The following is a 121,896-nucleotide window of genomic DNA, read 5'->3' on the forward strand; positions in this document are numbered from 1 at the left end:
TTGTCAAAAGCTTTCTCTAAGTCTACAAATGCTAGAAATGTAGATTTGCCTTTTCTTAATCTTTCTTCTAAGATAAGTCGTAAGGTCAGTATTGCCTCACGTGTTCCAACATTTCTATGGAATCCAAACTGATCTTCCCCGAGGTCGGCTTCTACCAGTTTTTCCATTCGTCTGTAAAGAATTAGCGTTAGTATTTTGCAGCTGTGACTTATTAAACTGATAGTTCGGTAATTTTCACATCTGTCAACACCTGCTTTCTTTGGGATTGGAATTATTATATTCTTCTTGAAGTCTGAGGGTATTTCGCCTGTCTCATACATCGTGCTCACCAGATGGTAGAGTTTTGTCAGGACTGGCTCTCCCAAGGCTGTCAGTAGTTATAATGGAATGTTGTCTACTCCGGGGGCCTTGTTTCGACTCAGGTCTTTCAGTGCTCTGTCATACCCTTCACGCAGTATCATATCCCCCATTTCATCTTCATCTACATCCTCTTCCATTTCCATAATATTGTCCTCAAGTACATCGCCCTTGTATAGATCCTCTATATACTCCTTCCACCTTTCTGCCTTCCCTTCTTTGCTTAGAACTGGGTTGCCATCTGAGCTCTTGATATTCATACAAGTGGTTCTCTTCTCTCCAAAGGTCTCTTTAATTTTCCTGTAGGCAGTATCTATCTTACCCCTAGTGAGACAAGCCTCTACATCCTTACATTTGTCCTCTAGCCATCCCTGCTTAGCCATTTTGCACTTCCTGTCGATATCATTTTTGAGACGTTTGTATTCCTTTCTGCCTGCTTCATTTACTGCATTTTTATATTTTCTCCTTTCATCAATTAAATTCAATATTTCTTCTGTTACCCAAGGATTTCTATTAGCCCTCGTCTTTTTACCTACTTGATCCTCTGCTGCCTTCACTACTTCATCCCTCAGAGCTACCCATTCTTCTTCTACTGTATTTCTTTCCCCCATTCCTGTCAATTGTTCCCTTATGCTCTCCCTGAAACTCTCTACAACCTCTGGTTCTTTCAGTTTATTCAGGTCCCATCTCCTTAAATTCCCACCTTTTTGCAGTTTCTTCAGTTTTAATCTGCAGTTCATAACCAATAGATTGTGGTCAGAATCCACATCTGCCCCAGGAAATGTCTTATAATTTAAAACCTGGTTCCTAAATCTCTGTCTTACCATTATATAATCTATCTGATACCTTTTAGTATCTCCAGGATTCTTCCAGGTATACAACCTTCTTTTATGATTCTTGAACCAAGTGTTGGCTATGATTAAGTTATGCTCTGTGCAAAATTCTACAAGGCGGCTTCCTCTTTCATTCCTTCCCCCCAATCCATATTCACCTACTATGTTTCCTTCTCTCCCTTTTCCTACTGACGAGTTCCAGTCACCCATGACTATTAAATTTTCGTCTCCCTTCACTACCTGAATAATTTCTTTTACCTCGTCATACATTTCATCTATTTCTTCATCATCTGCAGAGGTAGTTGGCATATAAACTTGTACTACTGTAGTAGGCATGGGCTTTGTGTCTATCTTGGCCACAATAATGCGTTCACTATGCTGTTTGTAGTAGCTAACCCGCACTCCTATTTTTTTATTCATTATTAAACCTACTCCTGCATTACCCCTATTTGATTTTGTATTTATAACCCTGTAATCACCTGACCAAAAGTCTTGTTCCTCCTGCCACCGAACTTCACTAATTCCCACTATATCTAACTTTAACCTATCCATTTCCCTTTTTAAATTTTCTAACCTACCTGCCCGAGTAAGGGATCTGACATTCCACGCTCCGATCCGTAGAACGCCAGTTTTCTTTCTCCTGATAACGACGTCCTCCTGAGTAGTCCCCGCCCGGAGATCCGAATGGGGGACTATTTTACCTCCGGAATATTTTACCCAAGAGGACGCCATCATCATTTAATCATACAGTAGAGCTGCATGTCCTCGGGAAAAAATACGGCCGTAGTTTCCCCTTGCTTTCAGCCGTTCGCAGTACCAGCACAGCAAGGCCGTTTTGGTTAATGTTACAAGGCCAGATCAGTCAATCATCCAGACTGTTGCCCCTGCAACTACTGAAAAGGCTGCTGCCTCTCTTCAGGAACCACATGTTTGTCTGGCCTCTCAACAGATACCCCTCCGTTGTGGTTGCACCTACGGTACGGTCATCTGTATCGCTGAGGCACGCAAGCCTCCCCACCAACGGCAAGGTCCATGGTTCATGGGGGGGTCTTTAAGGATACGGTAGTATCTGTTCCCAAATGAACAGTTACCGTGGATGACCATGCAGCTTTGCTAGAAATGAAATGATAATTAAATGGACACCCTAGCTGCAAACAGGCGTTGATGTACTTCATTGGGGACATGTTGAAAATGTGAGCCCCGAACCCGGGATCTGCTGCTTACATGGCAGACGCTCTATCCATCTGAGCCACCGCGGGCACAGAGGATAGTGCGTCTGCAGGGACTTATCCCTTGCACGCTCCCCGTGACAGTTACTCAACGCTTGACTTATTCCGACGTATATATTGGTGCAGATACAACAGTCATTTTCTGTCCCTGCTACACACAATATTCCATCCTTTCCTAGATTGTTTATACACACAGTTTATTTTTAATGCATATCAACTGTTCTTAGCATAATCACTCTCATCTACACTCCTGGAAATTGAAATAAGAACACCGTGAATTCATTGTCCCAGGAAGGGGAAACTTTATTGACACATTCCTGGGGTCAGATACATCACATGATCACACTGACAGAACCACAGTCACATAGACACAGGCAACAGAGCATGCACAATGTCGGCACTAGTACAGTGTATATCCACCTTTCGCAGCAATGCAGGCTGCTATTCTCCCATGGAGACGATCGTAGAGATGCTGGATGTAGTCCTGTGGAACGGCTTGCCATGCCATTTCCACCTGGCGCCTCAGTTGGACCAGCGTTCGTGCTGGACGTGCAGACCGCGTGAGACGACACTTCATCCAGTCCCAAACATGCTCAATGGGGGACAGATCCGGAGATCTTGCTGGCCAGGGTAGTTGACTTACACCTTCTAGAGCACGTTGGGTGTCACGGGATACATGCGGACGTGCATTGTCCTGTTGGAACAGCAAGTTACCTTGCCGGTCTAGGAATGGTAGAACGATGGGTTCGATGACGGTTTGGACGTACCGTGCACTATTCAGTGTCCCCTCGATGATCACCAGTGGTGTACGGCCAGTGTAGGAGATCGCTCCCCACACCATGATGCCGGGTGTTGGCCCTGTGTGCCTCGGTCGTATGCAGTCCTGATTGTGGCGCTCACCTGCACGGCGCCAAACACGCATACGACTATCATTGGCACCAAAGCAGAAGCGACTCTCATCGCTGAAGACGACACGTCTCCATTCGTCCCTCCATTCACGCCTGTCGCGACACCACTGGAGGCGGGCTGCACGATGTTGGGGCGTGAGCGGAAGACGGCCTAACGGTGTGCGGGACCGTAGCCCAGCTTCATGGAGACGGTTGCGAATGGTCCTCGCCGATACCCCAGGAGCAACAGTGTCCCTAATTTGCTGGGAAGTGGCGGTGCGGTACCCTACGGCACTGCGTAGGATCCTACGGTCTTGGCGTGCATCCGTGCGTCGCTGCGGTCCGGTCCCAGGTCGACGGGCACGTGCACCTTCCGCCGACCACTGGTGACAACATCGATGTACTGTGGAGACCTCACGCCCCACGTGTTGAGCAATTCGGCGGTACGTCCACCCGGCCTCCCGCATGCCCACTATACGCCCTCGCTCAAAGTCCGTCAACTGCACATACGGTTCACGTCCACGCTGTCGCGGCATGCTACCAGTGTTAAAGACTGCGATGGAGCTCCGTATGCCACGGCAAACTGGCTGACACTGACGGCGGCGGTGCACAAATGCTGCGCAGCTAGCGCCATTCGACGGCCAACACCGCGGTTCCTGGTGTGTCCGCTGTGCCGTGCGTGTGATCATTGCTTGTACAGCCCTCTCGCAGTGTCCGGAGCAAGTATGGTGGGTCTGACACACCGGTGTCAATGTGTTCTTTTTTCCATTTCCAGGAGTGTATATTGAGTCCATTGGCGAACATCTATCAGGCCCACTACGAATGTAGTGGTGTGGACATGGTGGGAATGTGGATCTCACGGGGAGCGTGCAAGGGATAAGTCTCTGCAGACGCATTATCCTATGTGCCCGCGTTGGCTCAGATCGATAGAGCGTCTGCCATGTAAGCAGCAGATCCCGGGTTCGAGTCCTGGTCGGGGCACACATTTTCAACATGTCCCCAATGAAGTACATCAACGCCTGTTTGCAGCTAGGGTGCCCATTTAATTATCATTTCATTTCTAGTAAAGCTGCTTGGTCATCCGCGGTAACTGTTCTTTCGGGAACCGATTCTACCGTCATATATAGTTAAAATATGGCTTCCCGGCCATTGACCTTCTTGTGCGAACGCACACGCTATGCCCAAACTCGTACGGGACTTGGTAGATTAATCTGCCACGAGTAATGAGTATGATGGGCAAACATCTATTAGGCGCACTACGAATGTAGTGGTGTGGACATGTTGGGAATGTGGATCTCACGGGGAGCTTGCAGGGGATAAGTCCCTGCAGACGCACTATCCTCCGTGCCCGCGGTGGCTCAGATGGATAGAGCGTATGCCATGTAAGCAGGAGACCCCGGGTTCGAGTCCTGGTAGGGGCACACATTTTCAACATGTCCCCAATGAAGTACATCAACGCCTGTTTGCAGCAAGGGTGTCCATTTAATTATCATTTCATACAGATTATTAGCTGTGGAAGAAAATGCAACTTGGTTAAAAGCGTTTATTGTTCAGTAAGCCGTCGTTTCGCTGGTATGCACAGGATGTTTTGACGTGATAACGGGTTTCTTGTGGCTTCACAAGTGAATCGCATTGTGACACTGGTATTTAGGGTTCGTCACACGCACGTTGTACTACACACTTTCATTTGCTGTCACGGTCGATACGCTGCCAGAGCGTCTCTCAACACGCGAAAATGTTTCGTTTCACACACACTAAATGTTCCCGTCGATCGATGTTTGTTTGAATCGACTCCGAACGGATCACTAACTACCGTTTTTACACACAGTAAATTTACTGTTCGTTGAGCACTGCACTATGACAGTTAGTCACTCAACACCTGACTTATTCCGACATATATACTGGTGCAGATACAACAGTCATTTTCTGTCCCTGCTACACGCAATATTCCGTCCTTTCCTAGATTGTTTATGCACACAGTTTATTTTTAATGCATATCAACTGTTCTTAGCATAATCACTCTCATCTACACTGAGTCCATTGTGTTTACCATGTCATTACACACTTTTAGTGTTGTTACTAGGCATATATGGCTTTTTTTAAATTATTTAAAGGTGTGTGATTTTTGGTACATAGTTTTGTTTTTCTTTTTAGGTGTAGCTTGCCGGGTTATCACCCATCTAGCAAACAGATTTTACCATGTGCATGACAGCTGGACTTGGGCATATTGCTCAATAAATACTTCATCTTGTATTAGTATTTTTTTAATGATCTTTCCTACAGGACTACAGTGTAGTTTCCGCGCAGATTGACTCGATTCGCGTACCGCGTAATTAATATTCGAGGACGCGTACCAAGCACACGGGCTTCAATTGAAGCATCGATACATTCAAAGTGTAGGTTACACGGAACAGGTTTGTCTTTGATTGAATTCTGCTCCAGTGTCGTTCTCAGATCACTATTGGCAATAACGTTATATCACATAATTGTTTATACTATAAAGTTATTTTTTGTCCAGTAGTGATTCTCTCTCAGGGTTCCTTAATTCTAACACAATTATACCTGTTACATTACTATATGAAATCTCATCATTAATTGTACTTACTTACTACAAATGAAAAATGATTCAAGAAATTATTCATTACTTTGTCAACAATAAGATTGTTCATTGCTTGATGATCATATAGTATTTCAATGGCATTAATTGCCTGTAAACAAAATCTTCAGTTTGCCTGCTATTGCTCAGTCTATTGATTCTACTTTCATGCTATGCTTATCTATTAAATGTTTTGCTTTCTCAAAATTTTAAATACACACAAATTCTTTCTTAAAGCTAACATACTTATACTCTAAAACACAATTGAAATCTTCTGCTACTGTTTACATCTGACAGATTATTGAATAAATAATTTTACTATCCCACTCTGAAATCTTTCGAATCTCTTTAGCCACTACTTCCGTCATCGACCAAGGGATGGAGTAAGATGCGCGACAGTATGTTTTGTGGGGCATCACCTCTATGTGACAGTGGTACCCCTTGATTATTCCTGGTCGGTCAGTAAATACCATGGTATATTCCGATAGCAGCTGTGTCAACTGTTGCTTTTGTATGTTGCTTAAACTTTCAGATTCCTGTACTTTGGTTTGAAAAGCATCAACATTTGTTTCAAAATTTCTATCTTCCATACTAGAATAATAGAGATCTGCCACATGGAATAATCATTGAGGTGTAGTACCCAGGGGTTCCTACATTTGATATTAATTCGGTTGCAACATGGCACACGTACCTCCTTCGATTTCATCATAGACAACTCAATCCTTCTACTTTTATTAACTATGCTTAGTTTTCCCGAGGAGAGATCGATCACTGCGTCCCTCTCACGGAGAAAATCTACTTCCTGAATGCAGGCCACCTTTAACCCTTTAACAATGAGGAACGAGCTCACTATGGCTTCGCCCTCCTTACAAATCTCCACCTGCACCTGGTACTTAACTAATTGGCTCTGTGCACTTATAGCTCCAGACACCTTGCAATTATGAACCGGGAAAGTCGGTATGCTACGTCCCTTCCCCAGCGCTTTAAACAATTCTGTACTCATTACACTCACTGAGGCACATGTGTCGATGATTATATTCACTGCAACATCATTGATTTTCGCTTCTATTATGGCTTGCACAGTTTCGTTGCTATCTTTCTTACATTCATGCGGTTCGGTCAGTAGATCTTTATCCATACTGATACCGTGGTTGTATCGCAGCATATGTATTCCAGGCATATTATTTTCATTCGTGTTGCTCTCACTCCACCCCTCGGCCAGCGATGGAGAGCATATCGTGGCCGATTCTAGTTTGTTAGATGGCTTTTTTGCAAGGTACTTGGACGGCTACTGCCCGCGACCTCTACTATGTGTAAGTTTTGATTTGTAGGCCGCCACGGCTGCGCAATAGGCGCGTTTTGCAGTGGTGGTCTGTTGTTATCGTACCGGTCATTACCTTGCCGTTCTGGACTAGGTCGCTGATTCTGATTCCAATTGCGATTACTGTCGCTGTAATTGCTATGCCACTGACCTCGCGCATTTTTCCAGCGGTTGGTCCCGGGCGGTCCGGAATCGTACCGGTCGTCAAATCGACGCTTTTTATTATGGGACGGCTGCCCATATCGTTCTGACTTCTACCATTATTACAATTTTGCGAGTGCTCTTGCCGCTTGTTACCACCCCCACAATTTCCATGGTTGTGGTTTTGTGCACTATTATTTCTGTCATGTTTACACCCTGATCCATTGTTCCGTGAGTAATCACACGCTGCTTTTGCGTCTTCCTGGAGTAAGTCTATTGAATCCAGAACAGACAGGAAATGTTCCATGTCGTTCTCTGGTACGTGTATTTGTTTCTCTTTGATATGAATGGGTAAATGTGATTTTAGGAGTCTTATTATGTCTCTTGGTGAGATAGTCTCATCCCAGTAGCGCGTCTTGTTTATATACTTCTCGAAATACCGTCTCAGATTCCCAAGACGGGATGAGTACGGTTCGGGATTGTATACTTCTTTTCTTAGCCGCTCTTGTATACAAGGCGACCAGTATTTCGACAAAAACGCCCTTTCGAACTGTTCATACGTCATGCAGCTGTCTGCTACTTCCGTAGCCCACAACTCTGCATCACCCTGAATGTATGACATTTCGTATTGAATTTTCTGTGCTTCGTTCCACACACTAGGCAAGATATTTTTAAAGCTTTTTATGAATACTACTGGGTGTACTGACTTCCGTTCAGTAGTAAACGTTTGGAATTGCCTATTTTTGATCAAACTTTCTTCAACCAATATTTTTGGACTATACTGGTTTGCTCCTGGGACATGGCTGTGTGCTCTGAACCGAAGCTACAGCTCTTCGCATTATCGCCTAAAGATTCACCATTGTTGCGTCGCGTATAAGTTTGTGCGTTGCCAAAAACAATGGCTGTTGGCGACATGGTTTCATGTTCAAGATGTTTGCTGCTCCGTGCTAAACCCTTCTCCAAGTCGGATATCCGTTTGGTAATATTCACTTGCTACTGCGGAATATCCTCACTGAGTATTTGTTTGATGGTTTGCACGTCGTTCTGTAATTGACTATTTACTGCGGTACTGAACGATTCGCAATCTCTATCTGCCATGGCTACTTGTACCTTAGAATTAATATTTTTGTCGATCTCGCTCTCCTTTGCTTCTAGCCATGAGTTGAATTCGGTTTCAAGTTTAGTCGCTTGTTCGTTCCACTTCTGCTCTACAAGCTGTGTGGAATCTATTTCTAGCTTTTCTAATCGGTTGGCCAAGACACCTATCTCGTCTACAATGTTAGTGTTTGCTACTTGCAGGTTGTTGACCTGTACAGTCAACTCCTGCACGGCCTTAGGTATCGACTCATAATTCTGTTTCATACAGGCAATCTCTTTTTTCATAATTTCTAACGATTGCACAAGTTGCTGGTCCCGCTCAGCTTGCTGGCGATCCCGCTCAGCCTGCTGGGCAAGAAACTTTTCCTCTAGCTGGCGATCCCGCTCAGCATGCTGGGCAAGGAAATTTTCTGTTAACTGGCGATCTCGCTCAGCTTGCTGTGCGAGAAAGATCTCAATTTTTTCGTCCTTTTCACCTTGTTGTTGCGCAAATTTTGACTGGTAATCCAGCACGCGCTCTAATATTGCCTGAAGTGAATACCCACCAGGCAGATTACCGCTCTCTGGTTCCTGCTTTTCTGGGGGTGGCGCAATTTCTTTATCTACATCTCCTTGAGCACTGGTGGGCGGTGGCACCACTTCCTGTGCCCCTGCCCCCACATTTTCGCATGGTATATCCTCAAAGAGAGTACTTGTACTGCTTAATGCACCCGTTTCTACGTTTCCTGCACTAACTAATGGCTGTCCCTCAGTATCCATATTGCTCGGACGTTGACTACGCAATTTAACCATATTCACAAATTACCTACTCGAACACAGGATCTGACAGTTTTACCACATGCACATAAAATATGGTAATTTATATACAATACACTGCACATGAAAAAATTACTATCTACACTCAACTTTGCCCTGTCATAAATACTAACGTCAATCTACGCACACCACTAGCGATACGAGATCACTTCACTGGAGTTAAGCTTCTACAAACAGGACAACTACACTGTAGTCTTACCTTTAGTTTATCTGATTTCGGGGTTCGGCTGCCCCCGGATTATGTAGTCGTTACACTTTCTCAGTACTATCAGGATCGTTTCCTCTGACTCGCTTGCAGTGGTGCGTTTTTTCATGAAAGAATTTCTGTACATTCATTAATACATGGCATTAGTCATGAGACACATACATACATTTATCACTAAATACATATATATAGTTATATAACAATAGACAATGAAAGAAAACACATAAAACAGTTATTATTTTCGTGGCCACTGCAAATTCGGGCCCCACGCTTTAGGGCGACAGTTTCGCTGGCTCTTTACTATTTGCTTTGTTTTACTATTACTCGCGTAACAACTAATATATGAGATAAAATATGTTGCTACGAAAAGAGCCTCGAAATACCTTTTAGTGATGCTGTGCTATGACTTTCTTTGGATCATTAATTTTCAACAAAACAAAATATATTATGTTCTTATTATTCTAGATCTGGCTTTCTATTAAAGGAACATTTTTTCGTTACTGTAACTCGCCATAAAGTTCAACATATCTTCCTTACTTTATAGTTATTGAAAAGGTTAAAGAAAATTACTTCGTTATCAATACTGATGTTACAGTACGCAATGATTGTTCAACATCAAAATGTTGCAGTGGATTTTTGTTAACAGTAAAACACCAATAATTACCACGACTAACACGAGAACATGAGACTATTGTCATAGAAAAAGATGTTTTTACTATAAGGTTTGCCAGACCAGAACTACGCACAGCAAGATTTCTTTTATGTTATGGAGGTAAATTATCTTTTTGCACTGTTAATAATATATTATCAGCAGCCCGCGTCAACCTGTAAAACACATCGTAAAATCTGCTGCTCTGCTCTGCAATTCCGGAAGCTGAAAGAAATAATTTTAGTTCACTATTACCTGCCCGCTTCTTTGCGGTATGATTGATTTCATTTAATGCAGTTTGAATGCGCCGCGGCAGCGGCTCGTTCGTTCGTAGCGCCGCTCTGCACCACGAATAATATTTAAATAACTGAAAATGTCTTAAAGGGATGGGATAAAATAACAGGCAAGCTTATTACAAATCATAATGTAAGGTTTCACTAAGTAACTCTATTCAAAACATTTAAACAATTCAAGTTATTACACACCTTTCCAAGGCTATGTCTAATGGCGTCCCTCTCACAATCTTGACAAAAGAATGCTACGCAAGCGTACAGTATAACGTCACAGGCTCTTCCTACTCACGTAACTACAAGAAGACGACAGAGAAATTAATTTTCGTTCTGTACTATTTATACTAGTCACATATTCTCATCTTTGTTTGATATTTAATAAATATCGTCTGTGGCGGTTTCAGTACTCGCCGACACAGGTATTATCTAAATAAAAAAAAACAGTACATAATTCTATACAAGAACAAAGCATGACACATAATGCTTTCTCTTTATTACATAATATGCCTTTTGCTAAGAGATGTTACAGTATCCACATCGGACAATTACAATGAACTAATCTTTATGCAATACGGGGCGCCGTCTCACTTCGTGTGTCCTGTCTTTGCGTGTCTCGACACTAATTTTGCAGAACGCTAGGTGAGACGTCGTGGCCCCCTTGAAAGGCCAGGGAGGAGTTCTGATCTAATGTCCTGCGCTTTCTCCCTCTCGATGTGGGCGAAAGGGGAAGTTTATTGCACAAAATCAAATTCTCCCGTACCGCTGGATTATCTGCAGAAGTCTGTCTCAAACTTTCACATCCGTTCACCGTAACTGGCAGATGATAGTGGTTTATATGTTGAATTTTAGCAATTCCACATTGTAAGGAACAAAATGTTTTTTTGTTTCATGAAAACTGGTTAACAGTTGCAAAAATTATAAACAATTACTAGTATAGACTTAATTCATGCCCACCTCGTATAACACGCTATTGTCTGCCGCCACCAGTTTAATGAAGGAAAGTCTGCTATTTTCGATTCATTCACTCGCAAACTGCCTATGATTCTCTATAAAAATGCAATATTCTTTGGAAACTTCAAAGCTATGTCCATCTCGGAAACAGCGACCGCCTTATTGCGTACGTTGTGCCGAACCTTTAACACTCGCAGCCATCGTGATGCAGATATCGCACCGTCTCCGCTACTGTATATTACTTACACGTAGTTCGAATCTAAATTATTTCTAATCTGCCTGCCGTAGTTAAGTGACAGCAGTTTGTTAGTAGCCCTCATAACTACCTCCCAACAGTCCCTCCAGCTACGCCCCAAACAAATTACCTGCTAGTGCAACCAGTGGGTACTGGTAGACATAAACCGACCAAAACGCAGACGGTAACTATAGGAAGAACTAGATACAGTTTCTCCCTCCTTGGTTTTCACCCAGTCATTTACTACTCTCGTGTCCTGGTAACTAACTCAGTGTACTTCTAATACCCATAATAAATTAGCATGGCACAAACACCTGCCACTCATCCTCCACCAATCAAGAAATAAACTAATAACTGACGTAATATAGCGATCCCCCATCTACAGTTTAATCTAGCAAAGTCTTAATCCCAACTTTCTAATGTATTCCAATGTTCATTGGAATTCAACTCCACCAAAAGTATCACTCCCTCCAAAACTACGAATATCATCCACTTTCTCTCGTTTTCCCCATCTGTTTATTATCCTGAGCATAAATTGTTTATCACGACTTCAATTTTTCCTCGTGTTTATCCTTTCTGAACAATTATACGCTTATGTATATTTTATGCACCACACAGACCCGTTCCCCTAGCGTATTTTGAAATTTCCTCAATTAAAATATTTTTTTCCTGTTCTCAGTGTGTTCTCAGACACAAAAATAAAATCTAATTAGTGCTGCGTCGAGAATGATTTTTGTGCTGTAATTTTTATTTTGTTGCAAAAAGCTTCACACAGAAAGAAAACTCACAAAATATAATGAGAACGACTACACATTAACAATTGCACTAGGCACTCAGCCGGTGTCAAGTCAATATTATCCCTAAATGTGGTTCAGGCTGTCTGTTCTCTTGATTTGAATAACTGATTTGAGGTAACTAGTAGCAACCATATTTGTTGACTGCGTAGAAATATGTATGTTGTTCGATAAGATGTCGTCAGCAGTGTCCACCATGAACTTTTGACCTGAAACAGTGTGTTTCACAACCGGTAAGAGTACTTCATATCAAACAGGCATGTTTTATTAAGAATGTCTTTCAACATGGTACAAATGTATTTTTTTGACAATTACATCGTCATACCGTTCTATCATTATTGGTGCAAGAAACAAAATAGCCCCTCGTTACAGCATTGAGAGTATTTCATATTCCGTGTGTTCCGTAGCCGAGGAGGGGAGTTTTCAACGTTAATGAGACTAACTTGTCTCATATAAAATAACGGGAAGCATGGCAGACTCCTCTCCTTTTGTGACTCTGTGCAGAGGGGACGCAGCAGCAGGAAGACAGGCAAACGCTGCCACCACAGGTAGATGCACGTATGGGCTGTGGGTAGTCCAAATAACTAGAGGTCTGCGCGGAAGCGGGACATCGTTTCCAAAATTTTAATAACTGCGGATATGGATAAAAGACTTGTGAAACCCGGATTTCACTTCTCCTATCCATGCAGATCTCTAAAATAATATAATATTTTGTTAATCAATGTATTATTTCTGGTCTCACCATACACTTTTTTAAGTTTTAAACAATTTTCTAGGGTTTTAAACTAATCAAATTTATTTTTATATGTTTTACTTTAATTTACTTTGAAGCCCCGCTCAGTGGCAGAACCGCATAGAGCAGATCACTACAGAATGTTCTACAAAGAGAAATTTGAATTTTCTACGAAAGTATGAAGTTCACAAGTGATTATAACCTTTCAGCTGATACTAATTATTATTATTATTATTATTATTATTATTATTATTATTATTATTATTATTGACAGACAATGCAGGCTGTTCAAGATCTCGTCTCATTGTAGACTCGAGATCTTTACAGCTAGATACCAGCGAGCTGGAATTGGGACAAGGGATTCCCAATAGAGAATACTTGGAAACAGACTACCAGGATTTGCCTTTCAATCAAGGAAAACCTCCGGAAATATTGGTTTGGAGCAGGGTACTGAAGCTATAATTAATTTGTTCCTGGTTCTACACGTCTTAAGCAAAAATATGAACATGTAGTGTATGGATGTATATTTGTTATAGTTGTGGTTTGCGAGTAGAAATCGTTTTACTATTTGCCTTAATTGTTTTCGGGAGACAATTTAAAAACCAACTCTGGTATAGATGCCTCATGTCTCGTAATATGATCAATTTCTTACATTTTTCCACTGATTTCTTTAATGCCAGTTTGATAACACAATAGGCTGCTACACATATATCTCATTAGCACTGATAACATTGAGGTCTTTACTACCAGAGTACAATTTTCATAAAAAATATTTTTTTAATTTTTTCTGGAAGTTATATAACACTATTTACACAAGAAATTAAGATTTCAGAAAATGAGGATTATGATAGTACTCTAGTACGAATTGTTTTTGATTTAATTATATTCATGGAGGAAAGTGGCAGAAATCGGACCTCTGTTTTGTTTTTTGATTTAAAGTCATCTAATATTTCCTTTATAATATGATTCACAATTTACATTTTACTATTAGAAAATAACATTAAAATCTATTATGAAAAAAAATATTTTCAGAAACCCTACACATAGGTAGTCTCAAAAGTAATTTCCAAAATCCGACATCTCCTAAAAATAAGACAAGTATCACCAAACAAAACTGGAAAAAGTTGTTGAATTAGGGAAAACACAATGTAGTTTCAAAGTAGGTATAATATAGCATCTTCCAGAAGTTATAAATTTTCTCTGTGTTTCCTTTGCTGAACCCAAGATCCCTGCTATAAGAGGTTTCTGTAGGCTTTCTTTCTGACAGTTTGGTTCTGTGATGTTTAAGAAAAAGACTAACCCACTTTTCCCCAGAAATTTCGCCTTTGAAAGAGTGTTCATTGATGTTTCTCTCTGCCAGTTGCGCGGCTATTCTTCGCAAGTCATTAAGAGGAAGCCCAAAAAAAGAAGATTCCATGGCAAGACAACAGTAAACCAGCTCTTCTTCGAGAACTATACCCAGAATAGTAGGTCTGTCTATTTTTCTTTTGCTGCTTCATCTGGTGTAGCGTAGTTCATGTCATAAGCGTTGCAACATTAATCTGCTCGCTGACCATCCTCCAACATTTTCTTTTCCTGGATTCCATCAATAACTTTAATCATACAAGGACTACACTTTCTTTGATCAACCTTCCCCATGATCCTCTTTGAATCTGAAATGAAATTCCAACACAATAAGTGTTTGCATTGACGCAGGCAGTCTTTATACGTGAAAAAGTAAGGTGTCCAGTTTACGGAAAAACTGCTACATTTTGTTAAGCAAAAAGATTTTTAATCAAACATATAAATGAAACAATTTAACAAAAAGCATTAACGTTAACCCTCGCTGTTGAAGAACACTTATATTTTGAAAGGCTCACCGGCCAGTGTCTCGGAGAAATAATGAAAAAAAACTTGCACAACGTAAAAACTTTTCCACTATGAAAAAATGTAACGTGTCAAGCAGGCGACTTGCGCACTCCGCTACAGTGCGGTAGAAACCTAATCTACTATTTATACTTGGTTCCCTACAGTTGGAGAGAATGCAGAACCAAGAATCAGGAGGGGTACTTTAGGTAGGAGAGTCCAGTTCCCTCTGTCCTTCTATCAGTAAATTACATTGAGAAAACAAGAATGGAAAGAAAATATTGCTACAAGTAAGGAAGGATTTTGGTGATAATAAAGTCAACAACCTTGGTCTGAAAAGTGGCATTAACGGGGGTAGCACGTCAAACGGGCCGACTTGGAGCAGAAGAGGCACCATAGGACATTTTAATTTCCACTGTGTATATTTTTACAAATAAATCCACAAAATGCATGGCCAGGAAGGTTTCAGGATTCATACTCATAGCAGTGGACGTTCAAAGACATAACGAAATAATTGTTTTAACATGTGGAATTTTTATCATTTTTTCACTTACTACTGGGTGCATTTGTTGTTGTAGGTACACTTTTCTTCATAAGTAAGAGAGATTATTGGATGAATTTTTACAGGTGTATGAAACTGTAGAATTCTCCAAATCTATTAAAAACTGTGATAAAAATAGAGATAATTAAGTATAAGATTTCAGTTTTTTCTAGACATGAAGTTTAAAATGTAAGATCTCATTCATTTTTTCATAACTTAAATAAATTCTAGAGTTTCATACACCTGTAAGTACGCTTTGTATGCTGTGCAAAATTAATCGAATAATCTATCTTACTTATAAAGAAAAGTGTACCTACTGCAAAAAATGCAGCCAGTAGTAAGTGAAAAAAACGATGAAATGTCACATGTAAAAGAAAGTTATTTTGTTTGTTTTTGTATTTTCACTGCTACGAATGTGAATCCTGTGTCCTTCCTGGTCATGCTGACAAAGTTTTATGAATTTATTTGTAAAAGTATAGACAGTGGTAATTAAAATGTCCTGTGGTGCCTCTCCTGCTCCAAGTCGGCCCGTTTGCCGTCCTACCCCCCTTAAGAGCCTTTAGGTATGTGCAAGGTTATTGAAAGAGTGTGTGTTGCAAACTGTTTTGAACAATGATTAAATGGATTTCCTAACATAAATAAGATCATAGCTTCTTTGGTTTATTATATATTTAAATACGTTAATGGCGTCGACTACCACCCACAGAAAGAAAATTAGTTTAACACTTTGACTGCCTCCCGCTTAGTGATGGATGTTTCGCCGGCAGCCCAAGACAGACACACGGCGTTAGGCGTGAGACTGCTGTGACCGCCGGCTGCCACTCGAGACTCCGTGTGTTAAGGTTTATGTAATACCCTGTCATGTAAATGGCTAACCTATGGCCTAATCCTTCTCCTGAGAAAAGGTATTACATTTCTAAGCTGCCGTTCATCATCATCATAGCAATAGATCGGAATTACTGCCTTTAGGACATTCATATAATTCATTTATTCTTATTGTCTCAGTGTATGCAGCTACATCCTGGTAACTGCATGCAATTTTTGACTCAAGGCTCACTTTTCGGCTGTAGTTGTATTCTGCTCTAGCCTTGTGTTACAATGTAAGATATTCTTTCTCTGTTTTTAAACTAAGAAATTTAACTGTCTTAAGTATTATTTCTACTCCATTTTCAGTTGCGTATCCATTATTATTTACGTAGCCTGCTTTCAGTGTGTACGTCCCACACTTCCCTTCGCATAGTTCAGTCTGATTTTAAACATTCAGTTAAGAAATACATAAACAAAGAAATGGGTAATTCCGTGATCATTGGAATCAGACGGAAACCGTATATATGCAGGTTTCCACATGTGAAAAGATATTTCGCATGCATAACAGTAAAATTCCACTTGTTAAACAGGCTTTCGATTGTACACTGTACCAGTATATTTTGCATAATTCATTCTTCGAGATGAAGAGTTACACAACGTTTCACTGATGGATTCAAAGATTCACTTTGCCTTTACCACCCTCAATCAACTATTGTCTTTTTTTCCTGCAAACGAACGATGAAATAGTGAAAACGTCCAGAAAATGGATGCGGAGAAAAAGGATTAAAAATCCAGTTTCCAGCAATTAATTAGATTTGTTAGTAAATGGTTGCACTTTACTATAGTGCCTCATCTGGTATCATAATTTGACTTTTTGTTACAAAATAGCAATATTTTACATCGTTAAACGGTGTTTCTGTCAGTATTAATGAACGTGAGACACGTTCACTAAAGAGGCAGTCCAGTGATCGCATCATAGGGAAATAAAAAATAAAACTTAAGAAATCCAATAACATCATTACATCTCAATTTTTAAACTGAAGCTATCAAACTGGTGTTCTTGAAGATTTTTATCTTTAAAAAATGATAGAATTTGAAGTAAATTTGTGCATGCGCAATTGTACATTATTCAGCTATCGAGTATTTTCCTCACTTTCTCAGAAAAAAGATTGAACCATTTGACAGAGAAACCAGTGTATCTTAGCCTGACGCAAATTCTGCCAGCAAGTTCATCTTCTGATACTAGTGATTTATAATTTTACTTTTCACTCCGATTATTTCGGCAAAAGTTCAGCTGCTTTGTTTGCTGTTAAGATGAAGTAAATGGCAATCACATCACGTGTCTTTTATTTCAATACAGCTGAAGCGGAGTGGGTAGTTACCACATATATATCAGCATCTTCTATGTTGCCCAGTGAGAGGATTTCGTTAACCAGTCATACGGTACATGATTTCTGCACTTTACATCAGAAACTTCTACGAAATATAGTCAGTAAACTTGTATCAATTAACATCACTTGTATCTGCAGCACAATAATCCGCCTTGGTACGATTTACTTTTATAAATGTCGTACACCTTCACGCGTTTCGGCCACCGTGATTGTCAGGATTTTCAGATAAGAAATAGTACCTTTAAGTAGTTTTTCTACAAGTGTTGCAAAAATACATACCACGCACGACATTTAGGATACCGGTGCACTATACCTCGTAAATTCTCATGTACACTTGTACCATAAATTGGTGCTGTTTCGTCAGGTAGTCTACTTTAAATTACAATCTGTGACTGTTAGGTGCTATTAAAAGCATATAGACTTTTCACGTTAGAATTTAAATTAACATTGCAATTTTTTTCCTTAGTATTAAGCATACAGTCATTTCATAAAAGTAATCTGTAAAAGTAATAAAATGGACAGATGTTACGATGAAAACAATTTCAATTACAGATCAAAATTATACAGAGTAAAGCTTATGTAGCTTTTCCCTCTACTGTAAAGTATGTGAAATCTATATTGCAACTCATTTTTGTTTTTGTAATACGGAAATACAAAACTTGATGATTTATTATTGAAATAGAGAAAAAGAACGTTAAATTATTAACATAAAAATTTGTAAATGTGGACGTTGGTGTCGTGACCATCTCGCGGCCTTTGTGTTTACTCCTGATGTCGACTCTGCAAACACGGCCATATCCTCGACCGACGCACACAGACAATGAATGATAGGCACTCACCATCCTCCTCTCAGACCTCTCCACTCGCCACACTGCTACACTAGAAAGTCTGTGAAGATATCAAGATAGCAATTTAATCTGAAATCATTTTGTTTAAGATATATATATATATATATATATATATATATATATATATATATATATTAATGTCGACTTTAAAGTTTATTAGAGTACCGTGTAAAAATTTGAAGTAAATCGGTCATAAACTTTTCGAGATTTTTGGTAACAACGTAAAAACATTAACTATCTTTACATTGTAGAGTAGATTTTAAACATATATTTATACACAGAGTGGTACAGATAAAACTACCCCTTGTAAGTATGAAGAAAATACAGTACAACTGCAAAAATTAAGAGCTGAAATGGACTTCCCACTTATTTACAATGAAAAATGCGGTGAAAACTACATTTACAGAAAATTCTGAAAGTGACCCTGTGCAACATCAATACACAGTTGTGCACGTCTAAGTGTACTCACATACAACCGGCGTAAAGTTCAGATATCGATGGTGGCAGGCTGACGTTGTCTTTCAGTCTGCATTGTGTGTGGGTTTGATTCGTAGACCTTGCTCTTCATTTGTCCCCACAGGAAAGAATCACATATTGTTACATCTGGAGAACGTGGTCGCCATAAATATTTGTTGAGAGTTTTTTGCTACCATGAATCCATTCCAGGGCACCCTAGACGTGTTTCATGTTGCTCCATCTTGCTGGAAGAAGCAGTATTGTCTTTTATATTGAGTGAATTGAGCACAAAATTTATCAAAAATATCCATATATGCAGCCGTGTCAAGGGTAGTGTCAAAAAATGTCGGTCCAATGATGCGCTTGCATGCCGAGTACGTGGCTGCGCCGGGGCTCGAGCATCCACAAACATAATCTTGTATGTGCGCCGCACTCACAGAATTTTTAGTTTGCAAAAAATGAAACAAAATAAATATTTCTCACCTGCGTGTATCAAAAAGTAATGAGCAATTAAAACACTCAGACGGAAGTTAAAATTTCTGACCTCTAAAACGTATCTGTTTGTTTCAGATGTCTTTGTGCAAACGCAACCAAGCAACAGACGCCCCCGTTCCTTGCCTTTCTTTGGCCAAGTCAAATGCACTCCTCAGAATAACAGTCGCGCTATACTGTGAATGCAATCCTACCTTTTCGGCTTGTTTTCATTTTTCCTTACAAGTAACACGCTAAAATACGCCCACTCCATTCGACAACAGTTATTTTAAAATATCTGCTTGCCAATATTGAGCAATAATAAAGAATAATCGGAGATACAAGGAAGCCAATTGTTGTAGATTACCTCAGTAGATTTTTTTTCCGCATACATGACAGCGGCGTGGTTCAAGATTTCAGTGAAATAGTTTTCACGTAAACTGGATTGTTATCGTTTTGCTTGTTGAGACAAAGGCTTTAAAGGATACGGGGGTTGATATTGTAGACTGAAGGAGTGATACCGCATTAATAGCTAGTACAAAGAAGAGGTCTACTGACGGGATGCGTGGAGCGAAACCTCTTCGCCGAGCAAATGTTTTCGCAGTTTTCAAATGTTGGGCGATTACTAGACGGTTGTGGAAAGCTGAAACACAATTTTGGGTATTGCTTTTATACTTAATTTCGAATTAGAACAGTTTCCTAGTAGCTGCGGGTAAATTCGTCATACGTTTGTCGTCATCATCACAGGTGGATATTACTAACCGATAATAGTGAAAAGCATGTTCAGCCAAAAAACAAGGTATCCGAGAATCTGTCTTCTACCAGCTGCTCCAGCACATCAGCAAGAAGTGTCAAGAAACTGTCAGCCACATCATACCGTGAAAGATGAAAAAACACAATTCCTTGGATTTATTACGACAAAGAATTGGGAAAAGTGTTCTCTAGTGTACGCAAAACGCTTTTGATTCCAGTATGGTGGTTCCGTCAGCAACTGCTATTTCTGCAGACAGGGATTTGTGTAAAGAACTTGTTCGAAATGGATTTTCCCAGTGGCAAAGCGCAACTGAACGTTCAGAGTTCGGAAAAAATGTACACTTCGCAGTTATTGTCCGCCGCTCGTGGTCTCGCGGTAGCGTTCTCGCTTCCCGAGCACGGGGTCCCGGGTTCGATTCCCGGCGGGGTCAGGGATTTTCACCTGCCTCGAGATGACTGGGTGTTTGTGTTGTCCTCATCATTTCATCATCATCCAGGAAAGTAGCGAAATTGGACTGAGCAAAGATTGGGTAATTGTACGGGCGCTGATAACCACGCAGTTGAGCGCCCCACAAACCAAACATCATCATCATCATCACTTCGCAGTTCGTCCGTGACGGCTCTGGCAAGTACGAAACGAGGTACCAATGTGTCATCCCTTATCTCGACACGTAACTTACAAGACATGAAAAATGCTCACAAGACGATTCTAAAAATAATAACGACCCTCCGTTTTTTATGTCAGCAGACAATAGTAGTTCGTGGCCACACCGATGAAGCATCAAATATCCATCAGTTGCTGCTGTTTAGAGCAGAAGATCGTCCAATTAACACTCATCTCCAAGAGAATTGTGCTTTATGTAACGCTTCTGAATTAACATAAATTAAGAAAATTCAGAAAATTCACCAACGAAGGAAAAACTATAACTTCATCCTTTCCTGGCGATGAATATGAGTTGAAGGTCACGTATGTATTCCTTGTACATAATTCGACAATTTTTCAGTAGTTATGTGTGCTGAGAGAGTTAAGCACCGGCAGCGTAACCAAAATTCATTAATAGAATATTAACCGGTACTTGTCAATGCCAGTGTGAGGCACGTGCGAGATAAACTGCGGATAAACGTGTGGATAAACTTCGAATTAAAAAGAAGATCTAGCAAAAAACCCCTAAATTTAGTTATGTTTCATTAAAAAATCAAATGTGTCTGTTAATCTGTAGAGGCTTTACAGCGCTTTGTGAGCTGGAAAATGTTGTTTCGAGATAAACTCGTTTAAAGTTTAGAGTAAAATAAAAAAGTTTCAAAATTTACGGTTAATCTGCTCTCACAGGAGCATAAAGGTATCCTTCTTTTTCCTCAGACGTGCTCTGATTCTGAATTTGGTGCTGTATTTTTTCAGTCCGTCCTCTTTAACGAACTGAAACATTGCTTGCTCCGCGGCGGTCACGCGTTTCCTGTCAGACAAGTACGAGAAGATTTTAAGATTTTGCTGTTCGTCCATATGACGACTCCTAACGCGTTCTTGTTCTTTAGAATAGATAAACAACCTTCGTTGAACACACCTGCAGCTATATATATATATATATATATATATATATATATATATATATATGCTGCTGTTTCAACAGTTTTTGCCCCACAATCCAGATGTTTCGGTAATACACCTGCAGCTATATATATATATATATATATATATATATATATGCTGCTGTTTCAACAGTTTTTGCCCCACAATCCAGATGTTTCGGTACCAGTTTCCAAATGTACGCGGTGAGCCCTCATTGTCATTTTATGTATTGGCAGTGGTGCATATTTTAAGCAAATCTTCATTAGACATAAATACGAGTACATACATTGGTCGAATCATTTCTTGAACTAATATTCGTCGAACGCCTGTAACTGCCTATATTGCGGTCGGTGCACGGTTCCATTCAACAAACGGTAATTTATAACATACTTTCAGCATCAAAAAATCGTTTTTCGGTCATAATCTATGTACACGATTCAAAAAATGTTCTCATGATTTTAAATGTATGTAATTTTCAAAATTATAGCTTTTTACAAAAATAAACTTTCTTTACAATATTGCCGCATCGTCTCAAATTGAAATGAATACATCTAGAATTGTAAAAGTACCTTAGGCTATCGAAGACTACCATAAGTAAGCGTAGACTACAGGAGGTTCCCTAGTACAGGTTAATGTCGTACCTGCATTATCTGTATGTTAGGTGTGCTGCATATTTGTTGGGTGTTAGTTCATAATGATCGCTTTCTTTACGTATGCGATCATTGTCGTACTATAGTCCCCATAAAACCGGAAATGAGGGATTGTCTAGAGCCTGAGGGAGGACATGGAAAGGGCAGGGTAATCAACGGAACATTTTTGTTCTACGTATTTATCCTCCTGTCTGTTACTTAAGAAAAAACAGTATTTATAACAAAATTGCATTCGCCAATGTTTAATATAGATTTTATTCGAAAATTGTTGATTTTTAGCGTGAAACAGACAGATGTTCTAGTAAAATTAAAGAAAAAAATAGAAATTTATCATAGAGCGCTTGAAAATGCAGTTTCCTAGCAAAAAGGTAAAATAAAGAACTACAGAACAAAAATATATCTAACATCGCTTCAATACTTTATCGAACTTATATAAAACATGTTCTTGTTACTCATAAAGTAACTTTCACGTTTATCAATCACAACATGAAACTTTTGCCTTTGATCATGGTGAAGAACTTCTACTGAATACAAAATAATAACAATAATTACATTTTTTATGTTTGTGCGTGTAGACTGTAGTTACGTCAAGAGTAATTGCTTTGGTTACATAGAAGCACTAAAATTACGTGAGCAAATAATTTAATTTTTATTACTTATAAAATGGAATTTATTTTCTGTAAGGATATGAAATACGTAATAAAGTAACACTGAATGATTATTGAATGATGTGCGGTTCTAATTACGTGCGAAGAGAAGTCCTTAGCACCTAGTGTCCCTCTTACACATTCATTTATGTTTCTTTCCTTTCCAATGCTACCAGTACTACTGGTAATCCTTCCACTTACTACGTCATCTATGTAGTACCAAAACTACCGAACTGTAGTTTTAGTAGTGTGCAAGTATAGGTACAAACCTCCGAAGGAACCATAAAAAACTGCAAAGAAGCACAAAACTGAGTTGATTTTGTTTCACATAAGAAATTAAGTTTTCTTACATTTGTTGCACATCAGTAGCCCGTGTTGCCCCCTCTTGCTTCAAAAACGGCAGCACAGCTTCTCGACATACCTCGAATCGGCTTTCGAATGAAATCCTGTGGTATTTCTTGGCATTCTTCTAGTAAGGCTCCCTGTAGTGACTACACACTGGCCACTGAAGAACGTTAATACTGTGTCGCCGAGGAAAATTTTGCGCTGTGGCTTCAACATGGGCACGAGCATTACCGTGCATCAGAAGAAATTCTTCCCCAAGATCTTGTGCCAGCGGTCGAATATTAGGATCAAGTATTCCACCGATGTGCTTTCCCCCGGATAGGCCTCTGCTATTCCTTCTGTGGATCACAACCACGCTGTCTTCTAGTGTCCGCTGTAATTCGTCCTCACTATATTATAATCTCTGCTCCAAAAGAGATGCTGGGGACACTGTAGTGTCCATATTACATTCTCCATGAGTTCTCCATACCATATAAGACCATCGGCTCCATGTAAGTTCACTCTAGTTTCGTCGCAGAATGGCACTTTCCTCCAACACCATAACTGACGATGTCTGTGATCTTCCGGCAAAACGTAGTCTCCTTTGTTTATGTAATCTGGCTAAACTAAACCCTTTATTCTGTCATCCGTACCCAAATTGATTCTAGTCTATTATGGATTGTTTGATCACTTAACAGTAGCCCAGTAACTTGGCGAAAGCCTTCTCGTAATTCACGTGCCGTTTTTGTGCTGTTACTCGATACAAGAATTCGAAGCTAGCGAACCTCAAAAGCTTTTGTTATCATTCTACGACCCGAGCGTTACTGTCTAGCAATAGTTTCACTTTCATCCTTGCTAGACACCGCTGTGAGTGATTCTCATGCAAAAGAGTTACTCCACGATTGGCTTCCTCAGCTGTTAACTGTCTGTATACCTTGTTACTGACTGCCACGTCGCTCCATGACTATACAATTTTATATAATGTGTTTACAAAATCTAACATGCTGCACGCTCACTTCGTTTTGAGCACCTGGAAATATTATATGTTCGGAGTTGGGGCGGCCGCACAGGACGCTCGTCAAAGCCGCGGCCCGGCAGCAACCATGTGGTCCCGAACTGTAGCTTAGCAACTGCGTGATGCCGCACAACGGTCGGTCCAGCCGCGTGACTAGGAATTCCATCGTGACGCAGTGTTGATGAAGGAGACACGCAGGGTGTGCCAAAGATGGCGCACTTTGTGAAACCCTAATAGCAAACATTTCACAGTTCGTATAGAAATTAATAGTAACCAGATGAATCATAATACCTCAAAAAGAAACGTGTACATTTCTATTATTTGCACTACGATTCTGATGGTTCAAATGGTTCTGAGCACTATGGGACTTAACTGCTGAGGTCATCAGTCCCCTAGAACTTAGAACTACTTAAACCTAACTAACCTAAGGACGTCACACACATCCATGCCCGAGGCAGGATTCGAACCTGCGACCGTAGCAAAATGGTTCAAATAGCTCTGAGCACTATGGGACTTAACAGCTGTGGTCATCAGTCCCCTAGAACTTAGAACTACTTAAACCTAACTAACCTAAGGACGTCACACACGTCCATGCCCGAGGCAGGATTCGAACCTGCGACCGTAGCAGTCGCGCGGTTCCAGACTCTAGTGCCTAGAACCGCTCGGCCACCCCGGCCGGCCTCTGATGGTGTAATAAGATATTCAATATATTTATTAGTTTAAAGTTTAGTACCTGACGACAAATTATAAAAGTAACACCCAGCAACGAATTTCCAAAATATGAACGCTTCATCCGATTTTGTCGATCGCCATGACTTTGGAAAGCTAATAGTGTAAACCTAAATTGTTGTAAATTACAGGCATGTAACTTAAATAGTGCATGAGTTACTGGAGGTCAAAGTGGCCGATTACTATTGATCTTGCCAAGCCATAAGTACTCCACAGTTACACGAAGAAACGGTAGCAGCATTCTTATAAATATATTTATTCATCTATGTCTTTGTTTATATCCGGTATACATACTATTTGTGAAGAAATTGGTTAGATATCTACTGTGTTTCAGAAAGCACAGAGACATTAGGCTACTGGCCTACCTTTTGTTCTATTCCTTTGATATAAGTGTATTTAATTTGTTTATGCATCTAATAATGTATGTTAGAGCGTATTTTGGTCCAGCCGTAGAAATATTTATTTAATTTCGAGTATTTAAATATATAGCCAGTAATTCGAATGTTCTTAAATACGTTTGTGAGTGTACGTTCGCTTGGAGACATGGAGGGCGCGATCTAGCCAATCACAGTGCTCGTTAATGGTGAGACTGTACGGAAGTGGGGGAGGAGGATCGTTTCGAGAGAGGACACGAGGGCAGTTCTGGGAGTACGGCCCAGGACGTTGTGGTTCTTGTGAGTGCGGCGCCAAGTGGAGTACGGGACAGGACACGGGAAGAGCCTGGACGGTACAGCGCGAAGCACGGAGTGTGCGCGTGACCGCGAGACATAGAAATACTTCGGAGTGCGCACTTGTGAGATTTCCGAAGTTTCTACAGTGAAGAGGTAGTGTGCGTTTGGAAGTGAATATCTCGCGAGCTATGTTGTTATTAATAACTAGTTACCTGTAGTAGGACTCTTTGGTTTCCCTGTTATTCAGCTTATATTTTATTTAATTGCTGGACCATCGACACCAATAAGTGTTTTGCAGAAATATACCGTATTCTCAAAAGTACTTCTACTATCGTAGTCATCATTTAAAGTCGTTAAGATAGTACCTGCAGATTTATTTAATTGCAATCTTTCATTTATAAATTTGTATGTTACATTCATAATTCGCAATTGCCGAGTGATAGAAACCTTCGACCATTCGATTGATGTGTGTATTCTTACGGCTTACTGTAGACTCAGCAGTACTGGGCCTGTAATGCGGCTACTACGTATCCCAGCTCCTAGACAACGAAACCAGCCAAAACTTTTAGTATTGCAACGTTGAGTTGGAGTGTACGGAGTTGAGGGCCACCACACCACCATCATTTTTGGAAGCCCGGAAGCTTCATCTGTTGTCATGATGAGTACATTAACAATGCCAAGACTCGTATAAGTGTGAGGATAATGCGGTGTATTTGTCACTGATCATGGAAGAACTACAATGTGCATTGTTTACCCTTAAGCATTGTTTACTCGTAAGCATTGTTTACTAGTGACAGCAATGTTTGCGTAGTGAACTTCATGCATACCAATTAGGTTAACAAAATCCATTTTTTGGTTTCCTGTCTCAAACGGAAAAAACAAAACCATTACAGGATCACGTTGTTGTCTGTCTATCTGACTGTAACCCTTTTTCTTAGGAACGGATAGACGAATCATCTTCAAATGTACTTCACATAGAAAGGTCAACAGTCCCTTGGCGGTGTGAAATACGGAATTTTCTAAACCAATGCAGTCAAAAGACACGGCCACTTATGTCATATATTTTGATCCTCGAAAATTCACTTATCAAAACCTGTAGGGTGCTTCCCGTTCACCTCAAATCATACAATTTTGCTAGAAGTAAAGTTTCACAGTAGAGCCGTAGGAAAAAATCCAACAATTGTTAATTTGTGTTTATATCACATGAATAATATTTTTTGCCATTTGGCCGTCTGTTAAGGGACGTTTTTCTCAGGAAGGGGTAGAAGTATTAAGTTGAAAAGTATATCACAAATTTTGAAAGTCGAAAACTCGCTCATTATGTGGCGAGAAGCGAGATTTCAAAGTACAATTACAGGGAAAAAAATCAGTAAATCGGCGATTTCTAATTATACGACACGAAAAAAAGTTTCTTTTGTCATGTATTGTCCGTCGTCAAACTTCAAATTAGAACATTCTCGAAAGTCTTGGAATCCCTGGGACAGATATGTTCCCAATATCATTGTCGATAACAGGCAAAAATTGTCGAAATCCTCGATTCCCGGAATAGACGAACCGTCTATATACGTAACTGAGTTTCAAGGGATCTATCCATACACGAGTCCTACCCGAACCTGGACAAAAAAAATTTTTATCGGTCTCGACCGGAAACTCCCTTTAACCTGCCATTCAATTTATGTGTCACTTTCATAAGTTATAAAAGCTGTGGAACCGAAAAAAGTTTTTATATTTTTCTGCTGATAATTCTGTTCTCTTTGTTAACTGATGATGGTCGATATAAAATGTAGACTGGCAATGGCAACGAAAGGGTTTCTGAAGAAGAGAAATTTGTTAACATCGAGTATAGATTTAAGTGTCAGGAAGTTGTTTCAGGAAGTATTTGTATGGAGTGTAGCCATCTATGGAAGTGAAACACGGACGATATTTAGTTTGGACAAGAAGAGAATAGAAGCTTTCGAAATGTGGTGCTACAGAAGAATGCTGAAGATTAGATGGGTAGATCATATAACTACTGAGGAGGTATTGAATAGAATTGGGGAAAGGGGAGTTAGTGGCACAACTTGACTAGAAGAAGGGATCGGTTGGTAGGACATGTTCTGAGGCATCAAGGGATCACCAATTTAGTATTGGAGGGCAGCGTGGAAGGTAAAAATCGTAGAGGGAGACCAAGAGATGAATACACTAAGCAAATTCAGAAGGATGTAGGCTGCAGTACATACTGGAAGATGAAGCAGCTTGCACAGGATAGAGTAGCATGGACAGCTGCATCAAACCAGTATCAGGACTGAAGACCACAACAACAACATTGTTAAGTGTCCTCGATTTCAGCTGACATGTTTTTCTTTTCTTTATTCTCAGTTTACACCTTACACAAGGTGGGCTGGCAGCGGCAGCCTAACGACGCTCTTCGGCCACAGGTAGTGTAAAGAGAAAACAATGAAGACACAGAATTAACATGACATGACGGAGGACAAAAAACAGTAGACACAGTAATCCAAAAACACGAAGCTGTTCGCACACGAAGAAGAACAAAAAAAACTGTCAGCACTGTACACGAACATTGATGATGGAGATGACACACGTGAACTATGGATCGTGGGCGGCGAAAATCACTGAAACACGAACACGACGGCACACACACAAAACCGATGTCGATGATCTCCGGCGCGCTAATGTTCACGTGACGTGTGCGAGTCCGGGGGCCTGCCAAAACGGGAAAAAGGTGGGGGAGGAGGGAGAGGGAAGAGTGGAGATGCCAGTGGCAGAGGAGATGGGGGGGAGGGAAGAAGGTATGGGGGGTAGGGGAAGCCCGGGGGTGGGGGGAGGAAGGAAGGAGGGATAGAGGGGAGAGGGGATGCCCTAAGGAAAAAAACACAGGAAGTGGAAGAGGAGGATCAAAGTTGATAGGAGGGGTAGATGGAGGGGGTGAGGGCATCATCAGCGAGGGCGAGCTGGTGGAAGCCACCTTGGGAGAGTGTATGGAGACTGGAGAGATGGAGAGCAGGCGGGACATGGGAATACAGGTGCGGCAGCGGATGGGGGTGGGGGAGGATGGGAGAGACAAGTGGGTGAGGGGGATCAAGTTTACGGGAGGTGTAGAGGAGCTGTATCTGTTTGAGGAAAAGGAGGAGGTGTGGGAACGGAATAAGATTGTACAGGATCCATGTGGGGGAGGGGAGACAGATGTGATAGGTGAGGCAGAGAGCATAGAATTCTAGGATTTGAAGGGATTTGTAAAAGGTAGGAGGGGCGGAGATCCAGGCAGGGTGGGTGTAGCAGAGGATAGGGCGGATGAGGGATTTATATGTGTGGAGGATGGTGGAGGGGTCCAGACCCCGTGTGCAACCAGAAAGGAGCTTGAGGAGACAGAGTCGGGAGCGTGCCTTGGCTTGGATTATCCGGAGATGGGGGTCCAGGAGAGGCGACGGTCAAGAGTGACGCCAAGGCACTTAAGGGTGGGGGCGAGGGCGATAGGACGGCCATAAATGGTGACATAGAAGTCGAGGAGACCGAAGGAAGGGGTGGTTTTGCCTACAATGATCGCCTGGGTCAGAAGGATTGACCTTGAGCAAGCACTTGTTGCACCAAGGGGTGAACCAGTCAAGATGGGATTGGACAAGTTGTTGGGAGCGTTGCAGGTTGGGGGCGAGAGCAAGGAAGGTGGTGTCATCGGCGTACTGGAGAAGGTGGCGGCATGTCCGCCTTATACAAAAGGTATAGAAGAGGGGAGAGGACGGAACCTTGGGGCACACCAGCGGAGGGGTAGAAGCTGTAGGAATCCATGTTATGGATGGTCAGCTGACATGCCGCAGCCGACTAGGTCACGGTAGGGTCTGCCGGGTAGAATCCGAGTACAACGCGCTCTGTAGCCACTGATGTGTTCCAGAAGTGCAGCAGCTGGGGTGACGTGGAGCGCTGCGCTGTACTTCACTGCATGGAGAGCCGCGGCCCAGACGTGGGGGCGGTGCTGGGCCACAGCGCCACGATGCTGCGATTGCAAGGCCTCTGGACCCCACCAGGGGGCGGCCGCACCGCTGCCACCGCCCTCGCTGCCGCTGTCTCGCTGGCACTCGCGTGCGGGCTGGTCACCATGTCCCTCCTCAAGCTACTGATGGATCGTCCACGAGAACTCGAGGAGCTAGTCGCATGCATCTTCAATGTGACAATGCACGGCGAAATGTTGATCAAGGTAAGCAATTCCGATCCTCTTCTAACAACCTTCGTTAACTTATTCACTTTCCCCAAAAGGTTTTCTTGTTTACGAGCGTACAGTTTTGTTATCAGAATACCGAGGGATTGTCATTAATTTTTAATCATCACCACGAAAAAATGATTCTAGATAATTTTTTTAAATTGAATTCACAGTATTAACGTTCCACAATAAATAAATAAATATTACTATGGAACATTAATACATTGTATTCAAGTTTTTAATATGTTTCCGTTCCTCCAAAAACCAACGGAATATTTCACGAATATTATCAAATGTGCTAATGTAGCTCAATTATCAGTCACAGGCAGCCGACGATGGCCTAAGAAGCCGGACGCCAGTTCATAGCGAACTGTTAATTAATTATTATTGTGGAACATTAATACTGTATATTCAGTTTTTTATTATGTGTATGTTCCTCTAAGAACAGGCGCATTATTCCATAAAAATTTTTCTCTTTAGCACTAGGCTATTATAAATGATTTAAGCGAGTTCACAGATCTGCTGTAGCTACTTTATTTGACATATTGTCAGAGAGCTTTTCACACATACAAAAACACTAAAAGTTTTTTTGACATATCACAACTGCTCTATATGTACTCCCCCCGCTGGCCTACTGGTTCTGCAGATATATAGTCAATAATGGACTTCCTCTCACGGTTGTCGCAGAATGTCCCTATCAATCTGTACAAAAGCACTGTTGATGTGAGTTCGCAGTTAGAGAAGCTCGCAGATAGAGAAGGAGTAAACACTGAATCTTTCACATAACTTCACACAAAAAAAGAAAACAGTGTGTTAGAGCACAGAGCCCATGTTTTGAATCGCTGAGTGTCCATCCGTTCAGGACCGACCATTTGTTTCTCATTTTCGTGTTTAAGAATTCACAAACATCATGATGGAAGAGGGTGGTTGATGAAATCCACACTGCCCCTCTCCAGTTGTGGCATGAGCCAATTTTTGCAGTACATCCAGATACGTGTGTCCCGTAATAGTCTGTCTCAGAAGAGAAAGCAACCATAAACTTTAAATCGTGAGACTGCACAGAACACATTAACTTTTAATGACTCTCGAATGTCCTGCAGGATAGCGTGGAGATTTTCTGTCCTCCAGATTCGCACATTGTCCTTATTCACGGTGCCAAAAAAATGGTTCAAATGGCTCTGAGCGCTATGGAAATTAACATCTGAGGTCATCAGTCCCCTAGAACTTAGAGCCACTTAAACTTAACTAACCAAAGGACATCACACACATCCATGCCCGAGGCAGGATTCGAATCTGCGACCGTAGCGGTCGCGCGGTTCCAGACTGACGTCACGGTGCCATTCACAAACAGTGTTGCTTCATTACTGAAGATGAGTTTCTCACAAAATCCATCCTCTACCATTAGCTGTTTCAACTGTGTCGAAAGTTCAAAGTGTCTGACTATGCTTTCGGGAGTTAGGGCTCATAACAACAGCAAGTGGTGAGGCTTCAGTTACAGTCGTTCCCTTACTATCTTCGAAATAGTCGGTTGGGGTTTGTTCAGCTCTGTGGTTGGTCTGTTCATCGACTTCTGAGAGCTGCATGCGAAACTCGCCCATACGTAGTCAAAAAAATGTGTGTGAAATCTTATGGGACTTAACTGCTAAGATCATCAGTCCCTAAGCTTACACACTACTTAACCTAAATTATCCTAAGTACAAACACACACACCCATGCCCGAGGGAGGACTCGAACCTCCGCCGGGACCAGCCGCTAATCCCGCGCGGCCCACACGTAGTCAATAGTTTCTTCATTCAGTACAGGCTGACCTGCTGATTTCCCCTTGCAGAGGCATCCTGAGCTTATACTGCGCAAAACCATTGCCGAGTAGATTTGGCAGTTGGTGGACCTTCATTGAACTTTGTACTGAAGTGTCGTTGCACTGTTACAGCAGACTGATCCTAACTGTTCACTGCTGCACTCTCATGGCAGGAATCTGATGTGTGGCTACAACGGTACAAAAACTTGGAGTGTTGAGTTTTGTGTCATTCTGTCAATTAATATAGATATCGTGAATTATAAAATCGCTTCAGTCATCTATAACAACCTTGTATGTGGCTCTCAAGTCTGCCCACAGTATTTCTCGAGGCAACTGACATCGCCTGGTCTTGGCTGGTTGTTACTGCTTGCTACACTCCTGGAAATTGAAATAAGAGCACCGTGAATTCATTGTCCCAGGAAGGGGAAACTTTATTGACACATTCCTGGGGTCAGATACATCACATGATCACACTGACAGAACCACAGGCACATAGACACAGGCAACAGAGCATGCACAATGTCGGCACTAGTACAGTGTATATCCACCTTTCGCAGCAATGCAGGCTGCTATTCTCCCATGGAGACGATCGTAGAGATGCTGGATGTAGTCCTGTGGAACGGCTTGCCATGCCATTTCCACCTGGCGCCTCAGTTGGACCAGCGTTCGTGCTGGACGTGCAGACCGCGTGAGACGACGCTTCATCCAGTCCCAAACATGCTCAATGGGGGACAGATCCGGAGATCTTGCTGGCCAGGGTAGTTGACTTACACCTTCTAGAGCACGTTGGGTGGCACGGGATACATGCGGACGTGCATTGTCCTGTTGGAACAGCAAGTTCCCTTGCCGGTCTAGGAATGGTAAAACGATGGGTTCGATGACGGTTTGGATGTACCGTGCACTATTCAGTGTCCCCTCGACGATCACCAGTGGTGTACGGCCAGTGTAGGAGATCGCTCCCCACACCATGATGCCGGGTGTTGGCCCTGTGTGCCTCGGTCGTCTGCAGTCCTGATTGTGGCGCTCATCTGCACGGCGCCAAACACGCGTACGACCATCATTGGCACCAAGGCAGAAGCGACTCTCATCGCTGAAGACGACACGTCTCCATTCGTCCCTCCATTCACGCCTGTCGCGACACCACTGGAGGCGGGCTGCACGATGTTGGGGCGTGAGCGGAAGACGGCCTAACGGTGTGCGGGACCGTAGCCCAGCTTCATGGAGACGGTTGCGAATGGTCCTCGCCGATACCCCAGGAGCAACAGTGTCCCTAATTTGCTGGGAAGCGGCGTTGCGGTCCCCTACGGCACTGCGTAGGATCCTATGGTCTTGGCGTGCATCCGTGCGTCGCTGCGGTCCGGTCCCAGGTCGACGGGCACGTGCACCTTCCGCCGACCACTGGCGACAACATCGATGTACTGTGGAGACCTCACGCCCCACGTGTTGAGCAATTCGGCGGTACGTCCACCCGGCCTCCCGCATGCCCACTACATGCCCACTATACGCCCTCGCTCAAAGTCCGTCAACTGCACATACGGTTCACGTCCACGCTGTCGCGGCATGCTACCGGTGTTAAAGACTGCGATGGAGCTCCGTATGCCACGGCAAACTGGCTGACACTGACGGCGGCGGTGCACAAATGCTGCGCAGCTAGCGCCATTCGACGGCCAACACCGCGGTTCCTGGTGTGTCCGCTGTGCCGTGCGTGTGATCATTGCTTGTACAGCCCTCTCGAAGTGTCCGGAGCAAGTGTGGTGGGTCTGACACGCCGGTGTCAATGTGTTCTTTTTTCCATTTCCAGGAGTGTATTTAGCACTTACCAGTGTCCGCATTTATGACTGTATGAAGTCATCATTTGAAACTCACACATGCGCGATTGAGTTGCTTGGATGCTTGGAGACAGTGACACTAGCGTGTTGAGAGCCTTCCGCACATGCAACAGGTGACAGGTGCTGCCAACAAATGTTGCTGTGGCTAGGGGCCAAATTAAAATATTTACTACACGGAACCTCCAATATGAGGCGTAGTAACCGCCGTTGAAAATATGCAATGGCTGCAAGCCCAGGGTTGCAAGCTGTACTTAATTGGAATACTGAAGTCCTATTTATTAGGTCATACACTATGCAAATGAGTATTGCCTCCTTTACCACAGAGTCCCAGAAAGACGAAACTACATATAAATTATTTGTTTTTTCGTACATCACGCGGTGTTCTGTACTAAGGCAGTGGTCTGCTGTTGTAGATTTATCCGGTTGGCCCAGATGTGTATGACTATGGTGTTTCTCATATTCGTCTTGCACTGTACAAATCTGGCCAATATACGTCATTCCAAACTTAGAAGCAGTTCTTGTTGCAATAGCGCCAAGAACCATATACTGAACATATTTGCCGGTAACCCTGAAGGATCCGATTTTTCTTTGATACAGGTCCATGTCTGCAGGTCTTACACACACTGAGACCCCATTCCATAGTATCGCAGAATTCTGCTAGATGATCCAAAACAAAATAATGTGGCTCATCTCCATTTTATCGATGGTCTGCACCGTTTTGTTTTGGGTAATCAAATGGTTCAAATGGCTCTGAGCACTATGGGACTCAACATCTGTGGTCATAAGTCCCCTAGAACTTAGAACTAATTAAACCTAACTAACCTAAGGACATCACACACATCCATGCCCGAGGCAGGATTCGAACCTGCGCCCGTAGCGGTCACGCGGTTCCAGACTGAAGCGCCTTTAACCGCACGGCCACACCGGCCGGCTTGGGTAATCTGCCGGCATGTTACGGTATTGTGTCGTGGGGATTTCCGTATGTGTCAGTACTGCAGAAATTCAGTTCCCAATAAACAAAAGATTAATTATATAACTTTAATTTTTCGAAGTTATAGCTAAAACTTTGTACAGACCTCTTTCAAGTACGCCAGACGACATTTTAGGCACACTCAGGAGACACTATGATAGTATAAACACAGCCTCTAGCCTTGATTACCAGGAGAGGAAGAGAGTCCACAAGATCCCCCAGGCATGTCATATCTAGATAATGATTACATATAGTTGAGCTAATAAATTGCAAGGACACTAGTTGCTGCAGTTCACCTGGTGTTTCATATATTTCCATACATTTTTGTGGCATTAAGATCTGGTTGTTCAGCGAGACAGTTGAACTGCAGAAAGTTATCTGAGGAACAAGCAGCTCTGTGAGAGTGGCTATTGTCATCTCAGAATGCGAACTCAGCATGAAGATGTTGAATAAGGGCAACACTTATTCACTGATAATGCTGAAACGAATAAGGTAGTTCCTGTTGTGAGTATATCGATAGAAAAATGAAATTTTCTCTGTAATAATCTCTATATGAGATCAGCAAAAGCAACTGGAGAGAGAAATAAGTCACAAATGATGAAAGGAGAAGCCTGCAATTCAAAATAAATGATACTTACCAAAAAAAGTCTACTATGACAGTGCTCACATACACCTATCCATAACACTACTTCAGGCATTATAGAGATTATTATATATACCTAAAACATTTAACATTAAATAACCTAAAAACTACACTTCTTACCGAGGGCGCATCTCCATCCACTGACTCATATTAATTTTGTTTTTGTAACCATGTTATTGGCTTCACATTGCTAGTTGGGTTTAGATTTAGATGTACTTAGTATTTTTGATATATGTTCTGGCCAATCATGTCGGCCATTGCAGTTATCGTTCCTTGTTTCGCGCTAACCGCGGGGTTTTTCCGAGCACGTGGCCAGAGCCGGCGTCTGCCTCACTTGCGGTCTAAAATTCTCATACTTCAGGAGTCTGCCAACCACAGCACCTCAAAACGTAACGCCATCTATTGATGACTCTGGTGGCTAGCTTTGCTGCCTCTGGATCACGGAGTCCCGGGTTAGATTACCGGCCAGGGTAGGGATTTTCTCTGCCCGGGGACTGGGTGTTTGTGTAGTCCTCATCATTTCATCATCATCATCATCATCAATATCATTCGTGAGAGTGGAAAAATTGGAGTGTGTATAAAATTGGGACTTCGTACGGGCTCTGATGACCGCGCAGTTGAGCGCCCCACACACTGCACTGAACATCATCATCATCATCAGCTATTGATGACAGCGCTAGACTTCGGCTTCTACGACCTGCCTGACTCGGCCTCCTCAGCTGCCAAAACACGCGCCCGGTTCGGGCACGCCTACTCCTAACTTCACAACAGGACGTGCGTGCATGGCTGTTTTTCAAGTTTGTTGTCACCGTTTTTGGCATGTGCTGTCTCAAAGTCTATTGTAACCTGAATGAGAGAGCCCAAATCGTGGTACGAAAAAGTCGCACAAAATATCACCCGACGATCTCTGGACTAAACTACATTCTGCACACGCTGCGAGTTAAGCGTCTGATTGGACTTGTCGTGAAACACGCTAATGTTACCCGCTGAGAGGATTTCGAAGTTTGTTCAAATGTTCAGATGTGTGTGAAATCTTATGGGACTTAACTGCTAAGGTCATCAGTCCCTAAGCTTGCACACTACTTAATCTAAATTATCCTAAGGAGAAACACACACACCCATACCCGAGGGAGGACTCGAACCTCCGCTGAGACCAGCCGCACAGTCATGACTGCAGCGCCCCAGACCGCTCGGCTAATCCCACGCGGCGATTTTGAAGTTTGACCGCACGTACGTCTAATGGACAAAGCTATCGGACTATAATTTTGAATTTGATGAAATTAACAGAAAAACTAAATGAACTTTAACCTTGGGAGTTAATGAAAGGGATAAAATCATAAAAGAATGAAAAAAAATGAACGGTCCCCAGCCCAATTAGGCACATTAATTTGGAAATACGTATTTGAGGAAATTGACTATTGGTTATTGAAGTTACTTTCGTTGAGATTTCCCTTTGAATAGTAAACAGGATACAAACTGACACAGTGCACTCTGAATTGTGCGTAGCAGCAGTTACCAATAACGCTCACACCAGTAAATTATAGGAAGTAAATTTGCACCAAGCTCATACTAATGACAGCTACACTCAAGAGCATTACTTAATCAATTACTGAAATGTTACTGTATGAAGGACAGAACTAAATTTGGGCATGAGGGGCTACTATCTTAACTGAACCGGGCGGGGTAGCCGTGCTGTCAAGGCGTCTTGTCACTGTTCGCGCGGCTCCCCCCCTCGGAGGTTTGAGTCCTCCCTCGGGCACGGGTGTGTGTGTGTGTGTTGTCCTTGGCGTAAGTTAGATTAAGTAGTGCGTAAGCCTAGGGACCGATGACTCTGCAGTTTGGTCCCCTAATCCTTACCACAAATTTCCAACTTAACTGACATGAAAAAGAAAATAAATAAATAAAGATGAATAATATCATAAATACACTGCTTAAGCTCCTGTACATATATCAGTTTTCCTTAGCAACAGTAATATTTCAATTTTTTTCTAATAGTTGTAGAATACGATGGGGACCCATAAACTAGCATAGTTTCACTAGTCAATGCTCTTTGTTTATTACAGTAGATAAGATCAATCCAAAAAACTAATCATTTAGTTCACTTGGCGTAGTTCATAATTTACTTCGTAAGTCAATAATACACAACACTGTGCTTAATCACCTTCAAAAAAGGAACCATTCATGATAGGAATCAAAACCACACTAATTTTGAAAATGAGTTTAACTTACCTTTTTATCACCTGTGAAGCAGGTATTTTAGACAATAATATTTACTCACCCTTGCACTGTAATCCTACAAAACTATATTTTGTAATAAACTAAGGATACTTTAGCAAAATCCTATCGAACTTCGCTTTTATGGTTTTCACTTTAACTTTTACTACTCCTTTTACATTAGACAAAAAAATCACTTTTAAACATTTGAATGCACGAATTGTTCATTTAAATCAGGATACTCGGTTCTAGTAGCACTTAGGTGAGGACCCTGCATAGGTTCGTGATCAGGATAGAAAATATGGTTCCGGACACGAATTTATGTTTTGTGAGTATTATTGAAACACAAAAATTAACTGGACCATGTCCATATACATTACTGAATGTTTGAAATTTGTGAATCAATGGCGAAGATTGGTGGCAAGCGACAATGGCGGCTAACTGTACTCACGGCTCTTTATGTTCAAATGCTCTATAAAATCTCTTATTGGCGTCGGATTTTCAACATATTAGAACCTTTCCTTTATGCTGGGAATACCAAATAATAGCCAGATCTACATCCGAAGCAAATCCTTTATAAAGCAGTCTCCCATTTTCTCTTTTAACACCGTAGAAATGTACGGTGCTACGGCTAGCACACACTGCGTGCCGTTCACACAAAGGGGACGCTCAGTTCGACCGCCAAAACCACCTTTTACTTCGCGCCATGCCACTTCCGTTACGAGGAACTTCCCAACAGCTTTTGCATGTTACAAATACAGGTGCCCTAAGCATGAACCAGCTTTCAATAAACATTTTCTTTTTACGAACATACACATATTACAATAATTTATCATTTTAGCATATCCTTTTGCTTTTTTCATATATGCATTACAAAACTCTAATTTTCTTGCCACAGGTCAAGGAGTTTAAATAACACTGAATACACACTTCATAATTGCAGATGCGGAGTTACATAGTATGAACCTACTTCTAATCGACATAAGTGTTACAGACAGTCGGTGCATTCGATGCCCTGCATCATGTGGAAAGAAGCAAAGCATACTACGCGTCCGCAGACAGTTACCATGTTGTGTGGTCCATTGACGGTGCAGCTTCATGTGCCACTGCAAGACATAGAATTCCTCTCATTGCATTGCGGTTCCTTCCGCATTGTTCACTGTAAAAGTGACACAGTTGCACCTGGGTTGACTAACAGGAGCAATTCCCAGTGGGTGTGAAGCCAGTTGTCATTGGAACACGTGACACTCGTCTCCCTGTTGGTTAGAATGACCTCACAAGCACTGCCATCACAATGTGCGAGGTGAATGCGAGTGATACATCATTCCTAGTACACACCTTAGGCAGTCCACCCTGATATACTAAAAAATCGGGCAAGGTCGTTCACAATATGGTAATGGGCACCTCCAAACACGATAAACTCTATGAGGCATTTTGTAATGGCTCCGCGTCAACGCGTCTTAACTACCTCATTCCACACAACCGACTGGAACAGATCATGTCATTCCCATGTTTGACCTTAGCCGTGAAAGGTCACATGATCACCTGGTACTAGTTCCACACTGTCTACAAAGCTCCGAAGCGACTAGTGGACAGTTATGTGGACAAGTTGCACTTAACTGGAAAATCAGGTGGAAGAGGAATTTTACACTACTGGCCATTAAAATTGCTACACTAAGAAGGAATGCAGATGATGAACGGGTATTCATTGGGCAATATATTATACTAGAACTGACATGTGATTAAATTTTCACGCAATTTGAGTGCATAGATCCTGAGAAATCAGTACCCAGAACAACCACCTCTGGCCTTGATACTCCTGGGCATTGAGACAAACAGAGCTCGGATGGTGTGTACAGGTACAGCTGCCCATGCAGCTTCAACACGATACCACAGTTCATAGAGAGTAGTGACTGGCGTATTGTGACGAGCCAGTTGCTCGGCCACCATTGACTAGACGTTTCTATATGGTGAGAGATCTGGAGAATGTGCTGCAGCAGTCTAAAATTTTCTGTATCCAGAACCTGCAACATGTGGTCGTGCATTATAAACCTGAAATGTACGGTTTCGCAGGGATCGAATGAAGGGTAGAGCCTAGGGTCGTATCACATCTCCAACATAACGTCCACTGTTCGAAGTGCCATCAGCACGAACGGAGACGTGTAACCAATGGCACCCCATACCATCACGCCGGGTGATACGCCACTATGGCGAAGACGAATACACGCTTCCAATGTGCGTTCACCGCGATAATGCCAAACACGGATGCGACCATTATGATGCTGTAAACAGAACCTGGATTCATCCGAAAAAATGACGTGTTGCCAATCGTGCACCCAGGTTCGTCGTTGAGTACACCATCGCAGGCGCTCCTGTCTGTGATTCAGCGTCAAGGGTAACCGCAGCCATGGTCTCCGAGCTGATAGTCCATGCTGCTGCAAACTTCGTTGAACTGATCGTGCAGATGGTTATTGTCTTGCAAACGTCCCCATTTGTTGACTCAGGGATCGAGACGTGGCTGCACGATCCGTTACAGCCATGCGGATAAGATGCCTGTCATCTCGACTGTTAGTGATACGAGGGATCCAGCACGGCGTTCTGTATTACCCTCCTGAACCCACCGATTCCATGTTCTGCTAACAGTCATTGGATCTCGACCAACGCTAGTAGCAATGTCGCGATACGATAAACCGCAATCGCAATAGGCTACAATCCGACCTTTATCAAAGTCGGAAACGTGATGGTACGCATTTCTCCTCCTTACACGAGGCATCACAACAACGTTTTACCAGACAACGCCGGTCAACTGCTGTTTGTGTATGAGAAATCGGTTGGAAACTTTCCTCATGTCAGCGCGTTGTAGGTGTCGCCACCGGTGCCAACCTTGTGTGAATGCTCTGAAAAGCTAATTATTTACATATCACAGCGTGGTTAAATTTCGCGTCTGTAGCACGTCATCTTCATGGTGTAGCAATTTTAATGGGCAGTAGTGTACATCTTTGCCAGAAACTGGAAGAAGAATAAACATGTAACAGCAAACTATGATCCGACTGCTGTGATCGAAGATGATTAAACTGTAAGAAACGCAAAATGTATGTTGAAAAACTAGCCGCGGCTGGTGCAAAATTATAGCAATGTGCTACAAAGTGGTGACCTATAGCCTTTTGATTTACAAGGGTATAAATCGTAACTAAATTAAATAAATTAATTTTGCATCCATGAATTGAGCTGTTTAAATACATTTAAAGCTTATAATTACTCGTTAAACATTACAAGGAATAAAAAAAGATAGTAATTGGAGGAATCGATCCCTAGCTGACAAGCTGCCAGTGAGTTGCACTTGACCATTTTCTTCTTTCTTTTTCGTTTGAGTCATTGCTAAGGAAGAGTCTGGGGCGAAGTAGGTGAAGGCCGCAATCTGAAGTCTGGCCAAGATGTCCCGTTCTCCCCCTCAAAACTAAGAAGGGTGGAGGACATAGGACCCAAGAGGACCAAAAAGCATCAAGAAAAGGATGGAAAGATATTGTTCTATTTTTAGTCAATTGCTTTATTCCTTTGTTATTCAAGTGCTTCATGTGTGGACGAACTCTTTCGTGGTTAGAAAGTCCATTACACCACGCTGTTTCTCATGCACCGACATAGCTACGTTGCACACCGCCATGTGACAAGTTACAATTCGGAGTCCTCTAGCGGCAAATGCTTGCAACTTGCGTCAGCAAAGTGGGGAAAGTCGATCGAGCAATATGGATGACATGCAATCCCTCAAGCGATATTGAGAACAGAATAAAATATTCGGAGACGTTACTTTTCAGCACTTTCTCGTACTTGGCAAACCAATAGCAACCACATCGACTGAAAGAAATACGAGGGTTGCCCAGAAAGTAAGTTCCGATCGGTCGCTAACTGGAAACCACAGTGAAAATCAGAAACATTTTATTTGCAAGAGTTAGCTACACTTTCCAGATACTTCTCTACATAGTCTACGCTCCGGCTTAGACATTTGTCGGAGCGTTATACCGAATTTCCAACACCATCGTCATAGAAGGCAACCGTCTGTGCTTTCCGATAATTCTCTGCGCTGGCCTACAGCGCGTAGTCTGCACCCAAGTGTTGCCTTCGTACCCAGCGTTTCATGTGGACAGAGATGATACTCAGGAGAAGCCAACTAGGGCTGTGTTGTGGGTGATCGAACACTTCCCATCGAAAAGGCTGCAGGACCTTCTTCACTGTCCCCCCTGCAGAGTGTGGCTGAGAACTGTCATGAGGAAGGAAGTGCGTGGCAGCTGTGTCAGGTGGGCTGCATTCATTAAGGCGAAGCCTCTCAATGGGCCCTCCTGCTTGGCGGGAGACATTGTTGTTCTAAGCATCTTTACTCGCCCACAGTGCGCTCACAACTGAAAAGAGCCTCTTGATGCGATCGACGGTCGTGCTAGTGACACTACCCAACACATCTGTGCAATGTTTCATCGGGTTTTCACTGTGGTGTCCATTTCGTGGCTGATTGGAACTTACTTTCTGAACAACCCTTGTACGCCCATGTGTGGATGGCTGACAACCGTCGGTATCCCCTCAAGAATAAAAAGACGCCCATGAGGTCTAGGTCATTGGTTCCTTATATGAAAAGACTATAGAGGTAAAATTAGAAAACTCCAGCACACACGGAGGAATATCAAAAATTGTTCTTCCCGCCCACAGTTCGAGACTATAACAGGAAAGGGGTAGAGGATGGGGGAGAACAGTGGCGCTAGAAGTACTCTGCCAAACATCATAACGGGGCTTAATGGGCTAAATATATAAATACAAATGTAGCCGTAGATTTAGTTCTACAATTATGTTGACAACTATCTAACTGTAAGGAGCTGTCTTTAATACAGCAGGCTCATTAATAAATGGCCGAAGTCACGGCATTAGACTCCACAAGGACATGTAGCAGTGTGTTGGTAAGCGGCTAGCTAACCGCTACCTACAGTGACGTTGCTATAAAAAGTCCACACACGCACAGGTGACGCAGGCACTAACTGTATACAGAGCTAGGAAGAAGGCACCACAGAAGTAACAGCTTCCTCAGCAAGGCGACTCCCCCACCTCTCCCCCTGTCCGAAGAATCTGACTGGAACCTGTGTTTCACCAACACTTTTCTCTGTCCGTACAGTTGCTGTGCTTCGTTGCGCAAGGGCCAACCTTGCGTGAGCTAGTGCAACTGCTGTCCGAAATTTGGAAGAACAACAGCAGCAGTGAACGCAGTGAGGACATTCGGCGACGTTACCGAAGACTCGGAGACCGCCTGTTCCTGGCTCTTGTGGTAAGGAGGACAACGTGTCTAGACGTAACTTACGATTAGCCCTATATGCTGGCTTCCCAAACCCAGTATCCTTGGCTCGATCAGGTCTATTTCATTGATACAAAAACCAGTTTTTTTATGTTGGAAAAGAAGGTCAGAGCCTGATTTCCACTACAGCAGAGATTAGCAGAAAGATAAATTTGTGTCCTTATATTACCGACTGCTCTTCTGAAGAAATAACGTTGGAAAACCATAAAAATGTGTGACTGCAGTTCTGGAGACGAGCTTGGAGTCCACCTGGATACACGATTGGTAGAATTACAAAATATTCTTGATAAATGAAGACCCGCAACAGCTGTTAAGTGATCCTTTATTGAAACGACCGGTTTCGCTCCTTATAGCTGCATCTTCAGGTACACATCTGTTGTAGAAAAATTGAGGAAAAATAAAATACACAGTACTGTCCATACCAAAAGTTAAAAAAAGACTTCGAAAATAACGGATAAAAACATATAAAACTCAGACCAGAGTTCAATGGACGACCCAGCATTCTCGTTCAAATTAAAATAAAGTGTCCGTCGAAGGCACGGCAGTCAGGTCGTAAAATGGAATAGACCATCTCAGATTGCAAGGGATCCTACAGCGAAAAAACTTCAAGACGACTGATAGGGTCTAAGATTCGGCCTCTGAAAAAATGGAATTAAAATATAGTAATTGGAAATGCCGTGTGGCTAGGGCCTCCCGTCGGGTAGACCGTTGGCCTGTTGCAAGTCTTTCGAGTTGACACCACTTCGACGACTTGCGTTTCGATGAGGATATAATGATGATGATAAGGACAACACAACACCCAGTCCCTGAGCGGAGAAAATCTTCGACCCAGCCGGGAATCGAACCCGGGCTGTTTGGTATGACATTCTGTTACGCTGGCCACTCAGCTACCAGGGGCGGACAATACAGTAATTAATAATATGGGAAAATAATTAGAGAAACTAGGCGTTGGGAGAACAACATGATGCGGAGTAGACTCGTGTGGCATTAGCATAAGGTGGTTTGCAGGCAGAAAAACAGATCTGATAAAAACCATGGTACAATAGAAACCCAGAACGTGAAACTCGGTAGATACGCAACCGGAACGAATACATGGGAGAGCTGTTGGAGCACGGAGCGCGCGGGGACAAGGAAATGACCAGGAAGACCTGCGCCCACAGACTAGTTGATAAGCGACACCATGTGAGAACGACAGGTACAGAGGGAGATTAGAGTTTAGCGTACCATCGATAGTGAGGTCATTAGAGACAAAGCAGAAGCTCGGATTACGGAAGGTTGGGAAGGAAATCGGCCTTGCTTTTTTCAAAGGAACCATCCCGGTATTTGCCTGCAGAGATTTAGTAAAATCAAGGAAAACCTAAATCTGAATGGCTGGACGGGGATTTGAACCGTCATCCCCCAGAATGCGGGTCCAGTGTGCAAACCATTGCGCCACTTTGCTCGGTGAACACGACAGACGCAATAAATGCTACGAATGAACGGGACGGAGAAAATTGGGTGGCGTCCTTCCATAGCTGATTAATACAAAGATATAATGAAACCTGGAAAGTAAAATAATCTTGACAGAAAATAAAAGACATTAAATGCAACATATAATCATCGACTTAGAATAGCGATGATAACTTTTACTTAAATAAAGCGAGAAATGCAAAGGTGATCTCAAAAAGAGAGGGGGTGAAGGAAAATAGAAAAGTGATTGGATAATAGGGAAAGAGGAGAGAACCAAATGTAAATGGGGGAAAACAAAAGTAAATAGGAAATGAGGCGAAAACACAACACTGTAATAGTACAAATATGAATAGAAATAAGTAACACTATTAGACAGTCGAAATTTGCAAGAAGATTGCGATGTCTCAGTTCAGTTTGACCATTTAATGTGTGTGACGGATGCCCGGAATACAAAGTGTTTTGAAGAGAATTGCGATGATTAAACGATCATTGAATTTGTATTGTAATTATTTTGCAGTGAGAAAGCACATTCTGCTACAGATTGTGTTGACGAAAGTCACGGGATAATGATATGCACATATATAGATGGCGGTAATATCGCGCACACAAGGTATAAAACGGCAGTGCAGTGGGGGAGCTGTCATTTGTAGTCAGGTGATTCATGTGAATGGGTTTCTGACGTGATTATGGCCGCATGATGGGAATTAACGTACTTTGAATGCACAACGGTTTTGGAGCTAGACGGATGGGATATTCCATTACGCGAATCGTTATGGCATTCAATATTCCGAGATCCAAAGTATCAAGAGTGTGCCAAGAAACCAAATTTCAGACATTTCCTCTCACCACTGGCAACGCAGTCGCCGATGGCCTTCACTTAAGGGGAGCTGGAGGTGCCTATGCTGCCCATGTTAAAATCACTAAGTTTGAGGAACATTTATGAATAAACTACCAAATAGAAAAATTTGAATTTTTTTTTACATATATAGTGGTTTAGTATTGCAGTTATGACAGAGGGATTTTTGAGTATCTTTTCTAGTTTCCTTCCAATTATTTTTTTTATTAATGACCCAAATTTTTTTACAAGTAATTGCTTTATAATTAAACTAAAATGAAATTGCTGAACATATTGCCAAATTACTGTGTTACAATGTAAGTTTGACCGCTAGGAGTGCTGTATAAAAATTTCATCTCTCTAGCTCGAGTGGATTTTGAGAAAATGTTCCTTATATTCGAAAAATTCTAATTTACAGGAAATGGCTATCAAAGTTTCTCAATACATTCCTGCACTATAGGGTGGATTATCAGGGTCTTCTTCTTCATCCTCCAAAAGCTTCCTCTTCTGTCTTCTTTTCTGGCCTGTTGTTTCATCATACTTCATATGCTTTTCTCTTCTTTCTGTTCCTCTTATCCTTTCTCTGTCAATATTTCTTAGTGCTCGTACAGTGTTCACCCCAGCTGAAAATCCTAATGCCTTCAGAATTTCACACTTCACACTGTTCCCTTGGTTGTAGGTTGCTATTGCATCACAAATGCCAAAGTGCAGTGTTTTTATGCTTACGAACACCCTTATAGGAATCACTTTCCAAATCAAATTGTTTACCCTCTCATTAGGATTCTGCGTCTTTCCGTGTAGACATTTGTGTAACAATTCTGGCTGTGCTAAGTCATGAAAAATTGGTTTTATTGCATTTATCACAGCTGCTGGCAAACCATGTTTGTGATCATAGTCCTTTTTTGCATTATATTTGCACCAGGAATCTTTTGGGCACAGGCTGTGTTGAGGGTATTCATTGGAAGAGGCAGTATGAAGTAACAATGCCCACACTGCTTTTCGCATGTCACTCACATTACTAGTATTTTGCCTTATAGCATACCCATAGTATCTCTGTAGACGTTCAATCACCTCATCAGTAAGCCTGCCTCTCCCTCCTATTGTCTTTCCATCACTGAGCTTACTTGAACCCAAAGTTTGTTTGACCCTTCGAAGCCGTGCACCCATACGCTTTTGCACAGGCCCAGTACATTCCAACTTTTCAACTACAAATTCATTTCCATATGGTTTCAGTTCCTCTATAGCCTTTAAACCTTTGGAGTCACCATCCCCAAGGTAGTATTTGCTAGAAGATGTCACAGGGCTATGGCCGGCCATGTGTTGCTTAGCAGAAGAAAGCACTGTTTCAGTAATTGCAGTATTGCAACTTGGTATTAGTGTTAATTTTATTTTCCCTACGTTCTTCCTCTTCTTATATACACGGTTACTAAAACGTGGCATCGTAACCAGAACAACGCTTTACACAAGAAGTATAATACTACCAACAACAGGCGCAACACTGAACTAATTCGAAACGGTAAACAGCAAAGAGACGATGTTCCGCGCTCTTAGCGCTTCATTTGTCACAGAAAACAATGTAGCCAACCCTTCCACACTCGCTGTATGCGTAACATAAGGCACTGTATGCGTAACAGGCCGAGAAAATCACAAGCAGTTCGCCAGGAAGTCACGAGAGGGTGTTAGATGCATTCACCGGCCGCCCATTTCCTCTGCAGGCGTGGGGGAAAATGGTAATAACTCCACTTCTAGGGCGAGTAGAACAATAATTCAAAGTTTACATTAAAGAGGAATGTTCCAATTAATTTTCGGTAGCAAAAAAAAAAACGTAATTTTTTGGATTTGACCACCTCCGGCTCCCCTTAACGACCGAGAGCAGCGGCGTTTGTGTAGAGTTGTCAGTTCTAACAGACAAGCAACACTGAGTGAAATAACCGCCGAAATCAACGTGGGACGTACGACAAACCTATCCGTTAGGACAGTGCGAAGAAATCTGGCACTAATGGGCTATGGTACCAGACGACCGACGCGAGTGCCTGACGACTGAAAAACCGTGGGCTGGTCAGCTGAGTCCCGATTTCAGTTGGTGGTAGGACTCCAGTGTGGCGTAGACCCCACGAAACCATGGTTCCAAGTCGTCAACAAGACAATGCCGGTGGTGGCTCCATAACGGTGTGGACTGTGTTTACATGGAATGGACTGGGACGTGGTTATGTTCGGCTACTTGGAGACCATATGTAGTCATTCATAGACTTCATGTTCCCAAATAACGACGGAATTTTTACGGATGACGACATCTGCTAGCATGTCCATCTAATGGTACAGGTGAATTTAGATGCGGCGTTTCTGAGGACTCAGAATACTGTAGACCTGGTGCAGACGCTATGTCCGTTGCTCACGTCTCTGTGAGCGTCAACGGGTGCAGTGGCCGTGTGCGCGGCTGTGTAGGCTGGCAGCGGCCGAACTCTGTTGCCCCGTGCGCCCGAACTTCAGGCAGTGGAAAAGTCAGCAGTCTGGGGTGCAGCCAACATTTCTAAAAAACGAAAATCTACGGCAGGATCACAATAATCACAAAAGCGAAGGGTGTTTTGATGCCATCGATGGTTGCCTGTTTCGCCGTGTGTGGTGTAATTATGAGATCATCCAGTCGTCTGAATGACAGTGCCGGATTCCCAGGTGTGAGGCTTGTTAGAGACACGATAAAAAAACTTATTCCTTCGTGTGGAACTTCGTTACCACGTTATCGTCTGAAGTAGGATGTCGAGGGTGAAATAGATGCACCAATAAGAGGTGACGATGATCATGATAACAGTTCTCCCGGCGAAGTCTTGAGAAAAGGTAGAGTGCGAAAGGCTCTGAGAAGCAATAACAGTACATTCTACCTCAACTCGGAAGCGCGAAATTTGGTCATCTGAGATTTGAAAGTGCGAACGAAATGTTTGCAATAACAGCGTCAAAATTTTCGAGTCCCAACATCGAACACAGTTTTTACTTTCACTATCACTATATTCTTTAAATGTCTTAAGACTTTCTAAATATGCACTTAGTTTTTATCACTTTTACAGCCTTGTCAATGATCCGTTGCTTGTTTTCATTAATCATACTATCCAGAAATTTCTTTACGTTTTCCATAGTTTATTTCTTCTTCTCTGTCAACAGCACACTTTTAACTGCTGTTGTGTCCACTTTCAGTTTTTAGTTTTATTTAGTATTTAACTTCCTGCACTATCGTCATCGCCGTCGGAAAGGTAGTTGATGTTTCTTAAAATATGTACCACCATTCAAGGAACAAGTACGGGGAGCGGTGAAATTTTGAGTAAATGTTTTTGCAAAACCTTACTTCAGTTTAAGACGGCGTTTACTGTATCGTCCAGAGTCACTAAACTTGCAATAAAATTTTAACTCATCATTTCTAACAAAATTTCTTCTGTCAAACTTGCTGAACCCGCACCGCCCTGGGGAAAAGGTTCACATGGCATCATAATGGACTAGTAGCATAGGAGTACAGCATGAAGAGTACCATACGTGCTCAACCAGAGGATTTCAACAGTTTCGGTTATTTTTAAAACATGTTGGTCTAAGGAATACTGAATTTCATGCTAGTTATTTCCTCGTTTAGAAAAAGCATAAAAACATTTATAAGTAACTTGAGCTCGGACCCAATTGACAGAAGTATTAAAACTACCAGCATCATCGAAAGAGGATGTTACTAATTTCCAATAGAAAGTTTTCGTTTCTTCAGTTCACTGCCAATTGCTGTAAATACAGATTGAGCTGTAGTACTTTTCAGTTAAACCAGGCATAAAAACCGTTCCTTCACTTTAAAAGACGAAAATCGTACAACATAACGAACTAGCAAAGACAGTTCACTTTGGTTAGAAACACTTGTAGTGTCGTCTGCCGCTAAGGAAAACATTTTTATCATTGAGAATTGTTTCATTTTGACTGTCCAGAACTTCGCCAATTCAGTTCAAAAATTCTAAAGCAGTATTTTTGCTGACGTATGTGGACCTTCCACTCCCAAATTTAACCCAGTTTTCAAGATTAATGTCGCTTTTTAGTACTATCTTACGAATTACAGGTTCATTTTTTGCTTTGTGAGGACTTTCTTCCTTGCTAAGGAAATACAGACTTTGAATTAAAGAAGACTCTGCTTTTTCAGTTCCATTTTGTTTAATTATCTGCTCATGAATTGGAGTGTTTAATGTCTGCAGTTTACAATTTTCAAAGGCAGCCACTTTTGCATGTTTTTCTGACTTGACGTGCTTTTCAAGTTTACGAGGCTTCCAGTAGCTTTTACGTCATTAGTTGTTACATTACGCCACCCTAGATGATATTTGAAATTCAAACATTATTTTGAATTTTAATATTATATTATTTTTGAAAACATTATTGGAGAAAGTCACAATTTAATGTTTGAGATAAATTATAGAACAGTCCTGTTGCATGGAGCGAGAACCACTGACTGACGATAGCTGACTGTCGTTTTATAATGTTTTATAATTAATTTTAAAAATTAATGTTGTATGCTGATAGATATGAATTTCTCGGGGAGGGGCGAGAAATTTTTACTTTCCGGGGAGTGAGGAATATCCCCCGGGTCCATCCCCTGAATTCATCACTGAAAGAAGGCGTCCTCTGGTTGTGTCCAAAGCGGCATTTGTAGGAACAGGGTAAGCTTTATAGATAGCTTGGCTCGCGTTGACGCCTGCTGGCATCCTGTCTAAATTTTGCATCTTCTGCGGGAGGTGCGCCATATGCGGTCGACATAGACACAGTCAGTATCGCAATTTCATTGTCTGGATAGATCTGTAGATTAAAATTTTCTAGTTTGTGCGACCTTGTTTTCAACACTGAACACAGTCTATTCCTGCAGTTGGCGAATGGTATGAGTACATGGTGGCTGTTGGGTGTGTCTAACGTTACTGTAATTTCTCGGTATGACCAGAGGACCTGCACGTGTATTTCAGCGCCATCCATCGGACTTCGGGAAAGGCCGAATCATTGACATAAGGCTCGTTGGTGCATCATACCGAGAGACGGCAGAGACACTTGGCTGTAGTGCTACGACCGCAGATAGAGCTGCGACGAGAAGGACTCAGGATGCAGTATGGCAAGAAGTGTAGGAATGGATCCTTCCAAAAGGACAACACCACGATGTGACCGTAGGGTTGTTGAAATGTCTTCGACGAACAGAGGGATACGTACAACTCATCAGTATGGGATCAGTACCAGATATTTATTTATTTAGCGTATGTGAAGTAGAGTCAAGAAGACATGATAAATTCATGAACAGATATAAAATACAGGAAATCCAGTAAAGGCTTGATGTTGTGGCCATGAAAAAGCTGTTTGGCTCACCCAGGTAAGCTCTCAATTCCCACGCCTTGAAAACGTGCCGAATGGTCTGCTACGCCAGCTGAGGTGGGCTTCTTCTCCTATTTGCTCAGGCTATACGCACACACTACGTTTTTTGTTCGGATCCGATTTATATTCTTCCACTCATGCTGCTGAAGTTCAAAGGCCTTTGGTTCTCTGTGGAGGATTAATAAGATATCGCGCTTCAGGTGGAGCATTCGTAGTCCAGATTTAATGTCATTTGCTGTCAAATCATCAAGCTGCTGGGCCAGTCGCAGAGGTGGATTCCTGTAACAAGGTCGATTAATTCTCAACCCAGGAATATCTTTATGGATGGGGAGATGAGGATTGTTCATTATTTAGGAATATTTTTCTCAGCACGGCTTCTTATATTCTCAACAGAGGAGGAGTTATGTGGCTGAGTATTGGAAGCCAGCAGGCCGTTGTGGCCGAGCGGTTCTAGGCGCTTCAGTCCGGAACCGCGATGCTGCTACTGTCGCAGGTTCGAATCCTGCCTCGGGCATGGATGTGTGTAATGTGCTTAGGTTAGTTAGGTTTAGGTAGTTCTATGTCTAGGGGACTGATGACCTCAGATGTTAAGTCTCATAGTGCTTAGAGCCATTAGAACCATTTTGTGTTGCAAGACAGCATAAGAGGTCTTATTACGCCCAGAAATGATTGTCATGATTGTGTTGCTCTGGGCGTCTCTCTTATTTACCCAACGGAGCACAATATTCAACTGTAGAAAACACTAAACTGTGTTCCAAAGTTCGAAGTACATCGGCTGATGCTCCCCGCCTAATACCGCACAACTTCTGGATAACGTAGTTTCGTGTGCTTAACTTCCGAGAAGTTTTCGCTAGATGCTTCCTGAAAGATTGCGTCCTATCAACAGATATTCCAAAGTAGTTTGGGTGACTTCGGTAGAGAAGCACTGCGTCCTTCTTATGGACCTCCATTTTAAAATCTGCCAATTTGTTGTTTAAGTGGAAACTGCTCTCGCGTTTTTGTAAGTGTAAATTCATTCAATCTGTAGCGCAGAAGTTGCTCACTGAACAGCCAGCTATATACGTTCATTAACGCATCAGCGTCCGTTGGCGACACATCAGGAGGGTAGCAAGTCGCATAGCTAGAATTTTATAGTTTACTTCTTCAGTTAGTCTGGCTAGGATGTGTGCATGCTGTGTACGGGCGCAGGAGAAACTGGCTACAGTTCGCGAACAGCTGAATGCGTTTTGGTACGGTCAATCACCTTCAGGCTGCTGCCTCGGCGTCTAGCGGTGGCGGAGAAAGTGGCGCGTCGCAAGGGACACCTCAGATGTCGCTTATTTTGTCCACGGGCTCTGCTTCTGAGGCACCTCCTAGTGTATCCGACGCGGTAGATCCGTCCTCACAGCAAGGTGAGTGGTGGGTGGAAACAGGTTCGCGTCGCTTGAGAGGGAGGACCAATGTGGAGACTGGCCACCTGGTCTCGCCCACTCACCCTGTGAATGGACAGTTGGCGAGCAGGAAAAGGTGGAAGGTATTTTACTAGTTATTGGGAAGTCCAATGTTAGGCGCGTTATGGAGCCCCTTCGGCAGATAGCGTTCAAGGCTGAATAGAAAGCCAAGGTGCGCTCGATATGTTTGCTAGAGGGCCTCATCCGACATGTGGAGGCGGCCTTGCCTGCAGCTGTCCCGTAGTCATCTGCAAGTTGTGGTTCACGTCGGCACCAACGACGCTTGTCGCATAGTTTCTGAGGTGATCCTCAGTTCGTAAAGGCGGGTGGCGGAGGTCGTCAAGACTGCTGGCCTCGCGCGCGGGGTGCAAGCGGGGCTCGCAATTTGCAACATTGTTCCCAGAGTTGATCGGGGTCCTTTGGTTTGGAGCCGAGTGGAGGGTCTCAGGCAAAGGCTTGGTGGACTCTTGCTGCAGATTTCTAGACCTGCGATATCGTGTACGGATTTGTAGGACTCCCTTCCATAGGTCACGGGTGCACTACACAAAGAAAGCAGATATTTGGGTAGCAGAGTATTTGTGGAGTACACGTGCCTTTTAGGCTAGGCAGTAGTTTGAGATGCTCTGATGAACACTAGCCTATCGATATGCAGCAAGGGAAGTCAAACGACGTTCAGAATAAAGACACGTCGACTGCCATAATTTTATCAATAAACTGTTGAAGTATTCGTAATGAAGTTACCAAATTTATTGCCCTCCAGGAAATTCCTCACGCTCAAATTATTCTTGGGACCCGAAGTAGAAAGCTTTAAGATATTTAGCGAGTCGTGGAACGTATATCGGAAAGACAGAATAGAGACCATAGGAGGGGGAGTATTCATAGGCTCTAGTGAGGTCGAAGTTGAGTGCGGCAGTGAAGTTATAACACATATAGGTGAAAGCAAGTTACTTGTTGGTTGTTTTTATCGATCACCCGATTCTGCTGTGACAGTTCTAGAGTCATTCAAAGAAAGTCTAGGGTCAACAGCGCATAAATACCCAGATCATGCAATATTAGTTGGAGGCGACTTCAGTCTACCGAGTATAGACTGGGACGTCTGTGGCTTCATTGAGGGGAGTACAGACAGACAGTCATGCGAAATACTTTTGAACGCGTTTTCTGAGAACTGTCTTGAGCAGTTAGCTCGTGAGCCCACACGTAATGGAAATATCTTAGATTTTGTACCTACAAATAGGCCGGACCTTATAGACAATGTCAGTATATAAATGGGGATTAGCGATCTTGATTTCTTTATAGCAACTATAATTACGAAAGATAATAAGTCACTCAAGAAGGCTAGGAGAGTGTTTCTGCTAGATAGAGCACGTAAGCAGTTATTAGTATCTCACTTAGACAGCGAACTGGCATCACTTAGTTCCAGTAAGATAGATGTAGAGGAATTACTGAGTTTAAGAAGATTGTAAGTCGTGGTCTGGTACCTAGTAAGTGGATAATGGATGGAAAAGACCCACCCTGGTTTAATAACGACATTCGTCGGATGCTGACGAAGCAGAGGCTGTTGCGCTCTCGGTCAAATAAATGACGTCAAACGAAAGTTAGCAGAGATTCATGCGTCCGTGAAAAGATCTATGCGCGAAACATACAACAACTACCACCGTCACATCTTACCAAAAGATCTCGTAGAGAAACAGAGGAAATTTTGGTCTTACGTAAAATCGCTAAGCGGTTCTTAGGCTTCCATTCAGTCCCTTGTTGACCAGTCTGGCGTAGCAGTTGAAGATAGCAAAACGAAAGCCGAAGTTTTAAATTTCACGTTCAAGAAATCGTTCAAAAAGGACAATCGTACAAACATGCTGTCATTTGATCACCGTACAGAATCCAGTATGGAAGATATAGTAATAAGTATCCCCGGCATGGATAAACAACTCGAAGATCTGAAAGTAAATAAATCACCAGATGCGGACGGAGCCCCAGTTCGATTTTACAAAGAGTACTCTATGGTATTCGCCCCTTACCTAGCTTGCATTTATTGTGAATCTCTCGACCAGCAGAAAGTCCAAAGCGACTGAAAAAAAGCGCAGGTGACTCCAGTATATAAGAAGGGTAAAAGAACGGACCCGCATTATTACGGACCAATATACCTAAATTCTGTTTGCTGCAGAATCCTTGAACATATTCTCAGTTCGGATATAATAACCTTTCTTGAGACTGAGAAGCTTATATCCATGGCTTTAGAAAGCATCGTTCGTGAGAAACTAGCAATCAGCTTGCCCTTTTCTCACGTGATATACTGACAAGGGAACCTCCCCATCGCACCCGCCTCAGATTTAGTTCGAAGTTGGCACAGTGGATAGGTCTTGAAAAACTGAACACAAATCAATCGAGAAAACAGGAAGAAGTTGTGTGGAACCGTGAAAAAAATAAGAAAATATACAAACTGAGTAGTTCATGCCCAAGATAGGCAACATCAAGGAGAACGTGAGATCAGGAGCGCTGTGGCCCCGTGGTTAGCGTGAGTAGCTACGGAACGAGAGGTCCTTGGTTCAAGTCTTCCATCGACTGAAAATTTTACTTTCTTTATTTTCGCTAAGTTATGATCTGTCCGTTCGTTCATTGACGTCTCTGTTCACTGCAATAAGTTTAGTGTCTGTGTTTTGCGACCGCACCGCAAAACCGTGCGATTAGTAAACGAAAGGACGTGCCTCTCCAATGGGAACCGAAAACATTTGACCGCAAGGTCATAGGTCAACCGATTCCTCCACGGGAAAACACGTCTGATATATTCTATACGACACTGGTGACGGCATGTGCGTCACATGGCAGGAATGTCTTGTCGACCTACCTAAGTTGTACACTTGGCGAATGGGTAAAAAGATTCTTCTACCTTGCCCGATTTAGGTTTTCTTGTGGATGTGATAATCACTTCCAAAAAGTGATGAAAACATAAGAGTTTGTCACATAAACTGAAAATAAAAAATTAAAGTTTTCACTCGAGAGAATACTTGAACCTAGGGCCTCTCGTTCCGTAGCTACTCTCACTAACCACGGGACCACGGCGCTCCTTGACTCCCAGTGTCCTTGATGTTGCCTATCATCGCATGGACTACTCAGTTTGTATATTTTACTATTTTTTTTTCATAGTTCCACACAACTGCTTCCCGTTTTCTCGATTGATCTGTGTTCAGTTTTTCAAGGCCTATCCACTGTGCCAACTTATAACTAAGTGTGAGAGGGGTGCGATGGGGAGGTTCCCTTGTGAGGACTATGGATGAAGGGGAAGAGGCAGATTCCATATATCTGGATTTCCGGAAAGCATTTGACACGGTGCCCCACTGCAGGCTTTTAACGAAGGTACGAGCATATGGAATAAGTTCACAGATATGTGAGTGACTCGAAAATTTCTTAAACAACAGAGCCCAGGTGTTGTAATCGACGGCGAGTGTTCACCAGAGACAAGGGTATCGTCAGGTGTACTCCAGAGAAGTGTGATAGCACCACTGTTATTCTCTATACACGTAAATGACTTGGCGGACAGGGCGGGTAGCAGTCTGCGGTTGTTTGGTGATGATCCGTGGTGTACGGTAAGGTGGCGAAGTTGAATGACTGTAGGAAGACACAAGACGACTTAGACAAAATTTCCAGTTGGTGTGATTAGTTGCAGCTTGTCCTAAAACTGGAAAAATGTAAGTTAATGCGGATGAGTCGGAAGATCAAACCTTTAACATTCGGATACAGTTTTACTAGTGTCTTGCTTGACACAGTCAAGTCGTTTAAATATCTGGGCGTAACGTTGCAAAGCGATATGAAATGGAAAGAGCATGTGAGAACTCCTGTAGGGAAGGAGAATCGTCGACTTCGGTTTATTAGGAGAATTTTAGTAAAGAGTAATTCGCCTGTATAGGAAACCGCATATATGACGCTGGTGTGACCTGTTCTTGAGTACTGCTCGAGTGTTTGGGATCCGTACCAGGTCAGATTGAAGGAAGACATCGAAGCATTAAGAGGGGGGCTGCAGGGGCTGCAAGATTTGTTATCGGTAGGTTCTGACAACACGAAAGTGTTACGGAGATGCTTCAAGAACTCAAATGGGAATCCCTGGAGGGAAGACGACGTTGTTTTCGGGAAACTCTATTGGGAAAATTTAGAGAACCGAAATTTGAAGCTGACTTCCGAACAATTCTATTGCGGCTAACAACATACATTGGCCATAAGAACCACAAATATAAGATACGAGAGATTAGGACTCATATGGAGGAACATAGGCAGCCCTTTCCCCTCGCTTTTTTTTGCGTATGGAACAATCGCTGATGACCTCGATGTTGAGCGCCCATAAACCCCAGCGTATGGAACAAGAAAGGAAACGACTGGTAGTGGTACAGTGTATTCTCCGCCACGCACCGTACAGTGTCTTAAGAAGTATCTATAGAGATGTAGATGAAGTTTCGTTAGTAAACGTGAAAACGTCACGGACATATCAGCCAAGTTCAGAGAGCGTATATTCCTAGCTAAGTCAACCAGTATATTTCTTCGTCCTTCATATATCTCGCGATAAGTCCAGGAAGATAAAATTAGAGAGATTCGAGCGCACACGGAGGCTTACCATCAATCGTTCTTCGCTCAAAACATACCCAACTGGAACAGGAATTGGAGGAAATGATTTACACAAAAATAAAAATGAAGTGGCCCTCAACTACGTACCCTCAGACTCAGAGTTCAAATATTAAAAGTTTTGGCTGGTTTCGTTGTCTAAGGGCTGGAATACGTAGTTGCTGCATTACAAGCCAAATACTCCTGAGTCTACAGTATGCAATATGAATATACACATGAATCGAATGGTCGAAGGTTCCTATCACTCGGCAATTCCGAATTTTGGATGTAACATAGAAATTTATAAATGAAAGATTGCAATTAAATAAAATCTGCAGGTACTATTTTTAACGACTTTAAATGATGAGTACGATAGCAGAAGTACCTTTAAGAATGCCGTTTATTACTGTAAAATACTTATTGTTGTTGATGGTCCAGCAATTAAATAATATATAAGTTGAATAATAGGGAAACAATAGATTCCTGCTTCACGTAATTAGTTATGAACAACAACATAGCTCGCGAGATATTCACTTCTAAACGCATACTACGTCTTCACTGCAGAAGCCACGAATTTCTCAGAAGTGCACAAACTGCTCCACTCTCGTTGTCTTTCCTGGGACTGTATGTCGCTGCTTCCCGTCCAGCACTCCTCTTGTCCTGTGCGACCCGATGCTCCTCCCCCACTTCCATACAGCCTCCTCATTAACGAGGGCTGTGACTGGCTGGAGCACTCCCGCCGTTTGTCCAATCCAACACACACAAACATATTGAAACTGTTGTGGACTGACAAGACAGCCAGTCCACAGTGACGGGTAACCGAAAGGCACGCGTTTACACACGCCGGCTGGCGTTAGGTCTGAAACAGGATACGTAATGAATGCTATAAAGAAAAGTACGTAGCTGCTGGATTACTTAACTTTAATCCATCATTTGTATACAGCGTTCTTGATGATACAAGTGAGACTCTCTCTAGAAATGGTTAATGGCGCCTTGCTAGGTCGTAGCCATGGACTTAGCTGAAGGCTATTCTAACTGTCTCTCGGCAAATGAGAGAAAGGCTTCGTCAGTGTAGTCGCTAGCAAAGTCGTCGTACAACTGGGGCGAGTGCTAGTCAGTCTCTCTAGACCTGCCATGTGGTGGCGCTCGGTCTGCAATTACTGACAGTGGCGACACGCGGGTCCGACATGTACTAATGGACCGCGGCCGATTTAAAGCTACCACCTAGCAAGTGTGGTGTCTGGCGGTGACACCACAGAAACACATACAAAATACTGGATTTACATTTAAATAATTTGAAATTAAATAAATATTCCTACAGCTAGACCATAAACACGCTCTAACGCACATTATTAAATACATAAACAAATCAAATGAACATACATCAAAGGAATAGAAACAAAAGCAGGCCAGTAGCCTAATACCTCTGTGCTTTCTAAAACACAGTAAATATTTGACCAATTTATTCCTGAATAGTATATAGCGGATATAAACAAAAACACACACGAATAAATATATTTATTGGAATGCTGCTACCGTTTTTCCGTGTAACTGTGGCGTACGTATAGCCCGACGCGATCAACAGTAATCGGCCACTTTGACCTCCAATAACTCATGTACTACTCCAGTTAAATGTCTGTAATTCATACCAATTTAGATTTACACTAATAGATTTCTGAAGATACGTCGATCGACAAAATCAGATGAACCGTTTAGATTTTGCAAATGCGTTGCTGGGTGTTACTTGTATAGTTTACAGTCTTATACTAAACTTTAAACTAATAAAGATATTGAAAATCTGATTAAACAATCAGAATCGTCACGCAAATAATGGTAATGTACGTGTTTCTTTTTTAAGGTATCATGATTCCTCTGGCTATTATTAATTTCTACATGAACTGTGAAATGTCTGTTATTATGGTTTCACAAAGTCCGCCATCTTTGGCACTCCGCGAAATGCAAATCTCCTTCATCGACACAAAGCCCATTCCGCGACACAGCGTCAACGTGGAATTCCCAGACGCGCGGTCGGCCTGGAACACACGCTGGGGCTGCTACCCCTTTTGCTCCAGCCAGTGCCCGGCACCTCGCGGCTGCCGACCAGCCCATTGCCCGCCGTCGGCCCGTGCGGCCACGCCAACTCCGAACTTAGAATATTTTCAGGGCGCCGCAACTCGCCCGTTGCTTCACAGTACCCTCCGCCACACACCATAGGGCTGCTTGTGGAGTACAGGTGTAGTCGACTGGCAGACGGTCACCAGGAACTGACCACCGGAAACCGGATTAGACCTCGGATGGCCATGCGTTCTTTACTTCCGATACTACACCACAGACAACAGTGACTTCCTTGGTGTACAATCAGAGTCAAATGGAACATTAAGTAGTGATCTGTAGTGCTGAAAAATGGGTGTCGCCTCTGTCCGTGGCGGTCAGCTCGACGCCAACTAGTCTGTACATAGTGTGCTGAATAATCAAACGGCACGACGATTCGCGAGACCCATTCCTCTCCAATTTCTGTAATCGCTGTCTGTGGAGCTACTGGATATGGGAAAAGGACTGATGTAATTGTTAAGGAAGGCTGAATGCTTGTCACTACGTGGCAAGGACGGTAAACCTTTCATGAGGAGGGTACTACAGGGCATATTCCAGCAGTATAATGCAAGAACCCAAACTACAGTTGAAACCACAAACGCCTTAGTGAATGAACGGGTGGGTGACTGGCCTCTACGGTTCCCTAATTCAGATACGGTAAGAAATTCTGCAAGATGACTTTCTACTCCTACACCTTACGGTGAGGATACTTTGTGTATCAATGTCGCTTCCTCCTTTTGTTGCTCCGCTCGTGTATGATTCGCGGGAAGAACGATTGCTGGTAAGCATCCGCGTGGACTCGAATCTCTCTAATATTAATCTCACGGTCTTCTCGCGAGATATACGCAGGAGGAAGTAAGATATTGGTTGACACTTCTAGATACGTACGCTCTTGGAACAGTAGATCATAACATGACGCAGAACGACCCTCTGGCAGCATCTGCCACTGGAGTCGGCTGGACACCTCCGTGACGCTTTCGCGCATACGAAATGAATCTTGTCTTCTTCCTCTAGCAGATCTATCTTGCGAGGATCCCATACTGACAAGCAATATCCAAGTACTGGACGAACGAGTCTTTTGTAAGCAACTTCCTTTGCTGGTGGACTAAATTTTCTGATGATTCTTCCAGTTAATCTCAGTCTAACATCTGCCTTAACTTTATGTGACCGTTCCACTACAAATCGTTCCGTACGCATACTTCTAGAGCTTTTACGGAAGTAACTGCTTCTACTGATTGTTCTGCAATTTAGTAATCGTACGATAAACGGTATTTCTGTTTATTATTCGCAATACGTTGCATTTGACTGTGTTAAGGGTCAAATGCCACTCCTTGCAACAAGTTTCGAGCCTCTGATGCTCTTCGTGCATTTCGTTACAATTTCTACCGACGCAACTTCTCTGTATCCAACAGTATCACCCACGAGAATCCTCATGGAACTTCCGAAATTGTCTACCAGACCATTTATACATATTTTGAGTGCTACAACACTCCACTGGGGCAAGACCGGACTTGCTTTTACTTTTCAAGACTTCTCTCCGTCCAAAATGATACACTGCGTTCTGTTTGCTAACGCTTCAGCCCAGTCACACTGTTGGTCTGATAGTTCATATGCCTGTATTTTGTTCAGTGGGTGGCAGTGAGAACCTGTACCAAATACCTTTAGAAACTCAGGGAACAATATGTACTTGGGCGCCTGTATCTACTGCTTTCTGCGTCTAGAGATGAACAGAGTGACTTACGTTTCACACGATCGTTGTTCTTGGAATCCATGTTAGTTCCTACCTTCGGGGGCTCTTTACTCTTATGCCTCAATGAATATAAGATTGTATTTGTGCCCGCAGAACAGATCTCCCACTGATGCTGAGAATGGACTGAGTTGTGAATGGAATGAATGTTTAATCATTTAATATTCGTTATGTGATGAACATCTTCATTGAGTTTCTTAAATGTCGGACTCTTGCTCATAGTGCAACTCTTCCGTTTCCGTCGCCACATATATTATACAGTAAAAACTAAAACTAATTATCTCCATCAGAACAGGCCTCCAAAGGCCCGTCGTTACCGACCGACCGCCGCGTCATCCTCAGCCTAAGGCATCGGTGGATGTGGATATGGAGGGGCTTTTGGTCACCATACTGCTCTCCCTCTTACTGTCAGCTTTCGGGAGCGGAGCCGCTACTCCTCAATCAAATAGCTCATCAATTGGCCTCACAAGGGCTGAGTGCATCCCTCTTGCCAACAGCGTTCGAAAGACCTGAACGGTCACCTATCCAAGTGTTAGGCTGGTCCGACAGCGCTTGACTTAAATGATCTGACGGGAACCGGTGTTACCACTGCGGAAAGGCCATTGGCATATGCATGTAGGATAACTGCTCCATTGTAGACTGTAACACAAGAATGGTGTGACAACAATTTTCACCATGCACATGCCGCTACTTGTAGCAACATATCGTCCCGTAAAGCAGTCGAATAAATATGTTGGAAAACGCATAGCTGATATGCCGGTTTCTAGAGTCAAATGACGATCAAAAGCATTCATATCTAACACAAAGGCTCACCATACTTCACACACATTTCTAAATAATAATCGGGTAACCCTAAGCAAGAGTACCAGTGAGAACGTGAAAGACTTGTCCATTGGCTGCGACAAGATACTGTAAACTAAAGGAGACCATTAACCATCTAGAGTTCTACACACTATGATCACATCTTAAGAAACGTTTGCGAAGTCCTATCTGTTCGACTAGTTTGTGGAAGCCTGGTTTCTCAGTGTGTCGGTTAACTTGTACATGTACTGCATCGCTTATAGGATATGTAGAAGAGTTAGAAATACAGTGGAACGGAAGGGGAATATTGCTGCTCTTCAGGCTGAATTGGGATAGCTTATGAAAGATCCTGGCGGGTTAACGTAAATTCACATAAACACAGTTGAGGGACGAAACTTATTACTTCTTAAAACAGTTATTAATATTTACGCGATCAGTAGCAATTTTGACGAGCTTTTGAATGCAGGAACATATTCAGGATCTTTAACTGAGATGTATTCATCCACATTATCCTCGGATTGCCACAGGTCGTCCCTGGAAAGCATCATCCTAGCATTAACGTCACACACGTTAGTATTAATGGCAGCCACATATTTGGCACTTACCACTGTTTACATGGACACATCCTGACAAAGTTAGTATAAATGAGAAACTGAGTTTGCAGGTAGTGCTGCCATTTCTCAGTTTATCGTGGAACTATTAATTAATATGAATAAAGCACATCAATTACCACGTTTTTTATCTAATAACTCTGTTTCCAGTCGACGATTATTTGGAGAATATGTAGCAGGGTTAGGAAGATAGTGGAACAGGACAGAAAACTGCTGCCCTTCCGGCTGAATTAAACAAGGCTAGAAAAGATCAGGATAGGTTAAGGAGGGAGAAGGATAAAGAGAGGTTGAATTTGATGACATGTAACAGAAGGAAGAATCTGAGAACTTCTTCTGATAGTTTGTGATGAATGTGAAACATAATCTTGATCTTTTACCTCCGTTAGAAACTAAGGAAGGTAGTTCTCGCGCTAAAATTATTGCCTAACTTTTGGATTATCAACTAGGATCAGAACCAGGTCATAAATTATTTTTAAAGCTAGTGTTGATCTGGAATAGGTGTCACAGGAGTTTAGATCACTTTGCAAAGACTTCAGCAAGGAAGACACTGTAGTTGTTTCGGCCAGGTAATAGTTTTGACGGAAATCCTGTGTACAGAAAAAGTGTGATCTGGCAAAGATTGAATCAGCATCAAGAAACACTAATGCTGATTTTGTTTCCGCTGTCAGACGTCATAACCGTCCTCATTTGAGTTCTTCAGTGAGGAGAGTTAATCTGGGGGTCGAACGGCTGCTTACGTTGTGTGCAGGGCCGCTTATTGGCATTGTTGCTGTTAATTCCGTCAGAAGATGGGATTAATTATAACGCGATCTACTGACAGAAGGCATTGCTTTCACCTCAACAGGAGATGGAAGGTTAAATTGCCTGGACTAACGGCAGAAAATTTAAAATGAGGAGCAGAGGGGAGAGCATTATCTTGAGTGGCAAAATATTTCTGCTTACAAGTGTCAGAGCAGTATCTTTCTTAAAATAGAAACAACAGAAAGACAAATATCAACAGAACTTAGGATTGAAACAAACCTTCAGTTTCAGAAAGAAACTAAACAACATAATTCTGGCATATTGCATCTGCACAAACAGTTATTGGTTAAAAATTTTCGGATATCAGAATTTTTTTATTTCTGTGTAAATTCATCTCGTCCTGTATAAAATTACAGTTATCTTTATTGCATCAAAATACTCCAGGACTAAGAAATAAAAATAATTCACTACCTATCTGCATCAATGAATTAGTCATCAAATCCAGCTGATATAATCTTCCTATCTGAACATCACACGGCCTTTGGTATAGAAGTATTGAGTGTTACAGGATTTAGGTTAGCATCTCACTTTTGTAGAACAGAAATTGAAAAAGAAAGAGTTGACTCATTTGTCGATAATTGTCATAAATGTAAGAACACGACATTCATAAAATTTGCCTAAAGAAGCATATGGAAGCACTTCATAATAAATCCTTTATAGTAGTAAGCCTATACTGAGCACCAGCAGGTAATTTCGGGCTGTTCATAAATCACCTTCAAACTCCACTGACCTATTAAACAATAAAAAAACGAAGGAAATGTTATTTCTGGTGATTTTGATGTAGATTTTCGTAAAAAAAACTTCTAGTAAGATTTGATTGCTGTCAGCAACACTATCTTTCAACTTAATTTCAACTGAAAAACTAGAGTAGCTAATCGCTCACAAACATACATTGATAATATCTATATAGGAAGGTCTAACACAGAAAATTATATTGCAAAACCAACAGTCAGTGACCAATCAGGCCATAACCATGCAGTTTGTTTTGTTAAATGTTAGTACTGAACAGGATATAAAATCTACTAAATCTGAGCTCAAGAGGATAGCCAGTAAGCAAAAATTGATTATTTTAGGACATTTGTCGAAGAGATAAACTGGAGTGATGTATACAGTGCTCACAGATTAAACGAAACATACAACACGATTATTAATAAAGTCCTTACCTTACTTGAACCCTGCCCCCCCCCCCCCAAACTAACTCAGATTAGACAAAAATCTACAGAGAAGTCATGGATTACCCATAGAATGAAGGTATCTTGTAAGACAACAAGGAAACTTATCCGTCAGTCCGCAACAGCTGTGACGTTGATGCAATAGCTTGTTACAATACATACTGCAAAATAACAAAAATGGTAATACGGAAATTAAAGCAAATGCATTACAATAAAAAATAACCACATTAGATACTAACATAAAGACAACATGGGATAGAGTGCAGGAGGCGATTGACGGAACCAGACATGAAGAGAAGCAGAGAGCTTTAAGAGTAAATGATGCACTGGTAACAGAAATGTACAGTGTTGCAAAACATCTTAACAAGCATTTCATAGCTGTTACTGAAAAGATGGTGGGATTGTCAGGTTCAGTAGATTCTGTCATGGATTGTGTCAGACCAGTCATTACAAATAACTTCAGCAAAGTGAATATAATTTTCACCACACCAGTATAAGTGTCCACCATAACATCTTTAAAATCAAAAGAATCTAGTGGTTATGATAAAATATCAACAAAATTAATGAAATAGTGTACTTTCATGGTTTAGTAACGTCTTAAATTATCTGTTTAACCAGTCATTTATCAGTGGATCCTTCCCTACATCGTAGAAATATCCTTAAGTTAAGAGTTTTGTTTAAGAAAGGAGTTATCGAACTACTGTCAGATTTCCATCTGATTTCACTATTGCCAGCATTACCGAAAATTTCAGAAAGGTGACTGAGTTACTTAACCATCTGAAAATATATTTTCAGTCACAGTTTCGGATTTGTAAAGGGTTTCGAAATTGGGAAGGCCATCTACACACACAGAGGGGCTGCACTTAATTAACCAGACAATAAATTACAAGCTACTGATGTATTTCGTGATCTGTCAAAAGCATTCGACTGTCTAAATCACAGTATCTTTTTAAATAAAATAGAAGATTAGAATGAAACGCGAAAAGCTGCAAAATGGTTGAAATCCTATGTCTCTGGCACTAAACAAATGGTGTCAATAGGAAAGAAATCTGTATTGAGCAGTCAGGCATCATACAACTGGGAACTAATTGTATGTGGTGTCCCACAAGATCCAGTCTTAGGATCATTACTTTTTCTTGTGTTGACCTACGACCTTTCATCTATAACAATATCAGATGCCAAGTTTGTTTTGTTTGCAGAAGATACAAACAATAAAATAAATAGCGAATCAAATGTAATCTTAGGAACATCTACATCTACATAGATACTCCGCTAGCATCAGTATGGTGCTTGGCGGAGAATACCCTGTATCACTACTAGTCATTTCGTTTTCTGTTCTACTAGCAAAGTGAGCGATGGAAAACAACTGTCTACAAGCTTCTGTACGATCCCTAACCTCTCTAATCTTATCTTCATGGTCCTTACGCGAAATGTTTGTTGACGGCAGTAGAATCGGTCTGCAATCAGCCTCAATTCCCAGTTAATGAAATTTTCGTGGACATTAATAAGTGCTTCTCGCCCAGTTCTTTGTCACACAACTTTGGAAAACACACTACATGCATTTCAAAATTTGTAAAGGGTTTGCCTCTCCAATTGTATGCCTAAAGTCTGACGACAAGAAGACAGATGGAGTTGACAATGTTATAAGCTCTTGGTATCAAAGCTTGATAAAAATTTCAACAGGGGGCGAGGACATACTACAGAACTACTCAAACATCTAGACAAATGTCTATTTGTATTGCGAATGTTGCCAGACGCAGGTGATATAAAAGTAAAAAATCTGGCGTACTGTGCTTGCTTACTTTCACTCCACAGACTCATATGAGATTACTTTTTGGGGGGTGACACATCAAGTCAAGCTAATGTTTGCAGAATCCAAAAACATGTAACAAGAACTAAAAATGGTTCAAATGGCTCTGAGCACTATGGGACTTAACTTCTGAGGTCATCAGACCCCTAGAACTTTGAACTACTTAAACCTAACTAACCTAAGGACATCACACACATCCATGCCCGAGACAGGATTCGAACCAGCGACCATAGCGGTCGCACGGTTCCTGACTGTAGCACCTAGAACCGCTCGGCCACCTCAGCCGGCTAACAAGAAGTAGTTGTGGCATGAACTCAAGAACAACCTGTAGAGGGCTGTTTAGAAAACTGCTTCCTAGTATATTTATTCCGTAAGGAAATTTGTCATTAAAATATATCCATTTTCAAACCAAAAACTCATTTCTTGGAATCAATGCTAGAAATAAGAATAATCTCCATATAAAGTCATTTGTTTTAGTCCAGAAAGGTGACCGTTATTCGGAAACACAGATTTTCAGTAACTTGCCAATAGCCTAAAAAACTATGTACTGGACCAGAACTCGAACTGGGGACATTTGCTGTGGCTAAGCCATGTCTCCACAATATCATTTCTTCCAGGAATGTTGCTCTTACAACTCTTGCAACTTACGCAGGAGAAATTCTGTAAAGTTTGGAAGGTAGGTGACGAGGTACTAGCTCAAGTAAAGCTGTGAGGGCGGGTCATGAACCGCTCAGACGGTAGAGTGCTTTTTCCGCGAATGGCAAATTTCGCAGGTTCGAGCCCGGGACCGGCCTATAGTTTTACTCTGTCAGGAAGTTTCATATCGGCGAACACTCCGCTGCAGAGTGAAAATTCATCCTGGAGCCATAAATAGTTTAACTACTATTAAATATCAGTTTAAGAGGAGCATAAAGGATTGAACTGCTGGCAAACTCTTTCTACTCCATCGATAAATTTCTTAACAGCAACAACAGATGTGTATATGCTCCTAGTAATGTTAAATAATGCGAATATTAGGCACAATCTCACTTCAGTATAAATCCACTGCAGTAATGCGATCATTGCAATTCTTAGTTGATGATGCCGCCCACAGTAGCTTAAGAACTATAGTACGCACTGTAGTGTATTGAAAACTCTCTTGTTTTATGTCATGTTTGCTGTTATCTAGGAAATGAAAATATGTTTAAGATTTTTTACTTGTTTCACATCCATGTAGACTATTTCATTCCCGATCTGCAAAAGGCACATTAACGTATCTGTTTTTCTTTGTAAATATTTATTTTGTGTTCTTGTTTTCTGACACGTTCTGCATCCTGAAGGACCTCTTTACTATGGGTCTATTGAAACGAAAAGTACGTCTAATCTAATCTTATCATTGCTTGTAATGGAGGGTCTCAACTATCAAGATTTTACTGTCTTCCTTCTTGAACAGTGCTATCACTTCAAACAGAATTTTCCAAATATTTGGAAAAAAATAGTGCACCTGGAAAGATGGCATCGATTTTGATCTGATGATGACAAATGCCACTTGGGGGACAGTAGATGTACTGATAATGGTTTCAACGTCGTCCGCCAACAGATAACGTAGTGACGTAGCTAGCAGAGCGCTGTCTGTGTCTATCATTTAATAGGGAATGCTCACAGCCAGATGGCTCAGTGCGGTGCAGACGAGTGAAGCAAGAAGGCAACTATGTCACGGAGATGCACTCGTGCTTCCTACAGCCAACTGAGCGAGTTATAAAAGCTTGAAATTGTGGCCTTCCGAGCGGCGGAATGTCGTTTCTCAGAAATGCGACACAGGTTGGACATGCTGGGTCAGTCGTGCAACGACGTTGGTATCAGTAGTCACGTGAACATTCTCATACCCATGGAGGAGATTCTGGACGTCCACGCTACACACACGTCCGCCAGGATCGTTGTATTCTAAGAGCAGCAGTGGCAGATCGCGCAGCTACCACAGTACAGATAAGAAAGCTTGTGAGCGCAGACGAACAGTTGCGAACTGGTTATCAGCAGGGGGTCTACGGGCACGCTCATCTCTAGTGTCTGCACACATGTTATCGTTGATTGCGCGTACGATGTAGACCTCGTGCGCACTGCCTCGCAGAGTGCGTACGTCCAAGACGCACTGGCCCTACCTGAGGCCTTATGGTCTGAGTGCAATAAGCTACAGCTCTAGTTCACATTTGGTGTTTCTGGAGGGAACGCTAACTAGGGCTGTGTACAGGCGTTCGATACAGTTCCCCACAGTCGTTTAATGAACAAAGTAAGAGCGTATGGACTATCAGACCAATTGTGTGATTGGATTGAGGAGTTCCTAGATAACAGGACGCAGCATGTCATTCTCAATGGAGAGAAGTCTTCCTAAGTAAGAGTGATTTCAGGTGTGCCGCAGGGGAGTGTCATAGGACCGTTGCTATTCACAATATACATAAATGACCTTGTGGATGACATCGGAAGTTCACTGAGGCTTTTTGCAGATAATGCTGTGGTGTATCGAGAGGTTGTAACAATGGAAAATTGTACTGAAATGCAGGAGGATCTGCAGCGAATTGACGCATGGTGCAGGGAATGGCAATTGAATCTCAATGTAGACAAGTGTAATGTGCTGCGAATACACAGAATGATAGATCCTTTATCATTTAGCTACAAAATAGCAGGTCAGCAACTGGAAGCAGTTAATACCATAAATTATCTGGGAGTACGCATTAGGAGTGATTTAAAATGGAATGATCATATAATGTTGATCGTCGGTAAAGCAGATGCCAGACTGAGATTCATTGGAAGAATCCTAAGGAAATGCAATCCGAAAACAAAGGAAGTAGGTTACAGTACGCTTGTTCGCCCACTGCTTGAATACTGCTCAGCAGTGTGGGATCCGTACCAGATAGTGTTGATAGAAGATATAGAGAAGATCCAACGGAGAGCAGCGCGCTTCGTTACAGGATCATTTAGTAATCGCGAAAGCGTTACGGAGATGATAGATAAACTCCAGTAGAAGACTCTGCAGGAGAGACGCTCAGTAGCTCGATACGGGCTTTTGTCAAAGTTTCGAGAACATACCTTCACCGAAGAGTCAAGCATATCCTACGTATATCTCGCGAAGAGACCATGAGGATAAAATCAGAGAGATTAGAGCCCACACAGAGGCATACCGACAATCCTTCTTTCCACGAACAATACGAGACTGGAATAGAAGGGAGAATCGATAGAGGTACTCAAGGTACCCTCCGCCACACACCGTCAGGTGGCTTGCGGAGTATGGATGTAGATGTAGATGTAGATGTAGATGTACATGCAGAATGTTGTTAGATTCATTCTTTTGGCGCTCTTGTAACAGGAAATAGTTGTGTTGTTCTAACAGTATAATGCTCGCCCACACACTGCCCATGAAACTCAATGTGCTCTGCAAGATATGCAGCAGCTTCCCTGGGCGGCACGGCCAGGGACTTACCTGAAATTGAGCACGCGTGGAATATGATAGGACGAGAAGCGACTCATGTGGCTCACCAACGAACGATTCTTGTAGGACCTTGTGAACAGGTCGAGCAGGGATGGCTTATGGTATCCCAGGACAATATTCGATATCAGTACGATCGACTGGATGTCAGAGTTAGCGCATGCACTACCGCCTGTGGTGCCTACACTACATACTAATCTGGGTATTTCAGCATGAGTCGATGCCTGTTGTGCCACCGGTTGTGCTATTGGTCTGTAAATGTAATCGTTTCATGTTATCCATATGCAGGGTTGCAATAATAAATCTTGAGTGAAATGGATACTTCTAAAATGATGCACTAATTTTTTCCATCAGTATAATTCTCTCTCAGTGAGTTCATTGTGGGAAGCTCAACATCACGATGCAGAATGAAATGAGATATATTTGTTGCGTGCAGCAGATATTATGCAGGGTGGCTACCACCAATACAACAAAAATTATGTAACATACAAACATACATGCTGCCATTCGCTTATGCTTTAAACTTAGCTTTATACATGATGACTAACTGAAACCCTCAGCTGCCGACAGGTGTTGTTGATATATCTCGATGTGGACAGCTGAAAATGTGTGCCCCGACCGGGACCCGAACCCGGGACCTCTTGCTTACATTGCAGACGCTCTATCCATCTGAGACACCGAGGACACAGATGAATAGCGCGACTGCAGGGACTTATCCCTTGCACACCTCCCGTGAGACTCACATTCCCAACTGTCCACAATTCTACATATGCCCCGGTCAGGGCACACATTTTCAGCTGTCCACATCGAGGTATATCAACAACACCTGTCGGCAGCTGAGGGTTTCAGTTAATCATCATTTATTCCAGGGAAAAGTTGCACGGTCATCAACAGTATGTGTTCTTTCGAGAACAGTTACTGTCTTTATATATTACCTTGATACTGTTGTTCTGAAGGCTCACACATGCTGTACTTTTCAGGGGATCACGAGCGTAACAGCGGTTATTTGGGTGGCTTCCCCGCTGGTTCATCTGGTCGTCAACATGGACACTGAGGTCTCTTCCGGAAATCCTCGGCCATTGCCGCTGCCTGCCTGGTTACCACTCGACATCTACGCATCTCCCACATATGAGCTACTCTACATGATGCAAGTTCTGTGCCTAATAGTCCCGTCTGTAGCCACTGTATCCTCTGACTGCGTCTTTATTGACCTGATGCTGAGGGTTGCTGCCGAGTTAGAGATTCTGAACGACAACATTTCTGGTTTGCGTAAAATGAAAGTTTCAGCAAAATCCAACGAGTACATGTCAAGCAGTTTGGCCTCCGATTTTGAGGTGCATCTACAGCTTTCGAAGAATGTCAAGCACCACCAGGCAATTCTTAGGTTTGTATAATCCGAAATTTTGTTCAATTTCGTGGTTTTTGTTGGTTAACGTTGTATTGTCATTGGGATGGTGCTCAAGACACAACTAAACTCAATCCAGTGGAAGTTCAGAGCTCACTATAAACTGGTGTTGTAAGACAAAGTATAAGGGGTGATCAAAAAGTTTCCCTTTGAGGTCGTTACTGTAGCATATATGCAAGGCAGCGCGACTCCGATGAGGATATATAACCACCAAAATGTAGTCAAATGACTGGTGTGCGACAAATGCGCGGACGTGAACTGGGACCACATTATTACCAAATGCGTCCAAACTGGACCAACGTATTGCTACCTTTTTCTTGGCTGCCGAAGGACAAACACCAGCAGACATCCATCAGAGAATTAAGAATGTGTACAGTTGGCCAGCATGTCTGTCGAAGACCATCGGTGTGGAATGATGCGCCATGTTCCATGTCGGTCGCAATTCGACACATGACCGTCCCATATCGCAAATGATGTAGCGCATAAGTTACGCCAACTCAAGTGGGTGACGCTCGAGCCCTCGCCCTATAGTCCTGTTCTCTCTCTCTATGATTGACACGCCTTCGGTCCCTTAAAAAAAAGGAATTAAAGGGTCAATGATTCCTGCCGGACGAGGAAGTGCTGTCGACAGTTATGGTATTCTTCACGCAGCAGAACACGGTACTTTACCAAACAGGTATCTTCAACCAGATGCATCAGTAGGATGATTGCCTCAATACTCATAGCAATTCTGCTTGATTGACATACCGGTTATGGACTACGGCCTTCCAATGGAAACTTTTTGGTTGTCCCTTATATGCGATAAGCAGTGTTTTAAAATGTTCTCTTGTTCTCATCTTTGTTTACAAATAAATTTTGTAGATGAGCTAATCTCCATTTCAGCCCAGCGGGCTGATGACAATTTTGTAGTGCGGCTTGTCCCGGCGGAGGTTCGAGTCCTCCCTCGGGCATGGGTGTGTGTGTTTGTCCTTAGGATAATTTAGGTTAAGTAGTGTCTAAGCTTAGGGACTGTTGACCTTAGCAGTTAAGTCCCATAAGATTTCCCACACGTTTGAACGTTTTTTTTAACATTTGTAGACTGTTTTCAAGAGAAGAATAAGTGAGTCTAATGTTTTTCCTATCGATACTGTATTGATGGTATATGTGTTGCAATAGTGGAGAAAATATAATTTTTCAGAAGGACAAAGAGGATGAAAACTGGACAGTGAACACTAGCAAATTGAAGTGGAAGTCGATGGGAACTTCACGTTATTCCTCCGTTATGTGTTAATGACAGAACCAGTGAATGGTGTAACATACCAGCACGGTTAGCGACTACAGTAAGGTTAAAATGATGAGCCTTTCTCTGCATCGCGTCACAGTAATATTCTTGGGAAAGATGAAACCCATTTGATGCAGTCGACCCCTGTACGGATTTAGAGCCTCATAATATAAGTAAATATTTGCGCATAGTGTGTATGAAGTGATAAAAACTCGTTTAGTAATTTCAAAATCGGATGGTTTACAAACTTATGGATACGTAACACGCACAATATTTGTTAAAAGTTATGGGATTACAAAATTTTAGTTCAGATAATCAAAGCAGAACAACAGTTAACTGCACTATGTTCCCAGTCAGTAATGAATGTCGAACCGCACACTCTAAGCAAGACAGGCGTTCCTATGTGTAAAAGTCATTTTGGATTAAAATATATCGATTATTTTGACCGGGAAGAAACTTTCATTCCGCTGCAAAGGTTGGTTGTTTTCAGAATTCTTGGCACTTTTAACCCTTGTTCAGAGCCACTGCTAAAACTCTGAAACTCTCCTTTTGCAAACAGTGCTCTTACCAACTGAGTTTGAGAGAGCATGAATCACTCTCTCACTATTTTCCATATTCAAGGCTTCTCTTTAATGTTGATTTTACATCCAAGACATTATTTTTGTGAGACGACAGGTAGTTAATCAACATGAGCAGACACTGATGGAAGCATGTACGTTGTTAATTTGTTAATGCCTGCGGGATCTTTATGGTGGCTCTCCTTCAAATAGTTTTTCCGGAGTCAGAAGAACATGCAGTTTGGTCATTTGACAATAAATCTTGCCGTGGACGTTGGGGGCTTGGTAGCCACGTGCAGCTATTAGGAAAAGAAACATCTTGAAGCACTTACCAGAAACAGAACGCTGGTCCCAAGAATTTCTTGGACAGGTGTGCAGTCAATGATTTCAGCCAAAGAGATGAAAAAACTGACTGCCTGGGACTACCTCTAGCCTCTAGCCCTGTCAGGTTCAGGGGCGCAGGAGAAATTTAGGTTGCCCAGCCGAGGCGTTTCGACAGTGTCGTAAAAGCGCTTTGTTAACAGGGATGACAGCCATAAAGGGTTCAAATGGCTCTAAGCACTATTGGACTTAGCATCTGAGGTCATCAGTCCCCTAGACTTAGAACTACGTAAACCTAACTAACCCAAGCACACCATACACATCCATGCCCGAGGCAGGATTCGAACCTGCGACCGTTGCAGCCACGTGGTTCCGGACTGAAGTGCCTAGAACCGGTGGGCCACAGGGGCTGGCGATGACAGCCATAAAAATTCACAAGTTTCCATGTTCACTTTGGACTGAACATTATCAAGGGAGCCTTCAAGTGGTGTCATCCCGCAGCCTGCCGAGTTGTTTGGGAACCCTCAGGCCTTCAAACTACTTTTAGAATGGAACACAACATTTATGGCGACTCTGAAATGGTTCCAGTTGGGACACAAAAGCACTTCTCATTGTTTAGCCGAGTCACCGGGTCAGACACACTATAACATTCTGCCAATCCAGTTGTGTTGTTCACTTTAGGGCTAAATGGAAACTGCCTACATGGTCACGACAAAAAAAAAAAAAAACAATTCGGGAGCTCAATGCCATATCCTCTCTGTGCAAAAAACTTACAAATCAGGAATTGGCTGCTTCTCCAGAAAAGAGAAAAACATTGTTAAGTATGATTAGGATTGGCTGATGGGTAGAGCAGATGAATTAGAGAGGAGACATGGAGCTCGTGGAATTTGTGATTGGTACGAAATCATTGTGAGAGCAGTTGTGTGAGTGCTTTTGCGAAGTTTACTGAGGTTTGGTGGAAAAGGAGGAGAGGAAAACCTGGATCTTTTGATTCGGACTCTGGTCTGGAGAGGATTCCGGTCCTGATTCTTGTTACACTTCGGACACTCGTCCTGAGCATGACTTCACTCTGGCATTGCTTTTGAATGGGGAGGCTGTGGTGAGGACTTAGCTGTACTGACAGTTTAGACTTCAGTCATCTCGGACAACTGGCTGTGTTAAGGGCAATCTTATTTGTGTCAGGTCTGCCACCTTGACATTCGATCTCCTTGTGCGAACTGCCCTATAAGTGAGTCAAACTGGTCCATGCTATGAACGGTGAACGGGAGTGTCGCATGCTGCAATCTGCCGAGATTTCAGAGCTCTTTTAGAGAGTAATTGCGGTCCGTCTAACAGGTCGCCAGCCACGACACAGGCGCGCTACTCTGCAGCTGCTTGCACCGTGAACATCACCTGAGTGCCACACATCGAGAAACGGGTTTAGTATTGGAGCTGCAGCTTGTTAGGGCAAACAGACTCACAGTCTCGCCACTTGTTTCAGCTGCACCAATGTAATATAATTCTGTGTAGAATAAATCCATCGAAATCTATTCAGCGTCAGGTAATTTCCATGTGTTGAGTCAGAGCCTTAGTCTTTGCCAACCAGTCGCCATCCAGTGGAGTGCTACTTATTTGTTGCGCCTATCAGTGTTGCCAACAGTTCATAATTTATTTGTCATCAAGCTTAACTTGTATTGTTTGTTCTATTTTATGACCAATAAACTTTTGCCATAATTTTTTTTTTTATAAAAGATCAATCCCACGTTGACATTAATCAACTATCAATAATTGACTATAATAATGACATGGCCATCATTTCATTATATTATTTCAGCATTCAGGTTCATTTAGATTCTGATAAAAATGATAACCTCTAACAGCAACAACCACAGTCAAAGGGCAAAATGAATTTAGCAGATGCCTGTTCCTACTTTCCAAACACAACAGTTGGTCAACAGCAAATCTTGCTACCTAGTACACTTTGAAGGTAGAATTTCGGGGAGAAATGTCTTAGACGCTGACTAGGCGCTGTTTTAATAATGAATCTTTTACTCTGCGCCTTTTGCTATCTCCACCAGACTCATGCATATCAGTTGATATGCTGTTCACAGTCAAGAGTCGGTGTGACCCGTGAGCACATGAGTGTCACATACGTTAGGCAGTGCCTCTTGAGTCTTAATTCTCTTGATTCGACCTCACGGACTCCTCAAGTTAGTCACATGTTGGCGGGAGTCTGGATCTGGTTGACTCAGCCTCCACTCGGTTGCATAAGTTTCATGCTGTTGGGCTCTTACAGTTTCCATGTTTGTGCCTGAGAGTGCCTGAAATGATTGATCTTTTCAGTGAGACATACGGGTAGTACACAAGGATCCTGGTATGGAAAGCTAGTGGGCTGGACTCATCAAATGACGTTAAAGAGTTTTATTTACTAATAACATTTCCACATACGCCACACAATGGTACTTTGAGCACAAAACCAAATACTGTAAACTGACATTTTATGATTAAAATATTCAAGACAGCAACTGCCACTACCTTTTAAAACTTAACCACAAATAAAAAAATTATCTATAAAGGTATAATTTAAAAAACGACTGTCAGCTTCTACACATTTACTGAGTTATAAAATTAGGTTTGAAGAACAGTCAAAGGCTTTTCCGCCACAAAAAGAAAATAGTTACTTACGCAATCTGAACACAGGTGGCAGCAATATGTCTTTAGAGGAATAGATAGTTTATGTAACTAAAGAACTTGAATAAAAGTCCCATCAAAATTTACAAGAAACAAAGGAGATCGGCACGTGTTACTGAATTCTTAGAGTTTACTTGAGCAACGATTGGTGTACCACCCTATGTAATATTCAAGAAGAACAGTACACGGCCACTGGCCTAAATTTCTTTAACTACTCTCAGCCAGATTTTGCTAAACTGTACAACTAAGACGGTAAAAAAGTTATAACAGCAGTCTGTTACAGAAGCACTATAGTCAAAATCTGACTCAAACATAAAAATTTTAATTTAAAATAATTTCTTACACTAGCAGACTTTTAACAACTGGCAAAAGCAAATTGTTTCCCAGCAATTTGTTTGCAATAGCAGCGCCTGCCGGATACAAGATATTCGGGAACAGCAGCTGGTACAAAATCCACTGCACCACGCAGGCCCCTTGCCAGCTTAATTTAGTATACTCAAATAACAACTCAGATACCTATAACAAGTCTAAATACACACGCCGTGGCATGGAAAAGCGACCATGCATGTGATAATTTATCAACTGCATATGAACTTTCAAGTAAATCAGTCGTTAATAAACTACACACATCTGACAGCAGAACGATAAACCATTAACAGAAAACGCGGTCATGTTGGCCTGCCCACACTAAAATACGAACGTGACAGGGCGTACGCCTAGAGTTCAATATTCACAGTACATATACTTAAACCCATACAGCAGTACATTAGAGGAGCAAACAATGACATGTAATTCGGCAAGGCAAAGCCAAAGCTCAAATTCTACAATACTGTGTGTCAGTTAAAGAATAAGCCCCCATGAACAATCGCTCTTAAGCTGATCCAGGATCGATGAGTTCCCACTGAGATCAACATAACGTAGCTCCACTTAAAGCAGCTGGAAGATTGAGAGGATGAAGGCAGCCAGTATGGATGCGCAGCACGATGCGGTATTTGCTCCCTCTCATCAGGACCTTCCAGGCCAACAGCAACACGAGGCGTCCTTCCGTGTAACTTGTGCCCGCATCTCGTCGGTGCCAGACTGTTAGCCTCGCTGTCTGTCCATACCCGTCAACGTCACCATTTGGCGTGGCAGCGCTCACGTGGCTACGGTTGCCCTAAGACAGGGGCGGGCAGGAATCCTGCACGTGTGCGGTGCACATGCACGTGTGCAGTTAACAGGTGTTCTGCGCGCATACAGGGGCAAGCTGGCCACCCGCTTCTCTCCCCTCCCCGCCATACCGTCTCACCGCTTCTTCCTTTGTAATGCGTCTGTTTCCTGGCCTGCTTTATTGAATGAAGGAATAAGGTTAGTAGGAGTGCTTGAAAGTAATCGTGGTTTGAAAGAGTACCTATTACCTACGATATGTTTTATTTAATTATCACAGATGGAGTTTACAATACGTTTAATGTCTGCAACAAAATTTCTACATACAGACAAACGCAAACAGTTACATAAATTTTCATTACTGATGTTTGCTCTTAACCGAGACTTTCATAACAGAAAAAAATCTCTCACAAACGTATGTCGAGCGAAACATTGACATTATCTTCATGGCTTCATGATGGAGACGAGGAAACTCTTGCTGTGAAAAGTCGTGATAAAAATCTATTACACGTCTTGCCAAAAGGAACTTGTCTCTCAAACGAGAATTACGCTGTAGATCTATTAATTCCATTTGTAAACTGGGATGAATATCATCTACAGAAACAGCAGATTGTCTCGAGAACTATTCAAAACCTTGGGATAAGTAAGATATATCCCCAAATCGCTTGAGAAATTCCTCTTTTATTGCACCAAGAACGGCAACATACTGAAATTTATTATAATGGCGTTCAATATTAAACTTCCGCTGACCAGCCAGAATACTGTTACATATTATACATTTCCAATTTTCACGTTTTTGCACAGAGAAAAAAATGATTCTCCCATTCCTTTTTAAAAGATAGCAAATCTCCAATTCTCCGTTTCCTTGATTCACTCTGCATTTTCCGGTTATTGAAATACAACGTTCACTACGTAGTGGTCGCTTCGCTTCAACGTCCGCATCTTAGCCTGGTACTACACTGCCGCAACCTGCTGGCTGTCGCCACTGCCCCTGTCGACGATTGCACGCGAGCAGCACACATGCAGCGCTGTGTGCTCATGAGCCGCGTGCAACGTTTGCCCGCCCCTGCCCTAAGACTTCCTTGCTCAACGTCCTCCAACCGCCAACTGCCTCTGTTGCACATGAGCACCGCCTTCAAATCGTCTATTGCAGCGGCGAGCGCCGAGTCGCACGTTAGCAGGAATCACCACTCCGCACCAGCGATGCAGTGTGGCACCCTATCGATACGAACGTATCAGTGCCTTCAGACTCTCTGCGCGCCGGTTAAGCTGACACCGGTGTTTCCCGTGTGTGTCGCTCATTCTGAACGTTTTTCGTCGATGCTATCATCTCGCTAGTTGAATATAATAACTGGCGACGAGAACTTGCTCCCGCATATACGTTCGGTTTCGTGTTGGTGTATATTGTGCCCATTGTGGACCCAACGTGTTTGAAGTATTGGAGACAACAAATGCAGTTGCAGCAAGAGCAGCTGAAAGAGCAGGAGCAGCAACAACAACAACAACAGGTGCAACAGCAGGAACAGCAGTTGTAACAACAGCAACACCAACATCAGCAGTAGCAAATCCAAGAACTCATCCATTTGTTGGCCATGCAGCCGGTAGCTGAGCACCAGCAACCGCCCCTGATGCTGACCCAGTCTGCGGTTTTGGTGCGACAATGGCAATTTGGTAAAATTGTCTACGCCATTTTAAGCTGTACTAGTAAGTAAGGCGCATCCGTGAGGATGTAGAACAGATCACGTTGTTTCTATTATGAATTTGTAGTTTGTATCGCGTGGTGCAGAAACTGCAGCGCTTTACGGTTCCTGAAAATGCAAAATTAGCAGAATTGTGTACAATATTAACGCAGAACTGGAGGCATTCAATGGTGAGCACAACATGAGCTTACGAAGCGTTGTTGAGTTGCTTAATCGACGAATAACTCACAATAGTAATGCAGTGCTAGTGGTGTTGATACAAATCAGAAAAATGGCAACGATAAACCAAGGAAACATTGCATTGTATCTGCAACAACAATTCCCGAAGTTGACAAGGACAGAGTGAGGAAAGAAGCGGCAGATGAAATATTAGTGGTTATGCAAGATGAGTCAGTGGAATGTGTAGTGTCGTATACGCTCGACTGTGCGGACAAACTATATGAGGGGTATAACGATGACGATACATGTTTAAAAAGCGAAAGTGATATTGAATCAGGTGTCGAGTCATGTAGTTCATCATCCTTGTCGAACAGTGAGCCACAATTCCCGACTCCACTAAAACGTAGTAAGGGACAATCGTTGTCCATGGGGCGGGTACTAAACGTAATTACATATAACAAAGATCCCCAGCAGCACAGTAAAAGAAAATTATGAACAGATTTGGAATAAGCCCGCAGCAATATGAGCGTATGGTGAATAACAAAAACTATGGATATTCAGGAGAGAACATAGAGCACTTGTTGCAAAAATTGGGGTTTGCGAGTTTCAAGGATGCCCGATACAATTTACACGATGTGCATGATAGTGACTTACTACGTCATGCACATCAAATTGCTCCTGACATAGATTACAGTGATTTCAAAGGAAGCAGTAGATGGTTGCATAACTTCAAACAGTGCTACAGCATTGGAAGGTGTAAGATAAATTTCAAACAAAACTTCGACTTGACGATCCACAGCAAACTGCGGGATCGGCCCGAAAATTTGTAGATGAGATAAACTTATCCGATTATTCAATAAGGAATTTGTTTCCTGCTCCGACCAATCTGGATTTCAAGAAGAAATGCATATGAAAGGAACCCTGGATATTAGAGGTACCAAGAGACTTGTATCAAGACTAACTAACTTCAGTACCTTAACGCATTCGTATACCATTATGCCGATTGTTATGGACGGTAAATTGGCTGGGAAGTTATTTATTGTTGGTGGTTCTCTGCCCCCTACGATTCTTTCTCGTGTGCGTGATCTTGCAAGGGATATAGGGAATATTAACTTCAAAGCAAGCAATAGTGGGAAAATGTGCATAAGAGAACTACAACTATGGTATGAGCGCTACTTTTGTCAACAGCTGGTCAAAATAATTACCATTTGTTTGATTCCTGCGCTGCGTGTAAAAATCATACCCCTTCAGAGGAAACTATGCCTCCTGAAAAGTGCGAGACATTGCAGTTCATACCACCTGGAACCACTGGACAAATTCAGCCTCAGGGTGTTTGTTTTTTTCCCGGTCCTATAGAACATATTAGCGCACTATCTGCAGCTTCGCCTTAAAGAGTAGCCAGATTAACGATAAGCTTTATGACAGACTGTTTCGCATTCATTTGCACTTCATGACATTCCATCAGTTCCCATCACCCCATTACATCAATATGATTCTATATGCATTCTTTTTGGGTGGATACTTAGCTGAACTTCGTGCGCGGTTTTGTAACTCCCAAGGAGTTTGCCTTCGATCTTGATGGTGCGAAACTTCTGATCAATGCGACGCACCATTTGTCATTTGGGGTGTTCATGGTGCAAGATAGTGGTTGGTTTTGAACATTTCTTGAATGTTGACGATGTCGACTTTGTGAAGTGTAATACATACATCCCATAGAAGGTTGATCTCTGCACATCCCGGACATTCATTTTCTGTCGCCCTCGTGAAGCACATAGTGGGCCATTAGCAGCTAGTGTTTTCCCTGTCGTAACTGTTAACACAACGCTTTCAAAACAGCCTTGCTAAGTGCCCGCATAGATGTTTCTGTCTTCATTGGAGACAACCCTAAGACGTGCCCTATTGTACTGTATTTAATACACTTTAGATATTATGACACGCCTGCGGAATTCGCAAACATTTACCACTCACCTGTGACCTTCAACGCAACACACTACATACAATAACAAATGAACCGACCAATGCTGTTCTACACTTTGCAGCCAGTGGTCGTGCAATGGAATAACTTGGTCAAAATCACATGGTTACCAAAACTTGTACATCTCCTAATTGAAATCATCCTTTATAAAATCTCTGGGCATAGTAGTATCAGTGACCATCAAAAAGTTACCAATCAGGCAAAACTACCGTGAGAATTGTGGCCTTCATCTTACCGATGCACCAGGTTCAAGATATCCGTTTGGCAACACAGCATGTCCTGCTGCTTGAGGAAATCCTTGGCTGCCTGCTGCACATCCTCCTCCGACAGTAATCGTTGACCCTTCAAGCCCTTCTTTAAGGGACCTAAGCTGTTATAATCGTGTGGGGAGAGATCAGGATTACAGGGCGGGGGTGCTCGAGGGGTTCCCACTTGAGTTTCTGTAAGTGTGTGCCCCCCCCCCCCCCCCCCGAGCGACTAGCGTGTTGTATCGAATCATGACCAGCACGGTACTTGCTGCACCATTCCACAACGATGGTTTTCGACGAACATGCGTCCCCATACACATTCTTCATTCTCCGATGGATGTCTACCGCTCTATCTCCTTCTGTAGCCAAGAAATGAATAACAGCACGTAGTCCTGTTTGGCACCGTCAGGAGAGCCCCAGGGAAGTGTGATAGGGCCGCTGTTGTTCTCTACATACGTATATGATTTGGTGAACAGGGTGGACAGCAAACTGCAGTTGTTTGCTGATGATGCTGTGGTGTCGGGTATGGTGTCGAAGTTGAGTGACTGTAGGAGAATACAAGATGGCTTAGACAAAATTTCTTGATGATGTGATGAATGGCACCTAGCTCTAAATGTAGGAAAATGTAAGTTAATGCGGATGCGTAGGAAAAACAAACCCATATTGTTCGGACAGGGTTAATAGTTTCCTGCTTGATACAGTAACGTCGTTTAAACAGCAGGACGTAACGTTGTAAAGCAATATGAAGTGGAACGAGAATGTGAGGACTGTGGAAGGGAAGGCAAATGGTCGACTTCGGTTTATTTATTTATTTTTTATTTATTTATTTATTTAACCTGATCAGATTAGGGCCATCAGGCCCTCTCTTACATCGGACCAGTGTTCCACACATGCAGCATTTCACACATCAGAGTTACATCATGACAATAGTTTAAATGAGAAAATTAGATTACTCTAGTGACAATATGAATAAAGAGTAGTGACTATGACAAAGTAAATGCAGCAGTAATTTTACAACAGGTGCTATACATACAGATTATGATAAAAGCAATAATAATAAAAGTAAAAGAATCAGATAATAATGATAAACATGACTAAGACCTAATAAAGTAAATGCTGGCAGTATTTTTACAACAGGTGCTATACATACAGATTATGATAAAAGCAATAATAACAATAACAGTAAAAAAATCAAATAATAATGATAAACATGAGAAAAATTGGCAATAGTAATGAAGATTTGTGCAGATGTAAATTAATATCTTGGTGTGTAAAGTAGATGTTTACTAGTATAGCGAGTTTTGGGGAGGGGGATTTTAGGGAGGGGGAAAGAGGGAAGTAATGAGGTAAAGTGCATTCAGGTACAGAGGAAGGCATTACTGTTGCTTAAGTAGATACGTCATTAACTGTTTTTTGAAGCCGGACATGTTTTTAAGTTCTCTAGCAAAACGAGGGAGGTTATTCCAGAGTCGGGTTCCCGCTACTGTAAAGGACTTGTAGAAGGTGACTGAGCGATGCAGTGGAACACAGAGGATTTTATTATAATGGGAACGTGTGTTTCTGTCATGTTGTTCCGACATGAGAGTTAGGGACGAGGAGAGATATGAGGGACAGTGTACATTTATAAGGCAGTAGATGACACAGAGGGTATGGAAATCTCTGCGTTTGTCTGCACGCAGCCAGGACAATTTTGCATATGCTGGTGAAATGTGACCAAAAAGTCGAACGTCACAGATATATCGGACGCAGGCATTCATGACCAGTTCTAGACGTCGCGAATTTTCCTGAGAGAGGCCTTGTAGGATAATATTGCTAAGTCAATGGTTGGGAGTATAAGCGTTTGTACTAATTTCTTTTTCAGATCGAAAGGGAAGAGTTTTTAATATTTTTGTAGGACATGAAGGGATGTTGACGCTTTTTTGCACACTGCAGTTACGTGCTCTGTCCAATTTTCATCAATTATTACTCCCAAACTCTTTGCTGAGGCAGAGAAGTTAATATTTGTTCCATTTAGGATAAGAGATGGTATGGATCCCCGATGTTTTGGGCTAATGAGCTTAGGGTGACCAACAAGTACCGCTTGGGTTTTAGATGGGTTTAGTTTTAGACCTATGTCCTGTGCCCATTTTGACAGTGCATCGAGGTAAGGATTGAAATTTTCAATAACTTTCTTGAGATTGTTTGGTTTCACACTTAGATACAACTGAAGGTCATCAGCATACATATGATATTTGCAATAGGTCAGAACCGATGACACATCATTGACATACAGAGAGAAGAGTATAGGACCTAATACTGAGCCTTGGCGAACCCCTGACATTACCTGCCGCCATTGTGATTTTATATTCCCAGACAGGACGCGTTGCTGACGAGCCCCATGTATGAGCGAAACCATTGCACTGCACTAGGTGAGAAATTTAGACCGTTAAGTTTGGCTAGTAAGATGTCGAAGTCGACAGTATCAAATGCTTTGCTGAAATCTAAGAAGCAAATGATAGTCGCTTCTTGTCTGTCCATGGCAAGTTTCAGGTCATCTGCCACCTTTATCAGTGCGTATGTTGTGCTTTGATGTTTACGGAAACCTAATTGGTATTCGTCTAGTAGGTTGTTAGTAGTTAGGTAGTTGGTGAGCTGGTCATGAACTATATATTCTAAGGCCTTTGATTGTGCAAGAAGAAGGCAGATGGGGCGGTAGTCAGAGGGTGCTGTGGCTATGTCCTTTTTAGGCAGTGGCTTAATTTGTCCCAGTTTCCAGGCCTCAGGGAAAACACTTGTGATTAATGAATCGTTAAAAATGTCTGTTATAGAGGGCAGTAGTTGGTCAATAATAAGTTTTACCATCTGGATAGTGATGCCATCATGTCCAGTAGATGCTGATCGAAGCCGCATTATGGCTTTGTTGACAGTACTGCAAGTGATGTGCTGTAGATAGAATTTTTCTTTGCTACAGTCGTTCATCCCCATGAAGTAATCAATGATTCTCTGTTTTTTGCGGTTCAATTGTGGTTGTAGGTAATGTTAAGAATCGGTTTAGTTCTTCAGCTGGGACCATGGGATTTTCTGCAACTTTTATTTTGCCTAAACCGAGACTACGGAGATTTTTCCACAGGATAGCTGGTCTACATCTATTGTTAGCTAATGTACGGGCATACCTGAGCTTAGCGTTTCTCACCGCTTGACTGACTTTGTTTCGTTTCTGCTTGTATACAGTATGATTTTCAGGTGTAGGGTGTATCTTGTATGCTCGATTTGCAGCGTCTCTGAGATTCATGAACTGTTTTAGTTCATCAGTCAGCCAAGGTGCAGGTTGCCTTTTTACTTTTCTGGTCTTTATTGGAGCATATTTGTCATATAGTTGAGTAATTTTGTTAGTGAAATCCTGGAGTTTGTCGTTTATGTCCATGAGGGGAGTAGAGGTGATTCCCCAAACTATTTCTTGTGCCTCAGTTTCGAGTTCAGGCAAATTTATGGGTTTGAGGTCTCGGTATGTAGACAGTTTTTGTTTCTTTCTAGGACATTCTAGTGAATACGTCATGAAAATGATGTCATGAGCAGACATGCCAGGCGCAGATATTTGAGAGGTGCGGATTATTCTGTTTGGAGATTTTGTTGCGAATATATCTATGAAAGTGTGACTGGTAGTCGTGTGATGAGTAGGTGCCAGCTGAAGTAGCGTCATATTTGAGGAAGAAAGCATCCTCTTAATTTTCCCAGTGGAAGGACTACTGTGCAGAAAATTAATGTTAGTGTCACCTGCTGTAATTATATGTTCATATGACGATTCGAGATTAGAGGGGGCAGTTTCGAAGCAGGCGAACCCACCTATTTTAGGACGTTTGTAAAGGACACATATTAAGCACTATCTGTTAAAGGATTTGATCTCTATGAAATTATATTCCTCTTGTTTATCTACATTGTTGTCAGATGTGTGTAGTACTGTAGGTGACAAATCAGAGCGTACATACGCCCCTACTCCGCCCCCTCATCTGTTGCATATGTCGTGCCTGAGAAAGATATAGCCATCTAGATTTACGGAAGTTGTAGGAATACTTTGTTTGAGCCAAGTCTCTGACAAAAATATTACATGTATATCAGCAGTTTGAAATATGTATTTAAACTCGTCGAAGTGAGCTGGCAGAGACTGGACATATACATGTGCAATATGCAGATTGGTGTGTTCAGGTGTTGATTGCCCGAGGAGGCTGCCGACCGATGTTTGCGGGTCGTGGTTAGCGGTGACAAGAGGGTCTGGCATGAGGAATGCGGAAGGCATATGAAGGAGGGGCAGGGGGGTGATGGAGTGTCCTCCCAGTTTTGTGCAGTGAAAGCAGCTGGGAGGGGGAGGGGGTGGGTCCCTGGGGAGGCAACAGGATCTGCGGCCAAGGTCAGCGAGGTCTGCAACGGTTCTGGAAGTAGCCGTGGGCTGGCAGGGGAAGGAATTTCGCTAAACACAATGGAAGTAATCTGCACGTTACGGCAGAGTGGGATATTAATTGCACTTATGAAATAATTGTAAGAAAGCGTCGCTCATCTGTAAAGTAGACCGCATATAGGGCGCTGGATCGACCTTTTCATGAGTACTGCTCGAGTGTTTGGGATCAGTACAAGGTCAAATTAAAGGAAGACACTTCAGTCCGGAACCGCGCTGCTGCTACAGTCGCAGGTTCGAATCCTGCCTCGGGCATGGATGTGAGCGATGTCCTTAGGTTAGTTAGGTTTACGTAGTTCTATGTCTAGGGGACTGATGACCTCAGATGTTAAGTCCCATAGTGCTTAGAGCCATTTGAACCATTTTTTTAAAAGGAAGACAATGGAGCAATTCAGAGGCGGGCTGTGAGATCTGTTACCACTACGGTCTAACAAAACGTAAGTGTTACGGAGATGCTTCAGGAACTCAAATAGGAATTCCTGGAGAGAGTGATGTTCTTTTTGAGGAACACTATCGAGAAAATCTAGAGAACTGGCATCTGAAGCTGACTCCGAACGATTCTATTGCCACCAACATAAATAGCGCATTAGGGCCACGAAGACAAGACACCAGAAATTAGGGTTTATATGGAGGCATATAGATAGTCGTTTTTCCCTCGCTCTATTTTCGAGTGGAACAGGAAAAGAAACCACTACTAATGGTTCAGCGTATCCCCCACCACGTGCCCTGTGGTGACTTGTGGGATATCTACATAGCTGTAGATGTAGACACAGGCCTCACGTAATGAACAACTGTGCAGTAGATGATTCTAGGTTAGCAAACACATGAGGAGGAGAATAAAGAGTGCAATATTTGGATGTGGCAAAATTCGTTCTCATAATATGTTAAACTGAATGCTGGTGTGTTCTTTGTGTTCTTCAGATTACAACACAGTTCTTCCTACAGTAATGTAATCAGGAACAAGGGAAATCACCACCCAAAATTAACGAAATGTATTTTAAGTTGTGTCTTCAAATAAGGAACGAATTAGCATCATGAATTTCCAGATCATAATATACAGATAACACAACAACACGACCATTGTATTTCCAATTCTACGTACACTTATCTTGAAGGCCTTGGTTTCACACAATAAAATAGCTATAACTTAAGTTACCAGATAAAACATCACTCATATTATAACACCCCCCTGCTTCCCGGGATTTGCGAAATTACAAGTTAATAATGACCGTGAATTATGAATTTTGACCCGTGTCGGGATAAGGCATCCGAATCCGAAGTAAATAATGATTATTCTGCGGGAAACAGGAGACGTTGTAACTTGATCGTTATTTAATGAGTAATTTCATTCAATAACGATCGGTAAATGAAATAATGGAAATAATTTGGAAATAAATTTTGCCAGAGGAAATTTTGCCGAAAGAAATGATTAAGTTGTAAAAGCAATTACAAAATCGGTCGCCAGCTCAACTGATGAGCGACAGTACTGTAAAGTACGTGAATAATTGTGTCAAAAATAAAGTTTACCTCTTTGTAGCGCAGCAGGTGGAACGGGAACTTTTACGTAAGTGCTCAGTAGTCATAGACAGCCAGTAGTCAGTCAGGCTCAGTAGTCACATAAAATAATGTCATAACAATCTAACTACACTTAAACATTAATGGTTAACTTTCAATAGGTATTTTGATAATTATTTCGTTCATAATTTGTCAGCTAGGTGCAATGCTGACAACACAGATAATTATCCATCGAGATTTTGAATAATGGACTGTCATTCTGTTTTTAAAATTACGTACTTTGCACAGTTTAATCTACTGTTAATGAAATACATTGCCAATAATTGATTAACTATGTTTTGAATGATAATAATTCATTAATTGGGCGATTGTCAGGTGGAATAAGATTTATAGTTTCATGAAATAGCCTTGAACTAATTTCAGCTGAATATGCATTGAAATAAATCTTAATAATCAAATTTATTACTTCAGTCTATTATTAAGTTACTACAGGTGGCGTAAGCTTATTAAGTGCAACAATTAACTACGATGACTAATCGTTCAAAACAGTCTGAAATTTACTCTTCACCGTCAATGCAAATAATTTGATGATTAACACATTTTCTCTTGATAATGGCGTGACACACTCGGTTCAATAAGGTAAGGATCGGAAGGAACCTACTTGGTTTTATTGTCGGGTGGAATGTAACTGCAACACTTCGATTATAAAGTGCTTGTTATTAATTGTTCCACTTCTGAGAAAAGCACAGACACTGGAAAGCCTCTACAATTTTATCCTACGAAAATTACGTAGATCTTACTTCCCTCGTTGTCGGCGGATCGACGGAAGTCCACGGCGGCGACACAATGTGGCATCGGGCTTTCACTGTTGCGACTTGGGCCCACAGTGCGCTTCACATTTAAGCCCTCGTTTCTTCAGCACTATGCCCATTAATCCATAATAACTTGCCCGGCCATGCTTCCAGATATGCCGACCATTACTTTCCCGTCGTACTTAGATCCACACACTAGCCTTTAGATGTAACACAGCTAGGAATAGCAGCACTCGACTGTACGGCCTCCTCCGAGCACGGCGTCACTGCTGCTACTGCCAGCGGCACGACAAAACAATGTCTCTGACTTCAATGTTAACTAAATATGCCCTGACTAGCCAGTGTTAAATATTACATAATTTAAACATAGTATTTACAGTTTGGAACCGCACGACCGCTACGGTCGCAGGTTCGAACCCTGCCTCGGGCATGGATGTGTGTGATGTCCTTAGGTTAGTTAGGTTTAAGTAGTTCTAAGTTCTAGGGGACTTATGACCACAGTAGTTGAGTCCCATAGTGCTCAGAGCCATTTGAACCATTTTAATATTTCCAGTTCATATTTACACTAGACAATACATCGTATACAAACAGTGTCATGTGTTAAGTAAGCGAAAAAATTCATAGCAAGGACTGCGTTGTAGCGTCACAATATCATCTACTTCCCATGAATTTTGCTGTTGCTAATTGTCACCAAATAAAACGAAACATTTTGGGCTCTCTAACAACCATATGCTATACAAAAGCGCGGAATTACTAAGAGTTTCTCTTCTGGAAAGTAAACATTGAAAGAAGTCCTACCAACGGCGATTAAAGGAGTAAACTAACGAGCTTAAACACCTGGTTGCACTCTTGTAGCATTGTATGATAATCTTCCGATAGCCCATTAATCTGCCGGACGCGTTCCATGTTTTCTTAACTGTCCTTAGTCGACAGTTTGGTAATTGCGATCATGCTGTTGTGACGTGTAGAGAAGCATAGTTCCTTTGTCTCCAGGTCCGTCGCTTTGCTAGAGGAAGGCATGAGTACAGCAATCTTCGTCCTGTTCCTGGCCATGATGGTCGGAATATGCACTGACATCTTCGCTGCTGCAGTGGTAAGTTCATTTCACATTTCCTACAATATAAGAATACGACCATTATTTTGGGCCGCGCGGGATTAGCCGAGCGGTCTAAAGGCGCTGCAGTCACGAACTGTGCGGCTGGCCCCGGTGGAGGTTCGAGTCCTCCCTCGGGCATGGGTGTCTGTGTTTGTCCTTAGGATAATTTAGGTTAAGTAGTGTGTAAGCTTAGGGACTGATGACCTTAGCAGTTAAGTCCCATAAGATTTCACACACATTTGAACATTTGAACATTATTTTGGGATTTATAATATTACTTGAAAATATAGTTGCACAGGTAAAAATTTCCACCTTTACCTAGGTTTCAACTGCTCTAAGGCAGCCTTCATCAGAAGTAAAAAATTTTTACATTACATACAGTAAATAGTTATGAAATGGTTTAGAGCAACAGTGCTCACGTTAAAGATAAAAATATATTTTTACATGATAAAATATTCCTAGGAATGCAACTTGATTAAGGGTCGCGTGTGCGGCCGGCACTGTAAGCAGCATCAAACTGACATTTTTTTTTTATCGAAAGCTGAACAAAATATTATACTGTAAAACAGAGAGAGAGAGAGAGAGAGAGAACAATATTTAGGGCTACAGTACGGGAAGCATAATAGCAATATATATATAAAATTAACCTCTGCCACCGACCACCTTAAACGATAATCGATGCTAACGTTATGCCTCTGCGAGGAATTTTTGAGAAAGCTAACCGTGAAATAACCTAATTGAGACAGAGCAGTCAAACTGGAATTCGTTTGCGAAGCAGTCCAGCAAAGTATAACCAATAGTAAACGGTGGTTCAGGAAAAGACGCTCTCCCAGCAGAATAGCAATTTATAACATTACATATTAAAGCCGATCGCCAGCCTAATTAGGCATTCTTGTGTCAGGCAAAATGATAAAGCAGAAGGCAGTGCTAAGGCTAACTTAGCTTTCCTTGACACATACGCACACACTAAACTCTTTCCTTATAACTGTTCATACTACAACACAGAAACCTAACCTTGCAGATAAATGTGCTACTAACAAAACAATGGCCAATGAGATAGTAAACAGTAAAATATGTCTCTCAACAACCCATACCTTAAATGAACCAATAGCGGACACACATGAAACTAGTAGCAATACTGAACAGGGAAAAGCTTGAAATGATTCTGATTCCCTTGCAAGAGCTACTGGAGAGAGACGCCAGATTTTCCTGGAACGAGGCGCAAGAAATATGCTTTCTTGTTCCTAAGGAGGTGCACTGTACGCTGAGAATGTCGAGGTAGAACTATATACCAATGTTACCGGTTTTGGTATAAAGGAAGCGCTGACTCCGCGAGTGCGACCGACCTGCTTCAGTCTCCGCAGCGTCGGCTGTCCCCTTTGGGCGCCGAAGGCAAGCACGTCCTCGTGAGTTATGTAAGGATACAGTAAGACATACTATCGACCTCGCGCACTGGCATGTGTCAGTTTACATTCAAGTATAAATAATAATTTGTGATACTCAAATTTAAACAATAATGAACAGCTGGAAAACACTCCTGCAGGAGCACAAAAAGGCGAATGTGTTCCTCTTTAAAAGACTATGACAGAAAGGTGGAGAACCAGCTGCCTCAATCCTCAATCCGCCTTCGTAACCAAAAATTTTGGCGTGCGAACGTGTTAGCACCCGTTTTAACACAGAACATTCTAAATTCTTTCCCGCAATCTCTCTTTGTAGTTAAGCCTCCATTCTCAGCATCTCTATTTCACTGCCACTGTCTATATACGTCTCCCCTTGACTGCCTCCTTTTTCTCCCATTGGCACTTTCTCCTGTCTGTCTCTCCCACTGTCGTCTTCATCCCTTTCTCTCGCTATTCTTACCAATGTTTCCTGCTCTGCCATCATCACTGGCTCTCTGTCCCACTGCCATTCTCTCTCTCCCATTCTTTTTTTCTCCAATTGCCAATGTCTCTTTCTTTCTCTAGACACAAAAGAATGAATGATATTGAAGGACTTAAATCAATTGGGAAAGTTGAAAATTTGTACTGGACCAGGATTCGAACCCAGGTCTCCTTCTTACTAGGCAGATGCGCTGTCCATTGTGCAATTTAGGCATAGTGGCCATCGCAACTACAAGCTTTCTTTCAGACCCCAACTCTCAGCTGTTCCACACACTACTGATGTACCTTTAGTGCCCCTACCCCATTCCCCTCGTTACTCACGGCAGGTCGCTGATTCCCGTAAGAGTTCGAGTGTCGTGTGCATCTGCACTTAAGTGATAAACTAGTCGTCCTCACCTTAATTAGACATATGTAGTATCTGTTCTGTCACTTATGTCCGATATGTCTTTATTTCTTGCTTACATTCTACCGTTTGCCTCTTCAACCACCAGTGTCTCATCTCCACACATGCCCTTCGGGATAATTTGCTCGGGGTTTTGACCCCTAGACCGGGAATCTTTAACACGAGGATCTAGGAGATGGGGGGAAGTAGGCAAATGTTTCCGTGTTAAAGTTTGCAGGTCTAGAGGATGAGGGTGGCAGTGTCCAAACGCTCCAGGCTTATCTATGATCTCAATTCATCTCTCTTTGTCATTTCCACAATTTTCTCTCTACTACCTCCACCTCCCCCTCTCTTTTCTTTTACTGCCACTGCCTCTCTTTGTCCATCACTATCTCTCTTCTCTTTCGTTCCCACTGCTATTGTTTTCATCTCTTTCATTGTCACTTTCTCTCCGCTATCATCACTGTCTCCTCTCTCTTTCTCTCCGACTAGCACTTTCTTTCTTCCATTGTCACTGTCTCTCTTCTACTCTTTCTCAGTACAAAAAAGCGCAAATGTGTTCGTATGCAAAAATTTTTGTGAAGAATGCGGAATAAGGATGAGGCATCTGGTTCCTCACTTTTCCCTCAGAGTATTTTAAAGAAGAACGTATTCGCCTTTTTTGTGCTCCGACAGGTGCATTTTTCAGCTGTTTTCTGTTCAAATAGCTCTGAGCACTATGGGACTTAACATCTGAGGTCATCAGTCCCCTAGAACTTAGAACTACTTAAACCTAACTAACCTAAGGACATCACACACATCCATGCCCGAGGCAGGATTCGAACCTGCGACCGTAGCAGTCGCGCGGTTCCGGACTGAGGCGCCTAGAACCGCTCGGCCAACGCGGCCGGTGCTGGTTTCTGTCTTTTCCTTGTTGCAGCAGGGTGTGCTGAGTATATAAAACGAATTCTTTAGGTCAGTAAAGTTCTGATAGTTAATTTATACACTTAATCAAGTTAACATGCTTTGACAAATAAAACAACAAATGAATACGCATAACATAGCGTTAAAACGAAATCGTCTCCCATCCAATTCAAGTTCACCTTACAGTACTTTATACAAATATGCACAACATTTTTAGGTTGTATCTACAGTACACCAAAAAATGTGGTGTTTGACTTGCAAGTACAAAGAATTTCGTATGACAAAACTATATTTTATAAGCTGCTTAAGTCACCAGGCGACACAATCGAATAATTTCCAGTTCAAGATAGTCTGTATAGACGTGAAGTGCCCATTATACTGAGACGGATCGTCGTAAAGTTTTATTGGTGAAAAATGGCGACTAAAAACATAGTTAGGTGACTTCATAACTCCTGGAATGAGTCCAGAACCCTTGCCATGACTTCACTAGGCTGGTTAAAACTACAGTTATGCTTCAGTCCACATATTACGTGCACATTTTACTTGTATAGGTATGGTAACTTCGAACCTCTAGATCTCAGTAACAGAAAATGATATCGAAAAAAGTTTCAGGATTCCCCGAGAACATCATATTAAGAACACCCAGTAAAAATTTAGATTATGTGGCATGAATAGAAATATTAGATGTAGCCATCCCTCCAATTTATACTTTTTGCACCCAGAAACATAGTTTTTCGTTTGCAACTTGATAATGGATAAATATTTTCGTAAACGGAAAAATCACGTAGTAGATAAATGTCCAAAGAGTCATCTGCAGTCATTAGTTTTTACATAATTGCGTCCCACTGTGCAAAAATGGCTAAAAAGTGGATTTTGTCGTTTTCTACGCAAGTCCTGTAACTTTGAACCTCTGCATCACGTTAATGGATAATGACATCGAAAAAGTTTCGAAATTTCCCGGAAGTATTGTCTTAAAAACATATGACAATAATTTCGATCTGACATGAATAGAAATTATAGGAACGGCCATACCCACAATTTGTACTTTTCGTACCCAGAACTCACGAATTTTCGGCATTTTCTCAGGAACCATCCATGAAAAAATTGTGCTTTTATAAGCCGCCTAAGGACCACCATAGACCTCAACTAACGTAAAATCGATTTGGTCAATTTGCCTGGGCTGGAGGAAGTGAGCAATATTTAAATGTTGTCCATATACTGAAGGATAGCTACACGAACTAGTTCTTCCGATAGGTACATAAATGATAGCTAGGTCAATGGCGATCTAAAACACTTGACCCCTTATCTCTACGACCAATAGGACCAGAAATATAACCCCATCAAAAGTCGCATTTTCGCACGCGGCTTTTTGCAACGTATTGATACCATGCACTATCGTACACGTACCGATAAATACTAATACTTAATCTGAGAGATAGTTGGAATATACTTTGATATTTCCTTAAAGTTCTCGATAGTATATATAGAAATGTGTGTGTGTGTGTATGTGTGTGTGTGTGTGTTTCAGCTCTGCCTTGGAACGCTTGCACTTATTTCAACCCAACTTCGTAGGCCTACGCGTATGTCATAGCATCAGGAGAAATCTACCATTAATAAAGACACATCTAGCGTCCCCATTTGTGGGTGTGGAAAATTAGTAACATGTAAACTTTGGAACACCTAGAGGAATTTAAACCGTACTTGGTACATACACTCATCAAAAAAACTTTTGCATCACCTCGGTTCCGACAGTTCCGGAACCTGTACATAAAATTGGTATGGAGATCAACATAAACATCATTTCCGCCCTTTTTATTGCTCATGAAATCTACACATTGCATGTTGTACCACTATACAGCGAGACCTTCAGAGGAGATGGTCCAGATTGCTGTACACACTGGTACCTCTAATACCCAGTAACACGTCCTCTTGCATTTATGCATGCCTGTATTCGTAGTGGCATACTATCCACAAGTTCATCAAGGCACTGTTGGTCCAGTTTGTCCCACTCCTCAACGACGAATGGTTGGTGGGCCACATCGTCCATAAACACCCTTTTAAATCTATCCCAGGCATGTTCAAATGGTTCAAATGCCTCTAAGCACTATGGGACTTAACATCTGAGGTCATCAGTCCCCTAGTCTTAGAACTACTTAAACCTAACTAACCTACGGACAACACACACATCCATGCCCAAGGCATGATTCGAACCTGCGACCGTAGCAGCCGCATGGTTCCGGACTGAAGCGCCCAGAACCGCTCTGCCACAGCGACCGGCTCAGGCATGTTCGATAGGGTTCATTTCTGTAGAACCTGCTGGCCACTCTGGTCGAGCGATGTCGTTATCCTGAAGGAAATTCACAAGATATGCACGATGGAACGTGAATTGTCGTCCATGAAGACAAATGCCTCTCCAGTATGCTGCCAATATGGTTGCACTATCGGTTGGGGGATGGCATTCACATATCGTACAGTCGCTACGGTGCCTTCCATGGCCACTAGCGGCGTACGTGGGCCCCACATAACGCCACCCCAAAACAGCAAGGAAGCTCCACCTTGCTGTACTCGCTGGACAGTGTGTCTAAGGCGTTCAGCCTGACCTGGCTGTCTCCAAACACGTCTCCGACGATTGTCTGGTTGAAGGCTTATGCGACACTCATCGTTGAAGACAACGTGATGTCAATCCTGAGCGGTCTATTCGGCATGTTGCTGGGCCCATCTGTACCGCGCTACATGGTGTCGTGGTTGCAAAGATGGACCTCGCCATGGAAGTTGGGAGTGAAGTGGCGCATCATGCACTCTATTGCGCACAGTTTGAGTCGTAACACGACGTCCTATGTCTACACGAACAGCATTATTCAACATAGTTGCGTTGCTGTCAGAGTTCCTCTGAGCCATAATCCATAGGCAGAGGTCATCCATTGCAGTATTAGCCCTTGGACGGCCTGAGCGAGGCATGTCATCGACAATTCCTGTCTCTCTGTATCTCCTCCATTTCCGAACAACATTGCTTTTGTTCATTCCGAGACGCCTGGACACTTCCCTTGTCGAGAGCCCTTCCTGGCACCAAGTTCCAATGCGGACGCAATCCAACCGCAGTATCGACCGTCAAGGCCTGGTTGAACTACAGACAATACGAGCCGTGTACCTCCTTCCTGGTGGAATTATTGGAACTGATCGGCTTTCGGACCCTCTTCGTCTAATAGACGCTGCTCGTGCATGGTTATTTACATCTTTGGGAGGGTTCAGTGACATCTCTGAACAGTCAAAGGGACTGTGTCTGCGATATAATATCCACAGTCAACGTCTACCTTCAGGAGTTCTGGGAACTGAGGTGATGCAAAACTTTTTCTCAAGTGTGTATTTTAGTTACTATCTGGGAGGGGGGGGGGGAATAATACTGTGGACCGTGGGTATAAGATACCACTAGCACCCTTAGAGATGGTATGTGAGTGTGAAGTGGACGACGTGGTAGGAATGATCGAAAATGAATTACATTAGTATTGAATATAAACTTTTTCGGCCTAAATAGGGATTATTTGTGACACCCCTGATAGCATTTTAACCCTGGGGTTGAGGATGTGTTAGGGAGGATTGCGATTTAAATCTGTAACGCTTGGAACATTATTATTTATTACGTATAATTTGTGATTGGGATGAGTCAAGAACTAGGCAGACTACCACGATCTTTAACGTAAGCCAGTGTGTCTGTTGCTGGCAGAAATACATTCTAGAGTAATGCTTAAATCGATATTTCATAGTAATAATAAAATCACGTTATAATTTTTGTGCACAAATAGTTTTTACAGACTGTTGGAGGTCAGACAAGAGCACTGAAGTCGATTCTCACATTACCCGTCCTCCTGTATAACGTCGCGATGTACTGCATCTTCGGTCAGATGGTAAATGACCAGGTAAGTCTGCAACTGTTTAACTATCAGCGACCACTCCTACCTTGGCTACCTCAGTCGCAAGCAAAGTCATTCAAATGTGTTGGGGAAACCGCAAACTACTGCCACAGTGAAGAGCCAAGGAAACTGGTACACCTGCCTAATATCGTGTAGTCCCCCCGCGAGCACGCAGAAGTGCCGCAACACGGCGTGGCATGGACTCGACTTATGTCTGGAGTAGTGCTGGAGGTAAGTGACACCATGAATCCTGCAGGGCTGTCCATAAATCCGTAAGAGTACGAGGATGTGGAGATCTCTTCTGAATAGCACGTTGCAAGGCATCCTAGACATGCTCAATAATGTTCATGTCTAGGGAGTTTGGTGGCCAGCGGGTGTTCAGACTCAGAAGAGTAATCCTGGAGCCACTCTGCAGCAATTCTGGACATGTGGTGTGTCGCATTGTCTTGCTGAAATTGCTCAAGTCCGTCGGAATGCACGATGGACATGAATGAATATACTCGTAGGTGATCAGACAGGATGCTTACGTACGTGTCACCTGTCAGGGCCGTATCTAGACGTATCAGGGGTCCCATACCACTCTAACTGCACACGCCCATTACAGAGCCTCCACCAGTTTGAACTGTCCCCTTCTGACATGCAGGTTCCATAAATTCATGAGGTTGTGTCCATACCTATTCACGTCCATCCACTCGACACAATGTGAAACGAGACTCGTCCGACCAGGCAACATCTTTCCAGTCATCATCAGTCCAATGTCGGCGTTGACGGGCCCAGGCGAAGCATAAAGCTTTGTGTCGTGCAGCCATCAAGGGTACACGAGCGGCCCTTCGGTTTCGAAAGCTCATATCGACGATGTTGTGTTGAATGGTTCGCACGCTGACACTTGTTGATGGCCCAGCACTGAAATCTGCAGCAATTTGTGGAAGAGTTGCACTTCTGGCCTTTCCAACGATTCTCTTCAGTTGTTGTTGGTTCGTGGCAGGATCTTTTTCCGGCCATAGCGATGTCGGGAATTTGATGTGTCACAGGATTCCTGATATTCGTGGTACATTCGTGACATAGTCGCACGGGAAAATCCCCACTTCATCACTGCCTCGGAGATGCTGTATCCCATCACTAGTGCGCCGACTATAACTCCACGTTCAAACTCATTTAAATTGTAGCTACAGTAACCGATCTAACAGCGCCAGACACTTGTCTTATAAAGGCTTTGCCGATCGCAGCGCTGTATTCTGCCTGTTTACGTATGTCTGTATTTGGACACGCATGCCTATACCAGTTTCTTTGGCACTTCAGTGTATTATCTTATTAATTTCCGTTTAGTTACTACTGCTAGCCTTTCATCACGAACAAATACGAAAAATAAGAAGTAGAAGTTGCGGCAGAAATAGTTTCATTCATCTGTAAACCTCTTTTACATAGATACTGGACATGACTTGGTATTTATTTAAGAAAAATATAAAAAAAACATGATTCATACGTACAGGCATTTACATACTTATAGGTCTAGTTTGAAATGCATGGAACAGGCAGTTGCTTGACACATTATGGTAGGAAGCATCCCGCCATTTTGTCTGAAGTAATTTACGGAAATAATGGAAAACCTAAATCAGGACGATCAGTTGAAGGTTGGAGCCTTCACCCTTGCAAATATAAGGCCATTCTGCTTTAAAGAAAGTGCTACCTCAATACGTATATCCGTGGTGTAAAATAGTGTTTTGCAAAGTATTTATTAAATAATGTAATGGGCTAATGCTACACTCAAGACAGAAAGGAAGTAATAACTGTTCTTTCGGACACTGTTTAGAAAAACTCTCCGTTACCGCGCACACTGCACACATTATACACATATTGTTTCCTAATGCAACGCTGCACACACTACCAGATGACGACAGGGCCATAGAGACGATGTTTGGTTTCCATTTTGTGTGCCCCAACTTCCCATTTGTTAGCCCGAACAACTGAGTCAGCTTCCATCTTTAATGTGTGGGATTTTGACCAGAAAAATAGGTTAAGGTTAGAAAATAAGTTTCTTTACTTATTTGTTTTATATCTTTTACCAAAACTCTGTTCGCCGGCCGGGGTGGCCGAGCGGTTCTAGGCGTAACAGTCTGGAACCGCGCGACCGCTACGGTCGCAGGTTCGAATCCTGCCTCGGGTATGGATGGTAGGTTAATTAGGTCTAAGTAGTTCTAAGTTCTAGGGGACTGATGACCTCAGAAGTTAAGTGCCATAGTGCTCAGAGCCAAAACCCTGTTCTATGATTTCTAGGTAACCCTGCACTGTATACAATGTATTGCTCAACAGATACACTTTAACTTACTTTTTTAATAAGTTTCATTTAGTAATTATTTAATCTCCTTAGGAAATGTATGGTTTTATTTCTTGGTAGAAAATGTTTTTTTGAGTTTTATGTATTCTTTCTTGGTAAATATAAGTGAAGTCTAGATCTTGTACCATGGTCATGGGTAGAGCTCGAGAACGAAATTTTGATGCTGCAGCGGAGTGTGCTCTGATACGAAACTTCCTGACAAATTAAAATTTCATGCCGGACCGAAACTCGAACTCACGACCTTTGCATTTCGTCGGCAAGTGCTCACCGACTGAGTTATCCAGGCATTGCTGGATTACCATTTCTGGAAAACATGATATTGTGGAGACGGCTTAGCCACAAGCTGGGGGTGTTTCAGTGTGCGCTAATGTGAAGCTTTCTGGTAGGAGTGTTAATTCTGCTAGTCCCGCAGGAGAGCTTCTGTGAAGTTTGGAAGATAGGAGATGAGGTACTGGCGTAAGTAAAGCTGTAAGGATGGGTTATCCTGAGTTCTAGTCTCGCTCCGACATACAGTTTTCAGGTGCCAGGAAGTTTCATTGACAGATCTGTCTGTGCAGTCTGGAGGGTCTGAATCAGAGGCTGAGACGGCTCTGCGACCGTGTGGGCTGCATATTCCTCGACTTGCGCCATAGGGTGGTGGGGTTTCGGGTTCCGCTGGATAGGTCAGGAGTCCACTACACGCAGCAAGCGGCTACACGGGTAGCAGGGGTTGTGTGGCGTGGACTGGGCGGTTTTTTAGGTTAGATGGCCTCGGGCAAGTACAGAAAGGGCAATAGCCTCAAAGGGTGCGGGGCAAAGTCAGGACATGCGGGGACCAAGCAGCAATCGGTATTGTAATTGTAAACTGTAGAAGCTGCATTGGTAAAGTACCGGAACTTCAAGCTTCAAGCGCTGATAGAAGGCACCGAAGCTGAAATCGTTATAGGTACAGAAAGCTGGCTGAAGCCAGAGATAAATTCTGCCGAAATTTTTACAAAGGCACAGATGGTGTTTAGAAAGGATAGATTGCATGCAACCGGTTAGTAGTAGTTTATCCTGTAGTGAAGTAGAAGTGGATAGTTCCTGTGAATTATTATGGGTGGAGGTTACACTCAACAACCGAGCTAGGTTAATAGTTGGCTCCTTTTACCGACCTCCCGACTCAGCAGCATTAGTGGCAGAACAACTGAGAGAAAATTTGGAATACATTTCACATAAATTTTCTCAGCATGTTATAGTCTTAGGTGGAGATTTCAATTTACCAGATATAGACTGGGACACTGAGATGTTTAGGACGGGTGGTAGGGACAGAGCATCGAGTGACATTATACTGAGTGCACTATCCGAAAATTACCTCGAGCAATTAAACAGAGAACCGACTCGTGGAGATAACATCTTGGACCTACTGATAACAAACAGACCCGAACTTTTCGACTCTGTAAGTGCAGAACAGGGAATCAGTGATCATAAGGCCGTTGCAGCATCCCTGAATATGGAAGTTAATAGGAATATAAAAAAAGGGAGGAAGGTTTATCTGTTTAGCAAGAGTAATAGAAGGCAGATTTCAGACTACCTATCAGATCAAAACGAAAATTTCTGTTCCGACACTGACAATGTTGAGTGCTTATGGAAAAGTTCAAGGCAATCGTAAAATGCGTTTTAGACAGGTACGTGCCGAGTAAAACTGTGAGGGACGGGAAAAACCCACCGTGGTTCAACAACAAAGTTAGGAAACTACTGCGAAAGCAAAGAGAGCTTCACTCCAAGTTTAAACGCAGCCAAAACCTCTCAGACAAACAGAAGCTAAACGATGTCAAAGTTAGCGTAAGGAGGGCTATGCGTGAAGCGTTCAGTGAATTCGAAAGTAAAATACTATGTACCGACTTGACAGAAAATCCTAGGAAGTTCTGGTCTTACGTTAAATCAGTAAGTGAATCGAAACAGCATATCCAGACACTCCGGGATGATGATGGCATTGAAACAGAGGATGACACGCGTAAAGCTGAAATCTAAACACCTTTTTCCAAAGCTGTTTCACAGAGGAAGACCGCACTGCAGTTCCTTCTCTAAATCCTCGCACAAACGAAAAAATGGCTGACATCGAAATAAGTGTCCAAGGAATAGGAAAGCAACTGGAATCACTCAACAGAGGAAAGTCTACTGGACCTGACGGAATACCAATTCGATTCTACACAGTACGCGAAAGAACTTGCCCCCCTTCTAACAGCCATGTACCGCAAGTCTCTAGAGGAACGGACGGTTCCAAATGATTGGAAAAGAGCACAGGTAGTCCCAGTCTTCAAGAAGGGTCGTCGAGCAGATGCGCAAAACTATAGACCTATATCTCTGACGTCGATCTGTTGCAGAATTTTAGAACATGTTTTTTGCTCGCGTATCATGTCGTTTTTGGAAACCCAGAACTCTGTAGGAATCAACATGGATTCCGGAAACAGCGATCGTGTGAGACCCAACTCGCTTTATTTGTTCATGAGACCCAGAAAATATTAGATACAGTCTCCCAGGTAGATACTATTTTCCTTGACTTCCGGAAGGCGTTCGATACAGTTTCGCACTGCCGCCTGATAAACAAAGTAAGAGCCTACGGAATATCAGACCAGGTGTGTGGCTGGATTGAAGAGTTTTTTAGCAAACAGAACACAGCATGTTGTTCTCAATGGAGAGACGTCTACAGACGTTAAAGTAACCTCTGGTGTGCCACAGGGGAGCGTTACGGGACCATTGCTTTTCTCAATATATATATATATATATATATATATATATATATATATATATATATATATATATATATATATACTCCTGGAAATTGAAATAAGAACACCGTGAATTCATTGTCCCAGGAAGGGGAAACTTTATTGACACATTCCTGGGGTCAGATACATCACATGATCACACTGACAGAACCACAGGCACATAGACACAGGCAAGAGAGCATGCACAATGTCGGCACTAGTACAGTGTATATCCACCTTTCGCAGCAATGCAGGCTGCTATTCTCCCATGGAGACGATCGTAGAGATGCTGGATGTAGTCCTGTGGAACGGCTTGCCATGCCACTTCCACCTGGCGCCTCAGTTGGACCAGCGTTCGTGCTGAACGTGCAGACCGCGTGAGACGACGCTTCATCCAGTCCCAAACATGCTCAATGGGGGACAGATCCGGAGATCTTGCTGGCGAGGGTAGTTGACTTACACCTTCTAGAGCACGTTGGGTGGCACGGGATACATGCGGACGTGCATTGTCGTGTTGGAACAGCAAGTTCCCTTGCCGGTCTAGGAATGGTAGAACGATGGGTTCGATGACGGTTTGGATGTACCGTGCACTATTCAGTGTCCCCTCGACGATCACCAGTGGTGTACGGCCAGTGTAGGAGATCGCTCCCCACACCATGATGCCGGGTGTTGGCCCTGTGTGCCTCGGTCGTATGCAGTCCTGATTGTGGCGCTCCCCTGCACGGCGCCAAACACGCATACGACCATCATTGGCACCAAGGCAGAAGCGACTCTCATCGCTGAAGACGACACGTCTCCATTCGTCCCGCCATTCACGCCTGTCGCGACACCACTGGAGGCGGGCTGCACGATGTTGGGGCGTGAGCGGAAGACGGCCTAACGGTGTGCGGGACCGTAGCCCAGCTTCATGGAGACGGTTGCGAATGGTCCTCGCCGATACCCCAGGAGCAACAGTGTCCCTAATTTGCTGGGAAGTGGCGGTGCGGTCCCCTACGGCACTGCGTAGGATCCTACGGTCTTGGCGTGCATCCGTGCGTCGCTGCGGTCCGGTCCCAGGTCGACGAGCACGTGCACCTTCCGCCGACCACTGGCGACAACATCGATGTACTGTGGAGACCTCACGCCCCACGTGTTGAGCAATTCGGCGGTACGTCCACCCGGCCTCCCGCATGCCCACTATACGCCCTCGCTCAAAGTCCGTCAACTGCACATACGGTTCACGTCCACGCTGTCGCGGCATGCTACCAGTGTTAAAGACTGCGATGGAGCTCCGCATGCCACGGCAAACTGGCTGACACTGACGGCGGCGGTGTACAAATGCTGCGCAGCTAGCGCCATTCGACGGCCAACACCGCGGTTCTTGGTGTGTCCGCTGTGCCGTGCGTGTGATCATTGCTTGTACAGCCCTCTCGCAGTGTCCGGAGCAAGTATGGTGGGTCTGACACACCGGTGTCAATGTGTTCTTTTTTCTATTTCCAGGAGTGTATATATATATATATATATATATATATATATATATAATGACCTAGTTGATAGTGTCGGAAGTTCCATGCGGCTTTTCGCGGATAATGCTGTAGTATACAGAGAAGTTGTAGCAATAGAAAATTGTAGCGAAATGCAGGAATATCTGCAGCGGATAGGCACTTGGTGCAGGGAGTGGCAACTGACCCTTAACATAGACAAATTTAATGTATTGCGAATACATAGAAAGAAGGATCCTTTATTGTATGATTATATGATAGCGGAACAAACACTGGTAGCAGTTACAGTTACTTCTGTAAAATATCTGGGAGTATACGTGCGGAACGATTTGAAGTGGAATGATCACATAAAATTAATTGTTGGTAAGGCGGGTACCAGGTTGAGATTCCTTGGGAAAGTCCTTAGAAAATGTAGTCCATCAACAAAGGAGGTGGCTTACAAAACACTCGTTCGACCTATACTTGAGTATTGCTCATCAGTGTGGGATCCGTACCAGATCGGGTTGACGGAGGAGATAGAGAAGATCCAAAGAAGAGCGGCGCGTTTCGTCACAGGGTTATTTGGTAACCGTGATAGCGTTACGGAGATGTTTAGCAAACTCAAGTGGCAGACTCTGCAAGAGAGGCGCTCTGCATCGCGGTGTAGCTTGCTCGCCAGGTTTCGAGAGGGTGTGTTTCTGGATGAGGTATCGAATATATTGCTTCCCCCTTCTTATACCTCCCGAGGAGATCACGAATGTAAAATTAGAGAGATTCGAGCGCGCACGGAGGCTTTCAGACAGTCGTTCTTCTCGCGAACCATACGCGACTGGAACAGAAAAGGGAGGTAATGACAGTGGCACGTAAAGTGCCCTCCGCCACACACCGTTGGGTGGCTTGAGAAGTATAAATGTAGATGTAGATGTAGATCTATATTTTTGATGTTAAAAGTTGCCTGTTTGGTCATTTCATCTCTTTCCATTACATGTCACTTTTAGTAGATCGTGACAGCTACCTTCGCAATACTTTTCACGTATCTGCTACACTCACCTTGGACTGATCTATATAAGCTCCTTGAGCAAACTCTTCGCATTATTGCTCAGCCTATTTCGCATCTTTGGTGATACAGTTTGTCTCTCAACCAGTGGGATGGCTCTGTCGTTTAGAAGCCACGAGGTCGTCTTTCTGTGAAATAGCATTCGCCATTCCGTGTTCTGATGATGAGGGTTCTGCTTCCTGTTGCTGCACTTAGAAGAAGTCTGTTTACTGTTCCGATTCTGGAGAAAGACAGGTTTTGTCTGGAGAGGGTTTGTGCTGGTGTGGGGATTCTACAGTGGTTAAAATATTGAATGAGTTCATTTCTCAGTTGTTTGCTATGGTGAATTTTAAACGAAGTGATTAGGTTAATTACATGACTGCCAGCTAAATTTCTGCATCATTTGTGGGCGATTATTCAGCGATTAGGTATACGATAGTATTCCTCCGCAGCGTAAAGTGGAAACTCAAACTTGGTTAAACAGAAGAAGATTATAGATACGTACCTTCTTTTTTCAAACCATCGTGCGATAAGCTTAAAAGTTATCACCCTCTCTACATTCTAAAGGAGTTATTCCTTTGTTTCAAGACGTGTACTAGGAACATAGTATCACCAGTATATAATGTGAAGTTGAATATTATATCTGCTGCTTTGAGGATCCATGTCCGCTTGTAAAACAATTCCTTTCATTTGTTATCAATACACATACTTATTCTTGAATTATTTCGGTCCAAACCGAATCATTCTTCGTTGTTTATGTACGACAGCGGCACGTTGCATGGCCACTATCTTGCTCTCTATCGTGAATTCAGTTTACGATTCATAAATATTCTGTCTCGGAAACCACGTGAGTCGCAGTCACAGCATTAGCGTTAAGTAGTTTATCATTGCATGCTATTAGGTTCCAGATGCACACAAGGTGGGTCGACGAATGCTGATTAGACTTACGCTGCTTGCTACACCTCCTGTGAGATATTCTTCCATATTACTGTACTGTTAGGTGGAAATAATATCTATAATTTATGTGTTTATTCTGATGGATTACTTACTCCTTTGACTTTTACAAAACTGAGAAAACATCCTCTTCAGCATAACCGGACGCTATAATCACAAAGTTTACTCTTGTTCAGTTATTCATCATGTGCAAACCCGTTTTTCGGGAGCACTGTATCATGAAAGTACCTCTTCCTTTCTCTCTCTCTCTCTCTCTCTCTCTCTCTCTCTCTCTCTCTGTGTGTGTGTGTGTGTGTGTGTGTGTGTGTGTGTGTGTGTGTGCGTGTGAGACTGAGTGAGACTATTTCTATTAGACATTATAAGTCAGACTGCGTTTCTAAATTATTTCTGGGTATAAGAATTATACTTATTGCATAGTTTAAAGGTTCTGATAAGAGTAGTTCACTGCTTTTTTAGCACAACACCTTTAAATGAGTACAACTGACTGGTAAATGTACCCACACAGTATGATTAAGGTCTCCAGTGGTTTGAACAGATTTTCACAACGACCTCTACTATTGCTTTGGCTATTTGCACCTGATGACGCTCTATTATACTAAAATGTAGACTTTCACGGCCGGAAATATCATGTCCATTATAATTATCCGCGCTGTTATGCCGTGGTCGGTTGATGAATTCTGTGTCGATTCACATCGTTTCGTCTCCGACTGCGGGAGACATCTTCAAGGGGGTCCGTAGCTCAATGGAAGGTCCAACACATCCACTGGCTCGCTACTGACCCGCAGTCGGAGACGAAACGTTGGGAATCGACACAGAATTCATCAACCGACCACGGCATAACAGCCCGGATAATTATAATGGACATGACGCTCTATTAGCAAGTGTCTCTGTGTATTCTCACTACTTCAGCCAAGAATCGATACTCATTCCAGGAAATTTGGTGTTTGTTACACAGTAAACCCTGATCAGCCAGAACAGTATGACCACCGACTTAATATCGATATAAACCCGTCCAGGTGATAGCAGCGACACCTGGCGACGAATGCCAGAATAGGCACAGTACTTGTAGTATCAGCAACTGTGCTCTCTGTGAGTAGAACGGGAAAGACGCGCGGTCTATTTGAGTTTCATCGAGTGCAGATAATGATGGCGCGGAGGTTTGGTACGAGCACTTCGGAAACTGCACGAACTGTCGGCTATTCGAAAATTTCTGTGGTGAGTCTTCAGCACGTGGCGAAAACAAGTTGAAACCACGTCCAGACTTCGTGGGGTTGGACGGCCACCCCTCACTACAGACGTCGGAAGTCGCTGGGTGGACAGACTGGCAAACAGGACGGGGGGCGAACTATGGCGGAAGTAACAGCAAACAGACTTTAATACTGGGCAGAGTACTAGTGTGTCTGAACACACACTGCACCGAACACTCCTGACGAAGGACCCCCACAGCCGAGTACCCATGTACGTGCCAATGTTAACACCACGGCATCGGCAACTGAGAATGAAATGGGAACGCGACCGTCGGCACTGGCCGTTGACGCGTTGACAGATGAATCCCGATACCTTCTTCATCACGCCGATGTGAGGGCGCGAATCCGTCGTCTTCCAGGGGAACAGCTCCCTGATTCCTGTACTGCGGAACGGAGGCAAGCTGGCGGCGGCTCCATTATGCTATGGGGATCATCACGTGCGCATCCATGGGTCCAGTGGAGCTCATGTAAGACTCCACAATGGCCAAAGAGTATCGTACACTGGTTGCAGATCGTGTACATGCCTTCGTGACGACCGTGTTTCCCTACGGAAGTGGATTTTTCAGCAAGATAATGCGCCATGTCACAAGGCCAGGAGTGTGATGAAGTGGTTCGAGGAAAAAAAGTGGTGAGTTCCAATAAATGTGCTGGCCTCCCAATTCGCCAGATCTGAACACGACTGAAAACGTATGGGATGCGACTGAATGTGGCGTCAAAGCTCATAGCTCCCCTCCCAGGAATTTACGGGAATTTGATGACGTGTGTGCAGATGTGGTGCCATCTGCCTCCAGTGACCTACCAAGGCCTCATTGCCTCCAAGCCATGAAGCGTCGCAACTTTTATCCGTGCCAAAGGTGGACATAGCGGCTAATCGGTAGGTAACTTTTCATAACTGCGATTCACAGTCATGTAAATTTTTTTGAAAGACATCATGTTTACGCCAGTGACAGTTAAACTTTTCATTTCCACTATTGCAATTTCGGCCTTAGGCCATTATCAAGTGCAGATGTTTTGGCTTTAAGCCATGACAACTTTGTACACGCTGAGACATTTATACACTCCTGGAAATTGAAATAAGAACACCGTGAATTCATTGTCCCAGGAAGGGAAAACTTTATTGATACATTCCTGGGGTCAGATACATCACATGATCACACTGACAGAACCACAGGCACATAGACACAGGCAACAGAGCATGCACAATGTCGGCACTAGTACAGTGTATATCCACCTTTCGCAGCAATGCAGGCTGCTATTCTCCCATGGAGACGATCGTAGAGATGCTGGATGTAGTCCTGTGGAACGGCTTGCCATGCCATTTCCACCTGGCGCCTCAGTTGGACCAGCGTTCGTGCTGGACGTGCAGACCGCGTGAGACGACGCTTCATCAAGTCCCAAACATGCTCAATGGGAGACAGATCCGGAGATCTTGCTGGCCAGGGTAGTTGACTTACACCTTCTAGAGCACGTTGGGTGGCACGGGATACATGCGGACGTGCATTGTCCTGTTGGAACAGCAAGTTCCCTTGCCGGTCTAGGAATGGTAGAACGATGGATTCGATGACGGTTTGGATGTACCGTGCACTATTCAGTGTCCCCTCGGCGATCACCAGTGGTGTACGGCCAGTGTAGGAAATCGCTCCCCACACCATGATGCCGGGTGTTGGCCCTGTGTGCCTCGGTCGTATGCAGTCCTGATTGTGGGCTTCACCTGCACGGCGCCAAACACGCATACGACCATCATTGGCACCAAGGCAGAAGCGACTCTCATCGCTGAAGACGACACGTCTCCATTCGTCCCTCCATTCACGCCTGTCGCGACACCACTGGAGGCGGGCTGCACGATGTTGGGGCGTGAGCGGAAGACGGCCTAACGGTGTGCGGGACCGTAGCCCAGCTTCATGGAGACGGTTGCGAATGGTCCTCGCCGATACCCCAGGAGCAACAGTGTCCCTAATTTGCTGGGAAGTGGCGGTGCGGTCCCCTACGGCACTGCGTAGGATCCTACGGTCTTGGCGTGCATCCGTGCGTCGCTGCGGTCCGGTCCCAGGTCGACGGGCACGTGCACCTTCCGCCGACCACTGGCGACAACATCGATGTACGGTGGAGACCTCACGCCCCACGTGTTGAGCAATTCGGCGGTACGTCCACCCGGCCTCCCGCATGCCCACTATACGCCCTCGCTCAAAGTCCGTCAACTGCACATACGGTTCACGTCCACGCTGTCGCGGCATGCTACCAGTGTTAAAGACTGCGATGGAGCTCCGTATGCCACGGCAAACTGACTGACACTGACGGCGGCGGTGCACAAATGCTGCGCAGCTAGCGCCATTCGACGGCCAACACCGCGGTTCCTGGTGTGTCCGCTGTGCCGTTCGTGTGATCATTGCTTGTACAGCCCTCTCGCAGTGTCCGGAGCAAGTATGGTGGGTCTGACACACCGGTGTCAATGTGTTCTTTTTTCCATTTCCAGGAGTGTATGTCGTTGTCATGTATATAACAGTAAATCACAACGACGTATAAATGTGTCAGCGTGTACAAAGTTGACGTGGCTTAAAGCCAAAACATCTGCACTTGATAATGGCTTAAGGCCGAAATTGCAATGGTGGAAATAAAAAGTTTAACTGTCACTGGCGTAAACATGATGTCTTTCCAAAAAAATATTAGGTAGGTGTTCATAATGTTCTGGTCGATCAGTGTATACAGGCGCCATCTACATTTAATGACAGTGTCATTTTCCCTTTTCTAACTGAAATTCATAGAATTTATTTTCTTTATGTTGAATGACATTTTTTTGCGTATTGACCAATTGTAAACTTCTTTGATGGTTTCATTTGCTTTCCCTGCAAGGATTTCTCTCGTTTTCTCAGTGACTATGATACTGGTGTCATCAAAAAGAGGAAAATTGTGCTAAGAGCTATGGGACCAGCAGCCATGCAAATGGGAGAAAAATGAAGCAGTTTTCAAGCAGCAACCATTTCATGACACTATGCATGGAACTCAACGCCTCGCTCTTGACTTTACTACTTATCTTTGTTGCAATCTCGCTCCCTCTTGTTACTCTAAGACATTATCTCTCTGAAATACAACAAATTTCCATTTTCATTCAGTCATCTTTCTGGATTTAAATGGAGGTAATGTCCTGTAATGAGCCCAGTGATCTTGTTAGATATTTAATATTATTTCTATGTAAATCCTTAATCGATTATTTTAACTTTTACGCGAGTTACAGAGCGAGAGGCTGATGGACTCAGCATACAGCAGCGCGTGGGTGGACTTCGACGCTCGATCCAGACGCAGCCTGCTCACCTTTTCAATGGTGGTCGGGCAGCCTCTGAAAATCAAAGTGGGAAAGATGTACACGTTGAACAAACAGACATTTTTGCAGGTGAGCTGAAGTGAGTGTGTAGCTTCCTTCAATGTCTACCAGGAGGAAGGTTAATATTTCGGAAAAGCATATAAGCTCAAATAAGTATTTGCTCTATGCTGATTATAGCCCGAGGCATATCACACTCTATATTCTATAGTTTATTTCGTTCTTGGTTCGCTGCCACTTTCTTTTTTATTAGTTGTATGGAAAATATGTTTGGACAAATATAAGATACTACGTTGGTGAAGGGGAACGCTACGCTCCTCCAGCGAGATTTAATCTCTCCAGATTCTACAGTATATCTGAAGTACCATCTCAACAGCACTTTACCCAATCGGCGTACAGATGACTGGAATCATTGTTATGATCTCAAAGGCACGGCTTGGTTTGCACGCCTCAGTGTCGTACGTTCTTACGTGAATATAGCATACTCATCGATGAACCTAAATGTTCAATTCACATACCTGTTTCCCACCTGTGTAATTCTGTCGTTGCATGATCGCACGCCAAGGAAAGAAACTTAGCCTAGAGGGCCAGCCGCTAGACATAATAATTAGGACGCCCAGACACCCAGGTCATTTTATTTCAGCTTCGAGATGCTAGCCAAAAGTTCCCGAAATCTAACACTAATTTGACATTTGAACAACACTTATATCGAGGCAAGTAACTATGCGGCTACATTTGAATTATTTACAGATAATTTTCTTCAGGAAAGTCTATCCCATACAAATCTGTTCATCTCTACATAAACTATACTATTTAAACCTCCTTACTGTATTCACACCTAGGCCTCCCTTCAAAATTCCCACCCCTCCCCCCACCCCTCTCCGGCCCATACTTCCACCCAGTATTAAACTGACTCATCTTTAATGTCTCAGGATGTGACCTGTCAACCGATCCCTTCTTTATTTAATTGAAAATACGAGGGCTGTTCAGAAAGTAAGCTCCGATTGATCGCGAAATGGAAACGACTATGATAACCCGATAAAGCTTTGCACAGATGTGTTGGGCAGTGTCTCTAGTATGACCCTAGATAGCATCACGTCACTCCTCTCATTTCTGAGCTCACAGTGATCAAGTAAAGTTGTCTAGAGAATAGTGTCTCCCGCCAAGTACGAGGACCTGGTGAGAAATTTCGCCTGAAGCTATACTGCCAACATTACATAACTGTCGTGCAGTTTCTTCTACAAGGCAATATTCTCAGCCGCATTCTGAAGGGGCAATGCATCGTTTTCAATTGGAAATGTTTGACTACCCACAATACAGCCCGTAATTGACTCCCCCTGCGTTTCATTTCTGCTCACATGAACCGCTGGCTATGAATACAACATTTTGGCACAGAAAACGAGCTGTAGGCCAGCGTAGAGAATTGGCGGAAAGCACTGGCGGCTGTCTTTTATGATGAGGGTATTGGAAAGTTGGTACAACGCTACGACAAATGTCTTAGTCAGAACGGCAACTACGTAGAGAAGTAGCTGGATGGTGTAGCTAACTGTTAAAAATAAAACATTTCTAATTTTCACTGTGGTTCCCATTTCGCGATCAATCGGAGCTTACTTTCTGAACAGCCCTCGTATATCGACTTTAATACTCATTGTTTATTTAATTTAAATTCCTACAGCTTTATGACAAACACGAAAATCAGAATCCAGATTATCGTTTGATGATAACAGTTTGTCACACAAGTATGTCCTAAGTTTTTATCAGTCTTCGTCTGAATCCTCGATAGTATCTATACAGCCCAAACATCCATAAAAAGTCTTTTCGCGTCATTTTTAACACACGTCAGATGTGCCCACCACTTACAGCTTGTGCACGGAAATCATTCATCACCTGTATTGCTGTCAGAAAACGGTTTAAGAAACATAACACATAGAGCATCCACACCCACGTCTTTCATCCTGAAGGACCTTCTTTGCAGTGCCTACTTCTTTTTTACACTTTATTTAAGGAGTTTTATCATATGATTAAGCTTCGCCACGGTAATGTTTTTTTAATCGGTTTTTGCAAAGAACATCCTTATTTTCTTTAAAGTGTTTCCTCTCACGTGTGTGGAGGTTTTTTTGTTGTTCGAGCACTAATGCGTCTTTCACTGTAGTGTCTGTCAGTATTACTGAAGTTCTTTTTCGTTTGTTTGGTATCTTTTTCTCTTGGTTGCCATTTCTCAACTAGCCTGACTTCTTCAGGCATCGCGTGGCATGGATGGTCAGGTGATGTGACTTTTAACTTAACAGGCATTGTTACTAAAACCATAGGCCTACCAATGTGTATGTAAGCAGTTGAAGGCCCAGCTTCAGCAGTTAAACGACAGTCAACAAAATAAGGATTAAGTGTGTTCTGCACAAAGGCGTAAAGTCACTAGCGGTGTAAATTGTTCCAGTTTAAGGGTGAGATTCCTATCAGCTTGAATCCAGCCGTTATATTTCTGGGAGTAATTTCCTTCGGTAATTCAGTTTTCACACTGCCCAGGAGGTCGTGTATCATCATTTGTCGTTTGTCTGCTTCGCATCTGAGTTTACAAACTCTTGAGGGGCCGTAAATTCTTCCGTCTGAGGACCCTGGTTTTTCGCTGCACTGAACTGGAAAAGGCAGTCCGCAGCTCGTGGTCCAGTGGCTAGCGTTGGGACTTTGAAGGGGCGCTGATAACCACCCAGTTGAGCGCCCCACAGGTCAAATATCATCATCATCATCATCATCATCATCTGTAAAAGGCAAAACTATGACATCATTTACTTGGCAAAAATCTAAGACTTATGTGATTAAATCGGAATTAAAAGTGTCAGTTAGTACCAAGCAAGGTCATGTGATACGTTGCATCTATTTCAAGGAGTTAGTTTCTGTCGCCCAAACTATTATTGCTCTCAACATGAGCACCTGTGATAAAATGGCCCTCGAAGTCAGCCCTAGGAAATGTAAATAATAGAGACACGCTATTCCCAGTTGCACGAAAAGCTGAAGCCATAGCTATAAGAAATCCTCTTTCAGCAGATGTTACCCACCCCTATTTGATATAACCGCCTTCCAGCGAATATTCTGTCAGACCTTTGGAACGCAGTGATAGCAGCTTCTTCAGCACATGTCCATAGCGTTCAGTTTCATTCTTGTCTAAACAACCTTCAGGCTGTCAAAAAACAAGGCTGTATTGAGTTTGTTGGAGCTAGTACATCGTGCCTAACTATTTACATGAGGAATCGAATGGAGCGTGTTGGGTGGCATTTCAGAAATCCTGAAAACGAATAAATTCCCGCCATTCTAAAGCCACTCCAAGATTGGGATATTTTACGTTGGTAGGCAACTGCGTAGGTGTAAGAAAACGCCTAACTTCTTTTGATGAAAGACGAAAATATGTCACTAACTTTAGCAAGGCACTCTTCAAGCAAGTATTTAAATATTCTTGGAATAAATAGTGCTTTCAGAAAGCTATTAACGAACTTAGTTTTATACAGGTGATTCAGTTGCCCCTACCCATCGGTTTTACGCAATCTGCAACACCTTCAAAAACCATGTGCAAGATTTTCATATTCTCTCGCTCGCTACTTGCATACTATTAGTCTTACTGAAAAAATAAACAACACCTGTTTGTAGGAAATTCAGTGTGGTTAAATTTTTTAGCGGGGTAGGTTTTTCGCAACAGGCCATAGTTTTAGAATTATCCAAGGAAAATGTACCAAAGTGACCTTCAAACACGTTTTCTTTGAGTAACTCGAAAACCGTGACCATCAGCGAAAACGTATCCAAGTACAAAATTTAACTATACTAAATTTCCTACAAAAAGGACTGTTTATGTTTTCTGTAGGACAAATAGTCTGCACGTACATAGCGAGAGAACATGAAAATCTCACATGTGGTTTTTGAAGGCGTTGCAGGTTGCATAAATCCTACAGGTAATGGCATCCGAATCATCCTGTATATTATTTCCATTGTATAATTGGTGTTATTATCAAAATAGCGAAAATGTTAAGTACAACACCACAAAACAAAGAAATATGTTATCAGAAATGTTTTTGTGGGGCCAAATCTACCCAAGAATTCTATTGCCGTTTCAGGAGGTTCTAAGACTTTTTCTTGGAATATTAAACGATTTGCTCATTTCCCTACGTGATGTTTCGCGGCGTGTTGCTTCTATCACCGCTAATGTCATAGTTGCTTAAAAACATTGCCTCTATCAGTTTTCTTTTCATAATTTCCAACCCCTCTACAAACAAAACGTCTGAACGACGTTGAGTAAAACAATGACTACATTCGGAGATACATGTAGATTTGATACTCTGAAATGTGTGTTCTGCCATGTCCCGTAAGTAATAATTCCAAATTTATATTACAATCGTTTTAGTTGAACACTTCAACGTTAAGTTATGGGTTTTGGAAGAAAAAATTCAAGTATCACATTGATGTTACAGTTTTAAAATCAATGCAGGGCAAAATTTTCTTATTGATATGATCCAGATTTTGATTATGTTGTACCTATTAAAATACTTATATAACGCGAAGGAAGAGGTTGCCCCACGGGCCGACGTGCCCCTATTTAGGGCGGCCATTTTGCCCCATCGCCTTGTTGGAATTATTTTAGTTGGTTTGCAAATACGTTTTAAAGATTTATCGCCACATATACTGTTAAATTAATCAATTTATGGACTTCAATCGTTGTACTTACTTGCTTAGTATGAGCGCCTTGGAGTACACAACCAAATATCTTGAGCAGGCAAAAACGCCTGCCCTTCCTGTCTCGAATATTTAACTAGACTGAGAAGTTCGTGGAAAGACGACGGTATCCTTCTCAGCAAGCTCCTTTGTCGGTGGCGTATCTTAAAGGCAGTTTAACGAAATAACAGCAATTGACCATAGTGCCGCTATTGTCAATGTCTACCGGTTCCCCTACTAAATAGCTAAAATGGTCATCCGATCCAGTGGCGGATTGCCTATCTAATTGCTTCTGCAAGCAACAAAACTTTGATTTTCAGTATTTAATATAATTGTTGACCAAATTTAAAAAAAATTAAATTCTGTCATAATCTAATCAATAAAAGACATCGAAGGTTTAACACAGTAACTATAAAGTTAAAAACTGTGTAAATGTGTTGAGGTAGTGGTACTCCAAAAAATTTTACACACAGTTTCAAACATTTTCGAAACTTATTTTCACTGACATCCCCTAAAAATAATAATAGGAAAAAAAATTCACCTACTATATTTTCGTTGTTCATGTACTAAAACCTTAGCATCATGAATGACATTTTAATTTATTACTTCATTGCTACAGTATCCACACGTACCAGTGAGTGTGCCTGCAAAATTATACCACAGTAAGACACATAATTCAAGAGATGCGACGCTATAAACATTAAGATGCGGAAAAAAATGGATTTTCTTAAATCGGAGCGCAAATTATCCAAACAGTACTCATTTTGTATCGGTCCTGACATTTTCATTAGTCTGTGCGTGAAAAATGCGCAACTAGTAATTAGGGCTTTGCATCTTCGACGGCATAAGTTTTAAATGCTTAACGTAAAATATTTAAAACATTAATCTATTTCTAAAGCAATCAGACTTTTGAAGCTATTTTATACATGGGTATTTCGATTCTTTGAAGAACTTCTGATAGGGGATGGCTGTTACTGGTACGTTTAGAAAAGACTAACTAACACTGCAATTTATATTCGACGTTAAAAATCTATTGTTCATAAAACGTTTTTCGCTTTTGCCAGTTGGCATTTTACATCGTCTCTACTTTGGCCATCGTCAGTCATTATACCGCAGAAGCAGGTACTTTACTACAGTTGATGCCTCATTTCCTAATATGTGGCGTCGCACAATGGCGTTTGTGCTGTCTGAACTTAAATAACTCTGAAAAAATAATAAAAACTATGAATTTTTACGTCACATAGATGGTCACGACATTACTGATGACGTTTTTCTGTTGAAGATGTTCAAATTGTCCTCCATCGGCAGCAACATAGCGTGTGCAAAGGTGCGGAGCAGATCGACAAACATGTGTTACAGTTGCCGCTGGAACTAATTCACAGGCAGTCACAATCGCCTCTCTCATGGCGCCCAATGCACGGAGCTTTATGGCGTGGACGGTATCCTCCAGAGTTCCCGACAGATAGAAACCTAACGGAATTGAATCGGGGCTTCCTCGTCGGTCCACCTCTCAACAAATGTCTTATCCACGAACTGCCGCATGTCCGTTGGCAATGTGACGGTGCGCCGTCTTCATCTCGGTACAGTTGGTGAACAGCCGGTACAATTCGATCCTGCAACATTGGAAGGTACTTTACGCCTGCAGTTTCCCTTCAAAAACGAATGGCCTGAATTCCTCTGACAAAAATGCCACACGACGCTGATGACCGAAGAAGATTAACAGCTCGTACTTCCGTAACATGTGGATTATCTCTTGCCCCGTGTACACACTTACGGCGACTGATAGTTCAATTCAGTTTAAACGCAGCCTCATGGGAACAAACAATGACTTCATTCAATAGTTCAGTATCACAAATCCATTCACAAAATTCGATAGGCCTGTCTCGATTTTCCTCATTTATCGCGTGAAGCAAACTGGGAATTTAGGGTTTCCATTTTGCTTGCTTTCAAATGCGGTTAACACTTAATCTGCATACATCTAATCCACGTGCAGCTTGCGTATGGACTTCTTTAGGGAACCTGTGAAAGGTAACATCGCTACGTCCACCCATCTTTTGTCCGCCACTGATTTCTACCTGCCACTCCGTCCCTTCTCTTGATCACGCACACGTCCTTCCGTCTCAAATTTGTTGCCTAATTTCATTATTGTTACACTTGATGACGGCTTAGTATCAAACTCTGTCCGTCATCGTCTCTCCACTACTTTCATGGTTTCACCTTTCCAATAACACTTCAAAATACACTTTCTATGCTGTGAGATCAAGTTTCAAGCCATCTTATTATTTACGTGTAGTTACTAGCAACTTAAAATAAACAAAAGGAAAAACAGATGAATGGCTACACTCATTAGTCATGAGAGAACCAAAATAATCAAGTGCATCAGATTACCATTAATATCTCCTCAGTTATTTAAGTTCAGACAGTTTAAACCCCTTTGTGGGACACATTCTAGAAGTGCCTCAACATCCCCTGAATTTACTCGGCTATTCACCAACGCTCTTTAATTTTGTTGATATTGACCATATAACCTCTTTACAGGACATTATACATTCGGTTAAACTGAACTTCCCAGTCCTTTGTAGTCCCTGGTGGGATTACACTATATCAGTGAACAACAAAAATTTTATTTCTTCCACCTGAACATTTATTTCTTTTCAAATTTCTTCTTTCTGTCCTCTGCTGTTGGTTCAGCGTCCAGATTGAATAACACGCGAGATAGGCTACACCCTGCCTCACTCTCTCCTCAACCACTATTGCCTCCCTTCCACTTACATCGTCTCTTACAACTGCTGCCTGTTTTCGTACAAATTTTATATATCTTTTCGCTCCTTGTATTTTATCCGTTGTAACCTCAGAATTTCAAAGACTATATCCTAGTCAACATGGCCAAAAGCTATTTCTAAATCTAGAAATGCTTCGAATGAGGGTTTGTCTTTCTTCAATGTACTTTCTAAGTTAAATCTCTAGGTCAGTATTGCCTCGCGTGTTCTCACATTTCTCCGACATGAAAACTGGTCCTGTCCTTTATCTGCTTCCATTCTTCTGTAGAAAATTCGTATCAATATTGTGAAACCATGACATGAAAAACTGACGTCTCTGAAGCACTCCCAAAATTCAGCACCTGCTTTCTTTGCTATTGTTATTACGTTTTTCGTGAAGACATTTCACCTGACATGTATTCTACAAACGATCTTCAGTAATTTGGTTATCATTAGTTCTCTCGATAATTTTAACAGCCATGTGGACACTGAGTACTTCATTAGATGCAACTAGTCAATCATAGTAAGAGAAGTGCTCTGAAACAGAAACAGGTTCTGTCTGTATTTGGCTTCATAACAATCGTCTGCGACACATTTTATGAAGATGATAACATTTTATGGCGTGGATTAAATATCTCAGACTTTCACAGATGTGTATTTCATTCTGCTAAGAGGTAAATTAAATTCAGTATCATTTCACATCTGTGAATATTTTGCAGACTGGATTGTCTTACAATACTGCAGGTTGCTTGGATATACATCAGTAGGAATTAAGTGTGTTAGCCCACACATAATGTTAAATATATTCTGCATAATGACTTGGAGTCCAAACGATTTGACCGGTGACTCATATTCAGAAAAACCTCTGTGTAAACGATGTTTGTTATAGAATGAGTGTTGGTGTTGTCAGTAGAGAGTAACCAGTCCCGTAGTACACAATTATCTCAAAACAGCAACCATTGCTGGTTTTTTTTTTTTTTTTTTTTTTTTGACAATGCATCAATCGCATGGTCCAGTCCCATTAATGTGATCACCTGTCAAAAGCCTGAATAACTACCTCTTGGAGCGCCGACGTGCAGTAGGAGAGTCAGTGAGATTCTGGAAGGTACCGGCAGGAATGCGGTGCCATTCCGCCTCCAGCTCCTTGGCCAACTGCGCTACTTTCCACGATTGAGGATCCATTGCGTGAACAGCACAAAGAGGTGGCCCCACGGACACTCGATTGGGTTTAACCCGGGGGGGGGGGGGGGGTTCGGACCATTGGAGTACGTTAAACTCATGCTGCTTCTTTTCTAAACACGCACGTACACTGTGAGCTGTGTGACACGTAGCATAGGTAGCATTGTCCTGCTGGTAGATGTCACTGTGCTGAGGAAGAAAAAACTGCATGTAGGGGTGGAAATGGTCTCCAGAGGTAGAGGCACACTTGTGGTTGATACATTGTGCATTGACGAGATCACCCAGAAAATGCCACGAAAAGATTTCCAGATCCATAACGCTCCCTCCTCCTTCCAAGATACTTCCGACGATCGTTGCAGGCCTGCACACGCCAAACGCGATCTGCCCGATGGGTCATAAAACGTCTGAAAAAGCCACCTGTCACCGATGATAGGCAGTCAGCTTGAGTGAATGAATAAGCGGCCTGTTGCGGAGGCTGAAAGGTCGTTGAGGTCCTTGGTTCATTTGGGCTGTCAGTTGTTCAACAGTAGCACTTCTATTCGCCCTCACATATGTTCGCGGCCGTAGTCCACCTCTGTCATCTATGGCCCGTGGCGCATTACTGTTATCTCAGCACCGGTTTCAGACAGTGTCGTTTTTCCAAGAACTGTTTTCTTTAACCAAGGCGACACGCTAACGGTTTACAATCTTAGCTGTTTCGGAAATGCTTCCAACCTTGGCCCAAAATCCAATGATCATGCCCTTTTTGGCGTCAGATAAATCGCTCCGTTTCTGCATTACAACGACCGCACTGTTTTCAGTGTCCCCCCGATACGATTTTTGTACCCTCCACCGCTGGTGCTGTCGCCTGCCGTCTGTGAGTGTTTATTGCTCGTTGACATCGAATATAGATGGTGATCACATTGATGTGACTGGGCCGTGTAATTACTATTGTATACCATGTATTGATCAATAACAATAGAGAGCTACATTAATTATATGCTTGTACGAGGGTCATTCCAAAAGAAATGCACACTATTTTTGTAAAAATGCAGTTTTCATTCTGCATGTGTGAAAGTCTTACAGCATTCAATGAATTCGAAAGTAAAGTTCTATGTACTGACTTGGCAGAAAATCCTAAGAAATTTTGGTCTTATGTCAAAGCAGTAGGTGGATCAAAACAAAATGTCCAGACACTCTGTGACCAAAATGGTACTGAAACAGAGGATGACAGACTAAAGGCCGAAATACTAAATGTCTTTTTACAAAGCTGTTTCACAGAGGAAGACTGCACTGTAGTTCCTTCTCTAGATTGTCGTACAGATGACAAAATGGTAGATACCGAAATAGACGACAGAGGTATAGAGAAACAATTAAAATCGCTCAAAAGAGGAAAGGCAGCTGGACCTGATGGGATACCAGTTCGATTTTACACAGAGTACGCGAAGGAACTTGCTCCCCTTCTTGCAGCGGTGTACAGTAGGTCTCTAGAAGAGCGTAGCGTTCCAAAGGATTGGAAAAGGGCACAGGTCATCCCCGTTTTCAAGAAGGGACGTCGAACAGATGTGCAGAACTATAGACTATAGACTATCTCTAACGTCGATCAGTTGTAGAATTTTGGAACACGTATTATGTTCGAGTATAATGACTTTTCTGGAGACTAGAAATCTACTCTGTAGGAATCAGCATGGGTTTCGAAAAAGACGGTCGTTTGAAACCCAGCTCGCGCTATTCGTCCACGAGACTCAGAAGGCCATGGACACGGGTTCAGAGGTAGATGCCGTGTTTCTTGACTTCCGCAAGGCGTTCGATACAGTTCCTCACAGTCGTCTAATGAACAAAGTAAGAGCATATGGACTATCAGATCAATTGTGCGATAGTATTGAGGAGTTCCTAGATAACAGAACGCAGCATGTCATTCTCAATGGAGAGAAGTCTTCCGAAGTAAGAGTGATTTGAGGTGTGCTGCAGGGGAGTGTCATAGGACCGTTGCTATTCACAATATACATAAATGACCTTGTGGATGACATCGGAAGTTCACTGAGGCTTTTTGCAGATGATGCTGTGGTGTATCGAGAGGTTGTAACAATGGAAAATTGTACTGAAATGCAGGAGGATCTACAGCGAAATGACGCATGGTGCAGGGAATGGGAATTGAATCTCAATGTAGACAAGTGTAATGTGCTGCGAATACATAGAAAGATAGATCCCTTATCATTTAGCTACAAAATAGCAGGTCGGCAACTGGAAGCAGTTAATTCCATAAATTATCTTGGAGTTCGGATTAGGACTGATTTAAAATGGAATGATCATATAAAGTTGATCGTCGGTAAAGCAGATGCCAGACTGAGATTCATTGGAAGAATCCTAAGGAAATGCAATCCGAAAACAAAGGAAGTAGGTTACAGCACGCTTGTTCGCCCACTGCTTGAATACTGTTCAACAGTGTGGGATCCGCACCAGATATGGTTGATAGAAGAGATAGAGAAGATCCAACAGAGAGCAGCGCGCTTCGTTACAGGATCGTTTAGTTATCGCGAAAGCGTTACGGAGGTGATAGATAAACTCCAGTGGAAGACTCTGCAGGAGAGACGCTCAGTAGCTCGGTACGGGCTTTTGTTAAAGTTTCGAGAACATACCTTCACCGACGAGTCAAGCAGTATATTGCTCCCTCCTATGTATATCTCACGAAGAGACCATGAGGATAAAATCAGAGAGATTAGAGCCCACACAGAAGCATACCGACAATCCTTCTTTCCACGAACAATACGAGACTGGAATAGAAGGGAGAACCGATAGAGGTACTCAGGGTACCCTCCGCCACACACCGTCAGGTGGCTTGCGGCGTATGGATGTAGATGTAGATGTGTGTGGATACATCCTTCCCGCTTGTTTTCAAACTTGGTTCAAACTTTTCCCGTGAGTGGCGCTGTCACACCATGTCTTCAAGATGGCTGCTACACTTGACGTTCGTCAGAAGCAACGTACTGTCATAGATTTCCTGTGGTGTGAAAACGGGACAGTGGGAAACATCCACAAGAGGTTGGAAAAGGTGTATGGAGATGCTGCTGTCGATTGCAGTACAGTTAGTTGGTGGGCAAGCAGGTTACGTGATGAAAGCCGACACGGCAATATTGAGGACTGTTCTCACAGCGGCAGGCCTCATACTGCACACACCCCAGACAATATGCAGAGAGTTAACGAATTGGTGACTGCTGACAGACGCATCACAATGAACGAATTGTCCCGCTACGTTGGGATAGGGGAAGGAAGAGTTTGCAGAATACTGAAAGTGTTGGCGTTAAAAAAGGTTTGTGCCAGGTGGGTTCTCAGGACGCTGACAGTGGCTCACAAAGAAACAAGAAAAACGATATGTAGCGATCTTTTGGAGCAGTACAAGAATGGTGAAGATGAATTTCTTGGATGAATTGTGACAGGTGATGAAACATGGCTCCATCATTTTTCACCAGAGACGAAGAGGCAATCAATGGAGTGGCATCATGCAAATTCACTCAAGAAAAAGAAAAAATTCAAAACCACACCTTCTGCTGGAAAAGTTATGGCTACGGTGTTTTTCGATATCGAAGGACTCTTGCTTGTGGACATCATGCCAAGTGGAACCACCATGAATTCTGATGCATATGTGACGACACTGAAGAAACTTCAAGCTCGACTGAGTCGTGTTTGACCACATCGGCAAAAGCAAGATGTTTTGCTGTTGCACGACAATGCATGGCAACATGTCAGTCAAAAAACCGTGGAAGCGATCACAAAACTCGGATGGACAACAACTGAAACACCCGTCTTACAGTCCTGACCTGGCTCCATGTGGCTATCATCTCTTTGGGAAACTGAAAGACTCTCTTCGTGGAACAAGGTTTGAAGATGATGACACCCTTGTGCATACTGCCAAACAGTGGCTCTAACAGGTTGGTCCAGAATTTTACTGTGCGGGTATACAAGCGCTGGTTCCAAGATGGCATAAGGCAGTTGAGAGGGGTGGAAATTATGTGGAGAAATTAAAATATTGTTCCTAAAGGATGTATCTACACACTGTAAAACTTTCAAACATGTGGAATAAAAGATGGATTTTTAAAAATAAATAATGTGCATTTCTTTTGGAGTGACCCTCGTATTAATGATTTGTCTTTTTTGTTCAGAGTTCCTAATTAGCGACTTACGCTTTCAAATACTGTTATACTATATATTAGCATTAACATGATTAAAAATTCCAAACATTTAAAAATATTTTGATGTGAATATTTTCCACAGGTGTTAAATGGATCGTATGCGATGTTCAACATGCTTTATGGATCCCAAAGTAGCAAATAACGTCCCATTTTTCTACATTGGCATAAAAAACTCAGCCTACATCTCAACGCAAGGATTTCCACCGTTTTGCACAAGTTTGGAAAAAAATGACACACCTGTATAAACAATTAGTCGCTCCAGTCGTCACTTAGTGTCTCTCAGATCTAATAGTGCTAGCACACATTTAACATTAGCTTTGACTGAATGGGCACTAAGAATAGTCGCCTCTACATTTGTAGAGTAGCAAAAATAGTCTATATGAATTCTATGAATGGTAAAGAATACATTATAGGACATATGTTCCCATAGCCATTGACAGTCGTTCCCTGAACGTTAGAAATAGTGCTACATAAAATTTGCTGATGAAGAACAGAGGCCCTTATGGGGTGACCTCTGTCTAAATAAGTGCTTAAGATTAGTCTGTGTTTATGACGTCCATTGCCAAGATTATTAGCTTATGAGGAAGAAGACAACGGGCAAAATTTTGTTAGCAGGAGAATTACTCGACTCCTCTCCTATACCTGGTATCAGGGTATTGAAATATTA

General features: G+C 42.6%; 2 protein-coding genes across 2 annotated transcripts; both read left to right on the forward strand.

Moving 5' to 3' along the window:
* The first annotated feature begins 29,784 nt into the window (after nucleotides 1–29,784).
* Nucleotides 29,785–95,007, forward strand: LOC126095644 (uncharacterized). The gene is made up of 4 exons (XM_049910405.1): nucleotides 29,785–30,039; nucleotides 69,964–70,367; nucleotides 88,175–88,274; nucleotides 94,975–95,007. Exons 1-4 carry the CDS (start codon nucleotides 29,785–29,787, stop codon nucleotides 95,005–95,007), a joined length of 792 nt encoding a protein of 263 aa, XP_049766362.1.
* A 240-nt stretch (nucleotides 95,008–95,247) lies between these two features.
* Nucleotides 95,248–121,431, forward strand: LOC126095263 (odorant receptor 43a-like). Its single transcript, XM_049910023.1, has 3 exons — nucleotides 95,248–95,356; nucleotides 108,344–108,499; nucleotides 121,312–121,431. Exons 1-3 carry the CDS (start codon nucleotides 95,321–95,323, stop codon nucleotides 121,369–121,371), a joined length of 252 nt encoding a protein of 83 aa, XP_049765980.1. The 5' UTR covers nucleotides 95,248–95,320; the 3' UTR covers nucleotides 121,372–121,431.
* The last annotated feature ends 465 nt before the right edge of the window (nucleotides 121,432–121,896 follow it).

This window comes from Schistocerca cancellata, chromosome 8, assembly GCF_023864275.1.
Source record: "Schistocerca cancellata isolate TAMUIC-IGC-003103 chromosome 8, iqSchCanc2.1, whole genome shotgun sequence".
NCBI lineage: Eukaryota > Metazoa > Arthropoda > Insecta > Orthoptera > Acrididae > Schistocerca > Schistocerca cancellata.

Excerpts from the sequence above, each read along its gene's own strand:
- LOC126095644 (XM_049910405.1), top strand. The coding sequence starts at position 29,785 with ATGGAGAGCCGCGGCCCAGACGTGGGGGCGGTGCTGGGCCACAGCGCC. Across the intron at positions 70,368-88,174 it reads CACCACCAGGCAATTCTTAG|GTCCGTCGCTTTGCTAGAGG; the intron begins GTTTGTATAATC and ends CTTTGTCTCCAG. Across the intron at positions 88,275-94,974 it reads ACATCTTCGCTGCTGCAGTG|GGATTATTTGTGACACCCCT; the intron begins GTAAGTTCATTT and ends CGGCCTAAATAG.
- LOC126095263 (XM_049910023.1), top strand. The coding sequence starts at position 95,321 with ATGTACTGCATCTTCGGTCAGATGGTAAATGACCAG. Across the intron at positions 95,357-108,343 it reads GTCAGATGGTAAATGACCAG|AGCGAGAGGCTGATGGACTC; the intron begins GTAAGTCTGCAA and ends CGCGAGTTACAG. Across the intron at positions 108,500-121,311 it reads ACAAACAGACATTTTTGCAG|GTGTTAAATGGATCGTATGC; the intron begins GTGAGCTGAAGT and ends TATTTTCCACAG.